This window comes from Mustela nivalis (assembly GCF_964662115.1).
Source record: "Mustela nivalis genome assembly, chromosome: 1".
Lineage (NCBI taxonomy): Eukaryota > Metazoa > Chordata > Mammalia > Carnivora > Mustelidae > Mustela > Mustela nivalis.
Genome location: NC_139020.1, coordinates 140,200,944 through 140,345,122, shown reverse-complemented (window position 1 = coordinate 140,345,122; position 144,179 = coordinate 140,200,944). Strand labels below are relative to the sequence as shown.

Genomic DNA, 144,179 nt, shown 5'->3' with positions numbered 1-144,179 from the left:
GAGTTTTATTAAGTGTCTGGTCTTTTTTCTTTGATTTTTGTTTCATTTGATAATATGATTGATTGTGTTGATAAATTTTCTGAGATAAACTCTGAATTTCAGAAAGAAACTCTATTTGTTTATACTCTAGTCTTCTTTTTTAACACATTGCTGGAATCTTTTGTGAATATCAGACTTAAAAATCCCTCAGCTATAGTCTTGGGCAAAACTGGTCTTTGGCTGTGTTAATATGATGAATTAGGTTAGTGTTTATTGTTATTTTGATGGGGACAATTCATTATGAGATATCTTTACACCACGAAGGATATTTAGCTTACATGTTCCCCTTCCACTAAGTCCCAGTGTTGCCCTCTCTCTCTCTTCATATACATATATAGTTTCAATGTTTGACCCATCCCTTTTTATCACTCATTATTAGAGAAACTGGAAGTGTTTCTTTAAGGAAGAAACTTTCCATTATCACATACCGAAGATTTCTTCTTTGCTGCTCCAGAGACAGGCTGTCTTTTCTCAGTATGGTGGGGTTGGCGTGGCAGGGTGAGGATTTTCGCCCCTAGCCCTGCTCACTTCAGTTCAGACAGTGGATGCTACAAACAAAGAATATTGCCTTTACTATTCTGAGTCCTTCTTCTTCAGAAAGTCTCCTTCCTCTCCTCTCCTCTTTCTTTCTTTCTTTCTTTCTTTCTTTCTTTCTTTCTTTCTTTCTTTCTTTCTTTCTTTCTTTCTTGATTTCATTTATTTCTTTGACAGAAATGAGAGAGAGCACAAGTAGGCAGAGAGGCAGGCAGAGGGAGGAGAAGCAAGCTCTCCACTGAGAAGGGGGTGGGGGGTTTGATCCCAGGACCCTGGGAACTTGACCTGAGCCAAAGGCAGATACTTAACTGACTGAGCCATCTGGCCACCCCAGGGAGTGTTTCTATTGTGTGTTCTGATTTCTGCCTTCACTTCGCCAACTCACCACTCCCTGAACTTCCTTTTCCTTCAAGGCTTTTGGAGCCCACAGACTTGTAGTTTTTTTGAAATTAATTTTATATTTTTTTCTTCTGTTACTTTTGTAATATATTCAGGAGTAGAAGAGGAAGGCTACTAAAATATTTCTACCAGAGTGCTGTACATTTTAAAAATGATTTCCAACGCCTTGGTAGCTCCTGGATCATAACTGCTTTAGTGGAGAAGTTAGAATTCACGATTTTTGTGTTAAAGATGAGTAAAGAATAAGAAATCAGTAATAAGAAATGATACTCTGTGCATTGTCTTAATTAGGATCTCTATAGTTTGGCTCAGACTTGGTAACCTTCACTGGTGTCTATTTGGCTCAAGGGAAACACCCATGTTTGTCATGTCACATCATGAATTTGGTATCTCTCCAGTCTTTTCTCTCATTGTTCAAATAGAGAAATTGAGATTGTTGTGAGTTGTGGAGGTGATCAACAATTTAATCCTAACAGTAGTTATTTTTTTGTTTTTTGTTTGTTTGTTTGTTTTGTTTTTTGGTCTGTATTGAGAGAGAGAGAGAGATGGTGGTGATGGGGGAGGAACAGAGAAAATCCTAAGCAGGTTTCATGCTTAACTTGGGGCTTGATCCCTTGACTGAGATCATGACCTGAGCCAAAATTAAGAGTTGGATGCTTAACCAAATGAGCCACCTAGGTGCCCCAATCCTAATAATAGCTCTGATTAGAAATAAAAAATTGCTCTTTCTAGCATTTATCCATCTTCTTGTATGCAAGATCTGTTTGGTTTTGTTTGTATCCATTGTTTTTAAGGCAGGTGGACTGTTGTCACAACCCCCATGATGCCAATTCGTGACATTAATCATTGTTTTCTTCCTTGTTTCTCTTCTCTTTTCATGGTCTTCTACTCATTGTCTGAAGGAGGGCTGATGCTCATTTTTGATCAAGGATATCAGAATATTTGGTACTTGGAGTTTATTTGTCTCCAGCCTTGGGAACTGGTTGTCAGTTCTGAGACAACAGGTAATGTCCTACTTGGTTTTCTGTAACGCTTACTAAACATTTATTATGTGCTGGATGTTGTACTATGGACTGTAGTTCAAATGTGTATCAGGTTTCCAGTGCCAAAGGAATAGCTAATTTTGCTGGAGAAATAAGAAATACTATATAGCCTAATGAAAAGTGAAATATCATTGATCTCCTTGTAGAAGACACAATTTGCTATGGGAGTTTAACCAAAGAATTTCAAGTAGTGAAACCATGGAGAAGGCAACATTTGAGTTGAGATGTAGACAGTGAATAGATAGTTCCTAATGAACCACTTTTGTCTTGGGTTTATAGGATTCTTGTATTAGAAGGGCCATTTCAGTTTCTCTAATCCCAACCACCTAGCTTCCCAGATGAGAATCAAGTTCAGAGATTAATGTTTCTCCTTCAAGATTGTAGTTACTCTTTGAGCCAAGACTTCTTAGAATCCCAGCTCTTAGGTGTGGTCTCCTTCTTTTACACTATGGGCATAACCAATATTGCAACACCACCAAGTTCCAAGGCCATCTTCTAAGCAAGTACTGACCATCCTGACCTTGCTCTGCTTTCCAAGTCAGATGCACCCAGGAAATAAGTTCTGGTGAGTGCTTGAGTCTTAGGTAGAAATATGTAGACTCTCACCTGTTCTTGATCACTTGTCAGAAATGAACAATCATAGCCTGTAACTCCTTCTGCCAGCTCTTTCAAAATCCAAAGATAAATAATATTCAATCCTTACCCCCATGTGTTTATTACACTATACATTGCTTTCCATTCCCTCATTTTTGTATCGACATGCCAAGTCTGCTTTGGCTATTAACTCTTTCTCCTTTCTGATGTTTTAATTACAATTATGCATAAACAGTGATGAAAAGTAGCAAAAAATTTAAGACAGTTCTTCCCTAATATTATTACTTAACCTTTGCAGAAGGCTGTATATTTATAAAACATTTGTTTTGTAAATTATCAGCCCTGTTGAAAGGTGACCAGGCCATTTATTTCAAGGATTTGAGTAACAGACTTTGATAATAGTGGCCCTGTAGGATGGGAAGGGACTTTCAGGGATCACAGAACTCTATGCCCTACTCTCAGAAAGGCTTGTATTGAAAATGTCCTGGTCTGTCTCTCCCATTTTCTGATGTTTGTTTTGCTCTTCATATTCTATTCTCCTAAATTAATCTCATATGTAGAAGCTAATGGTGCCAACTGTTACCTTTAATCCTTTCTGGTCAGTCAGAAATTTGAAGTATGAACTCTTTGCATTTTAATTTTGGTTTCTCATATGCATCCACTAGAAGTCCCCATCTACAAATTGTCACATTATGAGCCAGGTGGGAAATCACCATGGCCTCAGTTCAACAGAGCTCCCAGGAATTGTGCTCTGTAAATCTACTTTGTGAGGTTTTAGATTCGGAATGTCATAGAAAAGAAATGGAAAGGAGAAGGAACTTACATTTATTGAATGCCAAGTATGGGCCACTCATTTTCTAGATACTTTATATACTTGATTTCCTTCAGTCAATATGATAGGTAAACAAGGGAGATATTTTTCTCTATATTTTTATCAGGGAGAAAACTAAGGCTCAAAGACATTCAATAACTCACTCAAGGTCATATATCTCTGAAGTGGTAAGCTAACACTTAATGTAGGATTATGTTAACTTCAAAGCCAGAACTTTCTCTGTTCAATAGTCACAGGAGTCTTGAGAGCATCTTGGGATTGGCAGTTGTAGAGTATCTTTCATTGTGGTCTGCCGAGCATTCAGTTCCTCTTAATATGGATATAGCATCTGAGTATCCTGTAGAGAACCAAACTGTCTCCATTTTCAGTCTACATCGTATGGCTGGGGCTGCTTTCCTTGCTACCTTCAAGGTAAAGGTGAACATATGTCTCAGAGGGCCAGTCAGAGCACCTCATCATTCTAACCACAGATTTTAGTTCATTTAGAGATGAAGAAATGGTCCACTCAGGACCAGTGAGAGCCTGTGGTAGACAAAACAATGCCCCCCACCCAATATGTCCACCTCCTAATTCCCAAAACCTGTGAATATGTAACCTTATATAACAAAAGGAACTCTACAGCTGCAATGAAATTAAGGACCCTGGGGGAGATTATCTTGGATTATCTGAGTAGGCCCAATGTAATCAGGTTTTTGTGAGAGGGAGGCAAGAGGGTCAGAGTGTATTAGTCTTATTCTTTAGAGAAGTAATAAGAGATGCATATGTATGTATTTAACACATTTATTATGGTTCATGTGATTATGAAGGTTGAGAAATCCCAGTATCTGCAGTATGCTAACTAGAAACCCAAGAGCCAATGGTGCTGTTCCAGTCCCAGTCTAAAGGTCCAAGAACCAGGAAATTCATCAGTCTATGTCCAAAAGCTGGCAGACTTGAGACGCAAAAAGAGCCAATAATTCTAGTCTGGGTCAGAAGCCAGGGAAAGAACAATGTTCCAGCTCAAGCAATCAGGCAGGAGCAGTTCCCTGAAATTCAAGGGAGGGTTGACCTTTTTGTTCAATTCAGGAGTTCAACTGATTAGATGAGGAACACCCACATTAGGGAGGACAATCTGCTTTACTTAGTTTATGGATTCAAATATTACTCTTATCCCAAAACATCCTTACAGACACACCCAGAATAAAACCTGACCAAATATCTGGGTACCCTATGGACCAGTAAAGTTGACACATAGAATTAACTATCACACAGAGAATGTTATAGGGCAAATTAATTGAGACCATTAATGCAATAAAGCTATCATGGGAGGTAATGGTTCCCCATCACTGCTGGACTCTGATGGTTTTCCTTTAACTTTTCTTGCACTTCTGTAAAATCCACTCAAACCATCTGAGAAGAATACAGTTTTCTCTTAGGACTCTTAAAGATATATGTGGTAGTCTAAAAGGATAGTAAAATTCAAAAAGAATCCTTCCCCTCCTCCAAATAAGGAATAACTGCCACCAACATTATCTACCACATTATTCTTACTATTTGGTCTTCATTTAGTAAGTTGTGAGAATTTTACTTCCTGACTTTGATCCACCACCTGATCATCATGGAAATGGGTGAGAACACATAGTAAGACTGCTAAGTAAAGATGTTACTTAGTTATAGCAAGCTTTGTCCCTTCTCTAGTTGGATAACCTGCAGAGAATCATGTCATCTCTCTGGGCTCCAAATTCCCATTTCTGAAATCAGAGAGTTCAGTTAGGGGATCTCTCGGGTCACCTGTTCTACCAGAGACAAGACCTTTTTCTGATCCACCTATGAGGAAAAATGCTGAAAGCATTGCCCAAACCCTCATTCTCTGTGGACATTATGTAAGACTAGGAATAAAGCTATAGATGAACAGCTCAAGAATGTGTTTTCCACTCAAGATTGATGCGGATTTTGGGCAAGACTCTCGGAAACCAATGAAGTAGAAAGACTTGAGTCCTGACCTCTGAAAGCTTGCAGTCTATCTGAGAGGCAAAAAATGATATATGAATTATATCCAGTGTCATAGCAATATAAAGGGGAAAGTATAAGGTAGAAGAAGTACCTACCTTAGATTTGGATTGCTGGGAAGGTCTCCTGGAGGTGGTGATATCTAGACTGCTTCTTGAAATGCAAGTAGAAGATGGTAGACATGGGGACGGGGGTGGGAGACAAAGCACCAAAGTGTCTGTAACAGTTTAAATATTTGGCCAAAAATATTTTCTTCTTCTCTTCACCCATTTCTTCCCTTATAAATAGAGTGTATATCCCTTCCCCTCAATTCTGTGTGACTTCCACTGACCAATGGAATACGGGCAGAAATGACAATGTGACAGTTCAGGGCCTGGGTCTAGGGAGACACCACACAGTTCCACTCACCCTTTCTTAAGTAAGAAAAATCACCCCAACTAGGGTAATTGAAGGTGAATGGCATGTGGAAATGACCTGAACCCAATCCAGCATAAAGAACCAAGTGTACTGGACCCACAGGTTGAAACAGAGCTGCCCAACCAATTAGATTTTTATCAGCTGACCGCTAGGCAGCCTGCCAATGGATGATTGAGCCTAGGTAAGGCCAGCAAAGTCAACTCATGGATGTATGAGAAAGAGAGGCTTATCTTTGGATATCACTAAGATTTTGTGGTTGTCAAGTGGCATGATTATGGTAAGAGTCCCCTGATACAGAAACTTTCTTTGTTTTTTCCTGCATTCTGGACAGAGGGAAAAGCACATATAAAAACCTACAACAGAAAGGTGCATCGGTCACTGTATTAATTGCTTAGGGCTGCCATACTAAATTACCACAACAGGGTGACTTAAAACATCAGAAATTCAGGATATCATAATCCTGAGGGCCAGAAGTCCAAAATTAGGTTGTCAGCAGAGCCATGATTTTCCAATGCAGTAGGGAAGAATCACTCTTTGCAAATTCTAGCTTCTGATGGTTGTTGGCCATCCTTGGCTATGGTGGCATAAAACTCCAAACTCTGCCCCTGTCTTCACATGGGCATCTTTCCCATGTCTCTGTGTCTCAAATCTCTTTTTTTCCCTTTATAAAGATGCCAATCATTGACTTTAGGGCCCACCTTAAATCCTGGATTATTTCATCCTGGGATCATTAACCTAGTCATGGCTGCAAAGACTAGTTTCATATATGGGCTGTTCAAAGGTGCCAAAGGTTAGGACCTAGACATATTGTTTTAAAGATACAATTTAATCCACACACAATGAGAAACTGGAAGCAATTCATTTGAGTGGGCCTCGGTATCTCACTTGTTAAATGGGGACATCAGTAATAAACTCCCCATATAGTCATTGGAAGCATTAAAGAGGTCATCATATAAAAAACATTAAGAATAGTACTTGGCAAACCAAGATGCCCTTCAACAGATGAATGGATAAGGAAGATGTGGTCCATATAAACCATGGAGTATTATGCCTCCATCAGAAAGGATGAATACCCAACTTTTGTTTCAACATGGATGGGACTGAAAGAGATTACGCTGAGTGAAAGAAGTTAAGCAGAGAGACACAATTATCACATGGTTTCACTTGCGGAACATAAGGAATAACACAGAGGAGATTGGGAGATAGAGAGGAGAAGTGAGTTGGGGGAAATCAGAGGAAAAGACAGGTGAGAAACTGTGGATTCTGAGAAACAAACTGACGGTTTTGGAGGTGAGAGGTGTAGGGGATGGGTGAGACTGGTGAAGGGTATTATGGAGGGGGTGCATTGCATGGAGCACTGGGTGTGGTGCATAAGCAATGAATTTTGGAACACTGAAAAGAATAAAATTAAATTAAATTTAAAAAAACCAATAGTATCTCGTGTATGGTAAATGGTCAATAAGAATTAGCAATCATCATTACCATTATTTGTTAAAGTTATTTAGTATTGTTCTTATTGTCGTCATGGTTTAGATAATTATTACTGCCTTCCCAACTTCAGAAAATTATGTGAAAGTGTTACAAGAGTCTAGCATTTTTGGAAAGCATTTTTAAATATTGAAATAATTTAAAATGTTATCACTTCTGAAAATTTTTATGTATATATATTTTAATAAAGCAAATCACATTAAACATGTAGTGAGCCCTAAATGGAGAGACATGGTAAGGTCAATCTTTTCATAAAATGAAAAATACCTCTGTATGATTTTTTAATGGGTCAGACTTTGTATAAATCAGTTGGCTAAAAGAGAAGCATACCTGCTTACGTTGTTGTTCATGGAACATGCTGCAAAACTGATTTAAAAGTAAAACTTTTTTTAAAATTTAATTTTAGTTTTTGTTTATGGACCTCACCCAGTACTCCATGTAATACGTGCCCACCCTAATACCCACCCCCAGGCTCGCCCAACACCCCACTACTTCCCCTCCAAAACCCTCAGTTTGTTTCTCAGAGTCCATAGTCTCTCATGTTTTCTCTGCCCCTCCGATTTCCCCAATTCACTTTTACTTTCCTTCTCCTAATGTCCTCCATGTTGTTCCTTATGCTCCACAAGGAAGTGAAACCATATGATAATTGTCTCTCTCTGCTAGACTTATTTCAGTCAGCATAATCTCTTCCAATCCCATCCGTGTTGATACAAAAGTTGGGTATTCATCCTTTCTGATGAAGGCATAATATTCCACTGTATATATGGACCATATCTCCTTTATCCATTTGTCTGTTGAAAGGCATCTTGGCTCTTTCCACAGTTTGGTGATTGTGGCCATTGCTGCTATGAACACTGGGGTGCATATGCCCCTTCTTTTCATTACATCTGTCTCTTTGGGGTAAAAACCCAGTAGTGCAATTGCAGGGTCATAGTGTAACTGTTCTTAATTTTTTGAGGAATCTCCACACTGTTTTCCAAAATGGCTGCACCAACTTGCATTCCCACCAACAGTGTAAGAGGGTTCCCCTTTCTCCATGTCCTCTCCAACATGTTTACTATCTTGTTAATTTTGGCTATTCTAACTGGTGTAAGGTGGTATCTCAATGTGACGTTGATTTGAATCTCCCTGATAACTAATGATGATGAACATTTTTCATGTGTCTGTTGGCCATTTGTATGTCTTCTTCAGATAAAAATATCTGTTCATGTCTTCTGCCCATTTTTTGATGTGATTTTCTGTTTTTTGAATGGTGAGTTTGAGGAGTTCTTTATAGATTTTGGATATCAGCCCTTTGTCTATAGTGTCATTTGTGAATATCTTCTCCCATTCCGTAGGTTGCCTAAAAGTAAAACTTTATTAAAATAACAAGATCTGGGACAAGAACACAAGCTAGTATTTTTCTTGGCTGGAATCCTTGGGAGCCATGAATACTCCCACATAAATATACTATTGTCAGATTTTCTTAAGTAAATGCTTGTTTACCTTCTTCTGAGTTACCTCTCCTGTACAGTATGTTTCTGAAAACATTTTAAAGACTCTCCTATAATTTTTTAGTTAATCTTCACAAATGAGGATGAGAAGTATCCTTTTTGCTAAACATTGAGGGTAAATGCTTATTTCATCTTTTAAAATATGAACATTAGGTTTTATTGATTAAAAAAAACCAAACTAAATAGGACTCAGGGTTGTTTGGGGTTTCACTTTAGGCTCAAAAATTATTTATTGAAGACCTATGATGTGCTGGGCCTTATGCCAAGTCCTGGGACAGAAATTTAAATGAAGAATATAAATAAGATATTGTCTTTACTAAATACAGTAAAGTGTAAGAAACATTAAAGAAATGAGAAACTCAGCAGGCAGCGAACAGTGTAATGAACATCTTAATGGTTCTGTTAAGAGAAGCATAGGAACATGGGGCCAGGCATCCTGATAAATGGGGTGGGGAGAATGACTTGGTTAGAGGATAATGTTGTACAAATTGAGCTCTGAAGGCAAAGGAGCCAGATCCCTGTCATGAAAGGGAAAGGGAGATGTATGCATATATGTATGTAAATGTGACATCCAATGAGGTCAAGGAATTTTCTTTGACCAGTAAATATTTGTTGAGAGAATTTCAAATGTTCCATGATGTTAGAAGGAGGAGTGTGTTAGAGAGCAAAGGCTAGACAGAATGGTGGGAATGTCTCCTGGCCTATATAGCAGATTCTGTGTGATACACTAAGGGTTTAGCAATTTATCCTGGATATGTTCTAAAAAGGAGAGGATCCAACAGTAGAGGAGAGAGAGAACCTGGAAGGGTGGTATTGGTGAGAAAGGGAAATTGGTTATAAGTTAGGCATCAGTTCAGAGGATCAAAAACCTTGTCTGTGATGGGTATAAAAGAAGGTGATACTGTGGAGGCAACAAGGAGCTAACATCAATGATAATGGGTGATTAATGGAATGTGTTGAATAAAGGGTCAAGTTGGAAAGAGTCTACAGCCCTGCTGTCTGACACAGTGGCCACTAGCCATGTGTGACTGATGAACAACTCAGACATGGCTAATAGAATTTGAGATGTGCTGTAAGTATAAAATACACACACCTAACTTTGAAGAGTTGGTATGAAAGTCCATATAAACTATCTCATTAATAACTTTGTACCTTGATTACATGTTGAAATGATAATTTGGGGGGTATATTGGGTTATGTAAAATGTATTATTAAAATTAATTTCACCTGGTTCTTTTCACCATTTTAATGCGGCCACTAGAAATTTTAAAATTACACATGTTTCTCACATTTGTGGCTTGTGTTACATTTATAATGCACAGCACTGATCTAAAGTGTTTCCTCAGGTGTCTGTCTTGGGCTGTTTGAGAACTGTGTTGTCATTGGACAAAGAAGAAATGACAGAAAGTGGGAAGTTCTAGAGGGATGACAGAGCATTTTATTTCTGATGTGTTAACCTCAAAATGTCTGTTGGACTTTCATGTGGCACTCTCCACTTTGTACATATGTTAAATACATGGGTTGGAGGCTCAAGATGGAGATCAGTTGGAATCAATAGATTTGGAAGCTGTGTGGTCATCTAAGCACCAACCTTCAGTGAACATTTACTGTGGACCTGCTAAACACTTTATATACATTTAATTCTCAACAATCTTTTCAGTCAGGTATTATTATTTTCATCATCATTCTCATTTTTCAAATGAGGAAACTGAGGTTAGCAGAAACAAGATCACAAAGGTATTATGTAAATGATAATGATGCTTAAGCTTTGGGGGCCTACTCCTGCAGGTCCCATTCTGAGGCTTAGGATGGTGTTCTCTGAGGGTGTGGACAGGAAGCTGTAGCTCCATCCAGTTCCAGGACACTGAGCAATACCCAGTCTGAGGGTGACTTCTATGCCCTGGAAGTGGTCCTGGGATAGCTCAAGCAGTACATCCTCTCAGCCACACTGACATCTTGCATCTTACGCAAGCATCAAGCCACTGGACTCTTCCTTCACTCCAAAGAGAAGCATCCGAAGGAGATGCTTTCCACCAGGGACTACTAGGACTCAGGTTTCATGGTTGTCCCACATCCAGGATCAGCCATGCAGGTTTGAGGATCACAAGAGCAGGGTCCAGTGAAGACTTGACTGAGGTGAGCCAGCTGCTGAGTGGTCTTTGGGTGACATGTTGAAGGACATCAGTTGTCTATAGACATCTAAGGCTGCTCCCAAGGAAGAAGCACCTTCTTGGGAAAAACTGCATAAGAACTGACAGATATGGCATGACCAACAGCACACCAAGAAGCTGAAAAGAGCACCTCTAAATTATCAAGTTTAGAAAAGCAAATTTCACGTATTCACGCCATAAGAAATACTGAAATAACTTTCTCGAGTTCCTCTAGAGAGATTACAAGACCTCTGCCATAAGAGTAGATAGTCAAAAACATAAGGAAAATGTATTATAGAGGTATTGTCAGATATAAAGATAGTAATAAAAATATGATATTTTTCTAGATTTGGAGATAATTCTATTTTTCATCTTAAAAATGTTAATTTGCTAAAATGTCTTAATTCTGTAATTATACTTTATTTTATAACTTGTTTAAGTTAACTTTCTTTGGGGATAATTTGCATAGAAATGCATCAATCTAAAACATACCGTTTCCTGAGTTTGACAAATCTGGATAAGAGTCACCTCCGTGGTAGTCAAGATTTAGGACCTTTCCATCATTCCAGAAAGTTCCCTATGCCATCTTTGTGGTCAGTCACCTTCTACCCCAGCCATAGGCAAACTACTTTTCTGCTTCTGGTATAGTATTTTTACCTGTTCTAGAACCTCATATAAGTGAAATAATACACTAATCCTCTCCATTGCTGGGTAGTATTCCATTCTGTGAATATACAGTTGTTGTTGTTTTTTTTTTTTTTTAGAGGTTTTATTTATTTGTCAGAGAGAGTGAGCGAGAGCGAGCACAGGCAGACAGAGTGGAAGGCAGAGGCAGACGGAGAAGCAAGCTCCCTGCGGAGCAAGGAGCCCGATATGGGACTCGATCCCAGGACGCTGGGATCATGACCTGACCCAAAGGCAGCTGCTTAACCAACTGAGCCACCCAGGCGTCCCTACAGTTGTTGTTTTTAATCCATTCGCCTTGATAGAGGTTTGGGTTGTTTCCAGTTTGGGTCTTTATTATTTTATTTTATTTTTTTATTTTATTTTATTTTTTTTTCCAGTTTGGGCCTATTTTAAATAATGCTGCTATAAAACACTTGTTTTACTCTTTATGGACATAAGTTTTTACTTCCTTTAAAAATGCTTTGTCACAGGGTCGATGAATGGCTACTTTCATAAAAAACTGCCTAGCTAATTTCCAAAGTGTTTATATGTTTCTCTCCTTCTACCAGCAATGTCTGAGATAAAATATGGACATACTTTTATATGTTTTTCTTCTTTTTCTTAAAGAAGGCCCCTCAGATTATATAAGCATTAAACTTTAGAAAACCCTGCCTTTCCTGTTAAGGTGGGAAAGTCAGATCCAACACTCTAGATCCGTATACTATGGAGAAAAAGCAGAGGAGAGGGAATGGAGCCCCTGGAAAACCAGCCATCTTTTGGATGAATCTCACAGAAACACTTTGAGGTGATTAATTTTGTGTCAACTTGGCCAAGCCACGAGACTCAGATATTTGGTCAAACATTATTTTAGAATTTCTGGGAAGGTATTTTTAGATGAGATTATCATTTTAATCAGTAGACTTTGAGTAAAACAGATTACCCTCCATAATGTGGGTAGGCCTCATTTAACCAAATGAAAAAGTACTGTCCTCCTGTGACAAGAAGGAAATCTGTCAGCCAGGAGCAGACTTCAGACTTGAGCTGCAGTATGACTCCTCCCCTGGTCTTCAGCCTGCCAGTCTAACCTGTGGATGGTGGCATCGCCAGCCTCACAATTGAGTAAACCAATTCCTTAAAACCCCTCCCTCTCTCCCCACATACATACATGCACACATGCACACATACACCCTCTCTCTTTCTCTCTGGAGAATCTTAACATGAGCTTTGCCTCTCTCATCCCAGATCCTGAGGGACCATGAACATTCAGAACAGATGGCTCTCCCAAGTTCCTCTCTTCCTCAAGTCCAAGTTATTACCCTGCTCAGGAAGATGTCCTTCTGTTAGTGTTTTGAACACTCCCAGACATAGTAAAACATTTTGTACCTCAGAAACAACCTTTCATTCTCACAGGGGGGAGCCCTTCTAGAAGATTGGAGAACTTTTGTTCCTCTAGCTTTGGGCTCATCAACATGCTTTTCTACATGGGACAGGCTCTTCCTTTTTACTCTCTGGCCCTTGTGCCCTTCTCCTTATCAGCTTTTAAACTAAGATGTTTTTGGTCTTTTTTTCTCCACTTCTCACTACCTTGACCACACAGTAGAGTCTCTACAGACAGCAGCTGAAGCAGAGAAAATAGGAGATACTGTTAGCATTATGTAATGGTTTCCTCTGATCCTGGATAAAAAATTGCCCCTAACAACCCCGGCTCTGCCTAACAGTGGAGCTTTGGAACTAGGCGAACACAAAGGGGCTCAGTGCAATCAGATAAGAGGTCCAGCTACAATGATCTCTGCCTGGCAGGGCTAAAAGGCATGCCGGGAAGAAGGCCTCTTGGAAAGGAAAACCTTTCTCTGCAGCTGGATGCTGAGCATGCATCCAGTTTCCCTTGGCTCAAAGGTAAGAGCCAAGCTAATCATCCAGTGTGGGGCACCCAAAACCAAAACGATGGATTCTTTTGGCTTCTTCTCCATGGCAGGAGTGGGGTGAGGGTGGTGGGGAAGTTATGTGACCCTCCAGCATTGCTTTGAGGGTGTAGGAGCCCAAAGCAAAATGCTAAGGAACTGCTCACACCTAGATGAATATTTTTTAGCATGAAATCTATCTCATGTTTTAATATGCCAAAGGAGAATATAGACAATGTAAAGACTATGGTGGGAGGTTCAATTACAACCAGAGCTTCCCCAACAGTGAACAGTCCTGTCATGAGGACAGGACAAGCTCCTGGGGTCATGAAGTTCAAGGAAGAAACATCCTTGGCACTGCAAACAAAGCCAGGGGACACTCATGTTCTTCCAAGTTCTTCCTGTTCCCTAAAACTGGAAATAATCCTTTCTGAGAGGGATGGGCTATCTATCTCTGCAACACAAAATGTAAGCTCTAGCCTCTGTTATGCTTCAATTTTTTTTTTTTTTGTCTATTTCTTTCATGTTTAGGTTTTGCTCTGTAGGACTGTGTACCTCTTCAGGATATAAAATTCTCTGAAAACTTTCCTGAATTTTGGCTTTGCACCCTACCAGGTCTGTTAGCTAATCTTTCTGAGACTTCCTCATCTATGAATTAGGAGAAATTATAATTGTGTCTGAAGGAGTTTCTTTGAGTGAGAAAATCTTTATAAAGTGGTTGACTATGATGATTGGTAGAAGTAGCCAGTGACCACCTGTGGTTTATGTTCCCCTTTCACAGGAATTGATGGAAAGTGATCACTGGGAACTACATTTCCTAGGTGCCTTGTGTCTAGAAAATGAAATGACCAGCTCTGACTAATGGTATGTGAGTGGAAGTGATTTTTTCAATCCTTGGTCCTAGCTGGTTAACCATCCTGGCATATCTTCCTCCCACTTTCTTAACTCCATCTTTGACTGAAACCTGCCCAAGGACCCTTGGAGCTCCCAGGTGGAAATAAACATGTACCCGAGTCAATTCTGGTATGATAGTTACCCCAAAGAGCCTCATCTAACAGAGGTCTTTTCAGGAGAGGAAAACCTAATTAACTAAAGAACATAACAAGCATCGAAAAGGAAGATCATCTTTGACATTCTTCAAAATATTGCTGTCCCCTAGCAAAGTGATCAGGTTTAAAGAAGGGCTAAAGTCAGATATTAAACAAGAGTAAACAGGACTCCAGATTAGAAGAAATGGCACAAGTGTCTGACTACTGGACCTGGAGAGTAATGTGAAGATTCCCTCCCTCCCTCCCTTCCTTCCTTCCTTCTTTCCTTCCTTCCTCCCTTCCTTCCTTTTTTCCTTCTTCCCACCCTCTTTCTTCTTCTTTCATAAGAATGAGGCAGTAGCTAGTTGTTGGAATGACCTTTGGCTGGCTCTCTTGACTAAAATAAATACAAGTGTCTGCCTCTCACATTTCTTCTAAGACTCAAGCCATGATTTAAATGTAGTGCCTCAAGAGCCTGAGCCTGAAAAACTAACAGTCCTCCAGCAGAAAGTCCCCAGAAGGGCAAAATATGGTTAACACTGTGTTAATTTTATAAATCATAATTTAAAAATATCTGTGTTTGCTAAGGAGGAGGCTTTCCTAAGACTAATTAAAATAACCTTATTAGCTTTTGGCAGGCAACTGCTGTTCTTAATTTGAAGAAAACAGACTTAGAAGAGAGATTTGAAAATATTAAAGGAAAATAGATGATACCCCCAAAACAATTTTATGACTATATACGCCTTGCATACATATAGCATTAAATTGACTATAATCATAGAAAAAAAAAAAAAACAACTCCTAATTCTCTCTCAACTTCATAATATAAAGGTTATGTAAAACTAATTTCAAAATGATGACACCTCTTTTTTACTTTTTTTCTAAGTATTTGGCTAAATCTGTGAGTGAAAGAAAAGAACCAGGAGTTCTTTTCACTCTCATAAAGAGGCCATGATGGCATATTCTTGGTCAGGGTTGTTAATCACCGACAGCAGAATCCACTTTAGCTCTTAATAAGAAAGAGATCTGAAACGGTATTAAGCAGTTCACAGAGAGTCAGACCTGGACACTATTCAATGAAGAAAAATGTAGCCAAATATAACAAAACATACCATGGAGCTCTCTACCAGACACAACTGCTGATACCACCTACCACTCAGCAACATGATACCAAAGCCAGGACCTTAGAACGTTTCCTAGGGCCTGATATACCCATATACTTGCTGGCCAAAAATTGGTTCTTCCCAGTGTGAGGTACAGCTTCAATTTTCTCCTTTGCTTTCTAAGACATGTGGGATTGTAATTGTGTGGTGAAATGTAAGTTTTCCTGTGGATTTCTACCTTCCTGAGAGTTTTAGAGTGTAATTTTTAGTTTGGCAGATTCTATAGCTCAGGAAATCAGGCTAGAATTTGGGTTGTCAAGCAATCCAAAGCCATAAGTATTGGGATTCCCTCTTTGAAGTCCCCCCCCCCCCAAAAAAAATAAAGCATTCATGGAACATGCAGGGGCATATATTTGGCACTGAATGCCAGGATGGAAGGTCAGTAAATCCTATTAACACATTTATGGAACACTCATACATTTACAAAGCACTTCTTTATACACTCTTAAGTGTCTTGGGAGGTAGGCAGTTGCAAGGGAAAGGAGGTATGATTGTCTGCATTTTAGTCAGAGTAACTCAGGCTTATAATGAGTTGTCTGAAATTCATAAAGCTAGCAAAAGCAAAACTAAAATCCTAATCCATATATTTTGGCTACAAGCTTACTGCTCTTTGGATCTCCCAAATTTGCCTCCTATTAAAGAGAAAAGGTAGCACCTGTGACACTTAGGATCTTCTCTGCACTAGGCACCATCTTGGGTATTTTTCATTTATTATCTTACATTTGGTCAAAACAATGCTCTGCAGTTGGTGTTATTCCAGTAAGGACACAGCTCAGAATATCCCACAGATAAATCCCAGAGTCTGTATCACAGCCAGTCAATCTCCATTGAGAAATTTGCTCCCATATTCTTATTAAAAATAATATGGCTATGAGATGGAGAAGGAAAAGTAGAAATTCCAAGAAAATGCAAAGGAAGAGAGAAAGAGGAAGAATTGTTAACAGATCATCCAGGGATTGGTACCTGCCTGCCTGTGCATATTAGTCGCAGGTCCCATTCTCTGAGATAACACCTGCCTTAGCTGACATTTCCTGCCCCACTGATTTCTGGAAACTGACACCATGATCTCCAGGTGTGTGGGGAACAGAGATGTGCTGAGGCTTTTCCCATCCATGCTAGTTCATTTTATGCGAGTTCACGTCCAATTTCCTCCTCAGTGTCCCTGCTACTGACCAGGGATATCACTAAGTTGCTTGGTTATAAAAGGAGAGGGATAAGCTAGAGCTTATCATTCAGGAACAATATAATTAAAATATGATGATACCTGTATAACCCTCTTATACCTCAATTTGGGGGATTCTTCCACAAGTTAAAGATTTCTTATCTGACCTAATTTTCCTCCTATGTATATACCCAAGAGAATTGAAAACAAGTGTCTATACAAAAGCTTTACATATTCATGGCAGCATTATTCATGATAGCCCGAAAGTAGAAACAACCAAAATGCCCATTGACTGATGAATGGACAAGCAAAATGTGGTATATTCAATGCAGTGGAATATTACATAGTCATAAGGAGAAATAAAAATACTGATACATGACGTACTACATATGGATGAACCTTGGAAACACGCCCAGTGAAGGAAGCCCAACACAGAAAAAAATCACATGTTATTTGATTCCATTTATATGAAATATTCAAAATGGGCAAACCCATCAAGACAGAATATAGTTTAGCAGTTGCTAGAGAGTGGATGCAATGGGGTATGCAAGGTTGAGGATAACAGTAATGAATATGGGGTTTATTTTAGGGATGATAGATATCTAGAATTAGATAGCAGTGATGGATATGTAACTCTACGAATATATTAAAAACCACTAAATTCTACCCTTTAAAAGGGTAGACTTTATGATATGTGATTATATCTCAATAAAGCTGTTATTTAAAAAATTAAAAATAAATGCTGCATACAAAAAAAGAAATATCTGATATCTAAGTTGCCTAATCATAGGGAATACATCAAGCATATGGCTATAACCCTCTAGTGGCATTTAAAAGCTTTTCATCATCACACTGTATATACGGAATTCTTTCCAGAGAAACCCACATTTTAAGTCTTAGGATAGGGAAGTAAAAATAAAGTCTTGATAAAATATGCTTTGGAGAAAGAAATCTGTGTATTTCTGTCAGCATGTTTTGATTTAATTTAAATGGCTTACTTTTGGAATTGTTCAAAGTTTAAGTATTCATTTATTCATTGAAAATATCTTCATAGAGCAACTACTATGTGCAAGACACAGAGCTAAAGGCTGTAGATTATTACAAGCAAGCAGTGTGAGACAAGGATAATGTTAGGATCTCAGAAAGGAGATACATGTGCCCACAGACTCCTAGAGGTTAGTCCTAGCTCTAGGGCTAAATGTAATTCCTGCTCTGAGCACAGCAACCGTTGCCAGTTAGACTCTTCCCCACTGATCCCAAGGACTGCCTTCGAAATCTTTACAGAGCCCTGCTTCAGACAGACCTTACCAATCACTAAGCACAAATGTTGAAACTTAACTGAGGGTCAGATTCATCAAATTCCCTCATTAGTTCCAGGGAAGTTAAGAGATTTACTAGTAATTTCAGAGCTGGTCAGTGCTGACTTAGGACAAGAATTTGAGTCTCCTGAGTTCATGCATGTGTTTTTTACCTGTGACATATTAAATACTAATCAATAAAAGTTGAATAAAAGTAGACATGTTAAACGATACAGGACTTTAGAAGAGGAAAGACAAATACGGGCCTATAGATTGAGAAGGCTTCATGGATGGTACAGGACTTGGAAAAATTAAAGGCAAAGAGAAAGACATGCCAGGAAATGCTTGAACATAAGACTCAGGCTCAGAATGACCACAGCATTTGGGAGCTACACAGAGCATATGGCCATCTAGGAGATAGATGCTCAAGTACACCAGCAAACTCCTCAGCCTTCACAAATGCGCTGGCTACAAGTATTTGAAAATCAATTTTAAGCTTTGTGCATTTCCATTTATTCCTGGGAGAAGCAGCACATTGTATTCCTTCATTTTGTAAGTATTTATGGAGCACTTAAAATATGCCAGGCTCTGGGCTAGCTTGGGCTCTCAAAGAAAGAGGAGAAGGAGAAGGGGAAGAAGAAAGGGAGGGAGAGGAAGAAGAGGAAGAAGGAGAAGAAAAGACTTACTCCTGTTAAGGACTTATGTAGGGACACCAGCATATGTCATTGGTTTTGTGAATCTCAGGTTGAGTGTATTTACCTCTTGCCTTCTTTAGAATGGATTGTGTATTGAGTATGGGTGGGGGATGAAAACATGAATATAGGCTGGGGTCAAAGTCATAAAATTGAACTTTATTTCATAAACCATAGGAAGAAGATAGGACTTAAGAATAGACAATCTATGACCTCCATGAAGGTAGAAGGCTCCAGAATGATAAGCCCTTGTCTCTTGGTTTCATTGAGGAAACTCACTGACAGAGAAAACAATTATTTGTGTGGGTCCACACTACTAATTAGTAGCTATAAGTAGGACCCAGGTGCTCTGATTCCTGTTCTTGCTTTGTATCATGCCCTTCACATTATTTTTCAAATGTCTGGTGGTTTGTAGCTAAATTCCACTAAGAGGCAATGTGTCTCAGACACAACTGGACCTTGGCTTCTCACCATTATGTCTATTTCCTTCATTTACTTTTTTTGTTCCATCAAAGCAATTGGCTACAAACAACATATGAACTAACAAGTGAGTGAGCTCCCAAGAGGCTGTCATCACCACATGGTGTTACCTCAAAATCTTAACTTCTTTAGCCTCAGAGAACTCTTTGGTTGACAGTGTGCTGGGCCAGTGCTCTATGGGACCCAGTTGGGCATAGTGTGTTTGATGATGCTATTTCTCATTCATGTAAAGAAACTACTCTGTATTGCAGGAGCAAGAACACGTCTTGGTGCACAGTTGCTGGGTTTTTGATGAAAGAACAGTTCCCGAGGCTGCAATCAACATCTGCTGGTTTAAAAGAGGACTTTTGGGGCACTTGGATGGTTTAGTTGGTTAAGCATCTTCCTTTGGCTCAGGTTATGATCTTGGGGTCCTGGGATTGAGCCCCAGATCAGACTCCCTGCTCATCAGGAAGCCTGCTTCTCCCTCTCCCATGTCCCCTGCTTGCATGCTCTCTCTCTCTCTCTCTCTCTCTCTCTATCAAATAAATAAATAAATAAAATCTTTTATTTTTCTTTACTTGTAGCATGCTGGGCTCTTCCATTTACTCTGGTGCTCTGGTCCCATTGGTCCCTCCACCCAATGGTGTGTCTCCTTCAAGAATGACTGAAAAATGAACTTTACTGAAATCCCCATCCAAGATCTTCAAGCAGAACTAAAAAATAGCAATGAGACACAGGCATTTAGCTAACATGATTAAACACAATTTTAAAAAATGTTCTCCCCAGGAGAGAAAAATCTCACTAAAATCTTTCTCTAAAGAAAAAGCCTAACTCATGTCATGTCTCCTATATAATGGGTATGGGCCACATAGATAAACATAAAATGGCCTTTGACTTCAATTAATGAACAGTTATTTGAAAGAGAGGGGGAAAAAAAAACCCACCCTAGGGTCATGCTCACAGAACAATGTGATAACTGCTGATGTAAAATTAATAGTTAGCATTTAGAGTAACTCAATCAATTTATTCAGTTGAAGCGAACAATTTCTTCCAGCAACATGGTATCGCAAAGAGGGACATTGGCTGTAACTGACCCTGAATTGAGCTATAGATTTTGGGGAAGTTGACTACAGGTGCCAAATTCTATCACGATGGATCTTTCTGGAGATGACCACTTATTTTTCCTGATGGATAATCTCCAGTTGAGTTACACCAATGTCCATCCTTTGACCACCCAGTCAATCTGTCAGAAGAATACTGTAGAATCCCAGAAACCTCTCAAATGAACATAATTTGTCCCTGAGAGGGCATTATTTCTACACAATTATTCTAATTGCTGTAGATCTTTTTCTTTCAAAAGAAAGTGGATCAGTGGATTTGTCCTCCCAGTAAAAATGACCTACAAGCAGAGTCGGTCGACTAGAAGTTTCACAGACAAAAATAGAAAGCTTTCCACCAGTCGCCAGTCTCCATTTTCCCCCTTCATCTCCAGATCCAAAGAAGCTGAGAAGCCTTGAAGCATCCTGTAACCCAAACACCACATCCCATCACAAAGGAGATAGGATTTCATGAGAAGGAGCCATCTCTTTGAAAATTCAGAAAAAAGGAAACATTTCTCAAGAAATTTCATATGGAATATGTGCTAGGGAGGCTCTGCACAGAGAAGCAAAAGGGAAAAAAGGAAGGACAGGCCGGTAAAAGAGACAGCAAAGAGAGAGGCTAGAAATAGAAAAGGATAATGATAAGCGTACAGAAAGGAAGTAATAGGGCAAAATACGCAATTTGAGGCATAAAACATTTTTTTTCAAACTGTATATGCATATTATTATTGTAATGGTTCCTCTTTCTTGATCTTATTTTTTAATGCAGCAACATTTTTAAACAGAATAAAAAGACTTTAAATCAACGGTGTGTTATGTATCTTGATGGAAAGACGGGTTTTTGAGAATAAGGCAGCCAAACATTATGCGGCAGAGAAAAGCTTCTATGAAAGGTTCCCTTTGTGCTGACTGAAGTTTTGCAAATCTGCTCCTAACAGGAGGATTTGCAGTTGGATTAGCCAGATCAATTTGCTGAGCCAAGGAATGGTTTCTTCTCCTATCCTGATTTTTTTTTAAACCCAATGTTTAAACCCAAATCCTACAATGTTCAAGCAGAATTTGTTGACTGGTGATTTAAAGGAGAAAAATTCAATGACTTGGAATCAAATCTGGGCTTCAGTAAGAATCCTAAAAAGGCTGGCGGATGGGTGAAGGGTTCACTATTAATTCTAGTGCGAATGGGACTGTTTCCAGAACAGTAGGACAGTAATTTTAAGGAAAGTAACCTTTTACAAATGGTTCCTAGCATCACTAGAAACCAGCATGTAATTATGATGAGAAATAAAACGAAATAGGATCTCATTAGGAAACTGAACCTAAGCTTCCCTTGCATGGAATGAGTGAAGTATGAAAATGACGAGAAGGATGTTAAAGTTTAAAATTCTTTCCCTTTTGAGTTAGCAGAGATGCTATTTATAAAATGAGATGTTTTAGAAATTTGCAAAAACGTGGCTCTCCCCGCTTCCCCAGGCCAGCACCAAGCCTTGTCCTCTCCAAAACCTGCTGGGTGGGTTTCAGCACTAGTTACTGGCTGAGATTCACCAGTCCTGTCCTTCAGGGAAGAAGGGCATTTCCACAAGCTGTGCTCTCACCTTTCCCCTGGAGGGAGAGCAGAAAAGGCAGTTCACTCCTGTCCCCATTTCGTGGGTGTGAGGCCTCCCAGGGAGTCCCGTGATCTTGGCTAAGCTGATGTGTCTGGTTTTCCAGAATGATTGGATAGCTTCAGTCACAGTTGGTAGCAAATGCAGGTGCCTGTGAAAACCTAGGACATTCCGTGGTCTATTTCAACATCCTTTACCAGAACCACCTCTTACGCGTCATCATCTTCCAGTCCACTAACCCAGGTGGGACAGATCATGTTTCTAAGGCTTTATTTTGCCCCCTATATTTTATTTCTCAGCCTCATTTCCCCCTTCAGTTTTACTTGTCATTCCTCAATCCTGATTGGAGTCTCCTCCTGTCAGTTACTCTAGCGGTCCCCTGGAACATTTTACTTTCAAGGCCCTTGGGAAAGCCTATCAATTGTAGCCCACTCTCTCTTTTCCTTTTTTTAAAAAATGTGTAAATTTAGAGCCAAAGAGGGTCTAAGAAACTCGAGAGCATCTTAAATTTGTGCTATTCTCCCGAGGATCATGTTGTGCTCCTATTCATAGCCATGGTCCTCTCTATATCCTTCCTGACAAAGTGCCAGCCAGCACCAGCTTGATGGTCCCTAGCAGGTGGGAACTCACTGGGCACAGTGAACTCAAAACACGTGTGGTGTGGTGTTTTCTGTGCAAATGCCTTCCTTTGGGGGGCCACTCTTTTCCAAGCCAGATCTGCCTCCTGCTAAGTGATACCCAGTGGCCCTGAGCCATCTTTCCACAGATTCATAAAATTAGCTCCAACCCACTTCTGAATAAACACTCTGCCCATATTTGAAAATCACAGCACAGCTTCTCCTAGGTTTTCCTCTTTTTCAAACTTAATCTTATTTATAGACTTCTTCTAATGGCACCCTCCTGAATATCTGTGTTTTGTTAACGTTCCACTTAAGATCTTTGTCCCAGAGATGAACACACTCCAGATGAAAACCAAGTAGTGAAGGAGAGGCAGACAAATATGGCTTCGGCTCTAGACTCCAGGTTTCATTTTGTAGCTGATGTAGTTATAACTTCAAATAAATATGGCTTTGGCTCTAGACCAGGTTTCATTTTGTAGCTGATGTAGTTATAACTTCCTCACCGCTAGATGATAAATTCATTAAGGCCAGAGACCCTGTCTGATTTTCTGCTTGCACAGAGTTTAGCACTGGACTTGACCTAGGTTTTTTGAATAATTTAGTGAATAAAGAACAGCAACCTTACCCCACTGACTTAATTTGTGCTTGCATTCAGTGAAAATATATACACCTTTTACCTTAATTACTCCTATTACATCAAATCATCCCAACCAAAACTTGTGCAGTTAATTTCTTGGTCCAAAGGTGTGGAATATTCCATTTATTATTTTTTTTAAATAAATCTCTTTTTTTTTAAGATTTTATTTATTTATTTGTCAGAGAGAGAGAGAGAGGAGCAAGAGTGAGCACAAGCAGACAGAGTGGTAGGCAGAGGCAGAGGGAGAAGCAGGCTCCCTGCTGAGCAAAGAGCCCGATGCGGGACTCGATCCCAGAATGCTGGGATCATGACCTGAGCCAAAGGCAGCCGCTTAACCAGCTGAGCCACCCAGGCGTCCCTATTCCATTTATTATTGATCCAAATGGTCTAACCCATTTCATTGGCTAGGCAAGTGTGGATTAGCCATGGTTTGGTGTCCCTCTTTACACAGTTTTATCAAAGAAAGTAGGACATGGGAAGGAGTATGTTCCTGGGAAGAGTTGACAGCTAGAGAAACATGAGTTGCCTTTTAATTTCTGTTTTGGGAACCACGTCTCCACCCTTCCCTTATGTTTGCTATGTACATATACAAACACCTTCTGAAAGATGACTTCCAAGCTCAGTGCTGTATGGTCCATTCAGTCCGGTCATTTAAAGAGAAGAAGCTGCTCTGTTGCTCACAGAAAAACTGGCAAAAGTGGGACCGAAACACAAAAATATTACAAGGACACACAGACCACAAAAATGGGAGCGCATTTTATTCCTTGTGAACAGGGGATTTAGACCTGGTTATGAACGAGTGTGGTATAGAGAGGGGACATGGTTCCCCCCCCCCCAGTTTTATTGAGGTATAATTGACACATAACCTTCTAATAAAGAGTAGTTTGATATGTATATATCATGAAATGGTGAGTTTTTGTTTTCGTTTCTCTCTCTCCTCTCTCTCTGTCATTATCGGCAAGAGTACAGGGGCTTCTCCAAAATCCCTAAGGCAGTTACAGACTAGTATATATGCCCCCTGGCGTGTGTGTGTGTGTGTGTGTGTGTGTGTGTGTGTGTGTATTACTTATTTGACAGAGAGAGAGAGAGAGAGCACAAGCAGGGGAAACAGGAGTGGGAGAAGGAGAAGCAGACTGTCAGCTGAGCAGGGAACCTGATGCAGGGCTCAATCCCAGGACTCCGGGATCATGACCTGAGCAGACACTTAGCCCACTAAGCCACCCAGGTGTTGCCCCAGTGGCTTTTGGACAAGAAAACAGACTAAAACCTTGCTATTCTGAGTATTGTTCATGGGCTGGCGGCATCAACATTCCCCAGGAGCTTGTTAGATAGAATCATGGGCCCTAGGCCTTAATGAGCCCGAGTCTGCATTTCATCAGCATCCAGAGATGATTTCTCTGCATAGTGAACTGTGGGGAGCACTTGAGCTCAGAAATGGAACTTGTGATAACCCAAGAAACTTCTAAAAGTACTAATGGTTGTCTTCTGCCTCCATAAAATTCTGTAACTGGTCTGATCTGTGACCTGAATGGTGGGATTATAAAAAAAAAAAAAAAAAATCCCCAGGTGATGCCAATACACAGCCCAGTTTGAGAACCATCAATAGCAGAGTTTCTGTAGGTCTGCGTGTTACTATAGGCCTGTGTGTTACTATAGGCTGGCCCCAAACTCTGAAGCTTCAGAGGAACTGAATCCATGCTTCCTAGGAGCTGTCTGACATGACTGTGCCCCTGTGCTGTGGTTCACACTCTTGGTTTCATACTGGAATCACCTGGACTAATGCCCAGGTCCCACCCATCAAAATGCTGAGATAACTGGTTCAGGATGTGGCAGGAGAATCAAGACGTCTCAGGTTCCCTCAGGTGCTTCAAACATGCAGCCGAGATATGGACTCCCTGGGCTTTCTCAAGGCCACAGAGCATAGCACATTTCACCTTAGTCCCTCTTTTCTTCCCCCCACCTCCATTTCCTGTGGAATTTCTGCAGGTGCTGACAAGGTGGACTAGCCACAGAGACTTCTCCTTTTGGAGTAAGGTGAGCACCCATTCTTTGGGCCTCAGACTCACAGGGCCTGACACAAGGCAGTTTTCCATTATCTATTTGACTTATTGGTCTGCCTATATACCAGATCCCAATTGATTTTCTCTATTTACTTTTTCACATTGATCAATCAGTTCTGTAACTGAAAACATAACTGGAATATTAACCACAGAAGGAACTCCTTCCACCTCCTTTCCTTGCTCACAGGTTGGCCTTCTACATGTGATCTGTGGGAACAGACATTGGCAGGTTGGTGGAAATCAATCTGCATTTTTTTTTTTTTTCATGTGACAGTGATCACAAGTAGGCAGACAGGCAGGCAGAGAGAGAGAGAGGAGGAAGCAGGCTCCCTGCAGAGCAGAGAGCCTGATGTGGGACTCCATCCCAGGACCCTGAGATCATGACCCAAGCCCAAGGCAGAGGCTTTAACCCACTGAGCCACCCAGGTGTCCTCAACCTGTATTTTCTACTGGGTAGTTGGTCTCAGGTAGAAAGCTCCCTTACCTAGGGCTGGAACTGAGGGGGCTATTTCTGCCCAGCAGTGATCAGGAATGAAGGGAAGAGCTTCTCCACTCAGTGGATCCCAAAGAGGACTTAAATAGTCCTTCATGGAAGGGGTTTGAGGGATTACCACAAAGGAATAGAAAGCTGAGGTAGGCGGATGGGTGGCCAGCAGCCCACCCCACACCCAGTTGTAGGTAATGTACATGTATGTTACAGGCAATATATACCCTGTAAGCCTCTGAAAGGAGCTGCTAGTGATGGACTTCCTTGTTCGTTTTTGTCTTCTTCCCACTTCCTAAAGTTTTCCCCATTAACACTTGTTTGTTCAAGGTCTCCACTGTCCGTTTTTTATTTTTGGGAACTGCCAGATTTACCAAGAATCAGATCAAATCTTAATCTCCATCTGTCTCTCCTAATGTCCCATACAATTTGCAACTTGACATTGGTTGATAATGCTCTTTATCCTCTGGTTTTAGTGTCCAAGGATCTCATAGTGAGGGGCTGAGCTCGGCTCCTAGGTACTCAGGGTGGGGAAGCAGTAAAGTCAGGAGGGGAAAGGATGAGAGAATGTTTTATTCCAAGAATGGATGGTTCTCTTCAGGAATACCTAAATCCACACCTGTCATACCGAAATGTTGAATTTCCTTCTTAGATTCTTAAGTTTGGACAACTTGAAAACAAAACACAACTATCTCTTATAGTAATTTCATTTTGATTTTCTTTCTTATAAACTAATAACTTGGTCTTATAATGACTAATAAACTAATAACTTGGTCTTATAATGACTAATAATAACTCAGAGCTTTCCCTGAGTTAGATATAAATATATAAAATCATCTCACATTACCATGACAATGAGACTTTCTAAACCCAAATCACAAATTCCTAAACACTGAAAAGGCTCAGTCAATGCCACACAATGTTAGTCATCTTGGGTTTCTAGCTGAAGAACGAAAGAAAATACTTCAGATTATTTAGAAATTGTGAGATATTGAGGCATATTCATCACACACCAACAGATATTGTCAGTTTGGTTTAAAAGTGAAGCCTCTATTTCAAAATAAAACTAGGGAACGGTGTGTGTGTGTGTGTGTGCATGCATGCATAGGTTAAAAATGGGTACCCAAAAGCTATTTACATCAGCCATAAAACATTTTAAAAATATCAGTAAGTAGCTTGTATCTTTGCTATCTACAATGGAGTTGGGATGATTTCTCAAAATATAAAAATTTATCTTATTCTTAAGGTTATCGACTCCTTTTAGGTTGCTAATGTGATTTTGTCCATTAAGCCAAGCTTTTCAGGCTCTATTTCAACTTCTGATTCCAATATTTTGACATAGAACCACACCCCCAGAGAGGGAGTGAAAGGATTTGGCGTCAAGCCTTTTCCTAAAAGCATGACTCCTGATTTCCTATTTCTATAATGGGATTTTTTTTTTTTTTTGCCAGTTTGAAAGGTACCATTATTTTCTTTTAGTAATCGTATTTTATGTCAAATTTCAACTTCTGTGCCTCAGATATTTGTCATCTCAACATTGCTTTGTCAAGTCTTCATTACACCATGGCTCCCTTTTTTATTCTGCACATAATGAAAAAGAACGTCAAGGGGAAACTGACACTTTTCTTGAATTTATTCTGACGTAGGGCTTCATTTCCATTGTATCAAAGATATTTTAGTGTCACACTGAGTACACTAAATTTCACAGATGAGAACATGCAAAACTGATAATGTCCTTCAAAAGAAAGCTAAATGGGATAAAATTGCTCACTCTTTTCACAGGAAATCCTTTCATTTAATTTGCATACTTAGAGCATGGCTATTTGTTTTCAAAGCTCATAAGCATTTCCTGCAGGACATCTATGTGCCTATGCCGCTTCCTGTTTTCTTGTTTCTTCTGAAAATAAGTTGCAAGAAACATGGAAGGTAGTCCACAAAGAGAAAACACAGGCATCTGTTCACCCCACTCCACCGCCAGCTGACTTCTCCTTTTTGTCCGGTTCTCTCTTTTCAGACTCCTCTTACCCTTCAACACCTCCTCTCCCCACCTTCTTCACAGAGCCATCAGCAACTCTTTCTTTCCACATTGAGTTCCTTCTTGCTCCTTGATTCTGGCTTTTATCTCTTCAAGTATTCCATATTCTCCTTAAGCTTAGGGACCATATTTTATAATCCTTACAGTCTTACCATGTATGAGGTGCATAGTAAATTCATTTGACTTTTGCATTCATTCATTCAGTCAATAATTCATTCAGCCATGTTTGTTGGGAGTCCTGTCATTGTGAGGCATCACACCAAGTGTTTTGAAGGCAACAGGAAACAGTGTAATGGTATTTAGTGTAATGGTTGAATGCTCAGGGTGAAATGTTTCTTAGGAAGCAGTGGCAGCCAGCAACTGAGGATGTAAGATCTTCAGTTCCAGCTTCCTAAGAGCTCTCAGAGGTTTTCTCTGGCACTCATGCTTCTCCTCACCCACTGGGCTGCCCAGGAAACTCCCAGGGTGCTGAGATATAGCCAACAACTGGGACATGTTGTGGGTCATCCCATGAGTTCAGAGCTGGGGAAGACATCTTAGAAATGTTGAAAGAATTACAGTGACTGCGGAACCTGACTTTTCATTCCTGCTTTCTTTATTTTATGGGTCACACTGAGCAGGAATCATACATGCCAAAGGTTCATTGGTTTCTTTCCAGCTGTGGTACTCACTCCTCTCCCTTGGTCTCAGTGTCCAAATGTCAGCTCTGGATAACAAAAGACAGAGGATGGTCACCTCTCTCCTTGGAGGGAAAACAACTTAAGGGGTTTCTAAGAGGCTAAAGAAAAATGTTAAGGTTTATTTTTCTTGAAAATTATACCGTCATTTGCCATTTGTTATTTGCAACATGTTATATATATTTTTTTAAGATTTTATTTATTTACCAGAGAGAGAGGGAGAGAGAGTGAGCATAGGCAGACAGAATGGCAGGCAGAGGCAGAGGGAGAAGCAGGCTCCCTGCTGAACAAGGAGCCTGTTGTGGGACTCGATCCCAGAACGCTGGGATCATGACCTGAGCCAAAGGCAGCTGCTTAACCAACTGAGCCACCCAGGCACCCCTATATATTTGTTTTGATGGTCTCTTCACCACATTGCTAAGGGAGAGATTCCTGAACTATAGGGATGGCCAAACACAAGACAGTCAACACTGAATAGATAAGGTCAACATCTACTTATTTGTTACCTATATGCACACCCAGGGCAGGAGAACACTGTGTGCCATGCAGGGTTACACAGGGTTGTGCTTGGGGAGTAAAGCATCATGGGCTGTGGGAGGGAGGTTTGGAAATATCAAGAGAGTGAGGTGCCCTTCCTTCCCCTGGGAAAAAGTGATGGCTTGCTTGAATAATTATAAAAGCAGTCAGGAAACTGTAGCTATTATCTGGGGTAAGCAAGGACTTTGTCTTGTCAGGGGATCTTGTCCATGGGAGTGGAGCAATGGAGAGGGGAACTAGCACTTAGGCCATTTGTGTCCCTCCCCATTTTACCAGATCTCAAAGCAACATACAATATTGAACTTTAATCTTAGGTCTTCTACTTAGGTGTCATACCATGCACTTGACACAGTCTATATCATTTCACCCTCATAATAATCCCAGGAGATAGTTATTACTATTTCTAACTTTATGGTCAAAGAAACCTGAAGATCATAGTATTTAAGTCACCCCAAGTGATTCCCAGGAAACGGAAAATTCAGGATTCAAAGCTCATTCTATCTTACTCTATAGCTGTGACACATAGAGTGACTCAAATTGTGAGGGATACTTTGCAAATCATAACAGACCATATTTCCAATTAACAGTGAATTTCGATATCAGAATGTGAATAAGAAAGTGAAATGGAAGTTCTTGATTCTCCTGCCACATACTTATCTTCTCAATGAGCTGCACTTCCATAGATGGGAAACCCTTGGGTACAGTGAGTATCTTGGTTCTTAAGCAAAGTGCTAATTACCTTGCAAAACCCCAACACATTTCATTCCCTATGGACTATGTGTCCTTTGAGTTTTATGAACTGTTCAAGCCAATCTCAGGAAGATACTTTACAATAAAATGTAGACATATGATTTGGCATGGTTCTAATCAATCTTACATATGTTGATTTTTAGAAATAAGCAAAACACTTTCTAATACTCATCCCTACAGTCATTTGCTTTTATGTGAGAATCAGACTGACACACGAAGGTGGCATTTTGGTATTGAAGAAGGGTTTGCTCAAAGAATTTTTACAAAGGAAGAGTATGGATTTTTTTCTATGCACATCACGCACTCAGTGTGTTTCCTCTTAAAATAAAGTATGCATTCCAGGCTTAGAATGCAGTAACCCTGGTCTGTTTCTCCCCATCAGTGTTGAGGTCCATTAACTTACAGCAGTAGACAGAATCTTGGGGGCACTTTTCTGCTCAGCCCTTTATCTGTAGGTATACTTTAATGTTATTTCTTAGGGACTATAATGGTCAGCTATTGCTGCCATCTACTGTATACCAAACCAACCATCTCAGTGGCTTAAAAGAGTGTTATGGACTGAATTGTGTCCTCTTGAAATCCATGTGTTGAGACTATATTCACCCTCTTCACCCAAGGTGATGATTTGGGGAGGCGGGCTTTGGGAGGAAATTAAATGAGATGAGGTCATGAGGGAAAGTCCTCATGGATGAGATTGGTATTGTTACAAGAATTCAAAGAGAATGTTCTTCTTTGTGCTCTCTGCTATGGGAGGACACAACCAGAAGATGGCCATCTATGAACCAGGAAATAGGCTCTTATCACACACCCAATCTGTTGACACCTTGATCTTGGACATCCTAGACTCCGGGACTGTGAGAAAGAAATGTTTGTTTTTTAAGCCAGCCAGTCTGCGGTATTTTTGTTATAGCAACCTGAACAGACTGAGGAAGGAGGAAATATTTTTGTTTATCCTGCTCACAGTTCTGAAAGTCAGCAGGGGTGACTCTCTTCACACTATAAGGTAATCTGTTTCAGGAAGTTCAGGAAATCTGTTTCATGGGTTGATCATGCTCCTTAGCCCTATGGCTGAGATATATGCTGTTCTCATGGTAAGTAGAAGCACAGAAGGGTGAGGGGAAGCATTTGATGCCCCTTAGAGGCTTGGACTCTGCTACTTCTTTCCAGAAAAAGGTACTGCAAATCACTTAATCCTAGGTAAGATGTGATGGGAGTGTGGACCAATATATTACAGGAATACTTGTTTCCCTCCTATTCACTTTTGGAATTATACCTTTTAATTCATATATACATATATGAAAAGGCACTTCAAAATGTCATTTAATTTAGGCAGGGCAAAATCTCTAGGGGAAAAAAAAGACTTAAATCATACAGGATTACTTCATTCCTAAAGCTGTTATTTTTCTTACTTTAGATTTTTTTTTTTTCCAGATGAATCATGAAATTGTGTTTTGGAGACATCTCTCATGTTTAGGAAAAATAAAAAATCTCATGTGTAAGAAAAATTTACTGCAGGGCCACCTGGATGGCTCAGTCGTTAAGTGTCTGCCGTCAGCTCAGGTCATGATCCCAGGGTCCTGAAATTGAGGCCAACATTAGGCTCCCAGCTCAGTGAGAAGGTTGCTTCTCCCCCCTGCCTCTGCCTGCTGCTCCTTCTACCTGCATTTACTCTCTCTCTGTGTCAAATAAGTAGATAAAATCTTAAAAAAAAAAAATACTGCATACTTTCTCAAAGAGAAGAGTGTATGTATGGTTAGAGCACCCAACCTGTCATAGAGAAGAAATTGGATTCAGCATCTACCCATCACATAAAAAATTATAATTTATTGTCTTCAGGAAGACCCTTTACCTTGACTATAGCTACTAACTCTTTTTTTTTTAAGGTTTTTTTTTTTTTTTTAATTTGATGCAGAGAGAGAGCGAGCAAATGAGAGAGAGAGAGAACATAAGCAGGGGGAGGGCAGAGGGAGAGGGAGAAAAAGGTTCCCTGCTGAGCAGAGAGCATGACATGGGGCTGGATCCCAGGACCCCGCGATCATGACCTGAGCCAAGAACAGACACTTAACTGACTGAGCCACCCAGGCCCTATAGCTATTAGCTTTTAAAATAGTCGGTAGCTTCTCAGTACTGGCAAAGTACTGTAATCTAGGTGATAACCAGACACTCATCTAGCTATTAAATTGCATAGCCTATTACTTATGATGAATAAGAGTTATTAAATCATGGCAGCTTGGCTAAGACATACAAATGATTAATTGTGATGACTTCCAATGTCCCTTAATGTGAAGAATGTCCAGCTTCATCTCCCCATGCCAGAGGATAACTAACATCTGGTGTGACAGCACTGACGTCTTGGAATGGGTTGTTATTGGGGCTTAGAAATGCAGCTGCAGCAGCACCCTATCAGAAGACTGAGGTCACGGTCCCTGTTCTCTCTTACCAACTCAGGGACCCTGGTCACTCACTGAAGGTTCTTCTGGTATACATTCTTACTTAGAGAATGAGGACCATAATGATTTATCATGTTCTCAGGCTCAGATAATGTAACCCAAGTGTTATCATGATGATGAAAACACACAGACCGTGTCCTCTTGGCATGGAGCAGCCTTGTGAAGCCAGCACGTGGCTATGTGGCCGCCTGTGTGGGGATGGCCTGCACTGATGTTCCTGCTATATACATTGGAGGTGTGACCTCACATGAGTTCATTGTCCCTCCATGCTTCAGTTTACTTATCTGTACAATGTGAATCAGAATAGTATCTACTTCAGAAGGCTGCTCTGAAGAGTAGCCAAGAAAGTCATGAAGGGTGCTAAGCTGGATACCTGGCACATAGTAATTGTTCAATACATGTTGAGCAATAAATAGTTGTTCTCATTATTTTGTGGAGTTAACATGTTAAATTTCCGCAAGACCAGAGTCCCAGAGAATATTTTGTTATATTCTGTCTTAAAAGCAATGTACTTCATCTTACTTTTGTCAACTTGACAAAAATCCTTTGATAATACACCATTTTTGATTGTTTTGGACCATGATGCATCTTTTGAATGGCATGGGAAAGAATATTTCAGTTGTTTCCACCCGCCATTAAAGAACATCTCCTTTTGTGAGTTTAGGGCACAAATATCTCACAGCCTAATCTCCTGAATGAAAGTGCAGAGATTGCCCAGGCCTCCCAAAAAACAGCTTTCTACATATGTGGAGATGGGGGAGAAACTAGAAGGATGGAGATCTGGCTGATTACTATTCTCGTGTCAAGGATTAGACAAGAAATTTAATAAATGACATTAACGTGAGCTGAGTCATTTCCCTGCAAGGGGATAAGCGGTTGCGGTTTTTTATTTAAAGCCTTCATTAAGAAGAGGTCTTCAAATAAAATGAACTTTATCCTTTTCTGACAACCAGAAGAAAAAATAGGAGGTCATGTCATCTGTAATGAAGTTGAAATCAAACCTATTTTTGGCTACATCAAGTTGAGCCTGACAATGAAACCATGTGGCCTGGCTAGAACAATTAAGCTAGTTTCTTGAAGCTTCGTTAAGTCCATGTATTTTCATTGAGTCCATTATTTTCATGTATAACCATTAAACCTTAGGGATGGAGCACAGCTATAGTAATAACAGCTACTTCATGACAGTGGGGATGAGGAGGAGGAAGAGGAGCAGGAGGGCCGCATCTACTGCCTGCTGAAACGCATCTCCCAAACAGATCTTAAATTCACCTGCTTTCTGGCACTACTGCCACAATACTTACCGAGGTGACTAGCTTTTTCCACCTGAATTTGTGCAACAAATATCTGGGTTCCTTGTCTCCGACCATCCCTTGCTGCACCCCCCCCCCCACCGCAATTCCAGCCTTACCAGAAATGCAAGGCTGATTACACTCTATACCAGCTTTGAACTCTTCAAAGAGCCTCATGAGAGGCAAGGGAAGTTTTCAGGAATTCGTGAGCCGAGAGACAGGACCCTCATGGGGTTGGGGGGTAGGGGTGGAGACAAGAGGACATTCTGGAAAACTGGACAGGATGGATCAAGAAGAGCTATGTTGGCATTAAGGGGTGGGGGGGTGGAGGTAAGAGAACATTCTGGAAAACTGGACAGGACAGGTTAAAAATCTATGTTGGCATTAAGGGGTTTGGCCTGGGCATTACAGAAGGGAAAACAGGGAGCCGTTCAATGTGTCTGAAAAGGGTGCCTAAGATGTCGCTTTTTTACAGAGTTTTCTATGTGTGTGTAAAGAGAGAGAGGTCCAGAATAAAGTTCAAAAATGTTGACCTGTTACTTCTGAGTGGTGAGGTTTGGAGGAACTTCTATTTCTTCCTTGTGTTCTTTAAATTACTCTAATTTTCAACATGATTCTGTATTTTCAGGCTTTTAAACATTGAGGTTATTTTCATCTTGCAAGCAAAAGAAAGCATGTCTTTGTTTTGTTTGTTTTACTTTGTTTTGTTGTTGTTTTTTTTAACCACATCCCAAAGCCAATTAAAACCCTGGGTTAATTGGACCTCTCTACACGTAGGCTTTCACAGTAGCTGAATCTGTGGCACAGGGAGCGGTGTTCTAATAGGCTTCCCACAGTCGCTGGCTTCAAAGGTTCTTGCCTACCGAAGTCTTTCGAGTCTCTTACTGGCTGGACCACAGTCACTGCTTGCTGAGGGGACCCAGCTGTGTACCGCAGCCACCAAATGGCCAGCGAACTCTAATTACAGTGTTTTTATTGGTCTTTGAAAGGTGAGAAGCAAGAGTCCTCATTTACCATACTGGTCTGAGTTTTCAGAGGCCCTAATCAGAGAAGCGATCATTGGATTGTAAACTGAGCCCATCTACTGTGAGATTGTTGGAAAGGAATTGATAAAGCCTCCCAGTTTCAAGTTTTACCGTAATGGAGTAGTTGAGATTTTTTGCTCTGACAAAAATTTCTGAGGAAGCTAGGGCAAGGGGTGGAGTAGGAATTGGGCTGAAGTTAAATATAGGACACGCTGGTAATTATATCATTCTTCCAATTAAGATGTTTTATTACCTATGGCCATTTTTCCCTTTAAAATAGTCTTAGCTGGAAATGAAGCACTATCTGATAATTTATTCATTTTGTCTCTTTTGTTCTCATATATCTACATGGAAGTCCTCATTTCTCAGAGTTGTTATACTTACTTTTCAGTATGGGGCATTCCCAGAACTAAGAGGTAGATCCTTTTCAAAAAAAAAAAAAAAAATTGTTTCCAAAAACTAAGGGCAACAAAAAAGATCCAGATATGGGATGGCATTAGTTAATTGCATTTTCTAAAATTTTCTTACTTTGCCTCATAAGGAAACCTTCTAAAATACTCCCAGAAATCAAGGGTTAGTATATGGTATTAGTCCCCTAACTGCCATAACAAAATGCCACAGCCTGAAACAGCAGAAAGTTATTTTCTCTCAGTTCTGGACGTCAAGGTGTCTGCAGGCTTGGGTTCCTCAGAGGCCTCTCCCAGATGGCCCGCAGATGGCCACCTTGTTGCTGGGATGTGAGATGGCTTTTCCTCTGGACATAAGCATCTCTGGTGTTTCTCTCTCTGTCCAAAACTCCTCTTTCTTATAAGAACACCAGTCACATTGGTTTAGGACCCACCTTAAAGGTTTCATTTTAACTTCTTTCTCTTTCTTTCTTTCTTTATTTCCGAAAAAGATTTTATTCATTTATTTGACAGAGAGAGACACAGTGAGAGAGGGAACACAAGCAGGGGGAGTGGGAGAAGGAGAAGCAGGCTTCCTGCTGAGCATGGAGCCCTATGTGGGGCTCGATCCCAGGACCTTGGTATCATGACCTGAGCTGAAGGCAGACGCTTACCAACCAAGCCATCCAGGCACCCCTATTTCTTTTAAGTCCCTACCTCCAAGTACAGACACCTTCTGAGATAACCAGGATTAGGACTTCAACATCCAGCTTTTGAGGGGCCTCAATTTAACCGGTAGCATGTGGCATCATTTGAAAACAATAAATGGGGGGGAACACCAATAAAGCACTAAAATATTGCTTATGGTTTTATAATGCCAGCAACAATGACAATATTATCTGCCAAGTTTGAGTAGAGATGAATATGGGATTTTTTTTATCCCCTAAAACCAAGTGTCTTCTGGAACCAGATTATTCCCCTTCTCCTTTCAATTATCTGAGGCCTCTCTAAATGTGTTCGTGCCTCATAAATAAGAAGTGGCTAGAGCATGAACTTTAGTGTCAAGAGAACTCCTTGCAAGTCTGAGCTCTTTCACTTATTACCTAGAGACAGGCTGGGGAGGTCACTTAGCATTTCTGGGTCTCAGTCCCCCCATTTGGAAAATGACACGATCATACACTCCACCTCCTTCTTGCCATGGTGGGTGAGGGGATCTCATGAGCAGAGGCCACTGGAGGCCTGTGGGATTCTGAGGCATGAACTGGTGTTTGATCCTGGATCCTGTTAATTAAGGCATAGTTTCACAGCAAAGGATGATTGGGTATCAAACATTTGGGGCACATAAAAGCAAGCGGAAACAAATTATAAAAAAAATCAGAACTTAAGCAGTACCAAATGGGAAATGAGTTGGAAACAATCTCTAAATTTGCGGGCAGTGTAAAAGGCAGCAAACAAATATAAATGTTTTTCCTGTGTCACTAAATGAAGGGTTTGAGGGGTCTTGAAGACATCGTTGGAATAAAATAGAAACATGTGACTAATAATTTAAAACAATCAGATCACCTACTACTTACATGTGATAGCAGGTTAAAAGCAGAAGAAACTAAACTCCAGCTGGATAGATTAGATCACATGTGTTACTAAAATAGAAGTGCAGACTTTTTTTTCCTCTTAATTTTCTGGCATGTGAGGCAAAAAACAGCAAAAACCGGAAACTTTATTAAGGGTTCACATGACACTCATTCTCCGTGAGGGGACAGCTGTTCACTTTTGTATGGCAACAAAGTTTCGCCAAGCACAACGTCTGAGAAGACATTTCCAGTGCAGAATGTCCTCTCTGTCAGAGTTACTGCCCTGACTGGTCATTCTAGATCTCTCAGGGAAGAGACCAGAGCCCCACCTTCAAGGATTCTGGTTCAGCAGGTCTGAGTGAGACAGAGGTATTTATATTGTTCAAGAACTGTCAGTCTGCTGATCCTTAGTGGGGTTTGGAAAGCACTGATCTAGGGTATACTCGGGGATCTTAGTTTAGGTTTTTCCAGTGAGCAGACAGTGAGACAAGGATTTGAGTACAGAGTGTTTATTTGGGAGGTGAAGGAAACACAGGGCAGTAGAGAAATAAGACAAGAGAGGGAAAGTAGCAAAGGTAGAGAGGGTGTCACGTAGTCCACTGGCACAGTGGGCCAGGGCGCTTCATCTTTCTGGGGAAACGGTAGCACAGAGTGCAACCCATGCTTCTGAGAGCAAGGGAGCTGGGCATTTATGTAGCAAGAGCAAGTAGTCAGGGGCTGAGGGCTGCTGCTAGAGGCTGGAGGTTCCCCAGTATCCCAAACCTTCTGTGTGAGTGCCAGCCAAGGTAAACCTTTAGGAAAATGCATGCAGGAAGTGCCAGTTGAAATTTGGTGGATGGACACAAAAATGGTAGGGTTGAGGACAAATATGGCAGCCACTAAACAATGGACACCCACCATACTACCCTTCTGGGAGCAACTGTGGAACTGTGGTCATCACCCCCATGACCTAGAGCTATGTTCACATTACCCTGTCTGGGAGTGTAGTTTACTTTATGTATACATGGGATTTCAGAGCTGGGCACAGAGGGGTGGGTAGAAAATGGCAATGAACCACTGTAGTCCCCAAACACCAGCACTGTGACCTGGCTGAGTGAGCTAAGGCTTGTTTTTTTTGTTTTTTGTTTTTTGTTTTTTGTTTTTGCACCTCCTTTCTCTCCTTTGCAAATTAAGAAAAAAAATGACTCGTCCTATCTTTCTTCACTTATTATTGTGAGACTTAAGACCTCATAAAACTAAAGGGTGAAGCGAAAACTTGGCAGTGGGGCTTAGGTAGAGCAAAGGACGGCATACAGCTAGATCCATTCCGCTATTGCACGTTAGCTGTGGGGACTTGGGCGGGATACGTTCTGAGTCTTGGTTCCTTCATCTGTAAAATGGGAATAGTGATTTGGCAGAGCTGTTGTCAGTACTAGGGAAGGGAGAAATGGAGACTGGCACTATGCCAGGTAAATGATAACTGTTATTAGGGAAGGGGGACTTATATGACCAAACGTTCTTTTATTTGATAAAAGGGATTCCTTTTTTTTTTTTTTTTAAAGATTTTATGTATTTATTTTGACAGAGAGAAATCACAAGTAGATGGAGAGGCAGGCAGAGAGAGAGAGAGGGGGGGAAACAGGTTCCCTGCTGAGCAGAGAGCCCGATGCGGGACTTGATCCCAGGACCCCGAGATCATGACCTGAGCCAAAGGCAGCGGCTTAACCCACTGAGCCACCCAGGTGCCCGATAAAAGGGATTCTTTATCGGGGACTTATACATAGGGATTCCTCATTTCCTGTTGTAATGGGAAGATAGAAGTTCTCGTGAATGATAAAATGCTGAAAACGTCTGTGTAGGTCCGTCCTGTTTGTTTCCCCAGAGCCTTCTTCCACCGAGTGCTCTCCCTGGTTTTTCTCCCCAGTTCTTCATTTCACATTCTCCTCTCGTCACTGCAGTGGAGAGCCAGGGAATTGGCAAGACAGTCTGTGAGGATGAAAGACTCTCAGAGCAGACCAGCATCTTTCATATATCTTTCTTCCAGAAGGAATGTGGACAAGTCTAAGAAAGCTGGATTTGTGTAAATTAGCCCCATCCCAATCCCTGGAGACCATTTTATTTTAAAATCTATTCAACAATCAATGCCATTAGCTCAACAGATGGCTTGTTAATCTTTAGAGCAACAGCCAGACTTTAAATTGTCTTCCATTTTGCAAGCTCTTCTCGGAAGGGAAAAGTAAATGAAATATAAAAGAAAAAAAAAAAAAAGAAAAAACTTTCAATTCAACCCCAGGGAGACATACAACATATTCATTTCAGGCCTAGCTTTTCAGGTCAACTTCAGCAAATTTTTGTTGGTTCGATGTTCATCTATCTCTAGGCGAAGAAAGGAAATGCATTGATTTTTTTTTTTTAAATAGTGAGCAAAATGCAGAACATTTGTCAGTCAAAGAAAGAACATAACTCTCAAACCTGATCAACTCAAACCTGATCAAATCAAACCTTGCCATTAGTGACAAGCATACATGCTTTCTCTGAACTTGGGGACAGCCTTGAAAATACATCTAATGATTTCCCTGGAGATCCCAAAGCTCTGCCATCTCTAGATCAGATTGTGTAAAGGCTTTGTTTTTAGTGATCTCACTACCTCTTTTCCTGATGCTTTCAGAAACCAATTCCCTACCATGTTACTCCCATACACACATGGACAGACACACACACACACACACTTCTTAAACAATTTATACTAGCTTCTGATTCTTTTAATATTAAGTAAGTTAGAGCCATAAAATAGGGATGAGTTTTCTTCTACTGTCTCCCACCCATGATACAGTTGGACCCTAAGTCCATCTTGTGGCTTCAAGATCGTAATTTCCCTGAGTTGGCAGGGAAAAGTGTTAAACCTTAAGGAGTGCCCCCTGATGAATCCATGTGATCCACTAATTCATTTGGTGCATCTGGGACCATCTATACGAGAATATAGGCAAATGTGTGATAAGGAATTCAGGTCTTCCTCTTCCCTAAATCCTGATTCACCTATTTGGATTTGGAAAAGGGTTAGGGAGGGCATTTCCAAATCTATGGCAAATGAGTTTGCCTTTGGTCTGCTTTGTCTGGGTCAGAGAAGCCAAATTGAAGAATCAGGGACATGGCTTCTGGGAAGAGAGAACAACATCAGGTAGAGGCAGGGACTCCCCTCCCACCAACAGGGCTGCACTTGACCACTTGGGTTTATGCTGCTACTCAAGGAAATACATGCTAACCAACCCTACCTCCCCAGGAAACTGCACCAAATCATTTTCTCCATCTCTCCCCGAAGAAGTTAGATCTTGCCTAGTGTTGAGCATGTTATCTGGGGGCTGTTTGTGAAAGGAAAACAGATGATTTCATCCTATCTTGAAGGAGCAAGAAGTTTTTTAGAATCACAGATATTCTTCATGACAACTCTGTGACAATGTAGGAACCTCAAGTGCCTTCTGAATCCTCAAAGAAACTGCTGCTGAGAGCTGGGACATTTTCATGGTATCTATATTGTTACATTGTTCTGTTTCCTAGAAGACTGCGGAACATTGCATTGGGAGAGGCAGTTGGTGACTTGTGAACAACACTGGGTGGGGAATATGGGCACACGTGTGCCAACACCCAAGCCTAAAGAGTTTCTATTTCAGCACCTGTAAAATCAGCGCATGAGATCCTCTCTAGGACTCTTCCAGCCCTGAGATTCTAGGAGTTCGCCTATTTCTAGTAACCCGGAACATTTCATTAGGCAGAATTTTCCATTCTCTAGCTATGCCAGATAGATGAGAGAACTTACTGAATGAATTGGAAGTCTCGAGCCAATAAGGAAAACCTACCCACATCTCAGACTGCCTTCTGCTTGTTGATATCAGAACAAGAATTATTGTGGGTAATCATCAAAGGACGTAAAAAAGAACAACGTGTACCTGGCAGAATTTGTATATCAGTGCATTGCAATTTGCCAAAGTGTTCTTGAAAGTTATATCTTCCATTACATAACTTTTTATCACTTTCTTAAAAAACGTTCCAGTTGGGCTGGCATTTTTTATGATTTGCCTTGCTTCAGAGATAAGCACATTGTCAATGACGAGACAAAATTTCCCAGGTATTTTTGAACTGAAGAGGCTGAGATTGGCAGAGAGACGCCAAAGTAGGGGGTTGAGCAGAGAGGCTGTTATTTAAAATATTTAAAAGGCAAGATGGTACGGATACAGCTCCGATAATAAGCTGATAGTGAATTTCAAAAACCTTAGATTCTTAAAATAGGTAACTCTCCATGTATATAAATATGCACAAGGTTCAGAAATTTAAGGAGTGTACTGGGATTGAAACTGAAGTAGGCATTTTAAGGCTTTTTCTGTTCAGCCAGCTGTGGGCTTTAGAAAACCACCCCTTGGCATCGTGTGCTGTTGGTACAGGAGGATGGAACATCCCTACAAACTGATGGGAAGTGTGTTTCCTTCCAGTTCTGCTCATGAAGGTGTCTTATAGCCTGTTATTGGTTTGTTTTTTAAGAATTAATTTTCTCCGGGGCGCCTGGGTGGCTCAGTGGGTTAAGCCGCTGCCTTCGGCTCAGGTCATGATCCCAGGGTCTTGGGATCGAGTCCCGCATAGGGCTCTCTGCTCAGCGGGGAGCCTGCTTCCTCCTCTCTCTCTCTCTGCCTGCCTCTCTGCCTACTTGTAATCTCTCTCTGTCAAATAAATAAATAAAATCTTAAAAAAAAAAAGAATTTTCTTTTTCAATGGCGTAACTACTACAATTCATGGCAACCTGTGTTACATGGATTTTTATTTTGTTTTGTTTTTAAACTTAACTTGCACTTACAGCACCGTTAACTGAAAATCTGCACACAGAATCCAGGCAGGGGAATCATTATTAACCACTTCTTACCTCAGTGTATGCAGAGAGTTACCAATGCAAAAGTGGGAATTTCACATTGCCACCTCTGAACCAGCAGGTGACTATCCTACAACACCCTTTGGGGATTTTTTTAGATACTTTCACTTGACTAATGCAATTAACCATTAGGAAAATAAACTCCTACTAATATGAATATAAAGGCTATTTTGGAAGCAGCAAACTGAAATGGATTATGTGATTTGTGAATGCTTTCCTAAAACGTATGTGACTCACTCTAAACGCAATTAATTTTTTAAAGTGTTATCTTAGCAATGGCTCTACTTTCCTATACCTTAGGGGAATAAAAATGTGCTTTCAGTTAGGCATCTCTCTGTGGTCGTGCTTACCCGAGATATATTCTAAAGTTGTCCTCCAGGGGGCGTTAAATCTTCAGCAAAGCTCTGATTTCTCTGGAAGCTGTTCAAACCCAGTTAGCAAAGCAGACAGTCTGGCTTCTTTCTCACTGGGATGCCGAAGTGCCCATATTCTGAATTTCATATCCCTGACTTTCAGAAGAGGCCTTACATTTTTTCAGTAAGGATAGGGTGGGTCTGCCAATCCTCTGGTCCTGGGGTATATGCCAGTGTAGCCTAGCCACGTTGCTCTGAATGCTCTACTGAAGGTCTTGGATTGGCCGACTCTCGTGGTCCATGCCAGTAAGCTTTTAAGAGATTATTGATATGGACAGGAGCTGCTGTGCTTTCCAAGGGCAGAAATGTGATTCCTGGAGGTCCCAAAGACAACCTGATGTGGGTTGGAGAAGGATCTGTGGGTCAAAATTGCCAAGGATCAATCCTTCCTACTTAAGCCCCACAAAGGGCTATTTTTGCTGTTAATGAGACCATCACTTTGGATAATCTGCAAACCTCTTGGTCTGGGGAAGCTGAAACTTCAGTAGTAAAGTATATGATTGTAAAGTAATGCAGCACAGTGGTTAAGAGGCTCTAAAACTAAGGGACTGGATTTCAGTATCTGCTCTACTTCTTCTAAGGCAAGGATCCTGAACTCATTACCGAAACTCTGGCATCTCTGATCCCTCATTTGCAAAAGACTATCTCATAAGGTAATTAGAAGGATTAATTAATACAACCCAAAGAAAGGACTTGGTGCGTCCTGGTTGCTCCATAAATTCTATTAGTCATTCTTACTCCCAAGAATTGAGATCCTTGTGATGGGCCTCCAGCTTTGTCTCTCATTACTCCCCTACATAGACTTCTTCATGCCAAATACCAGCCTACACTTTTTATCTCTTTGCTCCCCCGGGTCAGCTACCTTCCTTGCCTATATTACTCTCTGATGAGATCCTACCCAAGTTCCAAAGGTTATCTGTAATGTCACCTCAAACCCCAAAATCCCACACAATTTCCTACTCAAGAACTGAATGAGCTTCCTCCTATTTCTGAACAGTAGCAGAGGCATGATGTCTTGATATACAGGAATATACATTTGTCAAAACTTGTGGAACTATACACTTAACATGGCCACATTTTTAGCATGTAACTACAAACCAACCTAGTAGGAACATAATGAGAGGGTCTCAGCTTTTGGAGAGAGAAAGATATACTTCAAATTCATGTTCTAGTACTTTCTACTTGCTAGGCCATTGAACTCCTTCCACCTGTAGTCTCCTCTAAATGGGGCAGTTGTCAAGTTTTCCTTTTGTAGTGAGGGTTGAGAGCCATAATCATAGTATAAAAATGCCTCACACACAGTGGGTGCTACACTATTAGCATTTTCCTTTTCAGCATCTCTATTTCTGTGTTACTCATATACCCCTGCCCACAAAAGGTGATCCTAAGGACAGAATGTGCGCTGTCCTCTTCTTTTACATGTTTCTAATATAGAGTAAAAATACTGTGTTTAGCTATGTATATATAGATATATATGCATATATCTATATGACATATATACATATATATATTTATGTTATATATATATATATATTTTTTTTTTTCAGCTTTTGGATAGTAAGCAGCATCCCCACTGAAGTCTCTGTGGGATGCCACACTGCATTATCACTCGGGTTTGCTAAGGCTAGTATTTTAAAGTCTGACAGATACTTTCCTTGGTCGATAATTCAGCTATGGCTCCCTGGTGTATAGTAGGGCTTAATAACACATCTTTCATTATGATAGTTCTTTAGGGTCATAAGGGTTGTCTGTTTCTCTTGAAAGCAACGGAATGGCCATACTGTTTTCTGGACCAATAAGTCACTCTGTTTTCCATGGTTCAAAGTTAAGCTTTTATTTGGTTTTAAATTAAAAAAATAAATTTCATTATTAAATAGTGAGATGGATCTAACTTATGTTCAGAGAGTAGCTTACTCAAGGAATATACCACTGGGGGTACAAGTAAGGGGTAGGTCACCTAAACTAAAATGATTCGTTATGTTGTCATGTTTGTTAAAATTTCAACAGTGGCATAAGTCAAAAGAAATGGATATACAAAGTTTTAAATGTTTACAATGGATGGGAGAAGTAAACCACTTATCCTATCGCAACTGCCAACAAATTTCTTTCTCGGCGCTGGTCGGCTCGGAGGCTATACCACAGTGCTAATGTCGTCAGGCTCATCTGCTTTCTTCTGCCTGCTCGGCAGGGATTTCAAGTATTCCAGGTGTCTCCGGGCATCCTCCTGATTTTGCCTCACATAGTATACCACATAGGAGATCACCATGGTGAACCAGCCAAACATGGTGACCAGCATGGCATAGTCAGTAGTCTTTTTAGGGAGGTTACAAAGGTCAGCGTCATTGGCAGCATTGAGGAATGGTCTCCCGGCGTGCTCGTCCAACACAGAAGTCTTACAGATCACGTTGTGGGCTGTCTCGTGGTTGGATGCCATGCTCCTCAGAACTTGCTGTAGAGTACAGTCACAGTGCCAAGGATTGTTGGCAATTCTGGCCCTGGCCTTCAGGTTATTGAAGGCATTTTTGTGCACGCTTTGAATCCGGTTGTCAGACAAGTCCAGAGTCTGCAAAGTTTCAGCCACTCCTTTGAAGGCATGCTCATCGATAAACTCAATGCCGTTTTTGGACAAGTTGAGAACTCTCAGTTGATGAAGGTCCTTAAAAATCTCGTTGGGGATAGAGGTGATCTGATTGGAGTCCAGATACAATAAGACTGTTTCAGGAGGAAGATCTCTAGGTATTTCCTTGAGATTTGCATTGCTACAGGTGACATTTAAACCCCCAGAGGAAGAACAGAGACAGCCCTTGGGACACATACTGGCAGAATGAAAGCACAGTATCATAAGAACAAAACTTTGTAGGAGGAGACACATGGAGAGGGAACGGGTTAACCACAGGTCTACCAGATTCATGCTGAAATGTCAGCATAATCACAAGCCCATTCCTCATTCACTCCAACAAGCAAGTGTGGCAACTGTTCCAGCCCTGTCCACACTGTTGATTTCCTCCTTGCTTGGTTCAAAAGGTTGCAACTAACACACGTGTCTCTTCATTATTCCTGTCCTTGCTTGGGTACCTAAAGGAAAGGGAAGCAGATGTAATTAGCTTTTTTGCAGAGGGAGGTACACTGCAATTAAAAGTGCTCTCAGGCGTCTGGTGTTCTATGTGGGCAGGAGAGTTGGTTATGTAGTTAATTTTCATCGATAGCACTGGGAGTTATCTGCATAATGGGAGTCTCTTGCTCAAATCCCAGGTGTTGGGCAAAAGGACTGTCAATAAATGACATTTCCGAATCCTGTTGCCTTGGTTATAGTTCTGCAGAATTACAGCAAACAGTCCAGATTTCTCTTGTCTCTACTTGTCCTCTCAGCATCCTGAACCCCTTCTAAATTAGACAGCAATAAAATTTAACTATACCTTCCCCCCTTTCTATAGTAACAGATGCATTAATGCAATTTAGACCTGCTCTTCAGTAGCAATGAGAAATAACACCAATATTTCATGGTTAATGACCATAGATAGCAATAATTGTCATGGTTTTTGAATGGATGTCCAGTTGGAATATTTTCTCTAAAGAAACATCTTACTTGAATTAAGAAAGGAACAAATGCATTCCAACTTTCACAACAGAATGTCCCTAGGGGCTGATAGACCAGGTTCTCCGAAAGGGCTTTCTCCCTGTTTTTCTGTTTTCTAAACAAACTATCCTCTTCCCAGTAGATCTTCAAATATGACACACACCTCCAAGGTTTTTTATTTTTATCTATTTATTTATTTGTTTTTAAGATTTTATTGATTTATTTGAGAGATGGAGAGCAAGTGGAGAGAGAGGCAGAAGGGGAGGAGGAGGGGGAGGGAAAGGGAGAAACTCGCAAGCAGATGTTGCACTGAGCACAGAGCTAGACATGGGGCTTAATCTCACAAGCCAGAGACCATGACCTGAGATGAAAGGAAGAGTCCGATGCTTAACTGACTGAGCCACGCAGGTGCCCCTTCAAGACTTTTTAAAATAAAATATGACATAAGAATTTAAATATATTAGCCTCTAAAACTTTCCCAATAGCCTATTTTTTTCTTTCTAATCGTAAATATATGATTGTTGAAATATATATATTATTCATAAATATATATGTATATATATACAAACATACAATATTGTTGGACAAGGCTTCCAAAATGACAAAAATTAAGTGATATAAGTAAGGATACAAGCGTATTCAAAAACAGAGATGAGAATATAAGTGAACACTCAAACCTCCTTTTTCATGTAGAGAAGACAGGCATCTTTGAGACCAGTTCACAGAAGAAGTGAGCAGATTTTGGAGAGATTATGAGATTCGCCCAAGGTCAAATAGCTTGTAGGTGGGAGAAACTGGACTCAGGCCAAAGGCTTTGTTCTGACTTATTAATGTCCTAAGTCTCTCACTACCCCCACGACATTCTCCCGATCTCGTCCATTCTAGGGTCCTCCTAGGACTCAGGATCCATGGAGCATTGCCTGTTGTGATTTCTGATGCTGTTATGTTGCAGCTCAATCCCAAATTGAGTACCCTATGGAGTTGGAGGGAGCTCCATGTCTGAATTCTGAGAGTCCTCTTTCAGGATGTGAGAAATAAGGAGAATGTTCCCTCCTCTCATTCCTCTAAGTAACAAATGACTCTCTGCAAACTTATCTTCTCTAAAGATCCCAGATGGATAAATACAGAGGGAAATGACTCCAAATGTTACTAAACTCACAGAAGAGAAGATTAATGTGAGCTGAAAACATAATGAACGGGGCTGTTAATCATGGAAAAAATGAGATTAGCACCAGCAGAATGGAGTGGATGTGCTTTTGGAATCCTGAATCCCTTAAATGCCAGAGAACGCTAAAGAAGGACCCCTAGGCTTATGAAGCCATCCATCAATAGCTCATTTCATTTGCAGTGAGTTTCCCTCCCTTCCATGTTTTTCTTCAACAGTGCATTGCATGATTTTTGGGCACTCTAGTGATTGTCTAGGTAGGAGAGAGAAAAACAAACAGGTGTGGAGAGGAGGGCACTCAGAGAGGAAAGAGGGTGGGCAGAAGGATAAGGCAAAGGATGCCAGGATGAGAACATAGAAGGACACAAGAGATGGGAAACATGAACTTGAATAGAGAAAATAAAAAGAGTCCATGTAATCAACCAACTCCTGTGAACAGCACAGATCCTGTTGAAAAATGAAAGGCCTTCTCTGGGAGATACTCCACATCTCTCCAGAGACCGATTCAGAGTCTATCTGAAGAAAAATGTTCACCAATTGAGACTAAACGTTCTAGGAGGGCAGGATCTTGTTTCTACCTCATGAAGAAACAACAGCAAACAATTAAAAAGTGAAAACTACACTGGTTTGTGTCCCAGCTATAATCTTTGTTAGCAATGTGTTCCTGGGCAAGTTATTTAACCTTGCCAAACCTCATTTTCCTTATCTTTGTATAGAAATTATAAAAGAACCCAATTACAGAGTTGATTTGAGAGTCATATGAGATAATCTACATAAAGCATTTAGCCCAATGCCTCAAAAAGCAGTAAGGAGTTCAAAATTATTGGCTACAGTTACTATTATTATTCCAGATATATTCTCAAACACTACCTTAGTTCTTGGCATGCTGTAAGGGCTAAATAAATGTCTATAAGATGAATGGTCCAATAAAATATTGAAGGATCTAGCTATGCTTTTTCTTCCTTATGGTGACTATTTTTATTTTTAATATAAACATTGGTTTATCCAATGTCTATTGATTTTATATGTTGACATGGCAGTCTTTGGAAAAAATCATGAGTGCAGGCTCTTAGTTGATGGAAGAAAGAATGGGGCTTCTTTTCAGTAGGCTCCTTGACACTTAATCTTGATTTCTCCAAAATGACCAGTCCAATGGTCATGGTAACAGCTGAGAAATGATTAGGTGACACCGTAAGTTCTCAACATCAGAGTGTAATACCTCTTCATGCCCAAATGATCTATCTAGACAATGAGTAGAATGCCTATTAGGAACACAAATAGAGTGTCTCTTGTATTCAGAGAGGTTGGACTCAAACTAAGTATCCTTTTTCTTTCTATGATGTTTGATAAAAGAGAAATAAAAGCTCTGGGATTGGCTAGATGACTGGGCTGCTATGACTCAGCCCCTAGAGCCTCCTCCCTCAGCCAAGACGAAGTGAGAAGAGAGGTAAGAAATAGAGAACTGAGCCCTTCGATGTCCAGGAGGCAGACAGAGGCCCAAAGTTATTGAGTCAAGGTCACCTTCAGCAAGGAGGATGGAAGAACTGCTTTTCCACTCTCTTATGCTAAATTATTATTTTCCAAAGGGATTTGGCAGCTTGACATCATCTTATATTGTTGCTAGGTCAAGAGGGTTTCTTGGAAAGGGAAGACATGGGGAGATGTGCCTCATAGTAAAATATGGGTATTCATGGGTTATCACCCAGCATAGCACAGGTTTAAAGAGCAGCGAACTCTGAAACAAACATTCTAAATCTCAAACATCCTCCTGTTCTGTTTCAGTCAGGTCTATCCACAAGTGCAAAATAGCAAACAAACTATCCTGCTGGGAAAAGAGAGGGCCTCCTTACTAACTTCAGAATGAGGATACAGAGCACAAAGAAGGGCAGAGGTCACACTAGAATGGCAAGAACAGAAGCAGCATCACTTCCTGTCCTCCTGATAAGGAACAAGACCTGAGAAAGGGGCAGAACAAATTGAACAGCATCTCGTCTACCTCTTGATTCACCCTCTCTACTTCTCAACTCATTACACTACCCTATCCTCATTCCCTCATTCCCTTTCAATATGTCTGGGGCAGGACACTAGGACACTATGGTATTTTTGGATGTAGTGTTTAGGTATGAGCCGTGCTCCCAAAGGGGACCATTTTATCCCCAGACCATGCCTTGCTCACATTTCCCTGTCACACAGGTTTCCGAGCCACAGCAATTAATGCCTAGATTGGGTGGCAACCATCAAGTACTGTTTCCAGAAGGAAAAAAAAGTCCATTTAGCAGACAGCCTGAGAAGACAGATCTTTCAGTGGTTGATTAACAACTCTATCTTGCTTCCTGTTCTTTTCTTCCCATCATTAGGGGACACTCAGGGACACTCAGGGCTTCTAACCCAAAGCTTTCATTAACTCTTCTGAGATAAGTGAGTGTACCAATTCAGGAAGAAATACCAGGCACACCGATTCCTCCCAATTACATTCCATGCAACTCTGCTACCCACAAGGATTTGATTAAAAAGCAGAACAGAGCAACACAGGGAAGCCTTTTGATTTGGGAGGTAAAATTCAAATCAATGGGAAATAAAACCAAACCTCATAAATTTAAGTACTTGAGATTAAAACTTACATATGGCAAAAAGTAAGACCATACAAAAAATGAAAGGACAGGCGATAAAATAAAGGATTAATTTCAATTAGTATACAAGGAGTTCGTACAAAGGGACGGGAACCTGATCCAACAGAAAAATGGGCAGAAAAGCAATATGCACAAATGACCAATAAATCACATGAATAGATCTTTGCTCTCACTGACAGTAAAATAAATTCAAGTTAAAGTACCTAACATCTTGGTTAAAATGAGGAAGCATATCCACTGTCAGTGAAGGTGTAAAGAACACTCTCAAAACTTGACAAGGGGAGACTTGGGGCTCTCTTCTCCTATGAGCAACTGTGGAATAGCTATTCAAATTTTAAAAGACAAGAACAACTTAGACTGAATTGTACTGATATAAAGGTCTCCAAAGATGACCTCAAAAAGCAGCTTGGAGAAAGGGTTTCCTATAGCATCATCTTATTTGTGCAAAATTTCTAAAAAGAGAAAGTAAATGTGCAGCTATAGTTATAGAATTTATAAGTTTCCATATGCATAGATCATTTCTGAAAGGATCCATATGGAAGGAAATGCATAAGAAACTATTAATTGTGCCTATCTGAGGCGTGGAACTCGGGGTCAACAGGGGGAGAAAAGGAGGTTTTTTTTTTTTTTTTTTTTTAACCTATTTATTTATTTATTTTTCCCAGTGAAAAAATTTTTTTTTAATTTATTTTCAGCATAACAGTATTCATTATTTTTGCACCACACCCAGTGCTCCATGCAATCCGTGCCCTCTCTAATACCCACCACCTGGTTCCCCCAACCTCCCCTACCCCCCACTTCAAACCCCTCAGGTTGTTTTTCAGAGTCCATAGTCTCTCATGATTCATCTCCTCTTCCAATTTCCCCCAACTCCTTTCTCCTCTTTAACTCCCCATGTCCTCCATGCTATTTGTTATGCTCCACAAATAAGTGAAATCATATGATAATTGACTTTCTCTGCTTGACTGATTTCACTCAGCATAATCTCTTCCAGTCCTATCCATGTTGCTACAAAAGTTGGGTATTCATCCTTTCTGATGGAGGCATAATACTCCATAGTGTATATGGACCACATCTTCCTTATCCATTCGTCCATTGAAGGGCATCTTGGTTCTTTCCACAGTTTGGCGATGGTGGCCATTGATGCTATAAACATTGGGGGTACAGATGGCCCTTCTTTTCACTACATCTGTATCTTTGGAGGTAAATACCCAGTATTGCAATTGCAGGGTCATAGAGAAGCTCTATTTTTAATTTCTTGAGGAATCTCCACACTGTTCTCCGTTTTTGTTTTTTAATACCCTTCTGATGGATTTAACTTTCTGTGGTATAAAGGTGTTTTGTTTGTTTTGGTTTACATAAAAGTGAGAAGAAGTTAATACAAAAGGGACCAGGGATAAACTGAAAAAACAATCTGAACACGATGTCTCAGAAGGCAATTTTTGAGCATGTGAAACAGTTGGACAACAGTGGCTAAGAAGGTTGGGCAAATAACTACAAAAAATTTTAAAAAGCTGAACATGTTTCGACATGAGAGACTAAAGATACAAAGGGATAACGGTGAGACTGTACATAAAAATAGAACTTGATGGGCACCTGGGTGGCTCAGTGGGTTAAAGCCTCTGCCTTCTGCTCTGGTCATGGTCCTGGGTCCTGGGATCCAGCCCCGCATAGGGCTCTCGGCTCAGCGGGGAGCCTGCTTCCCCACCTCCCCACCCCCAAGCCTCCACCCCTCGGCCCTGCCTGCCTCTCTGCCTACTTGTGATCTCTGTCAAATAAGTAAATAAAATCTTAAAAAAAAAAAAAAAGAACTTGAACCCCCAACCTGCTGCAACCAGCCCAGGAAGACGAACTACAACATCAATAGCAATTTTCCCAATTCAGCCAAATCAGTAACTGCCAGCTTCCCTCATTTTCATTCCTACTTCCTATTTAGGACTAACCAGGGAAAGCCAAATCTGCTCCCCTTGCCAATCGCATGGGATGCTCTAATTCTAGCTAGATTGCCTCCAACTTCCCTATGCCAGGAGTCCCCAACCAGGACACTTCTGAAGCCTTCCAGAATTTTTCCCACTATCAAGCTTTTCCACTCCCCTGCCTGCCTGTGAGTCTCTGCCAAATGCGGGGGATGGCGGCTGGCTCCCTTGCTATAGAAAGCTTGGGGAAAATGGCCTCTGCTTGTTCTCATTTGGGTAGTTTTCATTTACTTCCATAAAGACAACAGTTTGAGTATGTGATATTTTCAATGTAGTATTTCCAAAATTAGCTTTATAACCCATTGTAGAATATATAAGGATTTCTTTATATGCTCAGGTTTTCTATAGACTATGTATGGGCTGCATAAGACATCAATGTGTAATTACTGACCAAAAACTTGAGGACCACTGGGATCTGAGTGATTGAGGTGAATGAACTGTATAGATATTTTCTCTATTGCTGCTCTTTGAGATCTTGTTCACGGAGACAACATCTTCATTCATGTCTTTTGAACTGAGTTCTGCAAGGAGCTTCAGTTCTACCCTTCCATTCACAACCACAAGATTCAGCCCAGGCTTCAAAATGGGTATCTCTAAAAGTAAAATCTTCACCCTTTATCCCCACCCAACTACCTTCCTCCTCTGCCATATACCACCAGTTCTTCCCTCCTGATTTTTTCAGAACAGTTTTCATTTTTATCCTCCTTGTCCCCCTTCTTTTGAGCTTTGGGTCCCCACTTTCCTGTTTAAACCTCCATCTTTTTGCTCCAAAAGGAAGCAAAAGTGTTCTTCCTTGACTGCCCACATGCAGCTTCTGTTCTTCTTCTAACTTCGGGTTAAAATAACCCTCTGACCACGTATTTCCAGTGGTTGTAAAGCTTTTATGACCCCCCTGTGGTTTATAACAATCCTCCTCTTCCAATCTTATGTCCCACTACGCTTCCTCACCCAGACACAGAAACCTAGCTCAATAAACAGAGATCAGCAACTCCAAAAGTGATGATGAACAGCACTTTGTTCCACAAATATGAGATTCATCAGAAGTCATCCCAAGCAAAGGCCTCTCCAGCCTGGAATCGCTTTCCAGCTGAGGAAGATCTGGCGTGGGAGTCCTTTATGTGGCTGCTTTAGAAGAGCAGTTATCATCACTTAGTTAAGGATATGAACTGATAAGACTGATGGATACAGGAGGAACTAAGGATCCTTATATTTAGAAGGAATTTAATCTGCTTGCAGACCCATAATGTTTAAAATCAGGAGCTCCTGAAATCTCGAAACTCTTGCTTTTGTAATTAAAGCTATCCGTTTATCTTTGCTACCAGACCACGGGTTTTCAGAGGGTAGGACCAATTTCTTACTCATTTTTTTATTCTCTTATTGCCCATGGTAAGAATTTAATAAATTCTTATCAAAATCATTAGGATCCATTCTCATTTCATCATTAAAATAGCTATTGTTTACTTGGCTTTTATTCCATGCCAAGTATTTATTAAGTGATGAACTCATCTAACATGAATAATGGATGATAAAATTAAAGTTCTGACTAGGTCCCTGGTTAAATGGACATAGAATTCCAAAGTGAGGTTTCAGGTTGCCATGTTGCTGACGATATCCTTTGAGTCTCACACATAAGTCCTTGCCCACTTTGAGGTTAAAAGGCATCAAGAGATACCTATCCTGTCATCTCCCCAAAGAGAGGAGAGAGTTATTATAGGATTTGTGGAGCTTATATGGAGGTGCAGAATGTCCTAGAACAAGAACAAGGTTGACCCATTGTTTGGCGGTAGAGTTGGATAATGTTTTGATGTTGGGGTGAGACCGCACTCCCAAAATTTGTCAGAAAAAGGATAGAAAACTATTTCCTATGGGTCAGATTGGCCATGTGAGGGAAGGAGATTCCCAGGAAAAGTATCTCAAGTCCTTTTTCATGGTCCTATAAGATTCCTTGATAAGGCAGAGGGTCCTGAGCAACAAGCAACTGAAGGGCAGATGCTTAGATTTGGGGGAAGTGACTATCTGGAATATATCCACCACGGGGACAAAGAGAGTCATATGAGTAGGTAGAGGGCTTGAAGGCGCCCTGGGAAGAAGTACCAGGGGCATCTCATTCCACCTTCTAGTGAGCCTCCAAGCAGAGTAGCTGAAACCCAGACACTGAAGGCCTGGGAGAGGTGTGGGGTGGAGGGGCAGAGAGGAGAAATGAAGCTACCCACCGTACCTTCTTTCCCTTTTTTTTATGGCTGAAACAAGGAGAGGGGAGATTTGCTAAATATTAGATGAAATTCAGAGTACTGGCTAATCTCTTGAATGAGACATTTCCATTACCATATTTAATTTTTACTTCAGTTTAAGTTAATGGGTTTGTGACTTAAAGTAATGGCAAGACAATCTATTACCTGAGACTGGCACAAAATCATGGGGGCTGAGCAATGCTTTCATTCAGGGACTAGAGGAAGATGATCATCTGCACAGAACTGAGGTGAAAGGAATGGCGGAAGCAGAAAATGAGTCGCATTTTATTCTGGATATACATATATCACCTTGTCTAATCCTCAGTTCCATCATTAAAGGTAGCAATTATGACCCTCACACAGATGGGTAAATTGAAGCATAAAGAGATGATGTAACTTTTCCTCTAGACATAGATGCTGAGTTAAAGAGGCACAATCTGAACTCAAGTCCTCTGCCTTCCAGAGCTCATATGGTCAGACATGACACCACACACCTCTTTAGAGAGGAACTACCATAATATTTTTCCTCCTCCTCAATTGATTCCACTAAGATGAGGAGTAAGGACCATAATGTGCTTTACACTGGAGAAATATTGCTAGACAGAAAGACTGGCAGGATGGGAGGAGGGAGAACAGCTGGCATATGCTTCTGAGGGGGCTTAGAACAGGTCTCTCCAGGGAGCACTACTCTGGCGTGATGCTTATCTTGAGCTGAAGACAATCAAATCTTAAAAGACCCAGGAAGAGCTTTATACCACTCTCTTAACTGCCTCTAAGAACTCATAGAGGGCCTGGTTTAGGAAGACAGCTAGCACCAGAGAGAACTACAAAGAGTATGGACGATGTGTGGTGAGATAGGTGAAAATTGGCAGGGCCTGTTTGTTCAACTTCCTTTCTGTGTCCCATTGTCTCTTCATGGCCCCACAAACATATGTTTGCTAAACATTTGCTCTTCCCATCTTTCTGGGAATGGTCTTCCTTCCCTTTGAAACCCCAGACCCCTACCCCCTTCATTTTAGCTCAGAATGGCATGCCCACCTCAACTGCCTGACTCTCATACTCCCTGTATGTAATTAATTCTTTTTTCCTATTAACTTATCTTACACCAATTTATTATTTTATTTTTTTAAGATTTTATTTATTTATTTGACATGTAGAGATCACAGGTAGGCAGAGAGGCAGGCAGATAGAGAGAGGGGGGAAGCAGGCTCTCTGCCGAGCAGACAGCCTGACGCGGGGCTCGATCCCAGGACCCTGAGATCATGCCCTGAGCTGAAGGCAGAGGCTTTAACCCACTGAACCACCTAAGCACCCATCTTACATTAATTTAATTAATGGACCAGCCAAATGAACCCACAAATGTAGAGAAAAAATTTCCTCCCCTATATTTCTAAACCAAAAGTTCTAAAATTACATTTGCCTTACATTTGTGAACTACCATTACATTAGATGCTTGTGGGACAAGTCCATGGATATGCTCTCATGTAATTATCTCTATCCAGTCCTTTTAGATATACATGATAAGCATCACTGGTTCTATTTTAGTATAGTTGAGGAACTCACTGAACGGAGACTGTTTAAAGTCATACAGCTGGTTAGCAGAAGGTCAGAACCTAGATGCAAATGTTCTACAGAATAGATCCCATTCAACATTCTTCGGGTTATGTATCTTTACTACTGGCCACTTTTTGATATGGAGGGTCTGTACACACAAGTACTGAGTTTTAAATGCCAAACCAGTCCTCTGTTGATTGCTTCCTACAAACTTGGGGAAAGTTAATAACAAGAAGAGAAAGTCCTTTTCCTTTAAGAATCCTTTAAAGGCTATTCATACAAAACATTTTTATCAAAATGACATGATATTCATCTGTCCCAGATTTCATTCAGTTCAGGTACTGCTTTTCCTCTTTTCAACCTATTTTACAAAATAATTCTTTAAGCAAACCCTCAATTTATTAAGGAAAAAAAAAAACAACTCTTATGAACACAATGCCTCCTTTCTACATGACCTAATGCCCATAGGTCTTCACGGTGGACTGACATATTCTTCCCACCAGTGAACCCACTGAAAAAAACAGAGAAAAGCAAAGAAATACACAAATAAAAACCACTTCCTTTTTGTTTATTTGTTTTTGTTTTGGACCTAGTATGTATCTCTCTGTGGGACTAAACACAGAATAAAGATAAGACTGTCTTTGCGAACATCTGTATTTATTATTCAACATGCTCCAAGTTGAGCATGTTTGAGATTGAGATTGAGTGGGAACCTATCCATCTCAGTTTCTTTCTGCTTCTCTATTATTACTTCTCAGCAAGTGCCTATGACATTTAACTGTGAGAGCTTTGCAAGCTCTTAACACATAATCTACATAATTGTAGGCTCCCTAAAACTCACCAGGGTCCTGAAGCAACCTGAAAGCTGCTTTTAGAAAACACTGACTTGTGTCGAATTCAGTTGGATTTCTGAGTAGGATGAGTGACCCTTTAAAAAAAAACCAAAAACCTTGCTTTGTTTAGCCTTATCCATTGACTTGATGGGAAAAGTACAGGATTGAGATCCAAACCAAAGTCTAGAAACTGGATTCAAACCCCAGCTTCTAAGTAATGAATTCCAGGAATTTAACAAATCACTCACACTTCTACGCCTTTGTTGTCCTAGAACTACAATCAATAATATCCACTTCATTGGTCTCACAGTAATGAGGACACAATAGATAAATATATGTGAAAGTTGCTTCAGAAACCATCAAGGAACACTTAAAGATTATGTTCTATTGTGGGTTTCAGTATTTGGCTGTTTTCCTCAAATATCAGATCGTTCCTTTTCCAGAGATGTATATGTCTTTTTCTTAAACATAACCAACTGGGATATGATTCTCACATAACCTGTAATAGTATGCATGCCAACATGTATTTAGCCTGAACCTAATCAAAAGGAAAGGAACTGACCAGTTCAGAACTTGAGACACTTCAGAGGTGACTGATGAGGATGCTTCTAAGGGTCACTGAAAGGAAACAAAACAAAACAACAACGACAACAAAACACACCACACACACACACACACACACACAAACACACACACACCCCAAACAGTCTGCAGAACCATTACTGATTAAAGGAAAAAGACATCTGGGGCGCCTGGGTGGCTCAGTGGGTTAGGCCGCTGCCTTCGGCTCAGGTCATGATCTCAGGGTCGTGAGATCGAGTCCTGCATTGGGCTCTCTGCTCAGTGGGGAGCCTGCTTCCTCCTCTCTCTCTCTCTCTCTGCCTGCCTCTCTGCCTACTTGTGATCTCTCTCTGTCAAGTAAATAATAAAATCTTAAAAAAAAAAAAAAGGAAAAAGACATGTGACAAAGGAATGCAAAAGACTGACTTCTGGATGTGAAAAAAAAAAGTTAGAGAAAAGGATTTTGGAACAATTAGAGAAAATTTTCAAACACAAACTCAAAATAGATGTTTCTGTATCAAATATAAATTTTGGGGGTTTTTCATGATTTGGCTCGGAAGGAGAGAATGCTTAAGAGGTACATACTGAAGTATTTGGGGGTAAAATGTAATGACAATTGCAACTTTCAAAATACCCAGGAAAAACAAAATTATATTTTTATGTGGAAAGAAGGACACAAAAGTGTCAAAAGATGAACACTTGGCAAATGGAAAGCGATGAATATAAAAGCGTTCATTGTACCAATTTTTCAACTTATTAGAAAGTTTCAAGTTTCTTAAAAGAAAAATTTGAATGGGAGATTCTATGCTTAAAAAATAAACAACAACAATAGAACTTCAAGAGAAAAATCCCTTCCTGATAAAGCAAGAGAGTTTTAGGAATTCTCATTAGAGTATGGCTTATCTCCTTATAGTGACACAGAATAGAAACCCAAGGTGAAATGAAAAACAATTTTTTGAAATTGTATTTCATCTATGCCAGGACTATGAAAGGACTAGCACACCGACTGAAACACAGTGTAGCGTGGACCTGGTTTTAAATGGGGAGCATGGAGATCATAGCTTAGCCTCTTACAAATTATATAACCTCTCTACCCTACAGTCTTCTCAATCGAACATGGGGTGGGTAATAGTTTCTCTCTCAAAGGGATTTAATGAGGGTGAATTGAGACAGCAGCTATAAAACACTTAGAAAAATTTCTGTTACATGATAAAATCTCCATGTGAGTTTACTACCACCGTCCCTTCAACCACTGCTATTATTGTTACTGTCCTTGCCATCATAACCTTACACCTCGTCATCTCTCTGATAGGAGAGTGTAGGGCTAGAGTGTGACCCTATCTTTAATGCAATAAAGGTAATAACTCCGATGGTGGTTAACATTTCGTGGACACCTACTATGTGCAAAGCACTGGACCAAACACTTTACTTTGAGGATGGAGAGAAATTTCAACCCAGGACGTATCATGCCCACCATCTCCTTTGTATTTACTTTGGATGATTTAGATGACGGGATTTGGGGCTTTTGAGCTGATGATATTTAGATGAAATTTTGGATTTCAATTTGATGTCATAACAGGTTGGGAATTTGGGAGATATTGTGATATGAATGAATATATTTTGCATGGGGGAATGGATGTGAATCTTTGGGAGCAGAAGGCAGATTGTGGTAGGCTGTAAAATACTGCCCCCCCCCCACCCCCTACCTCCCCCCAGAAGTATCTAGGTCCTAATCCCTGGAACCCATGGATGTTACCTTTTATGAAAAAAGAGACTTTGTAGATATGATTAAGTTAGGGATCTTGAGATGCAAGGATCATCCTGGATTATCTGGGTAAACCCTAAATGGAATCACAGATGTCTTTATCAGAAGGAGACAGAGGTGTAGTTGATATGGGAGAGAAGGCAATATAACATTGAGGCAGAGATGGGAGGGATGTGTCTCCAAGTAATGCGGGCAGCCCTCAGAAGCTGGAAACAGCAAGAAAACAGATGCTCCCTCAAAGCCTCTGGAGGAAATGGGCCCAGCTGACAAAGTGATTTGGGTCCATCAAAATGGCTTCAGACTTCTGGCTTCCAGAACTATAGAACAGATATGTGTTGCTTCAAACTACAAAGTTTGTGGTAATTTGTTATAGCAGCCACAGGAAACTAACTCCGTAGTAAGTGGAGATTAGAACACAGAGTCAGTTGTGGCTGACTCTCCATTGCATTAGATTAATGATTTTTGCTTCATCTAAAGACCTAGCTTAGTTCTGAGTTTCCTGGGCATCAAAGGAAGAAGACAAAAATGTCAAATTACAAAATTATTACTAATTAATATAGTGAAAGATGATTAATAAGCAGAGTAAAACGTTTTCAAATTTCAGAATTTTTCAAAGATCCTGTGAAAGGGCTACCACATGATACGGTGGGCAAGATCTTTAACATTTCACTGTGTATTCTGTTTTGGCTTTGGGCATCATGTAAGTCATTGCTCTGTGAAACACTTCCTAAGCCATAGAAGGCTAACTTACCTTATAGGAATGGTGTTCACTAGAGATACATGATAAAGTTGGGGTGATTAGCATCTCTTTCGTAGTGTCGGAGTCTGCAAGGTTTATCATGCAAGCGAAGTCACCTCTGACAGTGAAAAGCAGTGCTGGTAACAACCATGCTCGGACAACATGCTCAAACAGGAATTGTCCCAGACAAAATGAGACATGCGGTTGATTATGTTGCTTACAGGCAACATCCTTAAAAGTTAGGGGAGAGCCTAGTCAAATCTGTCTTTTTATAAGAATATGTCAATCCTTGACTGAGACTAAAACAGACTTTTTTTCAAATTTCAGATTCTTCCTAGACAGCCACATAAATTGTCTTCTGTGAACTATTAACTTACTACATTTACAAATAATATTATAAAATAGATAGAATGTTTTATAAGTGAAAAAGACTGCCTAGAATTCAAAGAGCTAGCAAATCAAATATTTTGTTCTTATAGGTAATTTTTAATTGCCATTTTAGCACAGGTGACAATTTTGTTACTTTTTTAAGATTTTACATTGTCATGATCCTTATATTTTAATTTTCTCCCATTTTTGCTAATAATTTATCATAAAAAATGTGGAATTGAAATAAATGTTTCTAGTTCATAGATTTTCCCTTTTGGATCACTTCCTTTTTTTTTTTTTTTAGATTTTATTTATTTATTTGACAGAGAGAGACACAGTGAGAGACGGAACACAAGCAAAAGCAAGGGGAGTGGGAGAGTGAGAAGCAGCCTTCCTGCTGAGCAGGGAGCCGATGTGGGGCTCCATCCCAGGACCCTGGGATCATGACTTGAACTGAAGGCAGACGCTTAATGACTGAACCACCCAGTTGCCCCTTGGCTCATTTCCTTAAGATATATTCCTAGAGGTGGAATTGATAAGAGTCAAGCTTCTCATCTGAATTCTGTTCATTGTCTATGTCACTAAAAGGGCTAATTGCATAAAATGATGGGCAAGTCTTTAAATGGCCAAGAGTTGGTTGCATCTGTCCATTTTGTGTTGAATATGTGTCCATAGCATCAAAACCAAAATATGTGGAGTTGTTCCAGTGTGCAAGAAGAGCTTGAAGAGTCTGAGTCACCCTTTCTTGGTTTTAGTCATTTTGGATCTTAGTCACAGAGGTATCTGATAGGACCACTGGCTCAGTCCATTTGCTCCCTGGGGAGAACAGAGTAGACCAAAGAAGGAGACTACTATATTTGGTCCAAAATTTGTATTTTAAAGAACCTTTTATTTACAGCCCCTATAACATTTTCTTGGCAATAGTCCACAATTTTTCCTAGGAGAAGTCACCAGAAGAAACAATGCCTTGCATGGCTTTTTGGTTTTGTTTTCCAATAAAAACATAACTACAAAGATGTATGGATAAGATTATTCCTTCATTGGGGCACTGTTTGCTATAACAGAAAATTTTTTAAAAAGAATGAATTTTCAAAAATAACTAGAAATACTTTAAAAATCCATCACAAAAAAATTGCTTAAAAATAGTACACCGATAACAAAGAAGAATCTACATACCCTGATTTTTAAAAAAAGATGTCAAAGATATATTAGATGAAAACTGTACATTTTTATCTGTGTAAAACAAAATAGATTTACACACATACATACACACAACAAACATGTATAATTAAAAAGTTATAGGAGAACAATAAAAAATGATAGTCTTATCCTCTAGGGATGGTTCTGGAGCTGAACAAATGGAAAAAGACTTTTTACTTTTATTTTTTTTTTTATAAATATTTTATTTATTTATTTGACAGAGAGAGACCACAAGCAGGCAGAGAGGCAGGCAGAGAGAGAGAGAGAGGAGGAAGCAGGCTCCCCGCTGAGCAGAGAGTCCGATGCGGGACCCGATCCCAGGACCCTGAGATCATGACCCGAGCCGAAGGCAGCAGCTTAACTCACTGAGCCACCCAGGTGCCCCGACTTTTTACTTTTTAATCTTACACTTTTTTCTACTATTGTCAGTTTTTTTTTGCCATGAGCGTGATCATAATAACTAGGTAATAAAGGGATTGGCCACTAAGCATTGACAGATAACCTCTTCTCTGTCAGGAGTTACAGGGATTATAAATATATGTGTCTCTTCTAACCAGCCGAGTTACCATGGGCAGTCCTTTAAACTTTCCTAATCTCAGCATAATGTAAAGGAAACATTATAGGCCCGAAGGTAGATAAAACCAGGTTTAACTCCCAGTTATGATACCAGCTGCGGGATTGTGGGCAAGAAAACTAACTGATCAGTTTCCTCAACTATAAATAAAAAGACCTACCTATTTCATGGGTTTCTGATAATGCCTGGTTCTGATAGTGTCCAACTCATAGCAGATGCTTGACCAATACTATGGACTCTGAATACAAAAGGATGAGAATCCAGTTCAGCTTTTCCAAGGGTCCTGTGGAATACCAGGTATCCGAGAGTTCTAGCAAGTAAATATTCTATAGTCCCCTGAGTCTGAAAGATACCCTCTCTGAGAGTCACAATGGGCATGAGCCTGTGAAAGGTTCTGAGAAGTTACAGCAAAGTAACCTGTTAGCTCAGAATTTGCCAACATACTTGGTTCCCCTGCCAAAGGCCTCCCCACACCCCATTACTTTAATAGCGTAAACACTCACAGAAGTTATTGGCTTGATTCAGATCTAATTAAACAACATTTAATTCTACTCAATTTCTATGACTAATACACTATCACTTTACCCGAATATTTGGAGGAGTATATAGTGCAAGTTTTGCAAATGAAAATTCCATTTGCACTTGATTCCTCTCAGGCTATATAATATTACTACAAAGAAATCAAGCCAATAATATTATAATATTCTACAGAGAAAGAGTCAATGATGACTAACATCTATTGTAGGCAGAGATGAAGAAATGAATAATCCATAACTATCACTAGGATGGTTTTATTCAATTAAAGAAGTGGCCCTTGATTAAGTAAATGAAAATGAGTGGATTATTTTTATCTTTGAATTATATACTGTCCTATTTCCTTATCCTCAGGCACCAACTTCATTTTTGATAAGGCCATTTAGTAATAAGATCCTTAAAGACCTTACAGAGTGGTCAAAGAAAGGGCCTTGGAGTTAGACATGCCTAAGTTTGCCTAATTTGTCATTCAATCACTTTCTAGTTATGAATTAGTGCTAGTAACTTACTACTTACCAGTTTTTAGGGCATGTTACTTAACACTGGACCTCAATTTTTTTTCATCTATAAAGTGAGCACTATAATACTTAATTTCATGTGCTATGGTAGATTATTTCAAAAAACGGTCTTCGTTATTCCCCACCCTGTCTTATTCATGTCCTTTTGCAAGGTAACCTTAAATTCCTCCCATCAAGAAGTGGAGTCTAGGGGTGCCTCAGTGGCTCAGTTGGTCAAGCCACTGACCCTTGATTTTGGCTCAGGTTATGATTTCAGGGTGTTGAAATCAAGGCTCATGTTGGGCTCTGTACTCAGTGTGGAGTTTGCTTGAGGTTCTCTCTCTCCCTTTTCCCTTCTCCCCACTCACACACATTCCTTCTCTCTCTCTCTCTCTCTCTCAGTACAATAAAATAAGATAAGATAAAACCATAGAAGATAAGATTAAAAAAAAAAAAAAGTGGAGTCTATTTCTCCACTCCATTAACTAGGCTGGCCTTGGAATTTCCTCTGACCACAGATGAGGCAAAAGTGACCTTATGCCAGTCTCAAGCCTATGCCTCTCCAAGAGGCCACACATGCTCTTGCCTCTGCTCTTGGAATCCTACATCACCTCAAGTCACCCTGTGAACAATTCCTGCCTGGCCTGCTGGATGATAAGCAATCAGATAAAGGAGAGGAGGGGCAGTTGTCCTAGCCAGTCACTCTAGACTATACCTGGCCATGCTTCCATCCTGTAAGAAAGTCCAGCCTAGATCATCAGAGTCAACTCTCTGATCTGTAGCTGATCACGGACTCATAAGTGAGCCCAGCCAAGACCAGAAAAACCATCCAGCTACCCATGAATTTATGAGCAACACAAATGACACTGAGTTTGGGGGTGCTTGTTAGTTAAGAGTCAGCTGACTGTTTTAACAATTAAGAAAGTTAATATATCTATGTGTCTTATTGTGACAAGTGATTGCTATTTTTTACGGTATATATACTGACAACAAATAGAAGAGTATGTTTCTCAGTAAAAGTATCCTAGGGACATTTTTCAAGAATGTTATAATTGCTCAAAGCTAAAGAACATCTGCAGTTCATGTAGACACTCTGAGGTTCTCACCTGCTGTTTGGTCTGCAAAAGTTTCCCATGGAATGGAACCCAATCTCCAAAACATAGTGCTGAAAGGCAGAACCCTGAGGCTCCACCTCCTCTAATTTCATTTTGGCCATTAACCAGTGAGGGAGCCTGCCCACACCTGGGACCTCAAAGACACTCTCACTGGATAATCCAGGCCAAGGACCTGAGTCTGACCCTGGACCCTGATTTGAAATGAAAGATGAACAGACAATTAATTGACACTCATATTATCCTTCCTTCTAGAACTTCAAGTTTTCCCTTCCAGAACTGCTGTTTTGTCAAAGGAAGTAGAACTGCTGCTACTCCAATCTGTTAGCAGAAACTAAGTGGTGTTAGTTTCAGCCCAATCTTCACGTAATATACCCTCGATTTCAGATTTAGATTCTTCATTCCGTGAAGTTCTCTAATGTTCAGTTTCAAATTTCATCTTCTCAGGGACCACCTGGGGATTGTGGAACATACAAATGTCCTCATTTATTTAATCCCGTGATACATATTTTTCAAAAAACAAACAAACAAAACAAAAAACTTAAGTTCTCCCTAAAAAAGAAGACAGAATGGAAAAACAAACCAGTGTTTGTAGAACAATGAAGTCATACAAAGAACTTGCTGGGATACTGTTGATGGCAATTAAACTAACAGAAGGATCATCAGACAGGCTGCCTCCTATTTACCTAATTATGCCAGTGGATGAAAGACTCAGGCCTTTTCAGATCAATGCATTGTATCTATTCTAGAAATCTTCTTGCCTCTTCCTGTTCTCCACCTGAGCCCTTTATCTTTCCAGTTAAACATAGGCTTCTCTCAAATGTAAATAAATAAAAAAAATCTTCTTTTCATCGTTAAAGAAAAAACAAAAAACCCACAAAACAAAACATCAAAAAAAAAAAAAAAAAAAGAGGAAATCAGAACTGAGATCTATGGTTTTCTCTTTTCCATACTGTGTGGTTCATTGAAATTCTACAGGGAAATGTGTAGCCCTGAGTTGGCTTGATTTTCCTTTGGGAATCACCCGGAAAAATTAACAGCCACCCAGGGACTGAGCTCTTGTCAACAACAAACCAAATAAAACTTTCCAAACTCATTTAATTGTCTGCAGGATGCAGGAAGGCTTCCCTTATCTCCTTGCTCAGACATCATATGCCAGTTTAAATATAACTGAATTGGTATTTTCCATCCCAGTATTTACTCCATCTCAGTGAACCAACCAACCAGGTTAAGAGAAGTTAAAAAAAAGAAAGAAAAAAAGAAAGAAAGAAAAAAAGAAAAAAAAAAAAAAAAGGTAAGAATCAGTCCAGGTGAAGCTAAGAAAGTCAAACAGAAAAGAGACAGCCATTCCCAGAAAAAGATAATATAAAATCCCATCCTATCTCCTCTAACTGCTTGCACAATTAAAGAAAAAAAAAAAAAGGCCATCATGATATTGACATGCAGTCACAAATTTCATTTCCTGCAGCATGGTTTCAGGAATTTTGAGTAAATTGCAATTGTATTAACCAGTTTTTTTATACATGTTCGGCCCAAAAAATGTTTGGTCAGGACAGAATGTATTATTTTTACCCAACCTGTTGCTTTTTGCTTTGCACGGAGTCTCAGACTGTGATAACAGAAGAGGCAGTGAGTCTGGACTGTTCTCCCTGATTCCCTGATTTGGTGACACTTGGTCTGAACGTGAGCACACAGCCCCTTCACCCCTGCCCCTGGCATTCTTTTTCTGCTTCTCTCTTTCCACTTCAGCAATTCCTCAAGTCACAGATGGAAGGGCTGGATAGATCAGAGCCAAACTCTGCTATGTGGTAGGCCTCTGGAACCTATGAGTGTCTCAGCTGTGAGCATCTCTGGGTCAGCGACAGAGGACGTGCTCGGGACATGTTTGCTCAATGAAGGCCCAGACATTAGTTTCTCAAGGACCTAAAGCCCCTGACACAGGAGGTTGGGCTGGGGAAGACTGGCGTCCTGGGGATGAGCCACGTTCCCCTTCCCAGTACAGACTTTTCCACTTATCTGCATGGCAGTCCATGTAGAAATGGAGGAGGAGAGAAAGAGCCACTAATATGCAATCAGACTCAGAATAAAAACAGAGCTTCTCACATTGGGGACACAGAAAAGACAGCAACAAGTTCATGAAACCTGACATCTAGCAGGATAGCAGGGTAAAGGAGGGTGACACCTGTACTCCACACAAACTACACCAGAGATGACCCTGGTCACAGGAAGTCAGGTTCCAGGAGGGCTCACTGTTGTTGACCAAGTAGGGACAGATCCTGGTGTGTAGTGCATTTTGTCCTCCTTCACAGATAATGCTTTTTTTTTTTTTTTTTTTTTTTTTTTTAATGCAGGTTTGTGGCCATCCTGAGTCAAGAAAATCTATCAGTGACATTTTTCCAATGGCATTTGCCATTTTGGGAACCCTCAATGTTTCAAACTTTCTCGTTATCATTCTATTTGTTATGGTGAACTGTGATCAGTGATTATAGCTCTCAAAGCTCCACTGATGGTTAGCATTTTTTTTTTCTTTTTAGCAATACAGCCTTTTAAAATTAAGGCATAGGCATTGTTTTATAGACACAAGGCTCCTGCACACTTATTAGACTACACTACACTATTAGATTACACTATGGTGTAAACGTAACTTTTCTATGCACTGGGACACCAAAAAAGTCACCTCCCGCGCTTTATTGCCTTGGTCTGGCACTGACCCCGCAGCGTCACAGAGGTATGCCGTTCTTGCCCTGTGAGAGTCAGAGCTAGAAGGGAGTCCTAGAAAAGTGTACTCCGGGCAGGGATTGTGCGGGAGGGATGGAAAGAGTCATTATCCTCCGCTGCTGACAAACACTCCCTAGCTAAGCTGAACTTCTCCCCATCCCCCACAAAGGCGCAGCAAGTACTCTCTTTTCTCCCTGTTCTCCTCCGCAGGTGAGTGCTTTACTCCTTATCTGCTGACCAGAGAAGGACAGATGCCCAAGAGTCTGGAAAGAGCCGTGGACAGATTTTTGAAGCATCATCCCTTTTCTATTAACCTGTGATTGTAAAACTCGCATGTTATGTCTCCCCAAGTGCACTCACGGTACCTGAGCCTCTTTGTGAGAGGACCGAGATGAAAGCTTCAAGGAGGTGTCTTTGCAGTGTCAACAAAAAGGAGGATCGGACGGAAATCTCTCCAGAGGCCACTTGTGGAGTGGATCCTTGTTCAGTGGCTCTGTTCAGTGGCATCTGAGATAAAGCTGTGGGAGGAGAAGGAACCAAAGCTAACTCTTGAGTCTTCAAGCCCTGGATTCTCACCCACTTCCATCTGTCTCCTAGGTTCTGGGTCATTTTCACTGCTCATTATCGCAAGCACCAGAGAGAAGGCAAAGGAAATGAAGGGAGATGAAATTCAAATGAATCGATCCCGCCACTTGGGAATAGCTTAGCTCGCAAGTATACAAGGGGGAGGAGGGTTTCAAATCCTCTGTGCTATTCTGGTCCCTGGTGCTGCCAGGCAATATCGAGTGGGCTGTATGGAAATGATTTGTGGGATGAAAGAAGAAAGGAGGGGGGGAAGCTGCCTCCAGCAGTAGCTTCTTCAAATAAGAGGGAAAGGAATTATATGCTCAGTGGCAGCCTGCCACCCAGAGTAGCCCAAATTTTATTAAACAAACTCATGTTTGGAAGCATCTTATCCGCTCAGAACTGGAGGAAACGGGATGCTGAGACCGTATTTAGAGCAATTATAATGCTGAGGACGCACTGATTGTCATAGCAGCAAAAAGAAAATGAGAAAGTATTCTTGAAAGATGATGCCAAGGACAGCAAAGGCAGAAGCAAGCAAGGACTGTATGAAAACCTTAATGGATACTGAAAGGGAAGAAAACCACAGTAAGACCTCTAAACCCACTCTCCCCAGCACAAAGAGGATGGCAGGAAGAGGATGGAACTCTGTTGCAGAAGGCAATGCCCTCCTCTCTAAGCTTCAGGAATAGGAAGGAGCAGGACTGTGGTTATCACTGCCCTGTCCTGGTCCGTGGTGGGCACTAGGAGGTGCCACCCTGATGTTCCCCTAATGGAGGGCTTGTCCCACCTGCTGAGAGTGCTGGTGGCAGAGAACTCCCCATTGTAAGCCCCTTGGGGGCTCATCTCTGTGGCAGAGGGTTACTCTGCCCTCCAGGGACAGCCACATCCAGTGACTGAGCAATGTAGGAGGACAAAGGCCTGGCCTTCTCAGCTCTATCTGGGGCAGCTCTGAAGGGCCATTCTAGACTCAGCGCCGCCTGAGAGGTTGGCTGAGGTTGCTGTTGGGTGAACATACCCCTCAGGTTCTCTCTCTAGTCCATCCCAGCCCATTCACAAGTGTGGCTCTTTGGGGTACTTCCCAAGGAGCTCTCCTATACAGAATCCTCCTTCCAGAGACTTCTACCTGTGAAGCTCAGCGTGTAATGCTCACTACTTTCCCTCATCCTACGTGGCACGGAGAAGCTGATCGCTTCTCTGAGCTTAAGAATTACTCTTATGTATGAGATCGGGGTGTACAGGAAGAGAAGCCATGAAACACTCAAAGAAGAGACCCAGGTTGGGGAGGTAGGGGATGTCGGAGAGAACAAGACTACGAATGAGCCAGTGGGAGTAGAATAAAGAGACTGGGCTTCGGATTCAATGTTTTAAGAAGCAGTTTTGAATTAACCATACAAAATATTGGGCACCAAGGAGTCACAACAACATTATTTAAGAAATGTGTACAGCATATCCATACCAGGGGATCCCCGGGGAGAGAACAGGGAAGGGGACGGCCTGAGCTTCCCTGAGCAAGGCAAGGGGCAGAGTCTGCATGAATGAATCCTGTACCATAGCTGAGTCCATTAATGGGAAATTCACCTTTTTTTTTCCCCTGAAGCCTAAGAACATGGTACCTTTTATTTAGGAGAATTATTGGCAGTACAGTCTCAGAACATGCTTGCTACCAGACAAGACCATAACAGAGAGTCTGGACTAAATGACTGACAGATCTGAACACACTTTCCCACTGAATGACATTAGACACAGTCTTTGGACCCTCCGTCTGAGAGGGATAAAGCAGGGAACAGCTTAGTGACTAGAGATTCATGAAACAAGGTGTTCCCGAATTGTCTCATAGGAATTTTTCACCACTTGAACTGCCTGAGTAAAAAAAAGTAACTATTTTTTTTGAAGACTTTATTTATTTATTTTATTTATTTATTTGACAGAGAGATACAGAGAGAGCACAAATAAGCAGAGCAGCAGGCAGAGGGAGAGAGAGAGAAGCAGGCTTTGCTGAGCAGGGAGCCCAATGTGGGGCTGGATCCCAGGATCCTGGAATCATGACCTGAGCCGAAGGCAGCCACTTAACCAACTGAGCCACCCAGGCGCCCTAATATCTAACTATTTTTTTTTTAAAAACATGGTGGATATACACATAAATAAACATGCACATGTGCACACACATAGAGTCAAGTCAATATGTCTAAATATATATATATATTTCTAAAGCCAGGAATAGAACAGTGTGTGTGATGGTGTAATTCCTTTTGAATCACCAAATCCTTTTATGGCATCAGGTACTACATCTGGCAATTTCACAATTACTAGTTCACTTAACAGGCATAACACTTTTTGAGGGATGTACAATTATTGTCCATATTTCCCAGGCGAAGAAGTTGAATAACAGCAAAGTTAATTCATTTGCCCAAGGTCACAAAGTTGGTAATGGATTCAAACCAGGATTTGAACCAAGATCTATGTTAACCACTATGTTGGGCTTTCTCTCATTTATCAGACCTGCATAGATAAAGGGTTTAGGGGTTAACTATTTTTGTTTAGTTTAAAAAAAATCTCTCTCTCTCTCTCACCTAACTGAAGCTGGACCTTGCCAAGAGGAAGTATAATGATATCATCTGTATGGGTTCACCATGGGCTTTCTGTAGATGTGGCTGCCTTATCAGGGCTTCACAAAACTTTCAGGGCTCCTTCTTCTGGAAAGTGGTAGCACTGTACTTCTCCACCCTGAGGTTAGCTGGGACCATGTGATCACTTTGACTAATAAATTCTGAGCAGAACTTAGGTGAGTTTTCAGACCTCCCTGCCTCCAATTCCGTCTTCTGGGGTGAGTACAAACCCCTCCCTGACCCACGCTAGACACGTGGTGTGAATGAGAAATAAACTTCTGTCTTTTTACCCCACTGAGATACGGGTTTATTATGGCTGCTTATCCCCCTTCCACAGATAAAGAAATGAAGGCTCGGGGAAGTCTCATACTTTATGCACAGTTACATACCAGGAAGATGGGAAGCACTTTGACAGAGAATGAGAGCCAGTATCATTTCAGAAAGGAAGAGCAATGTTAGCAAAGTCAAGAAGGTAAAAAAGTATATTTGAACAACTTCAAGTATTCCTTTTTTTTTTTTTTTTTTTTTTAACGGAGAGAGATTCTGACTGGAGGAAAAGTAAAAGTCAGAGTTCCGATTATCACTTGAATAATGAGTTCATTTCGAACATATTAGATAGCCCAGTTCCTGATACTGCATGGTCCTTTCAATGCGACGTGCACTGAGATTCTGACTTGATTTCCTGGGAACCAGCTGGACCCACCAGTTCTGTGCAATCAGTTTTCACCTTTGGTCCCTCTGCTGCCATCAGAAAATGCAAAGCCTTCATAGAGAGAGTTGGAACTTTCCTGACTTTGTTTTGTTGTTTTTTTTGTTTTGTTTGTTTGTTTGTTTTTTAAGATTTTTATTTATTTGACAGACAGATCACAAGTAGGCAGAGAGGCAGGCAGAGAGAGAGAGAGAGAGAGAGGAGGAGGCAGGCTCCCTGTTGAGCAGAGAGCCCGATGTGAGACTCGAAACCAGAACCCTGGGATCATGACCTGAGCCGAAGGCAGAGGCTTTAACCACCCAGGTGCCCCCTGACTTTGTTTTTAAGTGGGGGAAGCTTCCAGGGGAATTGTTCATCTAGCCGTGATCCTGCCTGAATAATGAACAAACCAAACCATCCGAACTGGCTGATGCACCAGCAGAAACTAGACAAGGCCACAGTGGACAATGCAGCCAGAAGGATCTTGAGGAAATACTGAGAGGGACAAGCCCCGAGGACTGAGGGTCGGCTTCTGTCAGACATCAGCATGTCTTATACTCAGGGAAGTGCCCAAAGAGCAGGCACCATGATTTGAATTCAGAAGAGGTTTATTCCCAAGAAATTCTGCCACAGGTGTCTCAGCAAAAGTGAGCAGCTCTGCAGAGAAGCATTTCCACAACATGGAAATGCAGAGAGGCTGCTCTCTTGAGCCAGAAGAACAGATAACTTCTGGGCTTGACAGACAGACTAGTAGAAGTTGTCTGCTCTGAGTAGGCAGTATTTCAGGGATGGAATCTGGGATTAGTTTCACTGTTGAGCTGCAGTCACCTGTGTGTCCACACTGTCGCTGCCCTTCCATGTTGGATCAGGCCCTCGAAAACTGCTGAGCTTTCGTTCCTGATCTGCATCCTACAATCCCTGGTGGGGCCCTGTCATGAACCTCTCTGCTCCTGGGGGACCCAGCTCCATGCATATCCTTGCCAAATCCTTCTTCATTTCTCTAGACCTTGCTAGAGCTTCTGCTTAGTCTAAACTGGTGGGCCCCCAGGAACTCTAATACTGCAACTGAAATCCGGCTTTGCCGATGATTAGAGATGCCAGCTGGGTGTTGGTGCCATCTATACCAAGCCAGTTTTTACCATGCTCGTGGAAGTGTGATTTGAACGCCTGTCCCCTTCCCATATGGGGTGTGGGAAGCCTCATCGCTGCTTTAGCTTTGCTTTCCCGGATCCCGACCTTTCCTCCCTCCTCCCGTAGCCACATGGTGTAGTTCCCACAGGCCTGGGAACTAAGCATGACTAGAATACAAAAGACCTCAGAGTTGAGCTGCTCGGGTTTAACTGGTATTAAAAAATGCAGACAGAATTGTTTTTGTGTGTCATTCTTAATACACGCTGCAGAATGCCTGTGCAGAGAAATACAGGGTGTAAATTAGGAAATCTCAGATGTTGCATTGTTTGGGGTAAACACAATGGGAAAGTGAAATAGGAAACACAGAGCTAATTGATGTAGAAGAAGGAAAAACAGCAATCTTTTGATGCTATCGTTCTGTGGGTAGGGGGAAGGGGAAGCACCATCCCACTTCAGTCATAATGCCCTGGGGTGAAAGCCCCAATGTAGGGGCTGCTCAGAGGTCCAGCGGTGCTTTGAAGTGAGCAAGGTCACCACCAAAAGGAGTGTTTGATTTTCCTCTAGGCTGGGGACTGTCTTTCCAGTGGCACTCAGCCAAGAAACGTGTTTTCCAGTCTCAATGACAGGACTACCTGGGGGTAAAGAAATAGCTCTGCTCACCAGGAACAAAAGAAAATGAAACATAGTAAAAGAGTAAACCAGATGAGGAGAGCAGCTGAAGACGTCTCTTCTGCAGGGTACAATGTGTGTGCGCTTGGCGGGTTTGAAGCATAGGAGCAGAAAGAGAGAGCGAACTCGAGAGGGAAGAGTGACAGTAAGGGAACACACATTATATGTGCACGGGTCTCAATCTTAGGCCGTGTGCAAGAAGAACAAAGGAAGTGTGAAATAAGTGGCTTGGACAAAGAGCAGATTCTGGCTACACTGTGCTCGGCGAGTCCTGAGTGAGAAGGGTTTGGGGGGGCGGTCCCTGTTTGAATTGACTATAGCGTGAGATGGATCTGGTTAATGGCTAAATCTGGTGAATACACTGCACGTGGTGATTTATTATATGAATTACTTTGTTGGAAAGTTTTCAGTTCAAGAGCCTTTGCCCATTGCAGAAATACTTTAAGTCATACCAAGTTCATCTGGTTGCTACTCTAGTGTCTGACAGTGATTGATGTTAATGAAAATATGGTCATAAGAATGATGATTGTAGTTGGAGTAGCTGACATTTCGCTAGCCTTTACTTGGGGCTATATGCTTTGCATACATCATATCATCTTATTTCATATGCCACGCTACCTAGAAATGTGGGGGCTGCTATGGTTCCCTTTTAAAGAGGAGGAAATCAAGGCTCTGAGAAGCATGCCTGAGTCAGGGGCACAGTTTGGATTTTGACCCAGGTCTGCCAGTTCAAGAGCCTGAGCTTATCAACATTACGGGACCTCATTTCTTGCTGGGCAGAACTGATGGGGTTTAGATCTATTCCTTCCTTCCTACTGTACACTGTGAGGAAGTGTTTCATGTGCCACAAATATGTTCTCATACATATATTTAATTCAGCTTTAGTTTTCAAAAAAGTTCCCTGCTCCAGCTACATATTTAACATTACCCTTTCATTAACCATAAAACCAACACCTACAATTGCATTTTTTTAATAATTTTTTAATTTTTTATTTTTTATATAAACATACATTTTTATCCCCAGGGGTACAGGTCTGTGAATCACCAGGTTTACACATTTCACTGCACTCACCAAAGCACATACCCTCACCAATGTCCATACAATTGCATTTATTAACACAGTTTAGTGGGAACCAAAAGGATTGGTATTAGATTACCTAAGGTGAAAAGAACTTATATGAACACAAAAGAACAACAACAATAAAAGGATAAGTAAATGCCAATGGAAACAGAAACTATATATTAATTATTTCACTTTCCAAACTTTCCCTACTGCTTTCTTGCTCTGTCAAAAGCTATTTTTTTTTAAAAGCCTGACCTCGATCACAGTATTTAAACTGTCTTGTGTATTATGTATGTGACAAAAATACACATCTGGGAGAGAAAAAGAACAGTTTTTTATTTCTCTGTCCAATAGAGCCTTTGGGTTTTAGCTTCCAAAAGTAAATCCTATGATTAATAACGAAATAGGAAAGATAAAACCATCTTTCTGGATTAGGATACTTGTCTGAAATATTTGGAAATCTGTGTTTTAAGACATACCAAGATAGGACCCCTCTCTGGGCTGGACTCTACTATGATCCTTTTAACCACAATAAAACAAAGGATGTTGAGCCCAAGAGGGAGAAGACAGCTACCATTTCCTCTACAAATCCCAAGCCCAAACAATTTTTGCATATTACCCACAGGCTGTCTGCCTTGTTTGAAGGTGGGAGAAGTCAATTGTTGGAGCAATTCTGGGCTCCAGGGTAGAAACTGCACATTTGTGAGTTGGGGTTCAGGAACTACAAAAGTGCCTTATGCATGACCTCTCTGAGAACATCTTCCAACAACTGGATAAGACAGAAAATCCTATTTCTGGGTCATTGGGAAATTTGTAGTTTTTACCCATGGCTTTAGACTTCATCCAGGGGAAATCCTATTAAAATCTTCTTTTGTTTCACTTGTGAAAGAAAGACATGGTCCATTCCTAAATAGATTAACAAGGCTTATATTTCAAAAGTTCAACTTAGCGGGATTCCTAAACCTAGAAACTTCAAGAGAGTTTATCGTATAATTTTTTTTCTCTCTCAGAGAATATTTTTACTGGTAAAGTTCTTGAAACTTTGGGACAATTGTCACAATTTATTGGCAACTTTGGGTTAACAACTTTGATATGGCAAGAAGTAGGAGATTCAGCTTTTTATGGACATTTTCCCAAGGATCTCCCACCAATTACAGTTAATACTAAAGCCTTAACTATCAAGCACATTTGGCATTTCTTCTATAAAAACAAAGTTGTTTAAAAAGTTGTTTTGTACAAAGTTGTAAAAAAACAAACCTGGTTATCGACTCTAATTTTCATCAAGTTGCTTTAACCTCTCTGTAACTCAGTTTCCTTATCTATAAAATGGGGACACTGTTCCTGCCTCAGGACTGGCTTATCTGCTTCCATAGTCTCATTCTACTCTTCTCCATCTGACTCTTAGGTGGAACAGCAAGGACAGGTGATCCAGGCCCGCAGGTGAAACAGAAGAGAATGTCATGCTGACCAAGTAACATTTGATAATCTGGCAAAGATAGTGTTCATAACACCCTTCTCCCAAAATGGGAAAAAAAAAAAAAACTTGCAATGAGGGGTGCCTGGGTGACTCAGTCGGTTAAGATCTGCCTTCAGTTCAGGTCAGGATCCCAGGGTCCTGGGGTCAAGCCCTAAGTCAGGCTCTCTGTTCAGTGGGGAGCCTGCTTCTCTCTCTCCTTCTGTCACTTCCCCTCCTTGTGCTCTCTCACTCGCTTGCTCTCTCTCAAATAAATAAATAAAATCTTTCAAAACAAAGCAAAACAAAACAAAACAAAACTTGTGGGGCGCCTGGTGGCTCAGCGGGTTAAAGCTGCCTTCCGCTCAGGTCATGATCTCAGGGTCCTGGGATCGAGCCCCACATCGGGATCTCTGCTTAGCAGGGAGCTGCTTCCCTCTCTCTCTCTGTCTGCCTCTCTGCCTACTTCTGATCCCTCTGTCAAATAAATAAAATCTTAAAAAACAAAACAAAACTCACAATGAAATGAATCTTCAGGGCAGCTGTTCTCTTCTGCAGCTTGCTAAATATAGCACGGTCATTACCTGTACTGATGTAATACATCCTTAATGTCATATAAATATGGACTTTCCTGCTGGATTGTGATGGATAGGTGGTAGACTGGTGTCTGGTTCCTAAATTCCACTTTCTAAATCATTCATAAGGTATGCCTTGCTTCTTCCATGTATCTGACTGGGGAGGGGTGGTGGTCAAGAAAGGGCCAGAGAATTCAAGTAAGGAGTCCTGGATGAGGATGCCGGGCACAACCTTGTGCCTCTTGAGTTGGGGGTGGAGAAGAGAATAAACCCATAGAGGACAAGGAGAGAGTAAAATCCTCCTGGGGGGAAAGAAGGTGACTAGGGAAACATCCACTCTCTCATTAGCACAGATGTCACCACATCCTGGGAGTCCAGACAAGTCTTCGCAAAATGAACTTCTTGCCTTAACAAAGGTAATGACATGCAGTCATTCAACAGCCATTTCCTGGGGGTCTGTTATGTCCCAGGCACTGATTAAAGGGCCATGGATGCAGACATTAAGACAACAGAAGGAGGGGCGCCTGGGTGGCTCAGTGGGTTAAAGCCTCTGCCTTCGGCTCGGGTCATGATCTCAGGGTTCTGGGATCGAGTCCCGCATCGGGCTCTCTGCTCAGCAGCGAGCCTGCTTCCTCCTCTCTCTCTCTCTGCCTTCCTCTCTGCCTACTTGTGATCTCTGTCTGTCAAATAAATAAATAAAATCTTAAAAAAAAAAAAAAAGACAACAGAAGGAGCCCCTAACCTTACAAGAAGGACTACAGACACCACGAGAGTGAGATGGACACACCTCCCTATTTAACCATGACTTCCTATGTCTCAATCTTAGTGACAACAGGGACCATGGGAAGGAAGAAAGAGGTTGAGTCCAGGGTTAGCTGTATGATTCTGGGCAGATGACTTAACCTTTCTAAAATTCTATGAATTTATTTTCAAATGAAAGTAAAACCATATGGCCTCTAGTGTATCTTCTTTAGTCTCTACCTGTTAATTTTAAAAGAAATGCAGATGAGAAGTGATATTCTTGCTCTGAGAAGAAAATCTTCAGGAGGACTGTCAAAATAGAATTCTTAATACTATCCAGCACTCAGCCATCATGTCTTAGAGGAGATTAACCACCATCGTATTTCACTGGCTACCCCAGGACTCTGAACAGTTAAAGAAATTATCTAGTCATGTTAGCATGATACCAAATGTGTAACCAGTCTGTCACAGTGGGCATCATTTCCACGATCAGTGGAAACAGAGTAAAAAAGATAAATAACATTTTATAAATTGTTATCAAAATGCATTAAAGAACTAAAAAGCTCTTAGGTTATTTCGACTCTTCAGCAAAGATGAGACACAGAGAAATTGAAATTATGCAATTTATAAGGGAAGAGGAGGAGGATTTAGGACAAGCAAAAGAGCTTTTTTCCCCTTGAAATGCAAAACAACACCTGGGAAAACAAGGTTTATTTTTTTTTAAACACATAGAGTTAAGAAAATGTAAATCCCACAAATCCGGCTAGTTCGAGTTTTGTTATTTTATAGTTTCCTTGACCTTTAATAACTTCCTTAAAAATCAAAAAGAGCATGGAATGAGATCTTCCGGAGAACTCACTTGGAGGGATTTTACCTTCACTGCCCTGGGGTGAGAAGCAGATTCCGACCATCCTCAGGTTCTCCCTTTGGCCTTTTACTGCACAAGACTCCACCTCACTGGAAACCCAAAGGTGGGGAAAGGGGGTGGGACCTGTGCCGTGGTGTGGAGGAGACAGCTTTGATGACCCTTGGCCTCCCCTGGCCTATGGACTGGCAACCCTGGCAGCACCTGTGAGATTCTTAGAAACACAGAATCTCGGACCCCAACCCAGACTTCCTGCATAAGGATCTACCCTTCACAAGGTCCAGGTGATTTTCTTGCCCTTGATGGTGTGACTCACCCTGCCTCAGCCTCGCCTGCAGACTGTTGGAGAGCACATGAGAACAGCAGAGGGGCAGGTAGTGGCCCATGGAAGAAATGAAGCCCAGAGACCCCCTTCTCTCCTGAAAGTGGCATTCCTTGGCTTTTTCTCCACCTCTGACCTTCTGTTACTCACTTTCATTCATGCATATATGCTCATTCAACAAAGCAACAAAGGGCCTACTTTTCTAAAAGACTCCTAGGTGCCAGGCACTGTCCCTGACTGCATTGAGGGTACAGCACTGAATATGGCCGACCAGGTCCCTACCTTCATGAAGCTTCAGTGAGGGTGGAGGAGAATAAGATGGACAGGAGGCAAACATAAACCATGTCAGGGAGTAACTCTGAGTAATAATAAAGCAGGATAAGAAAAACATGTTGCAGTGCAAAGGGGCTATTTTAGGTAGGGGTTGGTAGAAGCCTCTCCAAGGAGGTAACTTTGGAGCAGAGAACTAACAGAAGTAAGGAAATCCATATCTGAAGAGAGTGGGGGAACAGCGTGCCAGGCAGAAGGAACACCATGTGCCAAGACCCTGAGATATCCTCAGCTACTTTGAGGAAGAGTGAAAACTCTAGCTTAGTTGAAGCAAAGCAGATGGGGCACAGTGATAGAAATAGGCTTGGAGAGGTCAGCAGGGGCCAGACCCTAGATGTCGTCAAAGACCACAATGGGGGATTAGATTTTATTTTAAGTATGATGAGATACCACTGGAGGGCTATGAACAGAAAAGAAAGACAGTCTGGTTTATATATTGAAAAGATTACTCTGGCTAGCTGTGATCATACCAAGGCTACTGGCCATCACCTCTCCTGCAGAAACATTTAACAATGTCCCAGTCTGTCCATCCTTAAGGGTTTTGTATCTCCATGAGAGGCCCATTGCCCACCCCCAACCACCCCCACCACTGTGACCATTGCCCATCACTGGCCCAACCTCCCTCATATTTGCCCTCACGTGAAAGCTGACAGGAAGGGCAATCTCTGCAGAACACAGCACTGGGGGTTAAGTACTCTCAAAATCAACTTAGACACATTCCCACTTCCCCAGAGGAATAAATGACTTCCCTGAATGATGCCTTATTATTGTATAGTCCCATAAAATTTTCAAAATCCTTCATACACATTATTTTCTTTGATCATTCAACATCCCTGTGGGTAAGGTAGACATAGTTTCTATCTTCATTTTGCAGATGAGATTAATGGCTCATCTTCATGACGAGTCAGTGATGGAGCTAGACTGAGAAGCCTGCTCTCTGACCCCTAGACTAGTGTCCTTTTGGTTCCACCATGACGCTGCCCCCAAGTCCTACTTTAGGTTGTGATTCTGAAGCACAAACATCTCCATTCCATATGCACATCTACTCAGTGCCTGCACTGAAGCCAAGATTCTCACCTTCCAAAACCATGCTTCTAAACCAATGCTCATGGATGTGCAAAACACAAGCATGAAACAAATCAAGGATTGATTTGTGCTGTCACATTTTATCATGCCAACTACCACCACTATTTCATAAAAGAAGTGACATGTTCACCACAAAAATAGAAAGGAAAACATTTTAGAACAAGAGCTAGTCTTGCCTAAAAAACAACCATTAAATTGTTTTATTTGACTCCACTCTATTTTAAAAAATATAATTATATTTTCATATTTAAAATGCAGAAAAAATGCAAACAATTTTAACTATATTTTATACATAGTTATTAATTGACACAGTTTGTCAATCCGAGTGTGTCTCTCTCTAGATATATTCAGCACTGCAAGGAAAACCAGTTATTTCAATTAACTTCATTTCTATCAATATTATCAAACCTCCAGTTTCACATACTATTTGGTAAAAATGGAAATGACACTCACTAGGGCTTCTTCACACAGCTTGGAATATTTTTGGGCAAACTGAAAGAAGTTGAGAATTAATTGTTTTTATGCCACTAGCTACTTTTCTGACTCTTTCTCCCCCTGGAACTCCAGCAAGACAGTGGGAGGTAGTTGGCAGGGTGTGCATCTGGCTGAAGGTAGCAAGCACCACAGGAAGGGGGCTGTGGCACCTGGAGCCACTGCTGAGTCCCAGAGCCAAAGGCACAAGCCTGACTCACAACCTTGCCTGCTCCAAATCATCTGACTTGGGTATTGCAGGCACTTGCACTGCCAATCTGATTTTAAGAATCACTGGCTGTGTTTACATGCTATTCCTGAATGTCTCAATTTTATTTTAAGACAATGACATACGTTCCTACCTGTATGGTGTCTATCTACCTACCTGGGTATCTTCCTATATGCAATAGAAATTAGGTGGGAAAACTCCATAGGGAAGACATTCTATAAGAGTATAGAGAAAATGCAAGTCAAAGACTAGAAAACATTAAGAGAAGGATTTCTGGGCCTTTCTGCTTGTGATACCCTAGGGTGTTTCCAATGACTTCAAGTCAAGTCATGGAATGTCAACACACGAGTCCAATATAAAATGATGTTAAATCCATTTTATTTTTTATTTTATTTTAAAAAAGATTTTATTTATTTATTTGATAGAGAGATAGGGAGTACAAGTAGGCAGAGCAGCAGGCAGAGAGAGAGGGAGAAGCAGGCTTCCCGCTGAGCAGGGAGCACAACGCAGGGCTGGATCCAGGAGCCTGGGATCATGACCTGAGCAGAAGGTAACTGACTGAGCCACCAGGTGCCCCTAAATCCATTTCAGATTATATTTAAGCACATGGTCTTTGAGAGACAATCAGGAGGGATGATGAATAGGATGTCAAATACGTCGACAGTCAACATGTTTCAGGTTACAGGTCACAGGTTGAACCTGGTGACTCTTCACTAAGAAAGAAAATATGAGAGGAATAGTTTGTAGGTTAGAGCAGGTAAGGAAGGGGTAAATTTGAACTCCCCTCTACGAATGCTCAGTTTGATGTACTTGTGGGACTTCCAGGTTGTGCAATCTCGTATGTGCTTATAATCTATTTAATCATCTAAAACTATTTGTTAAATACAGGTGACCCTTGAACAACACAGGGTTTAGGGCTACCAGCCCCTCATAATTGAAAATCTGTGTGTAACTTTCAACTCCCCAAAAACTTTACGAATAGCCTATGTTAATCAAAACCCTAAGAATATAATCAGTTGATTAACACATATTTTTTATGTTCTATGTATTATATACTGAATTCTTATAACAAACTAAGTTAGAGAAAAAAATGCTAAGAAAATCATAAGGAAGAAAATGTACATTTTCAAATACATGCAGTATTTGCCGCAAAGATTAATATATAATTGGAACTGTGCAGCTCAAATCCATGTTGTTCAAGGGCCAACTGTGTGATTAATGACTGGCAAACCATGCCCTAGGTTCTAGGGACTAAAACAAGAACATGGGCTCTGCTTCCACAGAGAACCTAGATTTTTTTTCAAAAGATTTTATTTATTTATTTGACAGATAGAGATCACAAGTAGGCAGAGAGGCAGGCAGAGACAGAGAGAGGGGGAAGCAAGCTCCCTGCCAAGCAGAGAGCCCAATGTAGTGCTCGATCCCAGGACCCTGAGATCATGACCTGAGCCGAAGGCAGAGGCTTTGACCCACTGAGCCACCCAGGCAGTGCGAGAATCTACATTTTAATAGGAACAATTTCTGGAGTAACTGATTAAATGCTTTTGCTCTTTGAAAAATCTTGTTTTTAAATACATAATTTATTTGGAAAATTTAAAGAACTTTTTTTTTTAAAGTAATCTGTACACCCAATGCAGGGATCAAACTCACAACTCCAAAATCAAGAGTTGCACACCCTACTGACTGAGCCAGCCATGTGCCTTATTTTCTTCTTCCATTTTTTTTTTTTTAATAAGAAAAAAGGAATAGAAATCGAGTACTGTAACATTTGCATAATCCTAACATTTTACTTTTGTTATTTTGATCTGGCTAAATTAGTCAAGAGCCTACATTTTATTTCAGTTCATTTAATTTTATCTTAATATTTTTCACATTCATGAGTAAATGTGTTTGCTTTTGTCCTATGACACTATGACAAAATATATTTACCAAACATTCATAGTAACCTGTTGAATTGGGTGGTGCAACCTCTCACAGGCTTCAAAAATACCTCCATAAATTAACTTTGGGCTGAAAGTCACAACCATATTTATTTTTTTTTTAAGATTTTATTTATTTACTTATTTAGAGAGAGAGAGAGATCAAACAGGGGGAAGGGAAGACGGAGAGGAAGAGAGAGAATCTCAAGCAGACTCTGTGCTGAGCACGGAGCCTGACACAGAGCTCAATTCCATGACCATGAGATCATGACTGGAATTCAAGAGCCAGAAGCTTAACTGACTGAGCCACCCATGTGCCCCATAGCCACATTTCTGATAGGGTCTCATCATGAATCCACAAACTATCCCAACACAAACCTCTCTTGTAAAATGCAGAGTATGCTTGTTTCGAAAATTCAAGGGGTTTAAATGAATTTCTATTAAATCATGGAACTGACTTAGTCCAAAATCTCATCAGCAGCAAGCCTATTTATTTCCTTGTTACTTATTTATTATTTGTTATTTATAATCTCCACTATGCCAGAAGATGAGTCTGAGTCCCCTGCAGCCTGCCAGCTTTCCAATGTGGCTCATAATCCATGGTTCATTTTCAGGAATGTACTACACCAGCAGGTCTCTCTTTTATTTTAATAAAATGGCTTAAATTTCTACCTGTATGGTATCTATCTACCTATCCAGGTGTCTAGTATGCCATAGACACAGTAGAAGGCAAAGCAGCCAGATATATCCACGCCAGGAAGCAAGACTGAGGACATAGCTTCTACCCCATTCTGTGCCAGGGGACTAGCTCCACTGAAATTCTCTTCTGTCTGGATTACATGCTGGGAATAGGTGTGGAACAGGCAGCCACTAGTAAGTGTCTCTATCCAACCCCTAGCCCCCTGCACTGTCCCATTTTCTAAAACTGTCCCTCAAAATCTCCCTACACAGCTGAGAAAACTTTAATAGAAGTACAATTACATTGTACTGCGGCTCAACTCTGTTGCTATTTTTCTCTCCTTATCTACATCTTTTGCAATTACCCCTTCAATATCATTGGGGTTTCATCTCACTCAAGGACTATCTAAAGATGTAGCACCATAGTTGCTGCTTGAACTGAAAACCTTACCATAAGAGAAATAAAAGACAGCGTAAACTTAGTTTCAGATCCTTTGTGTTCTGAGTTTTTAAGGATATGATTGCTACAAAAAAGTCATCCTTGAACGCTTTAATTTTTCTTGATTTGACAATTGTGCAAAAAAATACTGCAACAGAAAGTTGCTTTCCAGCTATTCAAGAGCGATCTCTAAGATTCATTTCTTGTGGCAACGTTTACATTTGCTGAAGCTAGTACTGGAATTCCAAATGCTTTGAAGCTGGGCAAATGGAGTGAAACTTTAGAACAGCGAGTAAACCTAGCCTGGCACCCAGCACTCTCATCTCATGAGCAGCCTTGCTGTTCCTCACAGTCACCTTGTACAGTTACTGAGGTGAAAAATGATAAAGAATATTGCTATGTTTCCAAAGGGTGGCCCCTAAAAATAGTATGCTATGACGTTTTTTCTGAATTAAGATGTTCAAAGACGATGTGGATATATTCTATTCAAAATGGATTGATTTCAAAAAGACATGATAAAGGAGAAAATATCAAATATATTGAATGCACAAATCTTAAGTAGCTACTAGTACCGCTACAGTAATTTGAACAACAGACTTGAGGCCGAGGTTTCAGCCTCTGAAGGAAACTGGGTAATCAATTTGAGATTTTATGTCTAATATTAAAAATGTTAAAACCAGGCTGACAAGGTTGGAGTTTGGGAGCAGAGACTCAGTATGAGTTGCCCATCTAGGAAATGTATGGCAAATCTAATGTTCTTTTTTCAAAAGGTGGGTGGTCATCCCAATGTAACCACCCAAGTAAAGAGTCTTCTTCTCCTTTTTTTTTTTTTTTTAAGATTTTAATTATTTATTTGAGAGAAAGAGAGAGAGAGAGAGAGAGACAGTGCACGAGAGAGAAAGAGTATGAGTGTGGTGATATGCAGAGGGAGAAACAAACTCCTCACTGAGCAAAGAGCCCAACATGGGACTGTGAGATCATGACCTGAGCAGAAGGCAGACGCGTAACCAACTGAGTCACCTGGGTCACACAGGTCTTCTTTTTTTTTTTTTTTTTTGATTCTTCACAGATAACTGGACATTATGGGAAGACATTTCCATATGCTTGTATCACAACTTTTATCAAAGAGTTAAGAACTCACCTTGTGACTGAACAATGAAAAGAAGAAATCAGCTGACAACTGCATGCCATATTGCAAATGACTTATCACCACCTTTCTCCCTCGAAATTACTGACTGTGATTGCCAGGATATCATATCATTAAAAGCTGTGTTCCCTTTTCCTTGATATACCTTCAGCTTTGCCTTTTGAAAAATCAAGAATATTCTCTTCAAAATACATTTTGTCTTACAAAAAACTTACTCAATTTTAAATGTAAGGGTTCCATTTAAAAAGACTGACATTGCCTTATCAATGTGAATATATATATATTGGATACTATTATATTCAATATTTTTCCTGTAAATCTAAAAATATATACAGAGTGACACAGTTGTGTAACCAGAAAGCAAAGGTTTTTTTGGGGAGATGAACACCTCAGTTACATTTATATCCTGGCCTTTCTAGGAGAGTTCTGTGTTAGGGAAGGATATCAATATCCAGTTGGCAAATACAGAAAAAAGAATTCTAGGACACAATCTGAAGACCTAGACAATGGTCCTGGTTAAAATAATCTGCTTCACATCCCTGAGCCTTGTTTCCTCTGTCAGTAAAATGGAGCTAGTTTTGGTCCTTTAAATAGAGATATTCTTTTTTGTAAGATACATGAGAAAAGGACTCTGTTCACCTCTCTCAATGCAGAGTCACTATGATGCCCCTGGTATAGGATGTGATGAACACACTCTGAATGAAAGAACTGAAATATCAGAATTCTCCTTGCTAGTTCTTTGCATGTGCTGATAAAGACATTAATTGTTATTGAGTTTTTACGATGTGCCCAGTACCGCAATGAGCTCTTTCTGTGAACTATTGCTTTCCACTTGCCTAATCTAATGAGGTAATAGTTATGATCAACTCTATTTTATGCTCGGGGAAACTGAGACACAAAGCAGTCAAGTAACTTGCTCAAGGTGACACATGAGTAGGACTAGAAATTCACACCCAGGTGTATTATCTCTTTGGACGCAAAAAACAAATAAGAAACAAAACGACTTTTGCCTTCAGCTTGTTAATAAAACCTTTGATTTACATATGGGATTTCATGGGAATCCCAGAAAACCTTGGAATAGCAGGAACTTTATTTGATAGATTAAAAGGCCCAAAGCTCAGAAAGAAGAAATGATTTGCCCAAGGATCTAATTGGCATAGTGGACAGAATTCAAGCCTCCGGAATAATAATACAACAAACATTCCCTTGTATCACCCACCAAGACCTTTTATCAAGCCGTGGGGTGGGAGAGAAGGGACTCCACACTAATCCCTTCGGTTATTTTGGGAAACATGGCACTCATGTGTCTCTCCATATTCTAGAAGACTGTTTCACATTTCTCACTTGTGAAAGGCAAAGTAATGAAATGATTTCTCTTCAGAACTGAGCATCCACCTGGAAATGCAGCTCCTTCCCTAAACCCCCTCCCTTTATCTGTGATGAAAAAAATAGATTAATTAACAGCACCCACGGATAAAAATGAACAGGACAAAGGATAGAAATGATTAGAACAAAGTGCTAAACGGATGGCAAATTCAATCAGGTACAGAAAGGACAGGAATATTAATTCAAACCACCTAAAAAGAAAAGCCTAAGTGGGGTGGAGTGGGGGAAAAACATTTTAATAAGCTCTGGGAAATGTGATTACATTTGGAATGCACTGAAATGGGTGAGGAGGACTTCAAATTTTGTCTGGGAGCCAGTGTGCACCCCCAAGTAACAGAACCGAGCCCAAACAAACAAAACCAAACTGAAATAATTGGCTTGGAAAGGGCATCTGTTAACACATACTGCTTATGGAAAATCCAAGAAATCATCTTTCACCAGCAACAGTAGGACCTTGAGTAAGATTCAACTTTGGCCAGAGTAAAGTAATCAAGCATGAAATAGTTTTTTCATCAAAATGGCAAATAAGAAACCTCCTTTATTTTCCAAATTAGTGGTTTACTCTTTTCAAATAGGGCAGATTTCACTAAGAGAGTGAATCATAAGGAATGAGAATCAAGCAATTAGTCAAAGTTGGGGTTCATGAATCTTGGAGTCATCAGAGGTAAAAGAGCAAAAATCTCCTTATTTTACAAATGTTGGTACATTTTGACAGTATTTTTGCTTCAACAATCAAAGCTTTAATTTTCTACTTAAGCCAGTGCAGGTTTCTTAATGAAACTAAGGAAGAAGGACCTTCCAACAATGTGAGCAATTCACTTCTTCTTGATGAAAGGAGGTGTTCTGGAAGCGTGTGACTCACATGGACTGAAGTAGGACATGGTGGAAACAACGATGGCTCCACAAGTCACCCACCCCTCAACACGAGCACAAAGACCCCTTTGGGACTTCAGTACCTCTGTGGGCCAACTCTAAGATAGTTGAATTTATTTAATATTCATTGACTCAAAAAATAACTAATGACAGTAAGCTACTCTAAATTCAGTAGTGCTTTTGAATGAATTTCCATTTATTAATCTCAATGAAGAGCATCTTCGAATGTTTACCCAATGGTTGTACATGTGTGTGTGACATATTAATTTGTTCAATCTACAGACAATGTTTGATAAACATTGATAAACGGATTTGAGGACCCTTATGAGTAATTTGTGTCTCCCCTGGATTCCTCAGCTGCCAGATGGGAACTACTAAACCCTTTCTCTTCTACTAAAGACTCCATGGACTAAAAATAGACTTTTAGAAGGCATTCCAGCATGTTATCTTGCAAAAATTTGCAGTCTATCTGCATTGAAAAAGAGCCAGAGTATCATACACTAAAATGGTAGCAGTATTCATCGCTGGCTATGATAGTTTAGGGAGGTTTATTTGTTTTTCTGTATTTTCCAAATTTGCAACAGCAATTATTTACCCCTTTTGTAGTAAAAACAAACAACAAAAAAGCCAAGGAAAACTTAACAGAAGGTCCCCATGCTATGATATTAGAAGACCCTAGCCATCCTCTGTAAACTTTAAAACCTGCATTTTGGGGACATTTGAGTGGCTCAGTTGGCTAAGAAACTGCCTTCAGCTCAGGTCATGATCATGGAGTCTGGGGATCGAGTCCTGTGTCTGGCTCCCTGCTCAGGGGGAGTTTGCTTCTCCTTCTGACCCTCCTTTTCTCATGCTCTCTCTCTTCTCTTTCTCAAACAAATAAATAAAATCTTAAAAAAAAAAAAAACAAAAACAAAAACAAAAAAACACCCAGATTCTTGGAAAATGTCCCTAATAGCCAGTCCTGCAAAGCAATGTGGGAAACTATGAGAATGTAAATGTGCATTTTACTACCACAACATATCCCACAAAAACTGAGTCTCTGGCAAGAACAACTGCATCTTCAGCACAAAAATAATCCTGTTGTGCTTCTGCTTACATCCTTCAATGGCTCCCACATTGACCTGGAGGAAAATTTCAAAGTTCTCAGAACTTTCTGACCCTGCCCCCCTAACCTCTCTAGCTTAATGCCTAACCACTCTGTTGAGTAACCAAATTTGGCTCAGTCATCGTCTTCCAGAGCCATCTTGCTTGCTACTTCTTGAAAGAGTTTAGTCATTTCCCAGAGCACATACTCTGAACGAAGCCTCTCCAATTCATTAATGGAGGGAAAAAGACAGCTCCACTATTCTATTCATTCCTAAATGAGATTACCAAGACAGCAAATCCATTTTCTTTAGGATTTAACCACAATCCAGATACATTCTCATCATCTAGTAATTTGAAAAATACAAATCCAAAAGACTGTTTGCATAAAAATTAATGATAGGTTCAATGTTAAGTCTGAAAACTCAACCATTATGGTGTGCTGAAAATTGTTAGTAACCCAGTGATCTGTGTCTACATATGTGGGAGGGATGGTACATCATTGCCAAGTGTGGTGTTGGCCACTATTTATTTCCCAATTTCCAGTGTCACTTTCTTCTTTGATAAGAGATATTCAGTTTGTGCTAGATACATGACGCCCTACAATATAGGTCATATACCCAGTCTCCTTTGTAGTTAAGGAGTATTCAAGTGACTAAGTTTTGGTCAAGGAAATATAAAGAGGAAGCATTCTGTTGTACTTCCATAAATCTTCTTGTAAGGGAGAAGGCACACTCTTTTCTTGCTCCATCCGTTTGCATGTAATGTGGATGTGATGAACAGAGTTTTACCAGTCCTTCTAGACCAGAAGAATGGGACCACACTCTAGGGATGACAGAATAGTGAGCTAAAGGAAGCCTATGTAACCCTGAGTGGATAATTTCTATTCCTCTGATTCTAGTTCTAAATTATCTACTCTGAATTGCTTCTAGGTGAGAGAAAAAAATAAATGTTTGCCTTCTTTAAGTCTTTATACTTACTAGTCATTTTTTTCCACATCTCTGCCTTTATAGCCCTACCTAATATTAAAGGATATATGAAGCTTTGTATGACAATAAGACATTTTAGCAGAATGAAGAATTACAACTCTTAATAAACTTACTAATGCACTACATTCAGTTAGTGAATAGTAAAGTGTTAGTGATCCTTAAGTATTCACTTAGAAGGTTAGCATCCTCATCAAATCTTCCAGGAGCTGAAAGGCCAGGAGATTGGGTATACTGGTCTAAATGAAAGTATGTTTCTTCTTTCTCAAAAAGGGGCCATTAGTAACAGTGAAAAAAATCACAAAGAGAGCATTCCTAGAATTTAAGGAGCCCAGGCATTTCTACAAAACAGTGCATTCTTAGTTTTTAATGTTGTTGCTGGCAGAAGTTATTACTGATACCTTTCTTTTCAAACCAAATCTCTTTGATGAAAATGTTACAGTTGATAAACTTCCATTAAAAAATAGCAATCTCAACTAACACCAAAGAAATACAAACTATTATAAGAACATACTATGAGCAACTCTACGCCAATAAATTTGACAATCTGGAAGAAATGGATGCATTCCTAGAAACATATAAACGACCACAACTGAACCAGGAAGAAATAGAAAGCCTGAACAGACCCATAACCAGTAAGGAGATTAAAACAGTCATTAAAAATCTCCAAACAAACAAAAGCCCAGGGCCAGACGGCTTCCCGGGGGAATTCTACCAAACATTTAAAGAAGAACTAATTCCTATTCTCCTGAAACTGTTCCAAAAAATAGAAATGGAAGGAAAACTTCCAAACTCATTTTATGAGGCCAGCATCACCTTGATCCCAAAACCAGACAACGATCCCACCAAAAAAGAGAGCTATAGACCGATATCCTTGATGAACACAGATGCGAAAATACTCAACAAAATACTAGCCAATAGGATTCAACAGTACATTAAAAAGATTATTCACCACGACCAAGTGGGATTTATTCCAGGGCTGCAAGGTTGGTTCAACATCTGCAAATCAGTCAATGTGATACAACACATCAATAAAAGAAAGAACAAGAACCATATGATAATCTCAATAGATGCTGAAAAAGCATTTGACAAAGTACAGCATCCCTTCCTGATCAAAACTCTTCAAAGTGTAGGGATAGAGGGCACATACCTCAATATCATCAAAGCCGTCTATGAAAAACCCACCGCAAATATCATTCTTAATGGAGAAAAACTGAAAGCTTTTCCGCTAAGGTCAGGAACACGGCAGGGATGTCCATTATCACCACTGCTATTCAACATAGTACTTGAGTTCCTAGCCTCAGCAATCAGACAACAAAAGGAAATTAAAGGCATCCAAATCGGCAAAGAAGAAGTCAAATTATCACTCTTCGCAGATGATATGATACTATATGTGGAAAACCCAAAAGACTCCACTCCAAAACTGCTAGAACTTATACAGGAATTCAGTAAAGTGTCAGGATATAAAATCAATGCACAGAAATCAGTTGCATTTCTCTACACCAACAGCAAGACAGAAGAAAGAGAAATTAAGGAGTCCATCCCATTTACAATTGCACCCAAAACCATAAGATACCTAGGAATAAACCTAACCAAAGAGGAACAGAATCTATACTAAGAAAACTATAAAGAACTCATGAAAGAAATTGAGGAAGACACAAAGAAATGGAAAAATGTTCCATGCTCCTGGATTGGAAGAATAAATATTGTGAAAATGTCTATGCTACCTAAAGCAATCTACACATTTAATGCAATTCCTATCAAAGTACCATCCATCTTTTTCAAAGAAATGGAACAAATAATGCTAAAATTTATATGGAACCAGAAAAGACCTCGAATAGCCAAAGGGATATTGAAAAAGAAAGCCAACGTTGGTGGCATCACAATTCCGGACTTCAAGCTCTATTACAAAGCTGTCATCATCAAGACAGCATGGTACTGGCACAAAAACAGACACATAGATCAATGGAACAGAATAGAGAGCCCAGAAATAGACCCTCAAATCTATGGTCAACTCATCTTCGACAAAGCAGGAAAGAATGTCCAATGGAAAAAAGACAGCCTCTTCAATAAATGGTGCTGGGAAAATTGGACAGCCACATGCAGAAAAATGAAATTGGACCATTTCCTTACACCACACACAAAAATAGACTCAAAATGGATGAAGGACCTCAATGTGAGAAAGGAATCCATCAAAATCCTTGAGGAGAACATGGGCAGCAACCTCTTCGACCTCTGCCGCAGCAACATCTTCCTAGGAACAACGCCAAAGGCAAGGGAAGCAAGGGCAAAAATGAACTATTGGGATTTCATCAAGATCAAAAGCTTTTGCACAGCAAAGGAAACAGTTAACAAAATCAAAAGACAACTGACAGAATGGGAGAAAATATTTGCAAACGACATATCAGATAAAGGACTAGTGTCCAGAATCTATAAAGAACTTAGCAAACTCAACACCCAAAGAACACATAATCCAATCAAGAAATGGGCAGAGGACATGAACAGACATTTCTGCAAAGAAGACATCCAGATGGCCAACAGATACATGAAAAAGTGCTCCATATCACTGGACATCAGGGAAATACAAATCAAAACCACAATGAGATATCACCTCACACCAGTCAGAATGGCTAAAATCAACAAGTCAGGAAATGACAGATGCTGGCGAGGATGCGGAGAAAGGGGAACCCTCCTACACTGTTGGTGGGAATGCAAGCTGGTGCAGCCACTCTGGAAAACAGCATGGAGGTTCCTCAAAATGTTGAAAATAGAACTGCCCTATGACCCAGCAATTGCACTATTGGGTATTTACCCTAAAGATACAAACGTAGTGATCCAAAGGGGCACATGCACCCGAATGTTTATAGCAGCAATGTCCACAATAGCCAAACTATGGAAAGAACCTAGATGTCCATCAACAGATGAATGGATCAAGAAGATGTGGTATATATATATACAATGGAATACTATGCAGCCATCAAAAGAAATGAAATCTTGCCATTTGCGACAACATGGAGGGAACTAGAGCGTATCATGCTTAGCGAAATAAGTCAAGCAGAGAAAGACAACTATCATATGGTCTCCCTGATATGAGGAAGTGGTGATGCAATATGGGGGCTTAAGTGGGTAGGAGAAGAATAAATGAAACAAGATGGGATTGGGAGGGAGACAAACCATAAGGGACTCTTAATCTCACAAAACAAACTGAGGGTTGCTGGGGGGAGGGGGTTTGGGAGAAGGGGGTGGGATTATGGACATTGGGGAGGGTATGTGCTTTGGTGAGTGCTGTGAAGTGTATAAACCTGGTAATTCACAGACCTGTACCCCTGGGGATAAAAATATATGTTTATAAAAAATAAAAAATTAAAAAAAAATAGCAATCTCAATTTTACAAAATACCTCACTAGTACTCTTCAAAACTGTCAAGATCATGAAAAATAAGGAAGGACTGAGAAACTGTCATGGACCAGAGAAACTGATAAGTGTAGTGTGGATCTTGAATTGGATCCTTGAAAAGAAAAGCACTGTGGTGACATCCAACTCAAGTCCAGAGCTTGGTTGATAGTGATGCACCAAATACTGGAGCTTTCATTGTGACATACAGGAACTCTCTGTTCTACCTTTACTTTTTTGTTCATCTAAAATCATTCTAAATTTTAAAATTTTACTTTAAAAATGGCAATATCTATTGTTCAATAGTCTGGTAGATTGGTTGTAATAATTGGTATAAAACCATGGATTTACAGAAGGGATCCAATAAGTAGGCATATCCTTCCTTCCAAGGAAACCCTTGAAATCCCATCAACCCTTTCATTATAGACAAATTATTTGATATGTACCTCATCTCTCTAGGCATACCTGAAAAATTATTCTCTTATCATAAACTTACATAAATTTGAAAATGGTTTTTTTGATCATTTTCTTCACCGTCAATTACCTATTTGTCATCAGCTTTTCCTTTTATATTTCTTTCTTCCCTAAAGGCTTTTTTCTTCGTAGCCTTTCTAAGTTTTACACATATGAGTAAATTTAAGAGTCAAGTCACACGAAGTGCTCTCACAAAGACATCCAACAATAAGCTTTATAAGGGCAAATGCCTCCTTCTCCATGGTTCTCCCCCTCCTCTCTCTCCCTGAGATTTTACACAGAGTAGGTTCTCAGTATGTCTCTGTTAAATTGATTTAAATTAATAAACAAAGAGTATAGTGAAAGGACCATTTCATGCTTCCTGAGTGATTTATTACCTTTGCAAAGATTCCAGCATGATGTCAGATTTAATTACAACACTAAACTTTTAGCTCTCTTATATTTATTTCAAAACAATAAGTTAGGCAAATTTTCCAGTACATCATGAGCTACTCCTGTGAAAATCAGATGCCTCTGGGAGCTCCATGAACTCTTTCAAATAACCAGGATAAAAACAGTGAAGGAAATCCTCTTTTAGTAAACTAGTATCATGCCTAAGGTCCCCAAATTCCCACAATTGCCAAGATTCCACTTATTTCCAAAGAGCATCTGACAAGTCAACAAAGTAATTTCTTTTTTTCTCTTTTTTTTTTTTTTTTTTTTTAATTCTAGGTCCTTTCTTGCTGATTTAGCCTATTTTAGTGTCTGGTTACTCATTTCTTACACTATACTTTTTTTCTACCACTGTATTTTTAGTTTGTTGCCTCAACTCTCTTCTAGATTACTACACTCTACTCTTTTCTGATTAGATAATACTTTGAAGTTTGTCTTGGTAAATTATAATAAAAAAGAACACACAAAGAAGTCAGCTGGAAAGGCATGTTAACAAGACAATGTCCAACAGTGCTTCCAGAAAATACTTTTAGCAGATGTTAATGAGGAGGATAAGAGAACCAAAGATGATATGAAGAAATAGTTTAGGAAGTGTGATCTTCAATTACAGCCAAGTGAAATTTGACTTAGAACTGAAATACTCATGTTCGCCAGTCCCTCAAATTGGGTTCTGGCTTTGGAGTAGAAATGGGGCCAGCAACACTCTGCTCTGGGCAGCTCAAATCGTCTTCGGTGTAAGTCAGGGCCCAGTCGCTGGAAGCAGATGTTGCTGATGCTCTATCCATATTCCCTTGGATCCCTTGATGGTTCTGGTGTGTTTTCATTCCTGGCAGCCTGTACTCATGACTTTATTGTAGGAGGACCCTCAGGGCTGCTATAACTCACTTTGCATCAATCAGTGCTTCTCAAAGTATGAAGTGCAAATCAGGAGCATCAGAATCACTTGAGAACTTGTTCAAACTGCAAGTTCTTAAGCCCAACTGCAGATCCACTGTGGGGAGGGCTTAGCAATCTGTATTTTAATAAGACTTCTAGATGATTCCAACCTGTGTGCAGTTTTGAGCTCCATGGATCTACCTGTATATATTGAAAGCCAAATGGCTGGGAGTTTATATTTTTGGGGAGAGGCAATCTTTGGCCAATGTTGGTAGATATGAGTGTATCCAACACCCCACGTGCCCCACCCTGGTGGAGACAAATCGAAGTTCAGTTCCCTGCAGAACTGATTCAAAATTACCCTCTGTGAGACTCTCCTGATAGCACTCCCATATTGGCTTCCTTCCTTTTACTTCCCTGCCTCACTGCCCTACTCCTTTACTAGCTTTTTCCTAGGACCGGTTTGTAATAAATCATTTTCACATGAGTCTTCATCTCAGAGTCTGATTCTAGAGATCTATACAAAAATATGTCTTGTAGTGAAAAAACACTTCAACTTCATTGGTTATAGCTTGGTGGTCCGGCATGACATTGTCATTGTTACTAGACTCCGGGCACTGTCCTAGAAGTTGGGGATAACAAGAAGAATAAAGTCCTTTCTGCCTTCAGAGAATGTAGGCCTACTGATAGTAGTGGTGGGAAGCAGACACATGGATGGATATCATCAATATATCAAAACTGAAATTCAAGAGTGCTAGGAAAACCCCAAATTCCTGAAAGAGACAATAGGCCAAGCTTGCTGCTGAAGTGTGGGTGAGGACTTGTGAATCTAGATATGCAAAGTGAACAAAATATTCTACCACAAGCCATGGACCAAAACATGAAAATGAGCAACAGAGAAAAAAAAGCATGTGATTTGGTGTTCATGTAGTGTCAAGTTCAAATTGGAAAGGGCCAGGTGATGAAGCTGAAAAAAATGGGAAAGTCCTGAAGCACAAGTAGACTTCCATGCCCTGCAAAGTAGTATTGCCTTTTTCTGTAGATGGTAGGTATCTGCTGGTAACTTTTAAGCATGAGAGTAACTTGTTCAGAAGTGCATAGAAAGATCCTCCTGGCTGAATTAGGAGGAGCTATTCCATCATCAGGAGACCAAGTCAAAGACTCTAGAGATAGATAGTCCAAGCAAGATGTACCACGGTCCTGAGCTAGAAGTGAATATGTAACCCAAGAAATATTTAAGGGGGGAAATTGGCAGGATTTTGACTGCATAAATGTTGTGTTGAATGATGGGGGGGGGCGGGACGAGGAGGCAAGGACAAATCCAAGTTTCTGGTTTAAGTGATGCAATTAACTTCAAGTCATAATCATTTCCATTTTGTGAGTTCAGAGTGAGGACTAAACAATCATGCTGAGAACTGCTCCCCTACCTTGGAAAAGCAAGATACAACAATATTTTAAATCAACACAGTTGACGGAAGACTTCATCAGCGTCGACAGACACAAGGCAACTCTGATTAGCACAGATACAGAATTGCCTAATCAACAAAAACACCAGGCACAATTAATACACAAGCCCTTTCAGTTAAATGCAATTTAGGCATGATTACTTAAATGGAAAGTTTATGAAATTACCCAGGATTTTTTAAGTAATTAATAAAATTCTAAGTCTGAAGAAAATTAGATGTAGAGCAAAAGTTTCTAGAGAACCAACAGTCAAATTAAGATGTACGTGTGTGTGTTGGGGCGTGGGAAGCAAAAACATAATCAATGTGAGCCGCCAACAAGGTAACCTGCAAAATGAAATCCTGCAAATTACTACTTGGACAGAAACAAACACAACACCTAACACTGGTACATAAATATTCCCATTACATGTGCCCCTTTTCTCAAAGCCAGAACTTGCTGCCCGCAAAAGGAAGGAGATGGTAGAACTGACTTGAGGCCAGTGTACCTGGGAGGGCCTACTGAGTAACCCAGTATAGCTCCATCCTTTTGCACATGATTCATCAGGAGCAAAATGATGGAATGGCCAAGCCAGCACAAGAACCCAGCTCCCCTTCTGCCCAAGTGTTGGGGCTCTTAGAAAGGCCCCCTGGGTAATACAGATGCACAGATTCACACCTCTCCTTCCTCTCTGCTCCCTTTGACTTCAACTCCATGGTATGCACAATAAGAGAAATAGCAATAAGAAACACCACCTTCAGGCTTCCGTAGAAATAATGGAGATGTCAGCTTCATCATCCCCTCAATCAACCTTAGAAAAGGCTTCCTTTAAAGAAGCAGTCGAGTTTGGCAAGAGTGAGAGGCAGTGGTGGGAATCAAGGGCTGTCCTTAACACCAAAGTAGCTGCATTTTTCCAAGAAATTCGTAAAGACTCCAAACCCAATTTGAATAAAGCAAAGGCATCTGTCTGTCTAAAGATACAAGCAGAAACCTATCAGCGTGGACAGTGCCACAGCTATAGCAGAGCTGAGAAGCTACATAGCACAGAGATTTCCGAGGGGGTGCTGGGGTAGAGCAGAGGAGAGAAAAAATTAAGGAGTGAGAGGAGGCCCTTTCAGAGGACACAGCAGTAGAAACTATTTATTACTCAGTACTAATGCATTCAATAACTCAATGACGGCTGTGCTGGTACCATGTGGATCAGATGAGTATCAGTCCTAGCAAACAAGAACAGTTTTCTTTCTTCCTTCCTTTTCTTCCTTTCTTTCTTTTCTTTTCTTTTCTTTTTTTTATTTGACAGAGATCACAAGCAGGCAGAGGCAGGCAGAGAAAGAGGAGGAAACAGGCTCCCCGCTGAGCAGAGAGCCTGATGCGGGGCTTGATCCCAGGACCCCGGGACCATGACCTGAGCTGAAGGCAGAGGCTTTAACCCACTGAGCCACCCAGGTGCCCCACAGGAACAGTTTTCTTGTATTAAACTCTCTAAATTCCAAAATGTGGAGCACAGGTAGGGCATACCAGAGAATTTAAGGACAGTAATTAATTAAACTGACTATAATGATCAAGGGGGGGAAGATAAGGCAGGCTAGCTTTAATAGCTAGAAGAAATTACTTCAATAATGTTAACTCAAGAGAAGGAAAAAGAAGAGGTTTGGCTAGAAGATCTGAAATTCATATTTCTGTAAAGAGTTAATATACCTGGTTTTCTGGGACTTGTAACAGAATGCTAGGGTGATAGGTCAATGGCAGCAGCACTCAGAAGAGCATCAGGATCCTCAGATATTTACTAAAGGTTTCTGAGGGGTCACAGAGATCACAACCTGTAACCCGGAGAACACGGCTATCTGAGCAAGATGAGTAACCTCTCTACATTCCAGACCTTTCTGCACTTTCCTGACTTTCTAGCCTTAAAAGACACAGAAATGTCAGAGACTGACTTTGGGCTTTGATCTTGAGCTGGAGGAATCTAAGACCATCAGGAAATACAGTGTAGGACATTGATGGCCGCTGAATCAACCAAGTTCCAGCTCTCATGACTTGACAGATCTGGCCTATGCAGGATGCGCATGACTATTGTCACAAACACTGAAGGGTCAGTATGACAGCGAAGAACTGGGAAAGCATAAGTGTTTTACTCTATGAAGGCGGCTGGACAATCAACAGCATGTCCATTCAGTGCGATGTATACGGCCATTAAGATAATCTTTGTAAAGACACTGTAATTTTTTAATATACATAATGAAAAAGGAGGATATAAAATTACCTGTACAGTATGATGGCAACTAACAACAACAAAACACCTACAGTCATAAAAACCACCAAAACATTAATAATATCTGGGTGTGGCATTCCTTCACTCTCCTATTTATTAGTATTTTCCCAACTTACTTTAAATAAGCATGTATTAACATAATGAATTAAAAACAATAATGTGTCTTGGATGAAATACACATACTTACATGGATTCTATAGGTAGTAAATGTGGTCTCTGGAGATGAATACCTTTTGGCTTCAAATTAGAAGTCATGATACTTTGTATTCTCTTCTTAGACTTTCCCTTAAACAAAGGCCAATATTCATGTGTGTGTGTGTGCATGTGCATGTGTGTGTGTTGGGTAGTGAGGGGGCTTCTTTTAAAAATGCACATATTTCTGGGGTGGCATCTCCATGGACTGGTTTGAAAAGGCACTCATGATTCATTCAGGGTGTTTCTGAGATTCTTCAAAAGTCTAAGACGAATCATGGCAGCTATTAGGGTCCCACATGGATTACTAGCAAGCCAAAGATAATATTATCTCAAAATTGACTTTTACCTTGATAAGTTTTATTATTTTTTATAAGAAATACATGGTAATCCACACAACACGTTGGCATAGCATCACTGAGGTGGAAAATATTTTCACTCCATGTAAGGGTGAGGCCGAGGCTTGGGCAAGATAAGTAATTCTCTCAGGGCCATGCAATTAAGAAAGGAAAAAAAGCAGGATCTGAACTGTGTGCTCTCTGACATCAAGGTCTGTGTCTTTGACCATGTCCTGTACTGCCTGCATTTTTGGACAGGAGGAATATATACCTAGATACCTTGGAAGTCAGTAGTCCTCACAGACCAAATTTCTCTGTCAATGTTTGCTCTAGACCAATACCAGAGAAGTCAAGCCATTTTCAGGAACACCCAGACACAGATTAACTAGTGCAGTTTCTTATACTGGCCACTTCAGATACCTAAATGAACCCTATCGTAGAAGCTACAGGTAAAAGAAAATGAAGATATCATTGTCTGATGGCTCTCTTTTGATTAAATCAGCTTTAAAATGTCACCTCCTTGCACACATAAAATTCACTCCATCCTTGTTCTGTTTCAAATTTGCTAATTTATTTAAGAGAACTAATCATATCTAACTCTAACATCTACTCTGAAAGACTTAACATGACTTGCTGCCCAAAAGGAAACATATTCTGATCTAAAACAATTAAATGGAATAGAATAATATTCTGGTTTAAAATTCACTTGCTTAACTTCCGTGGCTTTCTGACCTAAAAAAAAAAAAAAAAAAAAAAAGAAAGGAAAAGAAAATTAATTTTTAATTATAATTTTTATAACTTAATAATCAGGAGGCACCTCCACCACGCTCATCCAGGAACCAGAGACATAGATATCCTGATCCCAGCAACACAAGCAAAGCCCCTGTGATCTCGATTCTCAAGTCCACTGAATTCTTGGGTGGAGGAGGGATATAGTAATGCAATTATGAGGGGAGCCCTACATTATCTCTTAACAAAATTCAGAGGGAGAAAAAATGTGTGCAGCTGTAACGCTAAAACTCTAAGTGACGGCTTTTGCAGAATGAGAACTATGCTGGCACGAGACAAGGCAACATGAAAAATCATGGACTAAATCTGAGTGCAAAAATCTATGGTGAAATGGATTTCATCACAAAACACCTTTCCAAAGGAAGAGCTAAATTCTAGAGGCCTTGGAGAATCACTGCAATCCAGATGGGATGACACTTCAAAGAAGAACCTACAGAGAAAAATATTTCACAAAATAGGAATGAATGAAAGCAGCTTATGGGGTTTCTATTGGGTTTTGGCCTCTGCAAAATAATCTATTTTCAGAAAACCTAAAGAAACTAAGTCCAAAAAGACTTCTCTTTGTTGTTTTCTGTTTAAGTGTCCAGGTAAAACTAGTTCTTCCTGAGGAAGCAGCAAAAATACAAAAAGAAAGACTCGGGAAACACAAGTTGGGTCTTTACACAATAGTGTTTAAAATCTACCAATGGTAATTCGAATGTGTCCATCTAATCTTTGAACTGTCTGTATGGTCGTGTAGGATCTGCACAATTTTGATGTATTATCTTATTTCAACTTCCTAGCAATCCTGGGAGGTTGCAGGACCTCATTAGACCCATTTCATGGATGATGGAAATGACACAGAGAGAACAAAGGGCTTACTCAACGGCTAACTGCAAATGGCAGAATCTGAACTTAAACACCCATGTCCTTGCCGTACGTGAGCCCAGGACAAGCATGATGAGTTTGCTCGGCAGCCAGCCTGCTCAGATTTAAAATCTGAGCTCTTCTGAACTGGAGACTGTACCTCATCTCTCTGTGACTCAGTTACTTTACCTATAAAGTGGAGACAAGGACAGGGCTGTCGTGAGGATAAAGTGATTCAATATGTCCAAAGTGCCTGGTGCCCAGTAAGTCCTATCATTAACTACGTACAGATATTTGGTTCCATCTCCCCTTTTAAACATAAAAATGTTTTTGTGAAATTATGTCCCCAATATTTATATCTGGCTATGTCCAAACTCCCAAAGTACTATGTATGCAACATCATTATCAAGTTAGCATCTGATCCCAAGCCAGATTCTCAATGCTCTGTGATCCCGATATACCCCTGTTCTTATAGTTCACCATCCCTTCTGTTGGGTAATTGGTTGTAGTCATGCTTATAGTACCACTCAGATGGAATGGGCTCCGTTACCTTCCCATTCACTGACAGTGTAGACATAATCTTAGAGCAAGAGCTGCCTGAATTATGCCAACTCATCCAGACCCAGAAGAGGCACTTTGCAGAATACTGTAGATTAAAAATAAATAAATAAAAGGTCCCCTTTCCTCCTGATCACAGTTTTTATCTACTGTCACAAGTGCAACCTAGTTATTACTCTTTATTGCAGAGACCATATCATCTGAAAATATTTTCTATAAAGAATGAGGCCTTGCAGAACCTACCAGTTTGGTCATCTTAATCACACTGAATTTCAACTCCCAGAAACTAAGCGTTGGAAACAAAATATTCCTTGGAGAGCTCGTTGTCACTTGCTATTTCTGATGAATGAATAGTCATTATTCTCTTTAAATTTTAGTATATTCAGAGGAAATAGCTATACTGTATGAGCTAATGAAATGTGCTACATGAACAACATACTTTTGAAAAAGCTGAAGCTTAGAGTTTGCTTTTAGAATTATCATAACTTCATTTGCCAGAGGTTTAAGATACAGATAATGATAGTTGTAGGCATTAAGTATTAATGAGGTGTTATGTGATGTTCCTAGCTTGCAGCCAGTCAGTGAAAATGCTCAATAAATATGTATTCCTTCCCCTTCACTGCTTGCCACCCCTCCACACACACTCAAAGGCCTGGTAAGAATGGTCTCAGCTGCATCAACTCCTCCCTCCTCCTCAAAGTGTGGTGGCTGGACCAGTAGCAGCTCTGGGGAGCTTGTTAGAAATGCCAATGGCCCCACTTCACAGAACTTGGATCAGACTCTGCATTTTTAAAATGATTCCAGGTGATTCCCATGCACATGAAAGTTTGAGAGGCCCAGGGCGACAACTCTATGGGACATTTATTTGCAATTTTCTCCTTTACTGGAGGGACCATTGAAGGAATGACACCTACTGGCTGTCTAGTGGGCAGGTAAAGTCAAGATTAGGCCAAATTTGATAGTCAGAACTAGGATCCACGTCGGCAACCATTCTAGAACTAAAGACAGCCAGTCTCTCCCTGATTTGCCCTACTGTCTCTTGTTATTTACTTATGAAAGCTTGAAAAAGCAGATGCGGCCTCACCTGCCACCACTCAGAACCATAAAAGAGTGAGTCATCCCGTCTCCACCATTTGAAGAGCTGCATTGCTCCTCGATTCAAGCTGGGTGAGCCCAGGAATGAATGAAAGGCTCAGGTCAATCAGCCCTCTGTGAAACCGGGCTTAGAAAGCAAATTCTAATGTCATGGGCTCCTTGGACAGAATTAAGAAGTGTCTAGAGATGGGGTGCCTGGGTGGCTCAGCCATTAAGCAATTTGCCTTCGGCTCAGGTCATGATCTCAGGGTCCTGGGATCGAGCCCCGCATCAGGCTCCCTGCTCAGCGGGGAGCCTGCTTCTCCCTCTCCCCCTGCTTGTGTTCCCTCTCTCATTGTGTGTCTGTCATACAAATAAAATCTTAAAAAAAAAAAAAAGTGTCTAGAGATTCCAACAACAGCAAAAGAAGAAGAAGAAATAAAGACAGAAAAAAAAAAAAAAAAGAGGAGGAGGAAAATAACTTACTGAATCCATCTAGTTGTGGCAATACTCAATGCAGAAAAGAAAGTCCGAATCTGTTTAATTGACTGATACTGTCAATTCCGAAAAACGAGTTAGCGAATAAGAAAGTTGGAATGGGATCCCTGAGGATAAATTACTCTCAAAGAGAGAAATGGGAGCGGCAAGAACACACGTTATATCTCAGGGGAGTCAGTCACTACCATTGTACCAGCCCTCTGGTCACTCTGTTTTGGGCCAGAAAATGTGTTTTAAAATTGAATGTAATTCAGGAAGCACCAATTGGGCTGTGATTATGTACGTGGATGGTGGGAATTTCAGCCATGGAGGTGATTCCTTCTGTTCCCTCAGGAGCTCACGGTGTGCATTGACGGCAAGCATCTATTACAATCTTTGGGGGGAAAAAAACAATATTTTCATGCATCAATACCCTACTTCAGTCAGCGGGGAAAGGGCAAAGCATGGAGTTTGGGGTTCAGAAAGCACTCGCCAGGTAATGGGACCCCTAAGGAGAAGTCCCCGATGATACAAAAAATGAAATATTAAATGCTTTAATTATCTCCTTGACATTTAAGTCTTTTTCAATCCCTTTCACATAAGCTACTGATCTGTGCATGTTCTGGAAGCCTACAAAGAAGGTAAGGAGGTGCTTTTCCTCCTAACTGAAGAGAAAAAGCTCTGCAGCTCAGAGCCTTCAAATGAGTGAGTCATGCTTCCATAGCTTGGAACTGGCAAAAGAAAAAGAATGTGAACTTGGATTCTGTTAACTCAATTCTGTTAACTCAATCTAGGTCTTTGTCTACTAGCCCATGCTAAGTACTAAGTTGCATACAAAGCATATCCACATAACTTACCTCGCTCTAATTTTGATCTTTAGTTACCCTGTGGAGAAAGCAACAGGGGTGATTGATTCTGATTTTCAGATGGGAAACTTGTCCAGTGGCTCTCAGTAATGGGTCACCAGGACTGAAAACCCAGTCTTTGGGTTCCCCGACTGGGGAGCTTTCTCCTCTACTTGCTTGATGTGAGTATTCTCGGCAATTTATTTCCTCCTCTTCTTGGAAACCTGGGTTGACTATATTCCACAGCTTTCCCCATAATGAGGGGTAGCCATTTGACTGAATTCCGGCCAGTGGAATGGGTATGCAAAGAATACGTGCCCCTCATAAAGCTCGGCCTACACAAGTATCCCATGCACACTCCTCTAAACCTCTTTGCTCCTGGCTGGCTGGAAGGGTGAACCGTAGCAAACACAGAAGCCATGTGTTGGTGGTAATAGAGCCATAGTCGCCTGAGGTCCCTGAACAACTCCTGGTGGCAAGTTACCTTTCCCTCCCACCTTCCCTGGACAACATGTGATTAAGAAATAAAAGTTGGGTTGTGTTGAGTCATGACATGTTTAGGCCAATTTGTTCAAATGGTGAGATTATCATGGCTATGATACACAACAAGCCTCTCTGGATGTCAGCTCATTTGGGGCAGCAGCAGCAGCAGCAGCAGCAATGTGAGTATTGCTCTGTTTCACAGGGACGATCAAATCCTCCCCTGAAGTGACTGTTCAGAGTGCTCATAAATCACAGAACCAAAATAACGTGGGGAGATGGGCACCCAGGCACAGCCATTGGGAGGCAGTGTAGAGAAGCAGAGGAGAGTAACTCCAAGAGCAGTCCTTAGTCTCGGGCTCACTCTGTCATTCATTAGCTGTGCAAGCTCTGGCTGGTCCCTCGGTTTCTGAGTCTTGGTTTCCTCATCTATAAAATGCTGATAATATGCAACAATGATGGGATGGTGAATTTTAAGCCATGTCACAATTTAAGTTAATGCTTGGCATAGACCCTGGCCCAAACAGGAAGCCCAGTAACTAGTAGTCATCATGAACATTTTGCGCATGCACTGTTGGGCTTCTCTGTCCCCACAACACAACTAGAATTGCAGCTGAAGGTAACATGGGTAATTAGTAATAAAAAGGCAGAGATATGGGCTCTGCTTCATTTGGTATTCTCAAGAGGACACAGCTACAAAGGACAGTTAAAACCATTAAAAGATACAGGTAGCTGCTGTTGATGCAAACAGGGCATATGAGTTAGTGAAATGAACCCAAGTATATTTGTCTCCAGAACTACTGGGTTTTACTCATAATCCTAGGTCAACCTGTCAAGTAAATCTATTTATCAGCAGAATGCCTTAGTCATGCAATTGTAGCAGGCTCTAGATTGGATTCTACTAATAGTCTTCATAAACAAAGCAGCATGTAGCTCAAGATAAGGACATTATTATGCCTCTCAAAGGCTTTAAGAGAACTCCAGAGGGTTAGCAAGAATTACAATTCCTTCTCCATTGGTCACTGGCTTTAAAGATAGGGTCATAATGTTTGCTCTATGACTACAGGCTTATTTCTCTCATTACTTTCTCTGCCTAGTAATCTTGAAACTACTTTGGAAAGTTTCCATTTACCGTAATGTTTAGTGAATATAAAACATAGACACACAGACACTAGATGGGTAGCACAGGGCTACCATTACTTCAACCCTGATCGACCCTTCGCAAAAATAAAATGTGCCCGTATAAAACTACAGCCATGCAGTAAGTGATTTTCAAGTTCCATTGCATTCCAAATTCTCATTATTCTCTTATTTGGTACTGCATTTTAAAAATGACAATCGTGGGGTGCCTGAGTGGCTCAGTCAATTAAGTGGCTGGCTCTTGGTTTCGGTTCAGGTCGTATCTCAGGGTTGTGGGACTGAGCCCCTCCTGGGGCTCTGTGATTAGCAGGGAGTCTGCATGAGGATTGTCTCTCTCCCTCTCTCTCTCTTTCCTTCTTTCCCTCCCCCCACTCATGTGCGCACTCTCTCTCTCTAAAATAAATAAATCTATAAAAAAATGACAATCACTAAATCCAAATGTATCTAGTTATACTATACGTTATCGGTTAGGTTCATTCACACTGACAGCAAGTACATTCTTCTTGGGATTGTCAAACCATCGGGAGTTGCCTTTCCTGCCCGCAGAATAAAACGGAATGATTAGATCTCAAGGAATCCTCAAAGATTTGTTGTTGTCATTTTTACCATGTTTCTCAGCCACATCCCTTGTAGGAATTTGTGCATTCAAACTGACACATGGCCGGCTGTGAGAGAATGCTTTGGGGCAACACTGACAAAATGCCCACTGCCCCAGAGCAGAGCCAACAAGGGCCACTGGCCAAAGACTGGATGCTTCTGCTTCTGAGTGGTCTCATTTCTATCCCCTCTTCTCCAGACTCATGGCCACCGCCGGGCCTGGTGCTGTTCTGTCTTTAACACCTCTACCAAATCTTCCCTCTTCACCGAAAGTCCAGGCCTCAAAGTCAGAATCATCAGCAGGTGAAAGTAACTAACAAGAAATGACTTTGTTTTATTTCTATAGTATTGGATCCTGAGGTTAAACTTCTATTTATGAGAAGTACTACTCGTTTTCCATAAGGGAGTTGTGTAAGTATTGATAGAGACACATATGGACATATATTCTTTATAGATATATTTAAGTAAAAAATAAGTCCATTTAGGGCACCTGGGTGGCTCAGTTGGTTAAGTGTGTACCTTTGGTTCAGGTCATGATCCCAGGTCCTGGGATCAAGACCCTCATGGGGCTCTCTGTTCATCGGGGAGCCTGCTTCTCCCTCTGCCCCTCCTCCATGCTTCTGTGCTCTTTCTCTCTTTTACACTCTTTCTTCCAAATAAATAAAACCTATGAAAAAATAAGTCCATTTAAAGAAATATATTATGAAATTATATTCAAAAATCATGAAGATATAAGCTAATGACTGACTAAAGTTAGGAAATGAATGGCAACATGAGCCTCCCAATGTGATGGAGGGTCGTGGTTTCTGCTTTCCTGTGGGCACTTGGTGCCCACCAGTGCTCTGTTCATTAAAAAAACAGTAGAATAAAACATCTGCAAAGAGGAGTTGGAGAGGCTGCTGGGAGCCTCTGCTTTCTGTTTAACATACACAATTGGCAGTTTTAGGAAGCAGCCTTTTGGAGATAAGTGAGTCCTGAAGTGTAAGCTCTCATTTCTTTTTCAGCAGAACCACAGTGGCTGGAAGGCAAGCCACACCTGCCCAGGGCTCACATTTGCCCAGGCTCACCTGCCACCACATGGCCTCCGTGGCCACAGTGGCTGTAGCCCCTCTTCAAGGGCAGGGCAGGTATCCTGCAAGAAATGGCAGCTGTAGGGCACCTGGTTGGCTCAGTTGTTAAGCATCTGCCTTTGGCTCAGGTTGTGATCCCAGGATCCTGAAATCGAGTCCTGCATCAGGCTCCCTGCTCGGTGGGGGGTCTGTTTCTCCCTCTCCCACTTCCCCTGCTTGTGTTCTCTTTCTCATTATGTCTCTCTTTGTTGAATAAATAAATTAAATGTTGAAAAAAAAAAAGGGAAATGGCAGCTGCTTTGTCCAAGGAAAATGTGCTTTTTTCCATTCAATAATGTGCATTATTAAATGTGGAGCAAATTTTTTTAAAAAGATTTTATTTATCTATTTGACAGACAGAGATCACAAGTAGGCAGAGAGGCAGGCAGAGAGAGAGGAGGAAGCTGGGTCCCCACGGAGCAGAGAGCCCGACGCGGGGCTCGATCCCACGACCCCGGGATCATGACCGGACCCGAAGGCAGAGGCTTTAACCCACTGAGCCACCCAGGTGCCCTGGAGCAATTTTTTTTAAGAGGTCAAAAATAATAGGTTTGGTGGTGATGGTTGTTTTCTTTTCTCTCTAAAATGGTTCCCTGGACAGCAAGGCAGTGCACATACCACTCATTCAGCCAAGTTGCAAATGACAACTTCAGGTCTACTACCCCTGTATTCCTCACTCTCCTGCTAGAGTCTTGGTTCCTGTCCTGGGACCCCACTCTCATCAGGAAGAAACTGGGCTCACAGGCAAATACTTAGGGGACAAGGCACCCAACAGGACTCTGTGAAAGAAAAGAGTTTTCTTCTCTCTTTTACCATAGCCGAGGGGAGGTTAAAAATATAACAAAATGGTCCCATTTATCAACAAAAATTAGTTCTGCCAGCCAGAGGAGGACTTGTGAACCAAATGCCACTTCACAACGGTTTAAGAAACATATGACCTGGATAATCACCTCAATTCTGTCTCCCATAAAATGGGGTTCTTTTATGTGACCCGAACATCAAAGGGATATTATTGTAAGAAACATTTAGATGATATCTTTAAAATGCTTGTAGTTCTCAGCGGGGGGAAATGGTATCTGGGGGGAGACTATAAAATAAAGCATCCAAAAAAATGAATGAAAACAAAGACTTGTCTGCAATGGTTACCTTTACCTAGGAAACTACATCTAAGATTTCATCCACCTGGTAGCCAAGCCCCTTTACAGCATATAATGACCCTGGGTGATATTATCTCCTGCTATTTATTCCACGAACGCCTCCAGGCCACAGCGAAAAAAACAAACAGAGCAACAACAACAACAATAATCTTTGCACCTTCCCACTACAGGCTTTCTCATCTCTGTATTTGCCTACCCTGGTCCTGCTCTCTGGAACATCGTCCTTTTTCCCTGCTGGGGACGTCTTTGCTCTTTCATTTTCCTCTGAAGTACTTCCAGAGGATATCCACATTTCTCGGCAGCATTTATTATACTAATCTTATTGTATAGCTGTGTATCAGAACCACCTGGCAGAGAAACTACTGATGGCTTAGCCCTAGCCTTAGCAATTCCGATTTAACGTGTGCAGAGTGTAGGTGGAACTTAGAGGATTTTAGAACCTCTCCAGAAGTTTCTGGCATATAGTGAAGTTTGAGAACCACTGATATACATACTGACAGTCTTCTCCAGGCCTCTGCTATTGGACCGTGAGCTTCTTATGTTTGCCCACCTTGGTACAGAAGGATGACAAGCCTCCTTTTCAACATTCTGAACGGATCTGGCCTAGACTAAAAACCTACGCTGGTCTCGTTCCAGAACCTCTACATTTCTGACGGATTTTCGGTCTGATCCTATGATACTATTGTGCAGATTACTGGAAACAGACCACCAGGAGTAGGAAGGCATCGCAATTCAGCCAGGCTGTGGACTGCTTCTGCATTTAGGAAATGTATCATACAGGTTCTTAATTAGACATGGAAAAAATAGCCATCTGGTGCCACCAAGTATGGACACTGCAAACTTTTTCTCCGATATCCACATGATATAATTTGCCTTTTAATGAACTAAATGCCACCCAGGAGATGAACTGTTGTTTTCAATATGGTGGCTTTCAGTATGGCCGCTCCTAACTATTTCATGACACGCACCTGGCTATAGTCTGTTCTCAAAAACAAACAGCTCAGAGTGGGTTATATTATAATTCATAGTAAAATCTAACACCTGGCTCAGAGCAGTAATCAAATAAATGATTTAATGGTCTAAAACACTCAGCACGATCAACAGCTCTCAAAATCTCTGCTAGACCTCAGGTTATCTTACTGTTGTTTAAAGGACACTGTCAGCTTTCTTCTCTGTGAGTTCTTCTTCCTGACAGTTTACATGTTTTGTTTTATACTCCATCTCTCTCATCTTCCCAGAGGCTTAAATCAGTGAGAAATGGCATGTCAGCTTCTCCTAAAACATTACTAATGACAGGCCAATTTCTGCAACATCTGAACTTACATGTATATCCAAGCCCATCTTTAAGAATATTTCAAATCAGTCTTTCCACTGTCTTTGTTACTCTGCCTGAAGAAAAATGACAGGAATTCTAGATTTCATGGAGAAATTGCCCAGATATAGGCTGTGGCTAACAGAAGTTGGCTGAACTGAGTATCAGGGAGGTGCAAGTCATTTTCCTTTCATTAATTCTCAATATCTTCTTCCTAGCTCATTTTTCCCTTCCCCACCTATATTTATTTATTTTTTTAATACACTCTGTTAAGCATTTTTGTTCTCTCTTCCTTAGTCTATTCCCTGACATCTCGTTCTTTTTTTTTTTTTTTTAATCTCACAAGCTCAGCCTCTGGTTTTGAGGTGATCTCTCTCTATGTGTGAATCTGTGGGAATGCTCTCATCCCTTCACGTCCTCCTTGACCCTGGCCATGTCCTGCTCGAGTGGCAATGGAAACAGCAACCCTCTCCAGAAGCCGATTCCAGTACATTCCAGATACAGGCTTATGCCAAAATAAAATTGTGCATAAAGAGGGACAAAAACTGGGAAGGGAAAAAAACCAGAAAAAAAGCCTGAAAATACTGTTTGGCATGGTGAAATTTCAGGAGATGCTTTGTTTACTTCCCTAGTGTTGTGGTAACTTTGTCATGGCAGTATTTTATAGTAGAAATTTGAAGTTTCAAATAAAAAAGTATGCACTTTTTAAAAAGTTGACTTTAAGTCTTTAAAATGTCCATGAGTTGTTTAAAAAAAAATAAAAAGTGGGGTCGGGGAGTGGGTAATTCAAAGAATGAGACAGAAAATAGTGAGTATCTTTGTGGAGGCATTCTTAGTATGTGGATGTAGAAAACTCGCCCATCCTCCTTGTGCACACTTGACTCCATGAACTAACGCGTTTCTACATCTTCCTTCCCCCAAGGACCATCTCTTTCATTCTCAAGGGCTTTGCGCTGACGCTCTTCTCTGAACCCTCTGAAACCCTGCATTTAATTCCCCAGCTCTTCTGTGCGACTCCTTCTGCTTCTGTCTTCCACCCTGCTTCACAGCTGTGCGGTGACATCTAACACTTCCCGGCAGCATGTGCTGGAAGGAGCAGGTGCCAAAGCCGTGGCGTCTGTGAGAAACGGAGAGGACCCCGTGAAGGGTCGGCCTCTGCCTCACCGGGCCCAGCTGTCCTTCTTCCCTGGCTCCAGGGACAAGGCAGGTCCAGATAGTCACACTGGTATTATCATTTTCTCACCTATTAAACTGCCTTTTTTTTTTTTTAAAGAATTCATTGAACTAATACATATTGAAGGTCCTAACCATAGTAACTTTTCAACAAATGTTAATTTTTATTATATACCCCCTTCTGAGTTAGGCCTCTACGCTGAACCAACGGGTAGAAAATTGGGGGGCAATTTTTCATTGAGAGCAAGTCTGGGCAAAAAGGCACTTCTGTAACCCGTCTGAAGGTCTGCTCATTCTCCCCACTCAGATGAGCTCCAGAGAGAAGAAAATAAATGAAAGGTCTCTGTGGGGTGTATGATGACACTTTGTTCATTCATTCACTTAACAAATATTTACTGAGCATTGACTATATGTCAGACTATCTTCGTGATGGCTAGGATACAGCACTGTTAAAGCAAATTTCCTGGCCCCATGGAGATTGAGAGTAACAGAGAAGACAAATACTAAACAAGTGAGTTAACACACACACACACACATAAATATAATATGCTCACATATAATATGTCAGGGGATGATGAGTGCTATGGAGAAAAACAATCTGGGGTAAGCTGATAGAGAGTGGGGGCAGGGGAGTGACTGCTCATTGTAGATGCTTGCTCAGAGGAATCTTATCTAATAAGATGATATTGAGTAGAACCTTCTCTGGGGACCTCCTAGGAAATTGTTCTTCAGTAAAACAAACACATGTGACACATAAGAATTCACAGTATATATGACTCTGGGACTATACCATTCTTATCATACCCCTTCTCTACATGAAAAATTATTTTCAATGATAATTATGAATTGGGACAAATATATTTGTGTCATGTAAATATGTATTAAAATAGGCACGGACCAAACAAAACCAAGTACTCTGAAGTATCCAAATGTTACCAACAAACCAACAAACAAAAACCATAAGTGCTCACAGAGGATGAAAGAATTATGGTAACTCCTTATGATCATTGTTCTCTACTTCTAATTCTGAATCTATTATTTAAATGTGGAATACATGATACCATAGGGGCTGGGGACACAAGTCTGTCTGAAGCAAGGGAAGGATCCCAGATCTGTTAAGTTCTTTTTATTAAGTGGACCCCTGAGGCCATGTGTGCTAGTCAGCATATTGGGACTTCTCCAAATGAACATCCATGTATAATTCAGCATTTATTAGATAATAATAATAATATGCTAATTTGAAGTTTACATATATTACTAACATTTAACAGTAACCATAGCAACACATATTTTGGGGAAGAAAGAGTGTTTTATCACTGACGTTGTTTAGACGTGCTAGTGTTTGGTGATAATAATAAGCAGAACTCAGTGGCTTTTATGACAGTTTCAAATCCTCTGTGCACCTGCTTAATGCCTGTCCCCAGGGTATGTTACTTTCCCTGTCCCACCCTGGACACACCACGGATGGGATGAGCTGTGTAATCCCTCTCTCCTCACTTCCAGATCTAAGTGTGACTCTGCCTTCAAAATATGTTTCACACACTCCTTCATGGATGCCTTATAGGCTCTGGAATACAACAGTCCATATCTTTCAAGTAAAGTGAAATGACAGAGTTACCGAGGCTCAGCAGGAAAGCCTGCTTGATGCCTATATAAATGAAGCCACTCAGTCTTTGTGTTTATCAGAAAGAGCATTACCTCCCTCTTGAGAGCAGGCAACAGATATTGACTGAATATTTATAATATGTAAGATGGCAAGCTAAGCAGTGAATAGGGGTTCACAAAGTTATGAGACATGGTCTTGGAACCTAAGACATAGATCGGACATGGTTTAGAAAAGGCAAAAAACATAGGCCAAATAAGCTTATTAAAAAGGAGGGACTACTTAATTAGGCGTGGTCAAGGCAAACATCTGCATTAAGGTTTGACCCAAGCCTCAAAAGGAGGCAATGAGGGGAGCCTAGATGGCTCAGCCGGTTGAGTGTCTGACTCTTGATTTTGGCTCAGGTCCTGAAATCAACCCCATGTTGGGCTTGCACTCAACTCAAAGTCTGCTTGTTCCTCTCCCTGCCCCTCTGCCTCTCCACTCTCTCTCTCTCTCTTTCAATCTGCAGTAAATAAATAAAATCCTCTTAAAACAAAGGATGCAATGACATGGATGAGTAAAAGGAAGAGGAGAGAGGAAATCTTCAGTGAAGACTATATCGGGGTGTAGAAAATGCAGTGTGTTAAACAGTCAAGCAACAGTTTTGATGATCTCCAACACGAGCGTTGAGATGCACCATGAAATTTATTAGGGGAAATAGAATGGGGCCAAGGGTGACCTTGAAAGCCAGGTTAAGGAGTTTGACTTTATTGACAGCCAAGGGTCACCACATGCTTTAAGCAAGGCAGTAACCTCATCAAAGTGGTATTTTAGAAAAATGAATCTGGCGGTGATATGAAGGGCTGAGGTAAAGGAAGAGGGGGAAAAAAGGAGCAAATTTGGATACAGACATGAAGTGATAAAAGAATGTGAGGAAATTCTCCTTCAAATATAATGGAATATATGACATTAGACAAAGAGTCAAACATCACAAAATGAAAACTCAGAGTTTGTATTAAATTTTAATTTGGGGAACGTGAAGATACAGGTCTGGGGAAAATAATCACACAATTGGCATCTACTCAAATTCCCTTATATTTGCTGACATGGTTACTGGAGCTAAAGATCCTGAACTACATTCCCACAGGAACAATATAGAAAAGTCAGAGGGGCAAAGAGTTCTTTTTGAACACTAGAGCTCAAACGTTAGTTTCTCCACAAAAATGAGCAGAAGCTTTCCATCCTCAAACACAAGCGAACAAACAAAAGAATCACTCGCATGAAACTCCAATAAAATTCTGTCTGGTGGTTGGCCCCACTTGGGACAGCCCAGCCTTAAATCAGCTGATATAATATGAAACCCTTCAGAAATGTAAGGTCTACCTTCTATTTCTAATTCTTTTCTTGAAAACATAAGTGGCTTCAATTATAAACACACACACACACACACACACACACACACCGAAATTAATCCTCCAAATGAGCTCTATTTCAGGGCTGCATTTAATTTGCGATTTCTCCTGTGCTAATCCACCTCTCCTCTTTAAATAAAGCTCCCTACAAGAAATCTTCAGCTCTTCATTTGTGAGCTGTCTTAAGGGAGAGATGCAAATTTAAGACAGAATAGACAGTTGGTATATTGGTTTTCATTACAAATAATTTTCCGAATTTAAGGTATGGTCCATATTACAAATTTCATGTCCATGTTTCAAATCACTCAATTTCAAAATAATGTAATTGAAATATTATGCATCAAGCATCAAAGTCTTTGTGCTACCAAAAAAAAAAATTTTTTTTTTTCAGTAGACATGAGCATTTGTGTGAGGATTTCTCTTGGGAGAAAAAATGCTCCTATCCTAGGAGATGAGGGCAGGATTCTGACCTTCTGGGGAAGGGAGAGGAAGAAACAGACTGGATATTCAATCTCCTTTTCTGAGTCAGTTTATAAAAATCCTTGCACTTTGAGAAACAGGGAGTAGAATACCCATGTTGAGAGCCACAGGTGAAGTCATTTTTCCCAACATTTTTCAAGATTTGGTTTCGGTTTCTTAAACTAGAGATTTCAATTTCCACTGAAACTTAAAGAAGCCCTTTTAATTTCCTGGGCAAATGCAGAGAGAGTCGGGAGGGGAAAACGCAAGCAGCCCTATAAATGGTGTCTACAAGGTGGCAGAGAGAGAGGGGTTTTTACCGTGAAATCAGCATCGTTCCCTGCCTGATTCAGTCTCCATCAGGATGGTTTTCACACTTAAAAAAACTATCTTTCTAAACATCATGAATAATGGATGGAGATTTCTGAAACCCCTTCCTTTCCCTCCACAATTTAAATCAAGCTCTTTCAAAGCCAACATACTACATCTTGATTGAAGCCTGTAAAGGTTATAAATAGTAAAGGTTGAAAATTTTCCACAAAGGTAGGTAGATGAACAACAACAAAAATCTCCTAATACCATCAATACACAGGCAAGATGTACTCAGCAGCTCATTGTCAACACTGTCCTCCACCACTGCACTGACATTGTGAAAAAATGCAAGGAACAAAAAGGGTCTGGGACCCCACCGTGCTTGCCTGCAAGCTGAAGCCTCTGCATTATCCTGACTTCTCAGAACCAGATGTATGATGCCATTTTCTTGAAGCTGAACTTGGCCCAGGAAGCTGTGTGGAACTAGAATTCCTGATACAGTCTCCCTCTGACGCTAGCCATTGTTTGAATGCTGCACACTCAGTGCACTCTAGAGGATCGAAGCTTACACCTGTAAACTGCTCACTGAGTACCAATTTCCAAGCTGGAGGAATTTTTTTTTTTTCTCTTGCTTTGAATTCCTCTAGGTTTTATGCAAAACTCTTGCCAATGTCACAAACACAAGATCTTAACAGAGAAGGCTACTGAGACTATGAAAAGGATACTTCAGGCTAGGGCAATGGAAGGGGTACTTCATGGATGAGGTGGAGAAGGCTTACTATTCTTATAATGTTATTTGCATGGGGTTAAATTTCTAAAGGACTCTCAGAAACCTGGCCATCCGATCTGCAGAATAACCCTGTGAGGCCGTTCCACCTCTCAGGGAGTCTCCAGTGAGTTTCATGAAATAAACACGTATTGAGCCACCAGTGCGTACCAGGTGTTGGTAGGCCCGTGATAGTCAAGACCTTTGCTGCCCTGGAGCTCTGGGCTGAGTGTGAGAGGCAGATAAATCAACACGAAACACAAATGAATCACCTAGATAACGTAAGATAGTGAGAGAAGCCGTGAAGAGAATCCAGGAGGGCCATGTGTTAGAGATAAGGAGACCGTTCTCAGGGGTGATGCTCAAGCTGAGAACTGAAAGAAGCGAGGAGCAAGCGATGGGGTGATCTGAGGGAGGGTCGTGTCAAGTGGAAGGAAGTGCAGCAACTTTGAAGCAGGGACCTGCTTGGCATGTCCTGCAAACAGCAGAAAGGCCAGCACGATGGATGCGAGCTTTGGAGAGAATGGTAAGAGGTGGTTTGGGGAGGTGGGAAGGGTCTCCCTCCTCGGAAGTACATGACCATGTATAAAGAAACAAGATGGAGGAGGGGGAAGAAACGGGGCTCCTATTTATTGAGTGTTTACTACGGGCTAGGCTTTGAGCCCAGTTCACAGTCGTAAGTGTTGGGGGCTGGGACTCACACCAGGTTCCCTGAGGCCAAATCCTGTATGTCTTATACCACACCATGCTGCCTGGCCCACTCCCTGCCATCTGGAAGGCCAGCTTTGGTTCACCCAGGTGGAAACGAGAAAGGGAAGGAAAAAAAATAATATTCTGAATCCCACACAGGATCCTTTGTACTTGCTGGCCTATGTCCTGAGTGATTTCCTAGGAGGGGCATAATTTTGGCCCAAATTTTAAAAGTTGCAATTTCTCTAAATGCAAAAGAATACTGTCTTCATTTCCTATCTTCGGCAGCCTCTGGTCTAAAGAATCAGCTGACTGTGGGGCGCCTGGGTGGCTCAGTGGGTTAAGCCTGTGCCTTCAGCTCAGGTCATGATCTCAGAGTCCTGGGATAGGGCCCGCATCAGGCTCTCTGCTCAGCGGGGAGCCTGCTCCCCCCCCACCCCTCCACTGATTCTCTGCCTGCCTCTCTGCCTACTTGTGATCTCTGTCTGTCAGATAAATGAATAAAATCTTTTAAAAAAATAAAAGAATCAGCTGACTGTCTCTACACGCTGAGGCAAATTCAAGCACTGAAGATAGAGTACAGTTATCAGATGAAACTAGAAAGGTGACTGGAAAGGAAAAAAAAAACATATTTAATGCCTCTAGGAAATGAATCCAAATGGATTTTGATTAGTGTTGCGAGGAGGACCCAATATAAGGTATTTCTACCACCCTCCTTTAAGCAAGTTTGAATACTCTCTCTGACACTGCTTTTACCTGAGCTCAAATTGTTTTAGAAACCTGTCATATTGAATTAGCAAAAGAAGATAGTAATTCAGAGGGGTGCCAATGTGGCATTATTGAAAATTATTGGATGGAAGGCTTCCTCTGCAGGATTATTTGGGAACAATAATTCACTTTTATCACCATGTGTCAGTGTGAGCCAACGATGGGCTCCCTGTGGTTTTTGGATTCACCCCTTTAAAAAGCCCACCATACAGATGAAAAGTGCACAGAGAACATCTGCACTCACTGACCAGAGAATGAGGACACATGTGAGAGCAATGGCACATCCATGTGTTGACTCCGTTCTGGTCACTTGGCATGGACCAATGCCGAAAACACAGACCCTGTGGCAGCTGGGGGGGAGGGAGGGCACAGGGGAGGGACAACAGGGTTTCAAAAGACCCTTGACCTTGACAGCCAACTAAAAGGCCAGGATAATTAGGAATAAATAGAATAGACATTAAAGTAAAGTACTCTCCCTCGTGATCTTAATGATAGGCCATCCCTTCAGAGAAGTCTTCCAGAACCATCCTATTTCCTCCACCCCCACCCCTGCTTCACCACTCCCTGTCATGTTACCCTCATAATTTTCTTTTTCTTGATAAGATGAAACAATTTTTGAAACTGCCCAGTTAATTTTCATTACTTGACTGGCTACTTCCATCCCTCCCATTCTACAAGATGGGACATGATTTCTACGAGAAGTAGAATTTTAACCACCCTCCCCCCAGCCTCTAAGAATAATGCCTGGAGCATAGTAGGCACTCAATAATAGCAACTGAAAGACTGTGGACTTCACACAAACCTCATTATACAAAAGCAGAGGCTGTTCTGTGTGCAAGCATGTTGTTTTATCAGCTGTAACCATGAAGCCTATGCAAGCAAGAATCCAGGCAGTCACCGTGAACCATCTGCGGATGAGAGATTGGCTGCATATCTGACTGTTCCTTGGGGGAGGGATCCTTCGTTGTGGGACAGCTGCAGGGCAGTATTGGTTCTCCACACCAAAGTAAGCTCAAGGAAAATGTCATCCAACTCTTCAACACCTACTTCTTGAGCTGCACAATGAAAATCGTCCATTATCTCTGAGACTTCTCTACCTCCAAAGTCTAGGATCTTTCTGCAACTTTTTATCTTGAAAAATCTAAAGGTCAAAGCCTTTAGAATGGGTGCAAGAATTGCACAATGAACACTGTAGACTGGCCAGCTGTTAAATACTCTGTCTCGGAGCGCCTGGGGTCTCAGTTGGTTAAGCAATGGACTCTTGATTTCTGCTCAGGGTCAGGAGATCAAGCCCTGCATTGGACTGCACATGCAGCAGAGTCTGCTTCAGATTGTCCCTCTCCCTCTGTCCCTTCCCTGCTCTCTCTTTCTTTCTCTCCCCCAAATAAATAAATAAATCTTTTTAAAACATAAATATTCTGTCACATTTATTTTCTTTCTCCTTGTACATATGTGAGTCTGCTTGTGTGGATGTGTGCACGCGTGTCTATGTGCACGCACATACACGTGTGTGGTGTGTGAATACATATTTGTCTACATATACACGGGCATTAGGTGCACATGTGAGTATCAATGTATATTTGGCTTGAATTATTTGAGAGTTCATTGCAGACATTGATGTACTTTATTCCTAAATACTTCAGCATAAATCTCCTTAGACCAAGAATAGTCATCTCTATTGCAATTATCACACTCAGGAAATGTAAAATTTATAACTATACGGTTTTCTAATAAGGAGTTGGTTTTCAAATCCCTTAAATGTCCCCAAATGTCCCTTATAACTTATTTTGGATTCAGGGTCCAATCATGTGTCACCCATTATATTTAGTTGTCCTCTTGCTGGAGTCTCCTTTATCTGGAATGGTTCCCCAGCCATGTTTGCTTGTTTATTTCGGGCCCTTGACGACACTGACATTTGTGTAGAGTCCTGGGCCAGCTGTTTTCCAGAATTTCCTTTCATTTTAAAATAACCTGATTGTTTCCTCTAATTATATCCAGGTTAAAGTCTCTTGTTGGAAGAACCTAACGTGACCAATATAAAGCAGATGTGAAATAATTATGGTTCCCAAAAGGAATATTTAGGCTGAAACACCAAACCAATGAAGAATAAGAGCACTTCTGACATAGGTTCCAGATCTCACCTGTTAGAAGAGCCTTCTCCATCTGTTAAAAGTCTCATAAATGCAATCAAGTTAGTACTTCCCACATATCATTCTCACACATACCACCTTCAAGAATTTTGTTATGCCCAGGTTTGATGTGTGTTAGCATGTGTGCTATCTTTTGCTTTAATTCAGTCTATTTATTTAACTATCATCCTAAGGAATAATATCCATAAAAATGGTTTTGCTATGCATGCTCTATTTTTCTAATACCTATCAAAGTACACAAAAATACCCAAAGCAAACTTATGCACATCTAAAATGACTTCCTGTCCCACAGTGGGCTTCTTGGGGAAATAGTGAGTAGAGTGTAGTCATATTGCTGTGTGTGTTGTGTGCGTGTGTGTGTAGACAGAGTTGGCATAAAAGGCCTTCTCAAGAACTAAGGAAACAAGAAGATGCCAAGGCTGTCAGGCCAAGCCAGGAACAACATCCAAATAAATGACAAGTCCTGCAGTTCCTGAGAGGCACAGCTGCTATCTCCAGTCCCCTGACACCAGATTGATTGCTTCTCTATTCATTTCCCAGGCCCTCAATAGGCAAGATCGAAAACAGGCTCAGGAAAATGCTACTCAGGCAAATTTAGACACTAAGGAAGGAATCACTGTGTCCTCCAGAAGATCACTCTCTGTGGCCCATGAAATATGCATAGTGGATCATAGAATTCCTGAAGTTTCATACCTTTCTGTGCCTCCCAGAAGGAGACTGAGGCCCAGAGATGCTGGGTGGTAGGTTGTCCAAGGTCACATTGCCGTTGATGGCAAATAAGGAACTTCATCTACAACTTCAGATCCCCTGGGCCAGTTCATTCCATACCTCATGTTGAGGCCTGAGCCAAGATAGTTTTGTTGTTGTTGTTGTTAAATATATAAAAACCATACCTATATACACCGTTACATATATAAACCATATTTATACATGCATATATATATATATACACACATATATAACCAAACACACACACACACACACACATTCTTGCTTCCTGAATCCCTCCTAAGAGTTCTTCTAACCACAAATGTTCCCAGCCCCCATGAAAAGGCCATTCTCTGACCCTCACCCCTGCATCTTGGTTACTCACAAAATAATCATCTTTCCCTGTGGCCTTTGATATGTGAAGCATGTAGCCTAGGCCAGCCCACACTCAAATGCTTCTAGTAGTTCTACCCATCCCAATTTCATCCAATGTATAATCATATTGTGAAACTCAGCATTAGACCTCCAGAAAAATATTCTAGGGCTAGACCTTCCACCTGCTTTCTACCTCAAGTCAAGGCCTTGTGGAGCACAAGGTCTGGGTGGCTCAAGGATAGGTTGGGGAAAAGCCCACACCTGTACTGGCAGCTGGTAGATGACCATATCCATTGGCCCTAGATGCTTTCAGGGGCTCTCCCCTCTCTTTCATCCCAACATCCGATTGGTTACTAAGTTCTCCCCAGGGTCTGTCTCCTCCATTCGCTCTTCTCCTTCCCTACTGATACGCCTTGGTGCATGCCCTTATCTTCCTCCCCTACGCTGTCAGAGGTACCCCCACCACCCCGGTATCCCTGCCCACTGCTTGCCCACCAAGCCGCCTTCTACACCAATGGCTCTCACAGTGTGGTCCAGGGACTCCGGGGGTCCCCGAGACCTTACATGAAGACACGACTCTTTCCATGATATTGTAGACATGGTTTGACTATAGACACTATGTAGACTATTTCCATAACACTACAGATATAATATCAAAGATATGACTTGCCTTTTCTAAGCTTATTCTATCAAGAGTATACTGGGGAGTTTTCCAAAGGTTTTCTGACATGGGATATCACAGAGTGAAACCAGGAGCAGACATGAGAATCAGACTGTGTTCTATTAAGCAAGATGTTAGAGATGTATAGAAATGTATAAGGATGTCACTATTCTAATTGAATTTTCATTCTGGAAAATAAAATATTTTTCATAAATATGCACTTTTATGTTAATAGGTAATGGGTTTATTATTATTTTAATGAAATGGTAATCATTTTATTAATTTTCAGTTTTAATTTCTAATATGGTAAATAAGGTTAATATAATCCACATAAACAAAAACTAATGCTCCATACAGTATAGAATAAATACAGTAAATCCCTCATTCATGATAGCTCTGCTTCCCTGTTCATATCCTAATTCATATTAGATCTCTAGGTCTTCTGCCTCTCTTCTCTGTCAGGTGCAATTATCAGTTTGATCTTTCCCTCAATCCATCCAGGGTCTCTAAAGCCCCTTTGAAGCCATTCTCACCAACTTGCGGCCCAAGAAAATATGACTCTTTTCTCTCTGACCTCATTGCTCCCAGCACATACATGTCGTACTCTGCCTGTAATGCTTTCTTTATGAGCTCAGTTCTCCATAGATCTCTCTCTCCCTCTTACATCCACAAGTCCTCAGGGGTCAAAGACAGAATCTCACAATCTATATCTTTGTATCCCTGGTCCCTGGAACAAATACGTATTTGTTAAATGACCTGAACACAGGGGAGGTGGAATAAATGTGACAGTGGATTTTAAAACATCAGACAAGGGCAAAGAGAATGAATGAGAAATGGTGGGATCAAAGAATATCATATGTCTAAGCTGGGGAGGGGTCTGCATGAAGCAGCAATTTTTAAAGTCACTAGGCACAGGGATAACTTAAGGAGCTTGTTAAAAATGCAAATTGTTAGTTCTACAGATGCAGCGATTCTGACTTTGCTGGTTTGGGGCAGGCCTAGTACACTTCGGTTCAACAAAACACAAGGTGAATTCTGATGATGGGGGGGTCCTTGGAACACACTTTATGAACCACTAGCAAAAATAATAGACTGGGGAGAGGGGCACTCAGGGGAGTGGTTACTAGATTAGGCTGGGCTGAATCACCTGGGAGGGGGAGGTAGGGAGAGTAAGGAAGTCTTGATAAAAATTTGGTTTCCTGAGCCTTGCCCCAAGTCTTCAGAATCAGAATTAGAATCAGAATCAGAATCAGAATCATCAGAATCAGAGGTGCATCCTGTGGGGCTTAGAGTCAGGAACCTTTACTCCTATGGTTAAAGTGCTTAGTCATAAGAACTGGAGCGGGGGTGTTAACTTCTTATATTCATTCAATAATTGCCATTCCTTCCTGAGCCTCCATCTATGATGCACAGACCATATGGTGCCCCAGGATGTAATGGTAAATACTCATAAGGAAAGACCCTTTGGAGGGTCGTATAAATGGATTCTATGGAGAAGATGGGGACCTTTTGGGAAAATACTAGATTAACAAAAAGACCAAAAGAACTGTTTCATAGAAAGGAAGGATGAGCATCTCCCAAGTTTTCCAGAACTGCAGTATCCACACGATGCTTACGGATCCTGCTCCCATTGTCTCCCTACGTAATCTAGACCCACACCACTCAATACAGCAACCACTAGTTGCCGTGGCTACTGAGCACCTGAAGTGTGGCTCCCATGATTAATTTTATTTGTGATTAATTTATATTTAAAACCCAATATGTCAGTTATTGGAGAACATTCAAGTATATTTGAAACAACATGGATATGTGAACCTGCTTTTTCAATTGTCAGTTTTGTGAAATCTGAACATAGGTCAGATGTTTCTGATGAAAATTCTGTGTCCAAAGTGCAATGTGCTGTATAAAATACCTACTAGTTTTGGACTCGCTATGAAAAAAAAATTCAATAAAGTTTAACTCAACATATGTCAAAATGACAATTTGGATATACTGGGTTAAGTAAAAAATGTTATTAAACTCAATTTTACCTTTTTCTTTTTACATTTCATATGACTACTGGAAAATTTTAAACTCTGTAAGTAGATAGCATTATATTTCTGTTGGAGAACACAATTCCATTCAAGATGGTATAGAATGTGACTATTGAATATTGTCATTAAATATTATGAAACCATCTTGGAACATTACTTTATAGAGGGAAATGACTGTTCCTTTATAAATTAGTCACCCTGGGGACTGCAGGCAGATTCCAAGGATGCTATCATTTTGGAAACTCAATCTTTTCCAGATCTCATCCCTCCTGCCTCCCCGATGGTGGAGTGGCTTCCAGGACAACTAATGAGTCCCTGCTGAAAAGAACCCTCAGAATTTTCAAGGTCCAGGCTGTTGTTTACACACCTGATCACCCTCTGCCTTTAGCAGCTTTACTTCAAATGACTTTGGCTTATTTCAAAACACCAGACCCACCTTTAAACAGTCTAAGAATTCTCTCTTATGAGACTATTCACAACATTATGCCACCAGCTCTCAAAGAAGACCCAATGCTCTACTGCATAAAGGCAACAGCATCTCTCTCCAGAGAGACTAATGAGTAAGCCAACCATACTCTTTAGGTCGAATTCTAGCATGCTTGTTAAACAAATTACCAGACAGCGACATTCTTTACAAACCCCTTCTGTGGGTTTCATCTGTCTGAAAACTGCTCTCATTGTTATTTCCCATGTTATCAGGCATTGACTCGCACGTTGAGACAGAGGATGAGGTCCTCTGTCTCCAGGGGTCCACGGTCCCCCATTGAGAGGTCATTACTATAGTGCAGGGAATACACAACTGTGGGAGGTCTTTTCTGACTTTTATTTCCTCCACTGATCAACAACCGAAATTTGGTATTTTCTTCAGTTTTAAAGACAAGCAACAGACTACACGACTGTCACCAGGGCCTGTGACATCACCACTAAAAATCACAGCTTTTGTTTTTTTATATATAGCAACACAGTTGTTCAGAAATCTTGAAATATCATTCAGGCATATCACAACTTCAAAGTCTTAATAATTAATTTCTCCTGACCAAAGCACCTCCTAATATAGAGAGACAATTATTGGTAAACTTCTCACCTGGTAGTCACGCTGCCACAAAAGGGAAAGGAACATCTCCTCACTCAGTGATCAGACACCTAGGTTGCTTAATGGCTGTCCCTATCTACACTTATTTATTCTTCATGGATAAATAGAAAGAAGTCAACCATTTAATTTATTTGTTACAGTTTTGCAAAACTGGACAGTCTAAATGAGAATGTTTAATTCTTCATAATTTAGCACTGTTTTCTGAATATGACAGTTATGTGGGCTACAAGTCTAGACCAGGCAAGTTCAAACATATCTGATGGTGAAGCGGTCTCCTGAAATGTGTTATTTTTTTTAATAGTAATGACAGATTTGGCAGTGATATAGGTCATGCATAGTATTAAAAGTTCAGTCTGACAGAAATTTCAAGAATCCCTGAGAATCAGTGTTTTATGGGTATTTTTGTTGTTGTTATGGTTCTTTGTAATCTTACATATTTTAAGTTTTACATTTAAAATATTTTAAAATTTAATTTAAACAAACAAAAAATGTTAATTTTACATTAAAAAAAATAAAAAGTGTACATAGGTTTAACCAGACTTCCAAAAGGATACATAACTAGAAAAAATGGTTAAAACCCCGTGAACTAGGCATTGCATGACTAATCCAGGATCCCGAACACCCATGTGTATTTATTATAAATATCTGCTACAGGTGGAATCCACAAATGTTACCTGGCACTGGTCACAGTCATATTCACCTCCCCCTGCCCACTCCACCCACACCGAGAAGAAAGATTTCTCTGTATTAGTCTCTACTATTATCAACACCAAAAAAAGGTAAAGTAGAGAAAAGAACACGATTTTTTAAAAAGAAGTCAAGATGCACAATTTCACCCTAGAAGTTTAAGATGTGTTAGAGGTTTTGGAGCTTGGGAAGTGAACAGTAACTTCTTAGTGACTCAATAAATTATCATTAATTTTTCTAGAAACCAGTTGGCTCTTCCACCAGCAATATGCAAAGTGAATTAAAACCTTGCCTGTTATTACTAAATCTACTTCCTCAGTTAAGTACAATATGAATGTATATTTAGAAACACTGCAACACCTTCCAATTTAAAAGAAAGTATTGTGGGGCTTAGAGGGTAAAACCAGGCGAGGCAGAGGAAAGTGACGTACATTGAAGACCCATATTTTTCAGCACTGTTGTCCCAACGTTTAGAAACCCCTGGCATAAAAATAATGCTGTCCACTTTTGGAAATTTTGTTGTTCTTCTTTTTTTTTTTTATAACACCAAAAGCCAGCTTCAGCCCACAATTTAATATTGTCAATACATTTTCTTCATTACACAACTGGCACACCAACTGTTACCTAAGCACTTCACTCTTCAAATCCCACACCCACACATTCTGAACTCATCTGCACCCAGATATGAATAAAGATGAACAGCATCTTGAGGAAATAGCTTCTCCATTCTCCAATGGCAAAAGCTCTAGAGCAAATACCTCACAGTATCTGAGGGATTTCTCAGAGGAACAAGAAAGAACCCTGAAGCCACCATTTTGTCAGGAAAATCACATCCTTCCATGGCAACTTGCCCACCGGGGATTTGAAATCCAAAGGGATCTCAGAAGTCCTTTCTAATATTGAGGTTCTGTGACTTTTCTTTAAATGCCCTTTTTTTTTTTTTACTAAATTTTGAGCAATTAGGTTTTGGTAGGTCAGCAGCCCAACTCAGTATTTCTTTATGGAGAATGGTTCGAGGAGACCTTGATGAAACTGGAAATGCTTGGAAATAGTCACTTGCTTGCATGCTGGGTAAATAGGAAAGCATGCTGACTATATTTATTTTACTATCATTATGTCTCCATGGGGTGGGCTAGTAAAAAAGTGCAAGCTGTTAACAGCTTGGTATATACATACACACACACCCCACACACAGTATACGCTAAAAGAGTTTATTTTTCCTTCATCTCAAACCATGACTGCAGAAAATCCCCAATACTCAAATGAATTTTCTTCCAAATGTTTGTTTCTAAAATGGATGCTGGTCAGTCCATTCATTAGTGTTCATTAATTCGACAAGCTATTAATGAAGGCCTACTATGTGTCTGACTGGTAGAGAACATCACATTCAAAGGTCTAAACACAGGCATATCTTTACTCAAAGAAATGCGTCACAAGGTAGGTAGGTGCCCGGACTAATGTAGAGTAACCTCCCATATTAATCATCTCTGGCTGCAGTAACAAAATACTATAGCCAAGGGAACAGCATGGCCAATGTCTTTTGAAGGATCCCTCCTTGGGCTGTAGATGGCCTTGTTCTTAACGTATCTGTATACAGATACATTATGTATGCTGTATGTATATATTATGAATACTGTCTCCTCACAAGACCATTCCTCAGTGGGTGTGGGTGGAAAGAGAGGAGGCCACCTTTCTGGTATCTCTTCCTATAAGGTCACTAACTCACGATGACGGGGCCACCCTCATGACCTCACCTAAACCTAATTACCTCTCAGATGCCCCATCTCCAAATACAGTCATGTCAGGGGTTAGGGCTTCAATACCTCTTTAATACCAAATGTGCTGTCACCTACAATGTCAATTCAGTAGACAGCGGTTTCAAATCCATCTCAGAAGAGCAGGACTGTGGTTCTTCTACGAGTTGGCTGTCGCTGTGGTGAGGGGTGAGGGCCCAGACACCAACAGAGGGTGAAAGCCACAGCAGCACCAGACAACTCAGTCCTGAGGACCCAGGTGGTTTGGGGTTTAGAGGAGGATGACACAAACTCAGGTCAGCATCTAAAGCAGAAAACATAAGATCTCTTGCCATGAGGTCAAAGATCCAGAAATGATAGGCTTCTGAAAATCAGGTGTCCTTACTTCAAGGCCTGCCTGCCTCTTTGAAGCTCCTCATGGTCGAGTTCAATCAGGCAATACAACAAAACAAATGAAAATAACACAAAATCAGAGTAAAAGCAAGATTCAATGTATGATACTAGGCCTGAGGTTTTCATAAAGCTGCCATTCCAGAGCCCTTTTAACCAGGCCTGAGGACGTCGCCAGCTGCATACTCCCCCCTCCGCTAAGGGAAAGCCGACATCCACCCAGCCCGGCCCTTCAACTAGAAATGCTTGGACTCTTCCAAGCCTGGATCACTTCCTTCAAGGCCCATATGATCAAACCCAGCCTGGAACTGACAGGATCAAAGAGGAGAAATTCCAGAAATCCAAGTGCAGGTTTTGACTCTGACGAAAACTTTGTGCAGCTGACTTCCTTTCCGACAATCCTCTGCGCCTCAAGGAAACAACCAGAACAAACCACAGAGGTTGAACGTGCCTTTCCCCAGGGTCCTGAGTCTATGCAGAAGCAATCAATAACTTTCAGCTGGGTCTCTGACATACAGACTTCCAGAACGGAATGTCAAGCTCCTTCATGTTTTTCACAGAATGAAGGGGGAAAAGCACTCCCACATTTCTCTTTCCCCATCTAGTGTCAAAATTAAAAGGCAGGTGAGGACATTCAGGGATCTTTGGGTGACTTAACCCACGCTTGGGGCTGTGCAAATGTATGGAGAATACATTTGGGAATAATTCTAATGCATGCCTGGTTCTTTGCAGGGGCTTTTATCTCCGGAGTCCAGAGGATCCTCACAGCAAGTTACACAAGATGAGAAATGTGACAGCCGTTTCGTAGAAACATGGGACTCAGAGAGTTGAAGGGACTCTCACCTTTGGTCACACAGTTACTGGCAGAATCCTATTCAAATCCAGGAATTCCAAGTGCAGATTTTATCACTGTCACACAAGCTTGGGACTAGAACTCCATTCTTCTGCAGGAGGCTGGCTACAGTCTGTGGATGTGTTCTGCATTTTGTTTTGTTTTGTTTTGTTTTGTTTTGTTTTGTCCTGTTTTTAATTGAATTAGTTCAACCATTAAACATCAGGAGCTTTCACCTAACAATTGGGATTTCTGACTTTTTTGGGAAAATCAAAGCTCATATCTATCCTCAACATAGGCAACAGAGGAGTGGAGCTAAGCGGAGACCATAGCTCACTTCCCTGTGGATAACCCATGACCAAACATGATCAAAGACTCCCTCTCCCTCTATGGGCCTCACTCAGCTCCCGCTAGCCTGTTGTGCTATTCCCATGTCCATGCCTGTGCTCATGTGACTTCCCTCTTCTGGTATTCGTCTGTCTGTCTCACCAGTTCGGGGGGGTGTAGGTGAGCCATCCTTCTGAATTCAATTCAAAGGCCTCTGGCTCCATAAGGTCAGTTCCTCCTATCCCTGGAAGAACTCACTGGCCTTTGTTCAGGGATCTTGAATATTTTCTTGTGTTTATTTGATTACACCTGTTTTCATCGGTACATATTCAGTATTGGACCATGGTAGGCAAACAACAATGTGTTGATCAATAATAAAAGCAAAGAAGTAAGTAGTACCTACCATGTGCCAGACGTTGTTCTGAGCCCCTTAGACATCGGAACTCATTTAAGCCTCACAACGCTTTCACATGGAGAAAATGGAGGCCTCTGAAAGTTTGAGGCATTTTCTCGGGGTCACTCAGCTTGCTGTGAAGTGGCAGAAGAGGAATTGGAACCAAGTCTGGCTACCTCTGGACAGATGGGTAGATGGAAAGCCGGAAGGAAGGGAGAGACAGAAGAAAAGAAAGAGAGAGGGAAGGAGGGAGAACCAGGCAGGTGAACATTCTGTGGCAGGAACTACAAGGCTGCCGGGGGCAGGGGCAGCTGGTGTGCTGGCAACTTTTAACAACAGGTTCTCTGGCAATAAAAAGACCTGCTTTGTAGTGTCTGTGAGTTTCTGTGGTGTCAGTAATCCTACCAGAGGGGATTTCGGGCTACCAACATGATATCACTGAATGTAGAGGAGGAAGGAGGAAATGTGACCAGTTGTGGGACTCCCCAGTGCCAGCCCCTCAGCTGGAACACACGAGGGGACAGGACATGCCCAGGAAAGTGATCAAGGATGAGACAGGCTGGACCAGGTGAGGCAGAAGCTATTAAACCATACTAAGGATGTAACTTTCTCCGGGCAACAAGGGGTGATTCTCAAGTTTTAAGCAGGAAGTGACACATATCACATGGTTATGAAGATGGGCACACAGTCAAAACTTCAGGAAGCCCTCCTTCATCTTTCCTACAACTTCCCTGACTGACAGTTATGGCCGCAAGGAAACTTATCAACTATGCTACCCTTTTCCTTACTCTGTTCTACTTTGCATCAGCTACACGTCCTTTTACTACTACTCCTGACAACCACCATCATCCCCTTCTTCTGGGCTCCTAGAAGTGCTCTAAGTGTCATCAGTCTCTCAGACTGCAGAGTGTCTACCTATCACTACTGGTTCTGTGGCATGTCAGGGCCAGAAGGCCTAAGCAAAGAAGTGAGCCTGAACCAGGTGTACAGGAAAGCCATCATGGGGAGTATAAATAAAACCATGTCAGATGTGCCCTTAACTTTAAAGACTACAGAGCTGGTAGGGGCTCTAGAAAGCCTCGAGTTTACTGGGCAAGTAAAGCCAAGGACAGTCAACATAACTAGACCAAAGACATCAGGCTGGTTAAGGTCAAAGCTAGAAGCAGAATGATGTTTCCTGGTTCCCAGTTACATACTCTATCTGCATATCAAGAGGATGTTTTCTGAAATGTTGCTGCCCCCTGCACAGTCAAAGATTTTTTTAGGAGAGCTTTTTCCATGAGCATGTTCTACTTCACCAAGGAGAACAGGCAGAAACAGGGTGATCTCTAAGATCAGGGACATCCTGTCATCTTCTCACCACGTAGGACAACATGAACCATCTGTTTAGAAAACACTCTATGACCACAGTCCCCTCTCTATCACTCTCAGCCTTATCATCCAGCTTAAGAATTCTCCAGATTTGGACCTTTTCTGTGGATCTCCATCTACCTGCCTGCACTGAGGCCATTTCCTGATAATCAGGAAACCGGCAGGGAAAGGAAGTGAACCTTTCAAAGCCATTGTGGCAGCTCTGCTTTGGGGGGAAAAAAATCGTCGGAGGGGAGAACTTAAAACTTTCAGCTGAAATGCAATGCAGTCTGATAATTCAACCTCACTTCAGGTGAAAGTAGCCAAGGCTACAGGGCATGGAGCCAAGGCAGCCATTGGAAACTGAAATCCAGGCCAGTATTCATCTAGCCAGGAGCCAGAGGCTGCTGCTGCTCCAAGGAAGCTCGTTTTCTAGTTTTTACAAAGCCATCCCATAGCCTGCCTGTGCCCCAGACCTATGACTTTCTGCTAAAGGTGTTCTTACTTGCCAATAGCCATGCAACCACATCCCTGGGAATAGGGCAGGTAAAGTCAGTTTCTTAGGCCAGAAAAGTGAAAATTAGTCCAGAGAGGTAAAAGGAGCTAGGAGGACCCTGTTACACTTTGCCCACATCTGTTCCAATGCACATGTACAGTATTAGTTGCAGACGTTGAAGCATATGGGTTCGGGGTACTTGGGGGTCACAGATGTCTGGGGCATTTATCAATATAATTCCAACAATCTACAAACTTGAATGGGAAAAAAGTCACAACATTGTTTACTAACATTGAACTACAATTTAGTATTTCATTCCATTACGAACGCAGGCTGCAAACCTGACATGTAGTAGCAGTACCAGCGATTTCGCCACTGATATAAATCAGGTATTTTCATATCAGAACACAGCTGTTGTCATTAACTCGAGGCAGCTTTGCTGCTGTTCCCTACTTAGGAGAGATGTAGCCATCCATCCCATCAATAGTTGTTACACATGCATTAGCAGGTCACGGTGGGGGGTGTGTATATGTGTGTGTAGTGTTATAATCGTCTGCATTGCTTTTTAAGCATTTAAACACATCATTCCTGGGTCCCTAAGCTTGGCGGACTGCCAAACGGCTGCAAGGCATCAACGAGATGAAGAGCCCTTGGCCTGGTAAGTGAGGAGCCACATTAACAAGGGACAGGGGAATGTGAGTACGAGACCATGCCCTCTGTCTGAGCAGTTAGCCGGCCTGCCTTTGTGTTGACCTAGACCTTGAGGAATTATTTGGGCACATTATTTTTCCTCGTACACTTCTTTAGCTCTTTATCACTCCCATTCACTTTCTTTAGCCCCTGATTGCTATGCCCTTTTAATCTTATCCTTTAGGTTTGGCTTACTATCAAATCTCATTTAGTCTTTCTGTCCAATGGCTGCGTTCTCTTCCTTCAGATGGTCTCTTTTCCCTCTTGGTCTTCCTCCCTTTCCCTCTTTCTCTCCTCTGCCTACTCTCTGCCACATCTCGGTTACCTCTCTCTTGGCCCTCCCGACCTGGCTGGCTATCAGTCATCCCTCCTTCTTGGGTTCTGCAGTACGTGCTTCGGGCACTTAGTGTCTACACTATTCCTTGCATTAGGGAAGGGAATTAATTTTGTCTACAGGGTGTGTTTCTAAGATACAACCAAAAAACAGACTGACCACCTAGGCAAAGGGCAACAAAACATTCCATGGTAAGGGGGTATCCTATCTTTGCCAACTCAAGCTTAAATATAATTTGTAGGAGAATGTTTGATAATCCCTGATGACCATATGCCTAAGGAAGGTCATCAGACTGGACAAGGAGTCTTCGCAGGGCATAAATTCCCAGAGTAGCAAAAGGAAAGTATACTGCTTAGTCACTGCTACCAGGGTGAGTGAGCCCTCTGTAAGCAGGCCTAGACCAGCATCGCTTTTCTAAAATCAGAAGTGATGAGGTTAGACCAGGGGAAAAGCCAGGGTGACTTCATGACCTTTGTTCATTAGCTTTGGACAAACATACAAGCGCACTGTACCTCCTCCCGGCCCTCACCAGTTGTCCTGAAATAGCCAACTCTCCCAGCAAGGTATTGAATACTCACAGGTCACATGTAGACTGAAAATCCTATCAATGGCCTAAAAAAGAAAGGAAGAAAGAAAAAAAAAATGGAAAGAAATAAAGGAAAGAAACAAATAACCTAATCTGCATTTGAAAATATGCTTATTTTTATTACTTATTGCTATTCTGTTTATTTATTTATTATTATTTATTACTTATACTTATTATTATTCTGTGTTTGAACCAGTGTCTCAATATTTTTTTTATTTGTTTCTAAGAAAAGACACAAATCTTTAAAAAAAAAAACCTAAAAACTGAGAGTGTAGTGACACTTCATTGGACAGTTGCTAACATAAAAAGCAGCTCAGAGAATTTAGGATAAACTGAAACCACAAATTTTATAAACTTCACTGATCTGTTCTTTGATCCTCTTAAAGAAAGAAAATCTATTTTTATCAGGGTGGTTCTTTTTCAGTATTTGTTCATTTTTTTATTTTAAGTGAATTATACCACCCTTACGATGAACTCATCCCTTTTGAGAGAATCATCTGTTCCAAACCTGTTAGCTCTTAGTTCCTCATAGTTCCCAACCACTTGTAGAATAAAGCTCCTCAAAACCACAATCTGAAGATAAAATATTAAATTTATTGCTCATATGGAATATTCAAACTTAAATATAAATTAAGATTTCAGATATTTATTTAAAATAAAATCTATGAGGGTAAAACTTCTCAGGTTCTTCTTAGAGATATTTTTTCCCCCTGCCAACATCTTTTTCCAAACTCCACAGAAACTCATTATGTGGCTTCTCTTGTTACCAAAACTAGGTCAAGTTCAGATTCTCTGGTCCTTGATTATGTTCTTATTTTCAAATATCTAACCCAGACTGAGAATTTTAATGCATGCTATGTATCGCATCAATGAGTGTATTCATTGTGTTCTGAATAAAAGAGCTTTGTTTTTTTCATAAACATTCCCCCAGAACATGTTGTTTAACACGTAATTGTGATTTTGCCAACACACTGACATCAGTTTATACGATTTAAGATAAATACAGGCAGAAGGAATTGTCCCAGCAGAAGTGCTGTGTGGACCCTTTAAAACCACACCGCACAGAAGCCACAGTAAACTGGGTAGGGAGGATGCTTGCAGTGCCCACACATAAACAGGATGAGACTCCAGCTAAGTCTCCTATCATCCCTGAAAAGCTGTGAGTTGGGAACCAGGATGTCTGCCCGGATCAAAAAGGATTCTTCTTCCTGTGGTTCCTAAAAGAAAGACCATTCTATCTTTTTTCCCTCTCACATTGCTGTAATCTAACTAAACCAGCATCTCCACTTTCAGAAGGCTACTCTTCGGGGATAATTTGATTTTTCATGGTTCTCCCTGAAGCTTAGGGTAACTATGCATATTTTTTTCTGACTTACATAAAACAATATTCATTTCTAATAAATTCTCTAGAAAGTGAATGCTTTGCTTGAGATAACTGGGGATTCTGGGATTTAGATGGGTCAACCCAACACAGATGACAAACTAAAGTGATAGGTAGGCGGGGAAGAGGGCAGAAGAGCATCAGTGCAGGCTGTCCATGGCCATTCCCGTCAACCCAAAGCCCATTAACAGCCAAACCTCCGTAGACCCCCACCCCAGGTTCTTGACAGCACTGTTCCCCCACCTCCAGCTTTTCCTCCTCCACCCCCATTCCCTGCCTTTGGGCTTCTGTCTTGGCTTGCCACAACATCAGGGATGGAAATCCTATTCCAGGCGACATAAAAGGCACCAAGTTTCCACCATCTGTCTGCCTGTAACTCTTACCCCTCATGTGATTCTGAGAAACAGGCTTTTCCCAGTCCCCCTCTCTGTTTACTCCAGCTGACTTTTTCTTGATTTGTCTCCAGGGGCAGGACATCCTGATACTATTACTACAGAGCAAAAACAGGGATTGTTCTTAGAAACCACAATTCTGTCCTACAAGAATGCCTAGAGGTATATGGAACCCTTATGCTGTTGGAGAGGGTCCCTTTGTTATAGGGGCTCAATGGGTGAGGAAGCAACAATGAACTATTTTTACCCTTTCTGAGCCCCAAGTATATCTACTAGAAAGATACTGTTTTGCCTCAGATTTGCATCAACCTGAAGTTTGACCTGAGAGTCAGAAATCCAGAAAAAATAATCCCGAATCATTTCATTGTATTCAGGAGGATTTCTCTTGTTTTCTCAAATACTTGGGCATGAGGCCAGACAGAGTTATTCAACTTGACGAAAAGACTGCTAAAATGATTGAAAATCCATTTAATTTTATTTAGAGTCATCTAAAGGTTTGCATGGTTAGTTAGATTCTGTTAACCTGAAGGTGTATAAGTATTGGGTTACAATTTTTTGCAAATGAGGCACATTTGTGATGGTTTATCCATTATATGATCATTACTTTTCCTGCTTATGCAGACTGAGGCATTTACGAAAAATAGAGAAGTAAACTTTTTTTTAATAGACAAGTTTTTCCCTAATTAATTTTAAGATAATGAAAAACAACAGCAGTGAATATAATCTATTTTTGCATCAATATAGTTTATTTTGACCAAGAATCAGAAGACAATGCTTCTAGTACTAGTTATGCTGGGAACACACTGGTAGCCTTGAGCACATCACTGAATCTCCTGCCTCAAGACTGGGAGCAGTGCTCTCTGAGGTTCTGTTAGCTCTAATCTTCTGTCATTCAATTACTAAAAAGGGACTCATTTGCCCCCCCAAAAATGCCTACTGTTTGTGACTACAGAATCTCCCCACAACTTTGAATCTCCCCCATCTTGCCTTTTCTCTTCATATTTAAAAAGGGAATGTCTACCAAAAGTTCCAGAAAAGAAGTCCATTGCCAGTAGACAATTCCCTAATTTACTTCCAGTACCAGGATCTCATCCTACCAAGATGCACTTTAACAGACTCCAGAGGATCAAATATGCACCACCAGGCTCCCCATCATCACAGGCAAGGACAGACACACAGTATGCCCCTGGGGTTTGGAGTAAAGAGCTGGAGCCCTCACCCATACTCTCTCATGGACAAAAGAACTTTAGTAACAAATGGGGCTGAGAGCTTGGGGGGCACACCCAGTGTTCTCTACCCACAAACTAACCAGTTTCACCACTTATTGGCTGGACAAGGAGCAAATAACTTAATTTCTCCGTAGCTTAGTTTTCTTCCCCACAAAACGGGAAAAAAAACCTGGACTTTACCATTCAGGGTTGTTTTAAGAGTAAAACCAAAAACAGTTCACGCAAAATATCACAAGTCGTGCCTGGCTCAGAGTAAGAGCTCAATAAATTTAGCGCTGATTATGACTGCTACCTGTCTCGGGTAGCGCAGCAGCGGTGGAGGGGGCGAGCAGGGACAATTTGGTGAGGAGTCCAAGTCCTCCCTTCAAGAGTTAGAAGAAGGACCTGCTCCAACCTGTTTCTATGGGCAAAGGGAAGTGGTCTGAGCACAAACCCAGGTAATAAGCATCAGGAAAGAAATGGAGCCTGGGGTGTCCGTAGCTAACTTTCCCCGGATGAGGGACTTAGTTCTGGGATCCTACCTCAGGTATCCAGGTAATTCGGCAGAAGCCAATGCTCTATCCCTCGCGATGCCTGGCCTGTGAGGGTGTGGCCTTTGTGCTCAGGAGCTGCACCCGGAGTCTGCGCTGAGGGAATCCCCGTCCCGCTCCTTGGGGCTCCGAAGCTTGCCGCCGGGAGACTAGGAGCTCACTGCTCCAGGGGTGCCCCAGGAGGGGAGTGACCGACCTCAGGACTCCTCCGCGGAGCCCTGACGAGTCGACGTCTCTTCCGGAAGGGTCTGGCCAAGGCGCGGGGCCCCTAAAAGGGGACTGCGCTGAGCTCTGCTCTCTCCCCGCTGGTTACAGGAGAGCAGCAGACTTCTACCGGGCGACCGCAGAGATGGCTGTGCCCCTAAACGCCTGCACGTGGGAGGCCCGAGCAGGCAGGGCCAGAGGGTTTTCAACAGCTCCAGAACCCACGCAACCTCCAAATTCTTCTCTGGGCCAGTAGGAACCGGGAACCAGACTCTCAGCCAAAGGCGCTGCTTGGAAAGGGGCGTGCACCTCCCCCAGAGAGAGAAGGGTTAAAAGAGGTGCTTGCAGGCCGTTGATAGCCCAGTCTGTTCCCCAGCTGGACAAACGGAGCCCAGGGACTGCCCGTTCTTTGCAACCGCAATCTAGGTCCCCTCCCGCAGATGGTCTTCCATTCCAGATTGCTGGGGTGCAAAGGAGGAAATGAGCCTCGCCTTCCCGCATCCACCAAAGCGTCTGGAACAACCAGAAGGATCTACGTAGTGTCCAAAGGTGGACAGACCCACCTCGGCCCGAAGGCCCCGACCCTGAAGCCAAGTCTTCCCTCACCTGATGTCCACACCCCCTTGCCTGCCCCGCACGCCCTCCAGCTCTGCGCTCTGGAACCTCCCGGAGCAGCGTGGGACTCCCCCACTCCCTCGCTCCGCCCAGGTGCGATTTGCGGAGGGGCGGGGCGGGGGGAGGTGGCTCTCACTGCAGCCTCCGCCCCTGCGCTCTCCTCCAAACGGTTCGTACCCCAGTCTACTCGCTAGGCGCTGGGGACTCCCCCCTACCCAGCACACACGCCTCCCCTGGGGGCCAGGAATCCCCTTCCCACGCTGCGGCTGTGCAGACCTCTTTGACTCGGAGCGCCTGGCAGGGAAGATGGGTGTGGGTCTACGGACCCGACTGCGGAGGTGGAAGGGTGTATAACTGGGTGCCGGAGAAAGGAGGGGACGACAGTCCTCTTAGAGCCAGGAAAGGCATCCCTGGTCCATGATCCGACCACTCAGTCACCGCCTAAGATGCCAACGCATTCAGAATCTCGCCTGGAGGTTTGTTTCTCCTGGAAAGGAAGATCGCCCCATCCCAGGCACCCAGAAGCCTACCTTCCCAAGTGCCCCTCGGGCCCTAGCATTCCAGGGCTCCATTCTAGCTCTCTGCGCCTCCCCAGGTGCCCAGCTCCTCCCCCATCTGTATTTACACACCGGAGCCAGAGCCCTCCAGACTCAAATCCCTTTTCCTGCAAGTCAGGTGACGGCTCGGGGCTGGCCCCTCGCCCACTTTAAAAGCAGAGCCCTTTGGTAGCCTTTCAACCCGATCTACCCCCGACCCTCGGTTTCTTCCCCCACCCCTCCAGCAACATTTCCCTCCCCAGATGACTTACTTCAACCCACCCGGATCTGCACTTGCCGTTCCCGCGGCACACAGCCGCAAGCCACTCCAAGGGTTTCATTACCGAGTTGGGGATGGCATTCGCAAGGATGGACCGGCTCCTGCCGTGCTAGAATGAGCCCCAAGGGTAACCGCAGCCTTCCTCCTACCCCCACTTCCCACCCCTCCTATTTTATTATCTCTGGTCCTATCCAACCCCCACAGGCAGGATGTGCACTGCTGGGTCCCAAACGCTCGCCTCTCTAGCGGGAGCTGCAGAGAGTGAAAAGTCGACTAGCAAGAACACCGAGAGAGAAATGGGCAGATGCAAACGTCAGGGGGTGGTAGTGGGGGAGGACTGGGGGAAGGGCGCACGCGAGAACTAGACGTGCAACTTGCACAGCACGGGGTGAGCACCGCGCAGGGAGGGGGGCACAAAAGTTTGCAGACTATTGCACCGCAGCCGACTGCACGCGAATAGAGGGTCGACTCCCCCTCGCCAGGAGGGGTCTCTTCCAGGGTCGGCGCCAAGGGGACCGGGGGTTTGGACATGGCTCTGACCTAGAGTGATAGTTCTCCTCCACATGTTACGGAAGGGAGGGCCTAGACACCAGGGCAGAGGGACGACACCGCGCTTTGCGAAAAGCAACAGGCGGCTGCACCTTACCTTGCGCCAGTCCCGGGCCGGGGTGGCTGCTCCATCCTCGTGGCGCAGGGAGGAGGCGTTGGATGCGTATGGCTGGGGGTGTGCGCTGCCAGAACTGCAGCGGCCGCTCTTCCCACCTCGCTGCGAGCCGGGCTGCCCACCCCGAACCCGGCCGGCCGGGAGGGCTCGTTCCGGGTCGCCGCGGCGGCGTTAGTGCGCGGCGGCTGGAGCGCGGGACGCGGGCAGTGCGTGGCTAGCTGGCGTCCTCCCGCGCCTCCGCCGAGCGAGGGTGCGGCCCCGGGCGGCCGTGCAGAGCACCGCTGGGCTCCCGCTTCTGCGGCGGCTGCTGCAGACCCTGCGCCCGGCCCCGGAGCCTCGCAGGAGGAGGAGACAAAGACGCGAGGGAGGCGAAGCGCCGCTCGCCCAGATGCGATCGTCTCAGTCACTAGAGGGGAATCGCCTCCAAACCCGGGCTGGGGATGAGGAAGGAGGGGGGAGGAGGCAGGGGACTGGAAAAGCAGCAGGGAATGAACGTGACAGTCGGAGACCTGCCGCCGCCTCGCCCGCGCTGCCCTGTCGCCACCCGGGTGGAGGGTCCGGAATGGAGAGGGAGGGCGGGGGCTGAGCGTTTACTGCTGGAGGAGATGAGTTGAGGTGGGAGTATTCGCTCCCTCCGCCTCCCATGCCTGCCTTCCTCGCAACCAACACCCCACCACCACCACCACCACCTCCCGCCCGCCCCGCCGGTGCATAGCTCCACTCTCAGGAAGCTATGGCCCCATTCTTTCTCCTGTTTTTATAACTACTGAGATCAAAGCTGAGTAAAACTGGCAGAAGCAGCGTAACATGGTGATGGGTTGATTGTCCTCTAATAGGGAAAAGGCGGATGCTTAAAATCTATTTGACAAATGAATGTCTACTGGGTGCCAAGTACTGTACTAGGCTGTTCTGGGGTAAGATGAATAAAGTGAGATATACCCCTCCAAGGCTCTATAATCAAATACCAGAATGATCCCCTGCAGCTCCTGAAGTCCAAAGTTTTGGGGATGAGTTGTGGCCCCTCATCCCTACCCCCAACCAGTCCAGTTTCTTAAAGCAGAAGGTGCTAGGAGAATTGAATTTGCCTTCCCATTGCAGGGATGACTCTGAATGTACAGCCAAAATGGAGTGTATAGTGTATATAGACCCTAAGAAAGTATGTGTGTGTGTGTGTGCGCGTGCGTTTGTTAAGATTAAAGCAAATTACTGCTTTTATAAGTTTTATGTCATGACTTAAATTATTCATCAGATCTGCTCCTAAATAAAGAAATGAATAAACAAACAAACAAACAAACAAACAAGAAATTTGGGCCAGATGAAATCTGTTTTCCAGCATCTACAGATACCATCTTTTCTGACAGCCGGTTTCCACAGCCCTAACCTCTTACTCTAGGCAGAATTGCTTCTCCCTTTCTCTTCGCTGTCACTATCCTACTTGCCAATCACTTGCAGAATTCACACAGTACAGATTTTTTATAAACTTCTATTGTTTTACTCACCTTTTTTTCCTCCTTTTTCAGGATTCCCCTGCAACATCCAGCCTTGTTTTGTATGTAGCTAATGGGTACTCAAGGAAAGCTTAACCAATTGAAGGCTGTTTTCTCCTCTAAACACAGCTAAATCCCAGTGTCTCCAGAATTAAAGGAACTTGAGTGATGAAATTTTTAAGAGTTTGGAGCAGGGGAGGACACATATAGAGTTCTACTCACAGCTCTCCTGACCTAGAAATGTAAAACTATGTAATTCGTGTTTCTAAACAATTTTCTTCTCCCAATTACAAGCCCACCTCTGTCCGCTGAATTCCCAGAAGCAAGGGAAACTAAGCTGTTGGACAAATGCATAGAGCAAGAGATTCGTACTCAGCTGCCAACACCTAGAGCAAACCCCTTCCAGGTGTAGAATGACCCAAACCTCTTTGATCATTTCAAGACCTGTGTCAAATATGTTGAAAGCCTGTCAAGGTGTCTCATTTCCAATGAGGGTCTCCTTGTGGATGCATTTTAGAATAGTTTGGACAGTATTTCATTGTTGAGAGGTGAGAAATATGCTGTGGAGTTTAGGGATATTTAAAATTGTTCTTAATTTTGGGCCTACTTCCTAACCACTGTAGGATGGATACCCTAGATCAGGGATGCTTTATGAAAAGGGTCCAGAATGGGTAGGAGATCAGAGAAAATGACCGCTATGTTTCTAAGATGATACTGTGATTGGAAAGTTTGTAGTTTTTTGTAGCTTAAGTTTTGCTTATTGTTTTTTTAAGTGAAGTTTTAGGACCCAGACACAGGTACATATGGATGGCAGGTATGTAATTTGGTATAATTTTTCTGAAGGGAAATATGATGTTATTCTTGAAAGCATGAAATTTTTGCATGCCAATGTCCCTAAGACTCTACTCCTAGAAATTTATCATTAGGGATAAATAAGGATCTACAGTAAGATTTTTCTATAAGGTTATTCATTGTGGTGTTGTTTATTCTAGTGAAAAACTGAAAATACACAAAACCAAATGAAAATGTCTAACAAGATAGGAGTGGTGAAGTATTTTGTAAGTCTATAAGTGAGATACTGGTCAGAATTAAACCGTGTTGTAAGTGAATGAGTGAATATTGTCAACAATGACAGTTACACTTTTAGATGAAAAAAAAATCAGATGCACAGGATGAGAGATGCAATAATAAAAATTAATATCTGGAGTCAACAGATGTAGGTGTGGAGCTAGACGTTTCTTCTTGATAGTTATGTGATCTTAGACTTGAACTTCGAATTCCTCAACTGTGTGACTGGTTGATGTTATTTAGCTCATGGTGTTGTGTTTTACAAGAAATAGTATTTGTGAAACACTTACTCCAGTGCCTACTACATGGTAAAATCTCAATATGTTTTTCTCTTGGCAATCATTAAATGTATAATATAAACACCTACATATATTTAGGCTCTTGTCAAAGGCAATATACATTCCAGTATTAACAGTGCATATCCCTGTTAATACAGGCATTACAGGTATCTTTTAAATAATATAGGATAATCAAAAGCAGAGGAATTTGTTTTTAATTCAGTTTTCTTTTAATTAAAAACAAATGATTTCTAACTATTGACACAGGAAACCTCTAAACTTGGATGCTTTCTGCTCTAGTTGACTCACATAATCATCAACAATAGTTGCTCACCATTGGTGTCGCCTATGCTATAAAAAGGATAAACGACAGGGCATGGAGTTTGTCACCTCTGATATAAACTTAGATTTGTTTTGTAGCAACCAGGAGTCAAATCCAGCTCAGCAAAATATGCTGTTTAATACCAGGAGCTGATTGGTTATTATCCTTGACTTGTGTTGACAGCCCATAAAAAAAAAAAAAAAAAAAAAAAGAAGAAGAAGAAGAGAAGAGAGGAGGTATCAGAAGCTATATTTGTAACTTAATTAGTGAATTAAGAAGGAAACCTAACATTGAAGGGCCATGGGATTTAATAACCTTCACATCTATAGCAGTGACCCCTCTGGGCCAAAGGTGGAGATTTTGTAAAACTTACTGTGTGTGTCACAAATGTTGCAAAAATGTGCAGGAGAGTATCATTTGCATGTGTTTTCAGTTTAACTATCATTAGAAATAGGAGCCAGCATTGTTTTAAAATCAATATAGTCTAGTAAGTTTGCATATAAAGGAAATCCCTTGAATTTTGAATTGCATTCTCCATTTGAAACTCTCTAGAGAAAATAAAAATGCATTTCTCTGAGCACCTGAGTTGATTTTCTGAAATCCGAGTAGTTGGGGCACCTTAAATGAAGGGGATCAAGGCAAGAAGACGTTAATATCCTGAATCCTTTGTGGAACATGTTCCAGTGAACTATTCTTCATAACAAACCACTCTAGAATTTCTTAGCTTAAAAAACAATGATCTTTTATTGGCCTGAATCCGGAATTTGGAGAAGGCTCAGGAAGGAAGTCTAAGTTCGGGCCCTCTCAGTGTCAGTTTAGGGCCACTGGATTCAGAACTAGATGATTCGATTCCCGAATGACTCATTCACACGCCCAGCAGTCTCTGCTGCTGTTGCTGTTCAACAGGAGCTGAGGGTCAGGACCTCGGTTTACACATGGTCACTCCATGCGCATCTCTCCATAGTTTCTCATAGATTTCCTCACTTCGTGGCATTAAAGTTCACAGAGAGAGTCCCAATAGGAATCAGAACTTGCCTGGATAGTGAAAACCTGAACAGTTAATCATTGCGTATTACACAAACAATCTAGTCTTTATACAATATTATAACTATTAATCCAGAATTCACTGGACAATGTAAACCAGTGAATATAACTCATCCTTTGGACGATTTAGGTAAATGGATCAATTTTTCTTCCATTTACTGAGATCATTTGGAATGTGAATTAGTACACCCACTATGGGAAACGATATATAGATTACTAAAAATAATTAAAAATAGAACTATTGCATGATCTACCAATTCTACTTCTGGGTATTTATCCAAAGGAAACAAAATCACTATCTCAAAATATACCTGTACCCTCATGTTATTGTAGCATTATTTCTAATAGTCAAGACTTGGAAACAACCTAAGTGTCTACTGATGGATGAATGAAGAAAGAAACACACACACACACACACACACACACACACACACACACACACACGAATATTATTAAGCCATAAAAAAGAGGGAAATCCTGCCATTTGTGACAACATGGGTGGAACTTGAAGGTATTATGCTAGGTGAAATAAACCAGACAGAGAAAGACAAACACTGTATGATTTCACTTCTATGTAGAATCTAAAGGAACAAAACAAAACCAAAAACCAAAAACCTTAGGTACAATGAACAGTTTGGTGGTTGCCAGAGCTGGGGATTGGGGGAGATGGGAGAAATGGGTTTATTGTTTAATAAAAATAAAGGGATTAGAGGACTAGCCATTTATAAATTCATAATAACTTCTGTGTGTGGTTTAATGATGGTTCCACATAATAAAGACCAATTTCCCTATCATGATTTTCATGGGCCTCTGCAATTAAACTTTCATTCTAGCTCTATCTCATAGCTTCCTCTAATTTCTTATGTTCATCCATCTCATCTGGGCCTGATGTTGACTCATATTTGGGCTAGCTATTGGCAAGTTTGCCCCTCTTAGTAGACTTGTAGTAGGGCACTGAAGTTCCTTGAGAGCAGAGACTTTATTCCAACCAGTATATGCCCCCACAACTGTCAGCCGAGCCATGCAAGGAGTGGGTGCTTATACGTATTTATTGAAAAGATGAATAATTCAACACCCCTTGCCTTTCCAATTCAATCATTCTATCTCCAAAATGGCAACATTGCTCGTGAGCTGCTCCACAGGGGAGCTAATTAATTCTCTGAAACTAGAAAATGTTTTGAAGTTCCACAGTACTTTGGAAGCACTCAAGAACATTAATATGTGTAATAAAGGCATTATTATTACTTCCCTGACACATAAATGGCAAATAATCCATTTTAATGTGTTTGTTTTGAATATGCTCAACAAATTTGCAAGAAGTAATGCATTGTTGGCTTATTTCTATTAATGGACACCTTGTGTGGACTGAATAAGATGTGGCCTCTTTTGGCTCTGCTGTTTGTTCATTTCTGTAGCTTTCGGAACTGCTATTATATGAGCTTCCTGCCAGAAAGGTACCCATGATATGACAATCAGACTTGTGGAGATTCTACACCTTGATATGTAGTATGGGTACTTAGGAACTTCTAGGATTGCGCGCTTAGTCCCCAGCCATATAATTTCTGTGGGAAATGTCTGGTAACTACAAAGCTGAGTGATCCAATAGAGAAATCCTAGCAGATGGAGCTATCCGTCTATTCCTGGGAATTTGGGGAAAGAAAACGGGGAAGACGGGGCTCATCTCTCTGATGGCTAACACTGCAAGAAGCAAACCATCGGAGCCATGACCGAGCATGACATCTGCCATTTGGAGAAGGCCACACTGCGTCGGGAGTGATGAAGCTGCCACAAGGGGACAGAGGTGAGAGGCAGAGGGAGTCCTTGTAGGGTCTGAGTCCCTGGGTCCAGCCATTTGGGAGTTCAGAATATCTCTGCTTTTCTCTGCCTTTATTCATCCTCTCTTTTCAAGAAATCACCTTTTTGCTTAAACTAGTTCAAATTTAGTTCCCACCACTTGGGACCAAAAAAAAATTCCAACAAATGCAACATCAAAGAGAAATGCTTCTCAGAGTATGTTTGATTAAAAGGTTGGAGAGAGAGCACTTGGGGACACGTTGAGATGAGGCTTATATTTTGAGAAGTTAAAAGCCCAGTGAATAATAGAATTAGAACCCTATTTTTCCAGATAATAAAAATAGGATGTGTCATGTGAAAGCAGGATCCCAGTGTTTGTGATTTACTAGCATGTAGGCTTCATGAGAGTAGAAATTTAGATTTTTTTACTACTGTACACTGATAACCAGAATAGAATTCTGTAGATATTAGGGGTTTGATATATATTTGTTGAATGAGTTAATGCATTTATTTGTTGTATCTCTTCCTCACTCCTAGTAAAAATATGAAAAACTATTACTTATTGAATTCACCCTATAATCTAGTCACTTTTCTCATCAGACCCATCATTTAGTTTAATCCCAGACCTTGGAGTGGGAGGCCACTAGGGATGAAAAGAACTTGTTCTGCGATTAAACAGTTTGTCCAGGGGCACCTGGGTGGCTCAGTGGGTTAGGCCGCTGCCTTCAGCTTGGGTCATGATCTCAGGGTCCTGGGATCGAGTCCCACATCGGGCTCTCTGCTCAGCAGGGAGCCTGCTTCCCTCTCTCTCTCTCTCTCTGCCTGCCTCTCTGCCTACTTGTGATCTCTCTCTGTCAAATAAATAAATAAAATTAAAAAAAAAACAGTTTGTCCAGTTTGCATGCAGATTCTATATGCTGAGGGTCAGGATTTGAACTCTGGAGCATAAGTCTCCAAAATGTATGCTCTCTCTAACATACCACACTCACATATTAACATATAGGGCAGAGATTTCTCCTGGAGCAATAAACTTAAAAAGGATAGTGTTGGACTAGAGTATTGCTTTATATATAATTCCAGCTCTAATTATCAAGGATTTAGTGAACACAGACTAAGTCCTCATTTAATAGACGAATAAGTACATGTCTACAGTGCCGCCTCCAGTACTCCCAAATCTTAGAAAGTCTCATGATCAGGATGGAGGCTCTCCTCTTATTTCCCCTGTCTTCCCATAAGGGAACTTCATTACACCCCCAATCCCTGATAGCTACTGGTGCTTCACTACAACCCTTTGGCATCACTGTTCTTAATCACACAGCTTCTTACTGCAAGCTCCTGCTACTCCTGGTCCCTTAAAGGGGAACACTGGAGGTGTTAGGGGCCTTATTCCTTACCCCCAAGACTAATGGGAATAATGGATAAATACCCGACACACTACTCTTCTGCTGGTTTGACTCTCCAGAATATTCTACACTGTCTCTGAGAGGTCCTCAGTGTGACTGTGCCTCAATTACCCATAATACTAATTTGCTCAAAAGCAAATCCTTTAGTGCTTTCCTTCTCTTCCATGCCTCACTTACCTAGACATCTCCCAGAACTTTCCAAATAAACTACTCAAACTCTTACATTTATCTCAAGGTTCTACTTCTGGGCTAGCCTAAGCTAAGTCATCTCTCTGACTCTTTCATCTTCATCCCTAATGGAGAGGATCAAATTATGTGATTGATGAGTTTGAAAAAAGAAACTGAGCACTGTCTGTTACTTCAACTCTTTTGAAGAGGGCAGGTTCACAGGAATTGCATGTTTGGACTACTCTTTGCCATGGGTTTAAAAGACTTGCCTTCACAGGAAGGTCTTCAGTTAGCAACTGGATGGATAAATCAGTTTAATTTATGCAATATAGTGGACATTTTGATTCCATGAAGATTAGACTCACATGATTCATAAAAGGCAACATGTGGAAACAACCCAAATAAACATCAACTGATGAATGGATAGAGAAAATATGTTATAGCCAGAGAACAGAGTATTATTTGACTTTTAAAAGGCATGGAATAGTCATACTTGTTACAACATAGATAGATATTGAGAACATTATGGCAAGTAAAAAAATACAGTCACAAATTATCATATATTGTATGATTCCACTCATATGCAATGGCTAGGAGTTCTGCAGATATAAAATAGATTAGTGGTTGCTTAGGTCTAGGGTATGAGGAGGGGAGTGGGGAAGGGAAGAGACAGCTGAAGGGTGTGGGGTTTCTTTCTGAGGCTATCAGAATGTTGTAAAATTGAGTAGAGTGATGTGGTTTCCCATATCTCTTCATATACTAAAAACCATTGAAAGGTATACTTTAAATAGGTGAATTGTTTGGTATATGAAGTATATCTCAACAAAGCTCTCAAAGTTAGGTCCAGACCATGATGCAAACTACTGACATGAGGGGAGACTAGGTAAAGGTATGAGAATGCTCTCTATTCTTTTTTTTTTTTTTTAAATCAGAGAGAGAGAGGGAGAGAGAGAGCAAGAGAGCACAGGCAGACAGAGTGGCAGGCAGAGGCAGAGGGAGAAGCAGGCACCCCGCCGAGCAAGGAGCCTGATGTGGGACTCGATCCCAGGATGCTGGAATCATGACCTGAGCCGAAGGCAGCCGCTTACCAAACTGAGCCACCCAGGCATCCCTGTACTCTTTTATAGAAGTAAAACTATTTCAAAATAAACAGTTTTAAAATTGGGTATAAACTTGGACAGGTTCCAAAACTTCTCTGACTCAGTTTCCCTACCTTAAGGGAGAACAGTACTTGGATAATCATCTCATAGATCAACTGAGATAGAGTCTATGACACAACTATATCTGGCAAACAACGTCTCTCTCTTTCTAACTAACATCGAGACCTAGCAGCATAAGGCAGATGGTCAGTTTGTAACAGGCATCCCACGTCCCCCCACTATCCCCATCCTCCTATCTCCTCGTTACTTTTCAGATAAGAGGTTTGGCCTGACAAGATGTGATCAGAGGTTAACATTCTCATTACCACAACTTAACAGGTATAATGAGCCAACTCATTTTGCAATGCCAAAGATTTGGAGGTGGGGGGAGCAGAGAAGCTGGGTGACATTGACCATGGATGCCAAAGTGGCCCGCCTTTGCAATTAGTTGTTTTTGTTCCTTTTGCCTCCCATCATAGCTATTTTTGTTGTTACTTGTGTTTTGTGAAATGGTATCATTCCATCAGACCCACATGTAAACCTCAAGTTGCTGATGCAGGCTTTCCTTTCCTCCTTCTGTAGCACTTATGGAAGC

At 41.3% G+C, this 144,179-nt stretch overlaps 1 protein-coding gene across 14 annotated transcripts; it reads right to left on the bottom strand.

Annotated features, from left to right (window-relative positions):
• Positions 1-43,687: 43,687 nt before the first annotated feature.
• LRRC3B (leucine rich repeat containing 3B) lies at positions 43,688-134,951 on the bottom strand. Of its 14 annotated transcripts, none has more exons than XM_082687072.1 (4): positions 134,864-134,950; positions 129,043-129,076; positions 125,604-125,772; positions 43,688-44,954 (listed from the first exon to the last, which is right to left on the bottom strand). In XM_082687072.1, the coding sequence occupies exon 4, from the start codon at positions 44,788-44,790 to the stop codon at positions 44,011-44,013; it is 780 nt and encodes a 259-aa protein (XP_082543198.1). In that variant the 5' UTR covers positions 44,791-44,954; positions 125,604-125,772; positions 129,043-129,076; positions 134,864-134,950; the 3' UTR covers positions 43,688-44,010. The 14 variants fall into 14 exon arrangements, 12 of the variants coding, with proteins under 12 accessions (XP_082543198.1, XP_082543191.1, XP_082543199.1 ...); XM_082687065.1 differs by lacking the exon at positions 134,864-134,950 and adding an exon at positions 132,574-133,920; XM_082687073.1 differs by lacking the exons at positions 125,604-125,772; positions 129,043-129,076 and adding an exon at positions 66,280-66,432 and having other exon boundaries at positions 134,864-134,951.
• Between the last annotated feature and the right edge of the window lie 9,228 nt (positions 134,952-144,179).

Coding starts and splice junctions, on each gene's coding strand:
- LRRC3B (XM_082687073.1), bottom strand. CDS start 44,790: ATGAATCTGGTAGACCTGTGGTTAACCCGTTCCCTCTCCATGTGTCTC.